This window comes from Geotrypetes seraphini, chromosome 8, assembly GCF_902459505.1.
Source record: "Geotrypetes seraphini chromosome 8, aGeoSer1.1, whole genome shotgun sequence".
Lineage (NCBI taxonomy): Eukaryota > Metazoa > Chordata > Amphibia > Gymnophiona > Dermophiidae > Geotrypetes > Geotrypetes seraphini.
The window spans coordinates 122,361,102-122,482,041 of record NC_047091.1 but is presented as its reverse complement, the minus strand read 5'-3'; the positions used below and the strand labels follow the sequence as shown (position 1 = coordinate 122,482,041).

The 120,940-nt window shown below is 44.7% G+C and overlaps 1 protein-coding gene across 1 annotated transcript; it reads right to left on the bottom strand.

Moving 5' to 3' along the window:
- Positions 1–5,626: 5,626 nt before the first annotated feature.
- On the bottom strand, positions 5,627–96,933 carry HCN2 (hyperpolarization activated cyclic nucleotide gated potassium and sodium channel 2). Its single transcript, XM_033956052.1, has 8 exons — positions 96,308–96,933; positions 70,826–71,249; positions 44,470–44,631; positions 25,211–25,429; positions 13,816–13,962; positions 12,390–12,630; positions 11,574–11,738; positions 5,627–7,311 (listed from the first exon to the last, which is right to left on the bottom strand). Exons 1-8 carry the CDS (start codon positions 96,784–96,786, stop codon positions 6,392–6,394), a joined length of 2,757 nt encoding a protein of 918 aa, XP_033811943.1. The 5' UTR covers positions 96,787–96,933; the 3' UTR covers positions 5,627–6,391.
- Positions 96,934–120,940: the final 24,007 nt, after the last annotated feature.

Below are 120,940 nucleotides of genomic sequence, written 5' to 3'. Positions count from 1 at the left end.
GCAAGGTTGTCTGTTCCCAACATCATTCCCTCTCAGCTGTACCTAAACACGCACACATATGCCATCAAGTGCTCCAATACACATTATTATGTGAGGCCAATCGCATCACTCCCGGGAAAAGGAGAGTATGGGCTCATAATTGAAACTTAGCTACGTCTAAAAACCCGTCCAAGTCAGCACTTGGATGATCTAAAAGACGGATTGTCCAAGTGCCGATAAAACAGCTTTTTGGAAGTATCCAGGGACATTGTAGGTCTCTGAATCCCATTGTGTGCCCAGAGCTGAAAGGGGCATTTTTGGAGGAGTGGTTAGGGCAGAATGTGGACTGACCTAGACTTAGTCAGCCTGAAGAGATAATCGAATGTTTGACGATACTGCCTATATTGTGAGTTAGACGATGTAAAGACAGGTATAATGCCCAAAAGGTATCAAAAGTGACCAGATAACCACTGCAGAGACAAAGTAAAGACCCATACACACTCCCCCCATGTTCACTGAACCTGTTGCACCCCCACAAAGTTCAGAAGAAAAACGTACAAACCTGCCTCCGGAACATGAACACCTGGCATAGGAAAGCCTAATAGAGCTGCACAGAGGCAGCTTAAGTAGTCTAAGGGGTGGGCTAGTGAACCTTAGAGAGGAGCACCCAGGCCCATAAGCCTCTCTAACCACTACATTCATGGTGGAAAATGTGAACCCCCCCAAAATCCTACTGTACTGCCATATAGGTGCACCCTTTTTGTGAAGTTCACAGCAGTACCCGGTAAGGTGCCCCTCTGCTCTGTTGCCATGTCTAGGTGGCCAGTCCATCACAATGTTGACCCTGCCCACATCCAAAAGATCTTGTTCTGGGCATTTGGGACTTGGATGAATTTTTGGTTGAGAATGTGGTATAAAGATAGATATAGTGGCAGGCCTTACGGAAAATTAATCTAGCTACTGTGATCTGGAGTAGCTGCTACCTCCAAAATCCTTTCTTTGTGATATTGCAATAAAAAAAAGAGTTGCAGTAATCTAGGCATGGAAGTAGAACTGCTTGAGTCACTGTCTGAAAACTAGTCGGGCTCAGGACTGATCTTATCGTCCTCAATTTGATAAAAAATCTTTTGAACAATGAGGTAAGCTGCTCGCCCATGGTGAGATTGGAATCTAGAATTACTCCTAGTACTTTTGACATTTTATTAATCATGAGCTTCTCACCTGAGGATATGGTTAATGAGTACATATGTTGCATTTTGCTAACTCTGTTGCGATTATTGCGTGATTTAACAATTGCCTTTAATTTTTGATTCACTCAAATGTATTACTGTCATCCATTTAAAAATATAAGTAAACTATAAATGCATATACAGTATTCTATAACAGTGAGTATCGCTCTCAAGGTAATATAACTAAAAAATTATGTTAACAATTTGTTCCTTAGAGAGAACTATGGTTCCCCTCACCACATACACACCCAAACCTCCAAATGTGAAGTAAAAAGTAAAGACCAAAACCAGGAAGTCTCTGATAACCATCTGACAATTAGGGATGCCATTATTTCAGATAAATGCACAACATATCCCATGTTTCGTGAAGTTGGCAAACAATAATGACAAGAAAACCCCCCACAAAATTTTGTGTTTGTGTGCTATCCATAGTGCAAAAGTGTGCATTCTTTTGAAAGAGTGCAGCGGTTAACTACATTTCTGTGATGGCAGAATTGGGGGGGGGGGGGGGAAGAGAAGCAAATGAGCATTCCCAGAAATGACATGAGAAATTGCACAAAATTAAGATTCACTGGCTACACATTCCTATAAAAAAAGCAAATTAGCAGAAGATATAAAGGCTCAAAAATAGTCTTCAATTAATAACAAAAAATAAGAGGTCCTAGATAGGCTGAATATTCCTAGTCCTTATTCAGACTTCAGAACAAATTATTTTTATAATATGCACATGTTTCGGTGCCTTAGCACCTGTGTCAGGGACATCAATCACAAATGATATCTTGAGTCTGATAACAAATGATTAACATGTGGAGGGGCATAATCAAAACATACATTTAAGTCCGATTTGGAGGTACAGTGCTAGATACCCAAAGCCAGCAGTGGAAAAATATTTTTGAACAATACATTCAATTTTTTTTCCAGAAAATCATCTGTCTGGATGTCCAGGTCATTGGGTTGCTCAGACCACCAGGACATCTATCCACACCATATTTTTTTACCAAAATTTTATCCAAGTCCCAAAGGCCCAGAACAAAACCATTTAGACGTGGGAGAGGCCAGTTCTGTAATGGATTGACCACTCAGACGTGGCAACAGCACTGCTGTGAACTTCACATAAAGGGTGCCACATAAACATTTTACCAGAGCTCCCTTATAGGTTATAGTGAGCCCCCCAAAACCCACCTGTCTACAACCCCAATAGCCTTTATGGCTGCGGGTGACACCTATATGACAGTAGAGTAGGGTTTTGGTGGGCTCACATTTTCACCATGCATGTAGTGGTTAGAGTGGCTTATGGGACATGCTACTCCTCTCTATGGTTCATTAACCCCATCCCCACCCCTTTTCCGGCTATTTAAGACACGTGGGTGCAGCTCTACTAGGCTTTCCTATACCAGGTGCTGATGTTCTGGAGACAGGTATGTACTTTTTTATTCTGAACTTTGTGGGTGTGTGAGGGGGGGGGGTCAGTGAACACTGGGGGAGTGTGTGAGGGTCTTTACTTTGTATCTGCAGTGGATAACTGGTCACTTGGGATACCTTTTTGTCACATATACCTGTTTTCTCATCGTCTAACTCACAACGTCCAGGATGTCTAGTAAAACATTCGATTATCCCTGCAGGACCTCTAAGTCAGCCCACATCCCGCCCATATGCCACCCTGACCACTCCTCCAGATACACCCTTTTCAGCTCTGGGCACACAGCAGCATTTAGAGGTATAAGAAATCCTGCTACACGTCCAGAAAGTTGGTTTGGTTCTATTAGGATGTCAATGTGCTGACTTAGGCAGGTTTTTAGACATTTTAACATAGTAACATAGTAGATGATGGCAGATAAAGACCTGAATGGTCCATCAGTCTGCACAACCTGATTCAATCTAAAAATTTGTTGTTGTTTTTTTCTTCTTCTTCTTAGCTATTTCTGGGCAAGAATCCAAAGCTCTGCATGGTACTGTTGTTTTACCATTTTCCTTTCTCTGGAAAAGATTTTGTATCTCCACCCCACAGTTTCAGGGAAAGTTTTGATTATGAGCCCCATACTGTATACACCCACTTTTCAAATTGCACCACTTTATCTAATAGCAGAGCCTTCCAAGCACTGAAAAACTGTGATTTTGATATGAAACAGGGTCCCACAGCAATTGCTTCATATCAAAATTGCTGTTTTTCAGTGGTTGAAAGGCTCTGCTTTTCTATAAAGTGGTGTAGTTTGAGAAGTGGATGTATACAGTATATGTTGTTATCCACTTGTTATCCAACTCAAGATATAACTTGTGATTGATGCCCCTGACGCAGGCGCTAAGGTGCCGATCCATATTGTGCATATTATAAAAAGAACTTGTTGTGAAATCTGAATATACAGCACCTACCTGGGACCATTTGTTTTCTTGTTTCTAATTAAATACCATTTTTGAGCCTATGCTGTTTTTTTTTTTTTACAGTTTGTTTGCCTCTTTTTTATTTGCACACTCCTATTGACAATCACAAAAGGCCCCCTCCCTTGGCATTCTGCAGTAAGCCCCCCACTCAAATTAATCTTGAACTCAAAGTAACTAGGTACTCTGTACTTAAAATATTCTGACTATTCCTATTTCATCATTTTTCAAGACCGAATTTGGAACTCTTTAATGAGACTATGAACAGAAGAAACAGACTAATTATCCAGTCAGGATCTACGCAAAGAACATGAACATAGCACATGGATCACTATGCATGTTTGAAGGGAAACCTGTATCTAGAACACTGGGAATCTACACACATGTATGCAGAGAGCTGTGTACATAGAATGGGATCTATGCATATAGAACCATGTACATAGCACATAGGATCTATACATACATGTACACATGTAGGCAGCCTTTTCACAGCACACGGGATCTGCATATCTACACATGCACAAAATGCCTTGCCGACACAACACAAGATCTGCATGTGCAGAAATGCAAAACTTTTCATTTATAGTGGGCACCATTCACACATATACAGAACCCAGGGGTACATGCATACAATACTGCAGAATTCTAAAAATAAATTTGCAAATACAGCTGCACACCAGATACAATTTCTATGCAGCTTACGCTTAGGATCTCTGTACACATAGACACACGAACACAAATGCTCCCATAAACACAGCACCAAGGATAGTTGTATATAGACACACATATTCCATTGCACATAGAACTCTGTATCTGCCTATATATACATGCAGTGCCTTGCACACAACACTCAGTTTTGGTGTACACACACAGGCACACAGTCCCCTGCACAATGCTCTATATCTGTCTATATACACATGCATTGCCCTGCACCCAGTGCTCAGTATCAGTGTACACACACACATATTCCCCTGCACATAGCACTCTTTCAGTCTACATAACACACAATGTTCTGTACACAGCATTTAGTATTGGTGTACATACATTGTCTCCCCTGCACTTGGCACACAGGCTTTTTTTTTTATATGAGAGTACATCAAAAAGTAAAGGAAAAATACATTGAATGGCTTTATAGAACCGTGAGCAACTGAACATCTCACTTTTCCACATAGTCCCCGTGCAAGACGACACATTTATTGTATTGTTCAACTAGCTTCTGCATTCCTGCAGAGTTTTTCAGCTGCTTCCGAAGCCAGGTGAACACCACTTCCTTTACTTCATCATGCTTTGTCTTTTGCTTTCTGGACCGCAGTGATGCACCCATATCATATCACCGATGACAATTCTCTCCAGAATACTCGGATCTTCTCCATACCATCCCAGGATCTGGGTCGTGCAGATCAGTAAGCTGTTTGGGAACGCATCGTGCAGACTTTCCTGTATCCCAAGTCGATATCCAAATTTGCAGCCAATTAAGTCTGCTCTAATCAAGGGTTTCTCCCTGTCAATGTGCTCTTGTGTGCGCGATGTTGAATGGTGACCAGAATGACCGTCGGCTACACCTGTTCTTCCCACTTTAAACCTTTTCAACCACTCATAAACCTTTCATTGATTCATGGTGCTATGTCCAGACTGAGTCAATATCCGACAATGAATTTCCACAGGTCTCACTCCCTCTGCCCAAAGAAAAGCACACTACTGCACACTGTTCTTCGAAGGTGCAATCTTGCAATGGAGCATCCATGTTTCTGACCTCGTGGCTACCACACAACTAAAGGCAGAGCGCTGCACTGTGTGTGGACGAACTATCTGAGGCAACGTATGAGTACATACATTGCATTTCGCTAGCTCTGTTCCGGTCATCACGTAATTTAACAATTGCCTTTAATTTTTGATTTGCTCTCATATGATAGACACACACATGCACTCTCCCCTGTACACAGTATTCAGTATTGGTGTACACACACACACTTCCCTGCAGGTGATACTCAGATTTTATATATGATAGACACACACATACCCGCTTCCCTATACACAGCATTTAGTATTGGTGTACACACGTATACACTCTCCCCTGCACACAGTGCTCAGGTTTTGTATATATACATATACAGAGTAGCAGCATAAGGGAACTAAAGACACATAAGGGCTGTTGCCAGGCTTTCTATTATAACTGAAGCCTGACCTTATCGAACATGAGGTGTCTTACACACAGTATATACAGAGGGTTAGATATCATTTGCAGCTTTATCATCTATTTGTCAGGAAGCAAACCACCAACCTTTCTAATGTAGGCCATAGCCTTCAGGTTTGAATAACAAATGGGAGTAGGACTTTGGTCAGTAAAGATTAAATCAGTACAAAGAGAGATTCACCCCTCTCTCAACTCCAGAGCAGGCTATGCTAGGTGAAGGTCAGAGCCTAATTTCATAAATAACCTAGAGGAATTTGATTCTTTTGAAATCAGTTTTCATATTTTTTTGAATCTGTGTGACAAGGTGAAGATCCTAGACTGAGCTTGGCATCCATTGGTATGTGAGATAGCTTCCAGGACCAGCTCTGCTCACAGATCTCTCCTGCCCTGTGACTTTTGTATTAATATCCACGCTGAAGCCAAACGCTTCCAGTCTATCCTGCTGCAAGTCATTCCAGAAGAGGACATTCATGAATTAAGCATATTGGGGGGAGAGGGGAGGGGGGTAATGATTTGTTGCTTCCCATTTCCAGGTTTTTCTGTTCTCCTAGCATTGTCAGTTCCTGCTCTCCCCTGAGTCTTCTCATTTACAATGCTGCATAGGGTCCCAAGGTCACAAGTTGGAAGATAGCCTCGCTTTTATAGGGTCCGTATCAGGGGCACTGACTACTGAATCCTTCCTGGTGCCACCTGAGACACCAGCTGGTATAGGCATTCCTGCGCTGCCTGAGCCCATTGACATCTGATGTGACAATGTGACACGGGAGGGCACTGCCCCTCGCACCCCAGACTGGGGCCCAGAACCAGGTGAGATGGAGGCTTGACCCCCTATTGATGTGCTTGATTCATGGGTGGATTGTGGGGGGCTTTGGCTGAGTGTTTGGGAGACTCCATGAGGAAGGGACGGCTGGGAGGCAGATAAAGGCCTTGACTCCTGACTTAAGCTGCTTGTATGTAAGGCTTGTGTGCTTCTGTGGACTGCTGACTTCTGAGGTGAGCCCGGGGCTTGCTGCTGAGTCAGTGAGAGCTGTGAGCCAGATTCGCCCTTGGAGTCATAGGCAAAGGTCCGACTGTGCAGGGGGCTCTGGGAGGGAGGGCTGGACACCACAGATGCAAAGGTGCTGTTGGAGGCAGGCAAGGGCTGGGGCTGGGAGTACGCCTGGGGATGATGCAGCTGATGTAGGGAGTGCTGCTGAAGCAGAACAGGTGAGATAGAGAAAGGACTGGGGACACCCTGAGCATATTGTAGGCGTCTCATCATCCGGGGTGAGCCCAGGGCCACAGGGCCTATCAATGGGCTAGCCATCTGAGGACAGAAGCTCATGGCAACAGCTTGCTGGAGCGTGGCAATGGCAGAGGGGGCTGGGGGCTGTGCAGGTGCATACATGGCAGTGTGCTGATGGAACTCTGCTTGTTGTACCATCTCACGGTCATATTTCACAATCTCCTGGATAATCTCATTCTCTTGGTTGTTGAAGACTCCCGAGTTGAGATCATGCTGCACCTTGTGCATCAGGATTGAATTCTTCTTTCCTGAGGACATCAAAAAGATAGACCTGAGTTATACACAACGCTGCCATGCACAGTCATCGCCATGGTGCTAGAACAGAACAGTAGGGCCTCGAAAATGATCTGTATGTCTGGGTGGGATTCCTGGTACTGCTACAGACAGGCTACAGAAGCCACCAGCTTAGGGTTACAAGATTTTCCAACAAAGTGCCAGGTTTTGAAAAGCCATCCGGATCCCCGGACATGTCCTCAAAACGAGGACATGTCCGGGGAAATCTGGACGTCTGGTAACCCTACACCGGCTCACAATACTGTGCTAGAGCCAAGCCACAGGGATATTAATTAATTTAGCCCGTCCTCCCAAAGGAGCCCAGAACAGGTTACAAAGGTACATTCACAGTATAGAATCACTTGGTTATTTGAGTCCAGTTGTACAATTGTAAAACCTGCTAATCACTTGCTTCTCTCACACTAGCTACCGCCTTCGATATATATTATGGGAAGAAAAGGAGATATTTTTTCCAGTGCTAGTTCTCTTCAGATCATGTGATTAGGGGCACTGGGTGAGGACTGACAATCATGAGGGTGCCCCTCCAGCAAGATCCCTGTAACCTGAATGTTAGGCTGCTTCAGCAATTCAAACTACATTCTGTGCCTAGGGCAAGATTAATTCGTCGAGGGTCCCTAGGCACACAAGTCTACTGGGCCCCCTGCCCCACCATGCCCAGCGCCATGCCTCACACCCTACCCTGCCCCCATTTATTTATCCATTTTCTAATTTACTTCTTTATTTCCACTTTATTTTTTTTTTTTTTTAACTTCAAAACAAGCAACAAAGATTACCATATCAGTGCCAGTGTACAGTTTTTATTCTATGCAACCTCCAAACATCTCTGAACAAATCCTCCCCCCCCCCCCCCTTCCTTCCTACAGGAAGAGATCTTCAGCTGGCAGGGCTTTGGGAAGCCCACCAATTTATATTTTGCAATTGGGTAGGAGGCATGGGGCAAGAAAATGTAGTGCCCAGTGTCAGCCCTGCTTTAACTTGCTGGCCTTACCAATGTCAGCAAAGGCCTATGGGAGATCATATCATTCATGTCTGACCTTAAGGAATGTCACTGAAAACAGCCTTAGCCAGCCTAAATTAAATCAGTGCTTAAAGGACCTTGCAGCTAAGAGGTGCTAAGAGTTGTTAAGATGTGTTTAATGTCTGATGTTTAGGATGGACAACTTAGGATGCACAGATAGTTAAGGTAATCAGAAACCAGTGTCAGAAGCATACTAGAAATTACATTTGACTCCAGTCTGATCTTCTCCAGTCTCGCACACCTCACTCACCTTCCTTATCAGTGAAACTAACCATTATTTACAAAATAAACAGTTTACAAAATAAAGGGATACTTAACTTCAACAGATTCTATTTTTTTTTTTAGAATAAGACTCCAATCTATAAAAAGCCCCCTCTCAACATCACCCCCTCTTCCTCTTGCTCTCCCTGGAACATCATGCTTCTCTGTCTCAATATCACCCCTTTCCTGTCTCTCTTTCCCTTGGATTCTTTTCTTTGTCTGTTCACTCTCATTCACAAGAGCACAGAAGCAGTCTCTGTATTTGTAAAACTTATTCCTTAATTGTAATGCTTAATTGTAATCTTTATGAATCTTGCTTTCTGTAATATTAAGCCTATTTCTATATTATATTCTTTATGCAAGCACTCTTAGCTGTCTTTGTCAGTAATTTTACTTCCTAATGAATCTTCTGCGAGGATATTGAACCCAGGACCTGGCGGATTGTAAGGCTGCCCTCACATTACCTCTCCAAATCTTACACCCGTCACTTTTTTGGATTAATACATTTCTCAATTAGCTTTCAGAGGTTACAGTATCCCTGTCCTGACCTGAGGAAAAGAGTTATGGTCTCTTAATTAGTAAAAAAAAATGTATTAAAATTAGTTCAATAAACAGGATCACCTTATTTATATTTTCTATTAATAAACGATTATCAACACAGCTACAATAATACTTTATCCTAAAGCAAAAATAAATAAATAAAACAAATAGAATGTTTTTTCTACCTTTGTTGTATGGTTTCTGCTTTCCTCATCTTCTCATCATTCTCTTCCTTCCATTCACTGTCTGCCCTCTTTCTATGCCTTTTCCAGAAACTGTCTGCCTCTCCCTTCCATCTCCCCATTGGTCTGGCATCCATCTACATCTCTACGCTCCCCCCCCATGGTGAGGCATCTGTCTTCTTCCCTTCCATCTCTCCCTCCCGCCCAGCAGATTTTAGCATCTCTCTCCTCCCCTCCTTCCTCCTTTCCTCCTCCCAAGTCTGGTATCTGTCTCCTCCCCATCCCCCCTGCTCTGGCATCTCTCCTCTCCCTTCTTCCTGTTCTTCCCTGGTCTTCCTTCTCAATTTATTTTCTGCCTCTGTCTAAATTTTTTCTTATTATTCATTCCTCAATTTCCTTCTTTCATTGTGTCTACCTACATCTTGGCACCTCTTTCCCTCACCCCTTCCAGTTTCTAACTCTATCCTCTTCTCTCAATCCAGCAGCATGTGCCCTTTTTTCTTTCTCCTCCCCACTTCCTTCCAGCGTCTGCTCCCCTCTCTCATCCCCTTCCATTTAATGTCTGTCTCCCCCTCTCCCCTACACTTCCATTTAGCATCTGTCCCCCTCTCTCTACCCCTTCCATCTACTGTTCATCTTTTCTCTGCCCCTTCCATCCACTGTCTGACCTCTCTGCCCTTTCCATCCAGTGTCCGATCTCTCTCTCTTAGATATGGCATCTTCCCTCTTTCTATGTCCCTTCAATAAACTGTCTATTCTGTGCCCCTTCTCTCCTTTGTACATGATTCATTTTAGCTTCACCCCTCTCCATTTTTCTGTATCCACCCCTTCCCCTATGCTCTGGCATCTCTCTTCTCCTTTCCTTCCTTCCCACTCAACCCCCATGGCCTGGCATCTCTCTACTCTCCTTCTCTTCTATCTCTCCTTCCCCCTCCATGCTCTTGCATCCCCTCTCCTTCCTTTCCCTCTGGTCTGGCATCTGTCTCCTTAGTTGCCCTTCCCTCCCCCATGCCCTGGCATCTTTCTGCTCTCCTTCTCTTCTATCTCTCCCTCCATTATCTAGCATCTCCTCTCTTTCCTTTCTCTCCCTCCCTCTTTCCTTGCCCCTGGTCTAGAATCTGTCTCCTTCCCTTCCCTCCCCCTCCATGGTCCGGTATCTTCTTTCCTTTCCTTCCCCTCCCTTCCCTGGTCTTCCTTCTTCCTCCTTCCCTCTTGCTCCCCAATTGGATGCAGCAGCATTTCTCTTCCCCCCCCTCCAAAGCAGCACAGTGCAGCCTTCATAACTCTGCTCTTGCTGGCTTTGAGACTTCCTCACTGCCGGAAACCGGAAGAAGGTGGGACTCGACAGAGAAGGAGGCCCAATGCCAGCAAGAGCAGCCAATTGTGACTGTTGGCACTGCCGGAAGCTGTCACTATGGGAGTGAATTGGCTGTTCCTAACATGTCCTCCTGCCATACCCAGAGCACGAGGAGCCACCCATGGTAAGGAGCCCTCTTTTGGCCCATCTCTCTTCCCCTCACAAATTCTTGTCTTCCTCCTAGGCCTCCAACTGCCTAACCCTTATTGCCAACCTAGTGACCCGACACGGTCCGTGTTTCGGAAAACACACCTTCCGCAGGGGTCCATGGTGGATAAGGTTTTGTAACAAACAGCATAAAAAGGAGCAAACGAGTGCCTGGATAAGTGCAATGCTGGATTTTAGAAAAACGTTGTGATCAAGGTAGAAAAAACGCCACAAACCTTGATCACAACGTTTTTATAAAATCCAGCATTGCACTTATCCAGGCACTCGTTTGCTCCTTTTTATGCTGTTTGTTACAAAACCTTATCCACCATGGACCCCTGCGGAAGGTGTGTTTTCCGAAACACGGACCGTGTCGGGTCCCTTGGTTGGCAATAAGGTTGTATATTCTATTACAGTTAAAATAAATAGTACCTGCATCTTGTACATAGCCTGCAGTTGTTTTGGTTTTTGCTTGCTGCTAGTTTCACTGCAGTTTCTGTTGGATTTTTCTTTGGTTTGTGTTTCATGTTTCAAAACACCATTTATATGTCCCCACAAGTATTGGTAACTAAGACCAATTAGCAACTTTCACAAAGAAGAGCAGTGTATAAACCCCCCCCCCACCACACACACACACACATATCTATCCCTGTGGAAGGATACATAGCTTTCTATGTGTATCCATGACCTCTGTGGTATGGAATAACTTACCTATTCTGTCCAGTCTGTCAATAGCCACCGTCTCAAAGGCTCTCCTCATCATGGGATATTCCTCTAGCACCTCATTGAAATTATCAACAGAGAGAGAATAGAGTCGGCAATAAGTATCAGCCCGTACACTGGCTGTACGGCGGCCTCGGGTCAGCAAGCAGATTTCTGGGGATCACAGAGAGAAACAGCAAAAGAAACTGAGTGCCCCACTGTTCTAGCAATACACGGTGAAAATGCATTCAGTACTTTCTCATTCCTCAGCTCCATACCCCAGTGCCCAGCAATGGCCTTCTGAGTGGGTCAGACCAATGGTCCATCAAGCCTGTTCTCACGATGGCCAATCCAGGTTACTAGAACCTGGCCAAAACCCAAGAAGTAACAATATTTCACGCTACCGATCCAAGGCAAGCAGTGGCTTCCCCCATGTCTTTCTCAGTAACAGACTATGGACTTTTTCTCCAGGAAATTGTCCAAACCTATCTTAAAAACCAGTTACGCTATCTGCTCTTACCACAACCTCTGGTAATGCGTTCCAGAGCTTAACTATTCTCTGAGTGAATGAAAATTTCCTCCTATTGGTTTTAAAAGTATTTCCCTGCAACTTCATCAAGTGTTCCCTAGTCCCCTAGCAGTTGTTACCAGGCTCCCTTGAAAAAGTCAGATGAGAAGACAGAAGAAAACTTGGATATGATATTTCCCTAGAGAGAACTGGATGGAGCTAAGGAGAGAGGTCCCTGGTGATGCTGAATATGAAGGAGCACTGGGAGAATGAAATGCCACAGGAACCTTGTTTGGGAGCAACATTGGGTTTCTTACCTCCAAAGTAGGAGCCATCAGATAGTTTCATCTCCTTGTTCCCCTTGGTGAGTACACTAACCACACCATGCTGGATAAAATACATCTTTTTACCAATGGTCCCCTCTCGGATGATGTAATCTGTAGGCTGGAACACTTCAAATTTGAGCTTGGTGAGCATGCCCGTGACAAAGTTGGGGTCTGCATTGGCAAACAGGGGCATGGAGGCCACCAACTTCCGACAGTTGAAGTTCACAATCTCCTGATAAAAGGAAAGGAACAATATATATGAGAAGGAGAGAGGGGTTCAGGGATGGAAATGATGATAAATATGCCAAGACGAGGATGAGAAGCATTTTTTATTTTATTTATTTATTGAAAAAATTCTTACACACATAATCTACAATTCTCGGCGGGGAACAACTAAACAAACAAAATATAAAAACAAATGAACATAAATAAAATATGGATACAGGAAAATCAAAATATAAAGCCCTTTCAAAGATGAGAGTGGGGGGATAAGAACATAAGAAGTTGCCTCCACTGGGTCAGACCAGAGGTCCGTGTCCAGCGGTCCGCTCCCGCGGCGGCCCATCAGGTCCAAGACCTGTGAAGTGGTCCCTGACTATTCCTATAACCTACCTATACTTTTATCTGTAAGCATTAATGTTCAGTTTTGCTTGGATGCCTGTCTCTCTGTTCTTCCCATTAGAGATGCTCTGTTTTATACTCTGCCAATAACTATCTCCATTATAAAATTTCCCCATTATAATACCACTTTTTGCAGTTTGATTTGTTGAGTAGGCAGTCTGCTCGACCAGTCAAACTGCATCAAACAAAAAGTAAACAAACAAACAAAAAAGCAGGGCTCTTGGGCTGGGGATTCTTCAAACCCCGTGAAGGACCTGACTACTGATCTGAATTTGATTTTCTGAGCAGCTCCTGCCTGTTCCCTGCTCAGTCAATCAAATTCAGAGCAGCGTGCTCAAGGTTTTTAGGGGGTGGGGCAGATCCCCTGAAGACCCTGACTGCATGCCACTGCTTAAGACCTGTTGTGTAGGGTTACCAGACATCTGGATGTCCCTGGACATGTCGTCCTTTTGAGGACTTTGTCCGGGTTTTGAAAAGCCTTCTCTCAATCGCATTGGGCAGGAGGCAATCCGCGCATGTGTGGATGTCACACGATGACATCACGCGCGAATTGCCTTCTGCCTGACCAAAGCAGGCAGTGGGAGGCGGAGCTAGGGCGGGCCTGGGGGTGTGTCCAGGGTGTCCGGATTTTACAGTCGTGTTGTGTAAAATTAGGATGATGTAGTGAGAGCAGATCTCTAATAGCTGGACTCTCAGAGACAGCTTCCAGTCTATAAACCTAAGTTTTAGTTTCGTTTAGGTATACTAAATCTGAGAGCATTGCACCCTATCAAGGGCTGGACATGTCTCTCCATACCTCTCTTAGGGGCTCATTCAGCTCCTCCAAAATACTGTCTTCATCAAACATCTTCCCCTGGTAGCGGTGCTCATAGTAGTCATGAATCCTCTGCCGGAAGTCAGCAGGCAGTTTGTGGAAAGACATGTACTGCTCCACTTGCTTGTACTGCACAGAGAGAAAACCTGTCATTACAGCCCTTCTTCATCAGATGGCGCCACAAGGGGGCAAGTACACTTACTTATTTGGGATGCTGAACTTGGTTCAAAAGCTGGATGTTAAAAAGTTGACAATACAAATTGCATCCGATTTAAGCTAAATCTTAAGCCAATTTCTGAAAACCTAATGGTATATACTCTAAGCACAATATCTCAAAAATTCAGCTGAAAAAAGGTTGGGTGCCATGCAGAAGATGTACTCTAAATTATTCCTTCTCATCTGCCCCTTGGTCCAGTTCCCTCAGAGACAAATGGTGCCTATAAGGCTGAAACCCAGAGGAGCCAGTAATGTGACCCTGATACAATGGCACACCTAGCTGGGAGTTAGTCAGTTCCTTGGTCACAGCTCCCCTTCTGTCTTTATGTCATCGAGGGGAACCAAGGTTCTCTCTCCCCCCCCCTTTGAAATGGGATAATGACATCAGTTAAATCCCATTTAGAACAGAACAGACTGTGCAGGGATCTCCACATCGAGGGGCTTCCAATCTTTTAATCTGCTTGAAGATGTGAATATTGATTGATTTATGATGGCATTTAAAGTCTTCAACAATTCAGACCAGTTCCAAACAACGAATGTTTCATAATTGCAAATATTCACACAAATCCAGAGTACAGAATGACACAGGGATAAATTTGTCCCCGTAGGAACTCAATTTCCCTGTCCCATCCCTGCGAGTTTTGTCATTGTCCCTGTCTCTGCCCCATTCCTGTTTGCTCTGCCTTAACCGCACAAGCCTCGGGCACTTATGATTTTAAAGTGTTCGAGGCTTATGCAGATGAGGACAGAGCTTGCAGGAATGGGGCAGAAACAGGAAAAGAACTTGCAAGGACAGAACAGGAAAATGAGTTCCCGTGGGGATGGGAAAAAATTTGTCCCTGTGTCATTCTCTAATCCAGAGTAGTCTGGGAAACACCATATATTTGGGAAAAAATCAGTATCATATTGACACTGTTCTTGCAGGTGTATGATTATTCCACTAAATAAAGTTTGTCAACATTTCAAAGACATAAAGCTAGATCTGAATCATGTTTGAGGTGGCCCTCTCAACTCTTAAATTTCTTTTTCCTTCAAATGCTGTCTGTCTCCTGGTAGCTGACAGATTCTGACTTTGCCTAACTGTCCAGGGATTTCTACACAAAAACATTAGAATTACACACACATAGAAACATAGAGTATGACGGCAGAAAAGGGCCGGCGGCCCAACAAGTCTGCCCACTCGAGAACCCTCCCTCCTTTGAGAATCCATCTTTTAAGTATAACTCCGTAGCAACCCCCCCTGTTTGTCCCATCGTCTCTTGAAGTCGAGCAAGTTACTGGCCTCGACTACCTGGCGTGGAAGACCATTCCATCGATCAATCACCCTTTCGGTGAAGAAGTATTTCCTGGTGTCACCATGAAATCTTCCCCCCTTAAGTTTTAGCGGATGCCCTCTTGTCGCCGTGGGACCCGTAAGAAAAAAGATGTCTTCCTGCACCTCAATGCGGCCCATGATATATGAATGTTTCTATCATGTCCCCCCTTTCTCTGCGCTCTTCGAGAGAGTACAAGCGAAGTCTGCTCAGACGTTCTTCATATGGGAGATCTTTAAGTCCTGAGACCATCCTAGTGGCCATTCTCTGAATCGACTCCGTTCTCTTCACATCCTTTTGATAGTGTGGCCTCCAGAACTGGACACAGTACTCCAGGTGAGGTCTCACCATGGATCTGTATAACGGCAGTATGACTTCAGGCTTTCAGCTGATAAAGCTCTTTCTGATGCAACCCAGCATTTGTCTAGCCCAGTGGTTCCCAAACCTGTCCTGGGGGACCTCCAGCCAGTCAGGTTTTCAAGATATCCCTAATGAATATGCATGAGAGAGATTTGCATATAATGGAAGTGAAGGTATGCAAATCTCTCTCATGCATATTCATTAGGGATATCTTGAAAACCTGACTGGCTGGGGGTCCCCCAGGACAGGTTTGGGAACCATTGGTCTAGCCTTTGCTGAAGCTTTCTCCACCTGATTGGCAGCTTTCATATCTTCCTGGATGAGAACTCCCAAGTCCCTTTCTGCAACAGTTCTTGTTATGTTCTCACCGTTCAAGGTGTATGTTCTGCATGTTTTTTGCCATTAAAATTTAGTTGCCAAGTACTGGACCATTGTTCTAGTAAAAGTAGGTCCTGCTCCATAGTGTTGGGCCTGGTTGCGCTGTCAGGTTCTGTTGCCTTGCCCACACAATGTTTTAGAATTCTGCATTGCTTATTAGTAGTGTTTTTGTGCTAAGATTCCCCATCCTAAGGCCTGATATTCCCTCTCACCTTTTCCTTGCTCAGACTCTAGCTTCCCCTGTTCCCTCCCTCATTTCAACTGCAGATCTCCCTCCTTCTAACTACCAGAAAGACTCCACATTCTGTCTGTCTTCAAGGTGTCCTCCCCCCACACATACAAGGGTGGTTTGAAATGTTCAGTTAAAAAAACATTTATATTTCTCAATATAGGGCTGAACATTTATAATAATAATAATAATAATTTTATTCTTATATACCGCCATACCCTTCGAGTTCTAGGCGGTTCACAACAATTACATTAGGATCCGCATTGACATGCCGATTTACAACAATTTATTAGATCAACAACACATTTAGCCGAACTTGGCTGATGCAGAAGGGAGAGGGTGGAAGAGAGGGAAGAGAGCGTTTAGGGGCCCGGTAATGCCGGAAGGGGGGCGGTTACGGGTCTTGTTTGTTGAATAGGTAAGTTTTGAGTGTTTTTCTGAAGCCGAGGTAAGTGGGGGCCTCAAGTATCATTTGGGCGAGCCATGGGTTCATCTTGGCTGCTAGGAAGGCAAAGGTTTTGTCTAGGAATCTATTGAGATGACAAAGCTTTAGCGAGGGGTAGGCGAACAGTTGAATTCTGCGGGATTTTTTGCTGGTGCAGTAAAGGTTAAAGAGGGGGTTTATGTATCTTGGCGAGAGGCCATTTACCGATTTGTAGCAGAAGCATGCAAATTTGAAGAGTCCAGTGAGTGTCCAGTTTTTCCACCCTGTCAGAAATATAGATTTTTGTCAAATAAAAAAATATATATATACAGTCAAACCTCAGTTTACGAGTACATCGGTTTGCGAGTGTTTTGCAAGAAGAGCAAAACATTCTCGCAAATCGTGACTCACAAACCGAGCATTGGCTCGATTTGCGAGTCCCCCCGCCCGCTAACCGGCATCGCCCCCCTCGCGAATGCCGCCCCCCCTGCGCTCAAACTGGCATTCCCCGCCCAAACTGAAAGCTTACTCCCTCAATGTGGCACCAGCAGGCAGCACCAACCCACAGGAAGTGCCAGTGCCCGAAGATCGTGCCTCTCCTCCGACTGGGCCTTGAGCTCTGCGCATGCTCAAAGCCTTCTGGCTCTTGTTCTCTTCGAGAATCTCGGAAAGGCAGGAGCCAGAAGGCCTTGAGCATGCGCAGATGCTCAAGGCCCAGTTGGAGGAGAAGCACAATCTTCAGGCACCGGCACCTCCTGTGGGTTAGTGCTGAGTGCGGGTGCCACATTGGGGGGGTAAGCTTTCAGTTTGGGTGGGCGGGGGATGCCAGTTTGCAAGGGGGGAGATGCCGGTTCACGGGGGGAGGGAGATATGGAAGTGCACCAGTGGCCTCGGGGGTGAGGGGTCTTTTGGGGATGGGGTGGGGTGGGGTGGGGTGGAGCAGCGTCGGTGGCCGGGGGCGGAGAATGGGAGGTGGAATGAATCAAACGAGTTTCCCTTACTTTCTATGGGGAAACTCGCTTTGATATAGGAGTAAATTGGTTTACGAGCATGCTTCTGGAACGAATTATGCTTGTAAACAAGGTTCCACTGTATATATATATATATATATATTTTTTTTTTACCAAACTTTTCAAATCACCCTCATATATTCCCACCTCTCCATTTTTCTCCCCCAATCCCCACAATAATCCCACCTCTTCTTTCTACCTAGGCACCTACCCACTTCCCCTCTCTTTCCCCCCAACCCCCAAGGAACCCCTCCATCTTTCATTCTTTCTCCTTCCCTCAAGCACATGCCCCCAGTTATAGATCCCAAACCCCTGCCCCCATGACTCACCATGTAGCAAGAAATTATTAATTTTGGCTGGATTTAGTAATTAAAGAATTATAAAATTATTGCCTGAACCAAAGTGTGTTTCTGATTTGAACTCTAAGAAACTCCAGCCATCTGCTGTTAAGTTAAGCACCTATTCAGTGGATAACAATGGATGACAGGGTGTTTGCCAGTATCTCCTCACAACACATTCAACTAAGCAACAGTATGAACTGCCCCCAGTCTGCAAGGACAATACGTAGTATTGGGACACTATTAAAAGTCAATAAGACCCTGCCTAGCCACAATATGTAGCAGATCCTAAGCCACTCAAGGTTGAAAAGATGGCCATTTGCCTGCAATTGAAAAACAATGCCTGTCTTTAACTTAGTAAAGACACTATTATAATTCAATTATTCACTGCCCTACTCAGCAATGAAGGACAAAGCAACCAATCAGGAACACGAAAAAAAAAAAAAAAAAAAAAAGTTTTGAACTGAAAATTCTGCTCTGGGATTGAAGAAAATGCCAGACTCCTCAGAGATTGGACAGTTTCTGCTTACCAGACTTCAATTCCCCAGAATCCATAAAAAGAGAAATTAGGTCCTTATCTGATCATTTTCTTGTTTTTAGTCTCTCCAGACCTGCACAGATACGGATGGGTTTACACTCCTCTGCCAGCAGGTGGAGACTGAGACACTAACTTTTGGTCATCAGTACAAGTGGGCTGTGCAGTCCCTCTTACAATCAGTCTTAACGACTAGTCAAGCCGAAAACAACAAGGCTGAAAAACAATAACATTCCAGCTCAACACTTACAAAGGAGAATCAAAGGGAAAACACTGTTAGACACTGATTAGAATAAGAACCTTTCAGAAACACCCCATAGTTCGCCAGCTAAACCAGCCAAACCAAATGCCACTGCTCTTTAAACCTCCGAACCACCAAGTCCCGCAGAAAACCCCATAATCTTTGTGAAAAAAATGCCAAACAAAATGACAGGGCCAGTCTGGAGGGTCTAAAAGAAAGAAAATTAGCAAGTAAGAACCTAATTTCTCCTTCTTTAGCATCCCTCCAGACCAGCACAGAAACGGTTGGGATATACCAAAGCAGTACCCATCATGGTGGGACCCCCGAAGGACTGACACAAGAACATGCTCACTGAACACCACGTCCTGATGTACCTGAACATCCACACGGTAGTGACGAACAAAAGAATGGAGAGAAGACCAAACCGCAGCTTTGCAGATATCCACCAGAGGTACAAGACAAGATTCAGCCCAAGAAACTGCTTGACCCAAGTGGAATGAGCTTTGAGAAATTCTGAAACTGGTTTCTTTTGGAGAAGGTATGCCAAAGTGATAGCTTCCTTGATCTAGTGTGCAATGGTAGCCTTGGAAGCACTGTCCCCCTAATAAGAACCTGCTAAGAGGACAAAAAGACAATCCAATTTACGGAACTCCTAGGTCTGTTGAACATAAGAGCGAAGGACCCTACGGACATCCAACTTACCCAACTATCTCTGCGCCAATGACCCCTCCTGACTACCCAAGACCAGGAGGACCACAGACTGGATGACATGAAACAGCGAGATCACCTTCGGAAGAAAGGAGGGAACCAGCCGCAACACAACCCACTCCCTAGAGAACTCCAGGAAGGGAGGCATACACAAAAAGGCCTACAGTTCTGAAATGCATCTCACGGAAGTAATGGCCACCAAGAACACTGGTCAGGTCCTTCAACTGGTCAGGTCCTTCAACATTCAGGCAGCGAGAGGCTCAAACGGAGGACGAATGACCATGGAGAGAACTAGATTGAGATCCTAGGCAGGAACGGATGGCTGAACTGGTGGCCAGAGCAATTTTGAAGCTCTCAAGAACCGAATCACATCCGGAGAAGAGGCCAAATGCTTATCATGCAAGAGACTGCAAAAGGAAGACAAAGTGGCAATCTGCATCCAAAGAGAGGACCAGGCAAGATCTCGCTCCAGGCTATCTTGCAAAAACTCCAGGATGTGAGGCAAAGCAGCGCGAAGGGGAACCACACAACGAGTAGAACACCATTCTTCAAAAAGATGCCAAACACGCACATAAGCCCAAGAGGTGGAAATTCTCTGAGACCCTAAGAGAGTGGAGATCACCTTTTTTGAATATCCCTTCTTCCTTAGGCAAGCTCTTTCAAGAGCCAAGCCAAAAGACAAAAGGGACCTGAATCAAACATTGGAATGGGACCCTGAGTCAGAAGATCGGGCAAGAGGGGCAGCAGGAGCGGATCTGCCACTAGCAGACAAACCAGATCCGCACACCATGGGCGCCTGGGCCAGTCTGGAGCCATGAGAATCACGTGACCTGTGTGCTGAGCAATCCAAAGAACTCTGCCCACCAGAGGCCATGGAGGAAAGACATACAGCAGGCCGTCCAAAGGCCAAGCCTGCACCAGAGCATCCAGTCCCTTGGTCTAGCAATCCCTACGCCGACTGAAGAACTTTGGTGCTTTGGCGTTGACACTCGTGGCCATGAAATCCATGATTGGCTGACCCCAAGACTAAACAATCAACTCGAAGGCTTCCAGCTGAGACACCACTCGCCAGTATCCAGCACATGACGACTGAGAAAATCCACCTGGACATTGTCTATGCCAGCACTGTGGGAAGCCGAAATGTCCTGAAATGAGCCTCCACCCCGATAAGGATACACCAGAATGCCCTCCTTGCTGGCCACAGTATCTGCAACTGTCATAGAGACAGATATGTACTGTTTAATGCAGATATTTGGGGGGTGGGAGGGGGTCAGTGACCACTGAGGAGTGTGTGAGGTTTAATAATGTATTGATTATGGTTTAATGATGTCTGTATTGAAACCATCCCAGGAAACGCAAACACCATTAGAAAGCTTATATAAACTGCTCTGAATTGACTCCCCCAGTCATTAGCATCAATTCAAAAATATCCACTCGGACATTTTGACTAGTAAGATGTCTAAGTGTCCATCTTTTGGATGCTTATGTTTTTTTTTTTAATGAGCCCCATAGAATTCCATTAATTTTAGCTCTTGTCCATAAAGTTCACTATGTTAGTCTCCCACTGTTTCTGTCACAATTTTTGATACAATATTCTCCTCTCTGAACGCTTATTCTTCTCAACAAAATCATTTTGTGGTGCCTAGTCTTAGATAGATTGTTTTTCATTCTATTAGAAGCACTTGCTTTTGGGTTGCTGGATTAACTTTATGGAATACTGTTTTTGAGACTATAACCCTCATTTGAGAAGTTTAAGTCTGGACTAGAGGCTCATTTCTTTTGGGATGCTTTTGCTTAATCCAGTATGATGGTTCAAATTCTGGGCTATAAGCATAACTGTGCATGGAAAGCAGGAGGATTAGTTTCTGTGATTCATAACCACAGTTGTTTTCTCTTTTCTCTTTCCATTTCGCTACCTTACAATTTTTGTAAGCCGTTTAGAAGGTTAAACTGTTGGGCAGGATAGCAAACGATAAATACACTTGAATTATGAAATGTGTTATCCATATGCACTTTCATTGCTCTCGTAGCCTTACGACACCTCACACATATGCACTTTGTTGCTCTTGCAGTTTTATAATTCTATATTTTTCATTTTGTATTTTTCACTATGTGGGTGTCCTATTCACATTTTACTGTCCTTAATCTACCTTTATTCACATTATATAGATTGTTACCTATATCATCCATGTTTGTCTTCTCATATCTGTTTATTAGCACACCACATGACAAGTGTTTATGTATTTATATATTTGTTATCGTATACCTTTAGCTATGTTCATTTCCATTTGTTAGGACCCCTGAAGAAGGCGTGTTAACCGAAACACAGACCGTGTCGGGTCCCATGGTTTGTTAAAAGGTGGTAACATTAACCGCATTTAATAATAGACACAATAAACATAGCCTGCATCTTGTACGTTTTGGCTGCAGTTTTTCCTTGTCCGTTATGACACTAAACTAAACTAAACCTTAAGTTTGTATACCGCATCATCTCCATAAAGATAGAGCTCAACACGGTTTACAGGTAATTCAATAAATGAGGGAAGGACATAATAAGAAATTAGAGGTTATGAAGAGGATAGCTAGCTTTACATTTTAAATAGAGAGCTTTACGTTTTGGAGAAAAGCCAGGTTTTCAGATGCTTTCGGAATAATTGGAATAATAGGTTCTGCAAAGGGGCAGGGAGGTTATTGCAAAGCTCAGTGAATTTGAAAAAAAGGGATTTCACTAGTTTACCTGCATACATGACACCTTTTAACGAGGGGAAAGATAGTTTGAGTTTGTGGGAGGATCTGGTAGTGTAAGGTCTCGAAGAATTCCAGGATAGTGGAATTAGGGGAGGAAGAATGCCATGTAGGATCTTGAATATTAGGCAGGTACATTTAAAGTGAATCCTAGAAATCACCGGAAGCCAGTGAAGTTTTGACAGAAGTGGGGAAACATGATCGAATTTGCTTTTTGCGAAGATCAACCTGGCCACAGTGTTCTGGAGAAACCTAAATTTTTTTCCTCAGTGGTGACTTTTAATGCTGAATTTAGCATCATGTAGCTATAATCTGGTCCCAATGTGCATCACTTTGCACTTGTCCATGTTTTATGTCCAGTCTTCCAGCCTCCCTAGATCCTCCTGCAATTTTTCAGTCTGTATGTGATTTAACAACTTTAAATCGATTTATGCTTTCTGTTCTCCTTGTTCTCATTTCCAGATCGTTTAAAAATAATAAAAAAACTAAACTAACCCCCAAACACTGATCTTAGTACAGATTGCTGTGGTACTCTACTATTCACTTTTTTTTTCCATTGACATAATTGACCATTTATATCTAGTCTATTCTCCATTTTCTATCTTTTAGTCAGTTCCAGATTCACAACAGGATATTGCCTCCTATGCCATGACTTTTTAATTTCTTTAGGAGTCTCTCAAGAAGGACTCATTCAGTGTTCTCGGACTCCCAATTAGCTAAGCTCTTCTGTGTCAGTGGCAACCAAGTTATCAGTTAATTCCATTTCTCAAGGACCAGGTATCCCCTGGATGCCTCTTCTCCCTATCCAGCACAGCTTGCTTCATTTCCTCTGAATCCTTTATCTCCTTCTTTAAGTGTTTCCCTGCAGATATGAGACATATCTGACATGTAAGAATAACCTGCCAGTCAAACCCAATAAATCCACAATATTCTATGATTCATAGTCTGATTTCTCTGCTTGACTCCAAATTCCCTTCATAGAAAGGAGAATAAAAAATGTACTGGTTTCTTCTAAATGCAGAGGTCTGCACTATTTTAGACCTTATGGCTTATTAAAATTTGATGGACTGCCTTTTCTAACAAGGGGTTAAAAAACTAAATACACTACTGGTCAGTCATAGCAGGAGGAAAGGAATGCCATCCAAAACAGAAACTAAAAATAATTTCTCTCTCGTCTTTTGTCATAAATAGTAGTGGTGATAGATATGTTAACGCTTCCCAGTCTGCATTCATAACTAAGTATACCTAGTCCAGTGATATTCACATCCAGTCCGTGAGGGTCACAAACAGGCTTTTAGGCTACTTCTAATGAATATACATGCAAGAGATCTTCATACAACATGCAAATCTATTCCATGCTTATTCATTCAGGACAACCTCAAAGCTTGACCTGTCAGTAGCCCTCAAGGACACTAGCATATGAATGGCCTTGAAAACTCCATGTCCTTGTCCAAGGTGCTGAATCTGGCCCGGTGCTATGTATAGTACTTTATTATTTATTTAGCTATTTTAGTTATTTATATAATGCCTATTAATTGTCTAAGTAGTTTACATTCAGGGCTCAGTCATTTGTCATAATGCAGTGGTTTGAACTTCCAGTGGATTGCAGGACAAAAGCCAGTGTAGTTTTACAAGAGGTAGGTCTTGTCAGAGAAATCAATTTCTTTGACTGGGTGACCAGAGAAAGAATGCACTTGAGTTCAGCAAGGCTTTGATAGATTCCTCATGGGCAACTCAAACGGAATGCCCTTGGTATAGGCCCTGATGTGACTGAAATGGTTAGGAATTAGTCAAGTGGGAGATGAGAAAGGAACATTACCAGTGGTGTTCTGCAAGAATTGGACATTCATCTGGTTCTTTTCAACATTTCAATGTGATATTATGGGAAAGCTATCTGAAAAAGGCTTGCGGATGATACCAAAATCTCCAATAAAAGCCAACTGAGTTTTGATTTCAGCTTTGGTGCCGAAATGGCTCAAACTTCATGTTCAGGATTTTTTCAGTTTTGGAACTGAAACTTTATGCAGGGTTCTCAAGCTCTTCCTCTTCACCCCCAGATAATGCAAGTCCTCTTCTATCCCTCTCCCAGGCCCACCCATTGGTCCCCCCCCCCCCTGGGCTTACCATCATCTTCTTGTGGTCGAGTGGATAATCAAGGCAGAAGTGAAGCCCAGTCAATCTTGCCCATGATGGCTCCAATCTCAAAATGGCTGCTGCAACCTCCACTGGCAGTCTCGCGAGATTGCAGCAGTTATTTTGGCAGTGGAGAAGACATGGAGCAGGAACAATCACCAGTCATTTCTGCTCAACCATGCACTAGACCACCAGGGATTGGATGGGAAGCCAGGGGAGAAGGAGGCTCATTCTGTGCACCGGCATTGAATTTCTGGTCTATTTCAGTTTCATTTTAGCTTGAGTTAGAACTTCTCTCAGAAGATGAAGACAGGAAGAGATTTCCACCTGGTAATACACTCTGTCATCTTTGTGGTATCTAGTAATACAGGTTTAGTCCTCCTCCCCTAACTACTACCCTCATTCTCCACTGCCCCAAGCCTTGCAAGCACTGGGTTCTGAGTCAACAGCTTTGCGCTACCCCTTCATCATTCCTTGTTCTCTCACACTGTCCTTAGCCTGTAAGCTCTTTTAGGGTTAGGACTCATCTTTCCATCTTTCTCTCATTTTGCTCCTCTGATTTATTTTATAAAACCTTCACTTAGGATTGTTCCCAGTGATATTACATTACATTAGTGATTTCTATTCCGCCATTACCTTGTGGTTCAAGGCGGATTACATACGAATTGTCATGACATTAAAGAATGTAAATAATAATATAGCAGCAGCTGCAAGACCCAGGCCTCAGAAGCCATAGCCCTTTCCTACCTTTTCCTGATACTGGCGTCGTGATGAGTCCAGTGACTGAATAAGGGCTGTGGCATGACCAATGAACATGGCATAGCAGGTGGCTCCCACGATCATACTCAGCATGGTTAACCAGATATCTGACATACTCTCGGGAGCTTGACGCCCATAGCCAATGCAGAGCATATGGCTCATGGCCTTGAAGAGGGCAAAAGAGTACAGCTCGCTCCAGGAGTCATTCTGAAAATTCCAAAAGCAAAAGGAACTCATTAAGTGAGCTGAGCCCAGCAGTCCCTACATTCCTGTGCCACTCTCAGGGGCTTGTATTAAGGTCCAGTCAATATTAGACAAATACATACTTGACACTCAATCTGATTTATTCCCAAGGTTTTAAAGCAGTTTACAAAGGTAAGCAAGTCCAAACCTGGCATTTAGAGGGGAGATAAATTTCACGCTACCAATTCACACTACCTGTAGAAATTAAGGGGTAGACATTTAGCCCCTGGCAACTAAAAGTTTTCAAACTGCTTGTAGATGTAGGCTGAATTAACCCTAGATATTGAGTGCCAAACCACATCCGGATTCCAGCATTGAATATCTGGGTATGTGCGGTCACCCGGAAGTTAATCAGGCACCGACCGATATTTAGACCAGTGCCTGGTTAGCTCATCAGATAAAGTTAGGACTGTCTTTTCTGTGAGATGGCAGGTTCATCAGTGAAGATTAAATCTTTCAGAAAAGCCAATGCTCCAAACAGTGGCGTTGTAAGGGGGGAGGGGCGATGGGGGCAGTCCACCTTGGACACCCCCTCCTCCTCTTCCCATTCCTCCCCTCCATGCATGCGCCCCCTTCCCCCATACCTCTAGTTGAAGTTGTCATCAACAACATGCTCTTCATGACCCTGTTGGCTCTCCCGCTGACATCACTTCTGGGTGCCGCACATAGGAAGTGATGTCAGAGGGAGAGCAGACAGGGTCGTGAGGAACAGGTTGTTGACCACCTTAAGCAACAACTTCAACTAGAGGTACAAGGGAAGGGGGCACGTGCAGCAGGCAGGATCAGGGTAGGAGCGGTGGGGGGTACAAAGTTGAGGGTGGGGGAGGGGCACCACCACCCCGGACACCTCTCACCCTTGCTAGATCACTGGCTCCAAAAGAGGGGGCACAGTGAATTTCAGTAAGAATACCAATCAACCTCTTAAACAGATTATTAAAGATTCTCAGACTCTCTGAAAGAGAAAAGTGATTATATACATACAAATAATGCCAAGACAGAGACAAAGAAGATGGACAAAGAGACACACATAGGAAAGGGAAGAAGGGAGCGACAGAGAGGCAAACAAGAACAGATGTAAAGAAGGTCCAGAGGAGGTGGAAACACAAAAGAAAATCAAAGCAACACATACACGCAAGATCAGCACTGTTTCCTTTAAGCTGAGCAGGAGACCTCCCCTATAGTCCTGTCAGTAGGGGGTGCTGTTTCACCATCACATTTTCAATAGTGAGGGACAGGCAAGTTCTGCAGGACTCCAGGGAACCTATCTGCCTCTTGTGATTGAAAACATAATATTGAAGCTCGCTCCCCCCCCCCCCCGCCCCCCCGGCAGCAGTGGTTTGAAGACTTTGCTCAGCTTAGACCAGGGGTCTCAAAGTCCCTCCTTGAGGGCCGCAATCCTGTCGGGTTTTCAAGATTTCCCCAATGAATATGCATGAGATCGATGTGCATGTACAGCTTTCAATGCATATTCATTGGGGAAATCCTGAAAACCCAACAGGATTGCAGCCCTCAAGGAGGGACTTTGAGATCCCTGGTTTAGACAGAATGGTGTTAGGCTGAGAGCATACATCTGTCACAGTGCTTGGCTATGTGTACATCTGTGAGCATGAATAAGTGAATGTGCATATCCTTGATTCAGCGAGTGTGCGTGCATGTATTTGTGAGCGAGCACATTTCTGACAGTCTGCATGCAACCAGGACACAGAAAAAAAATGTGACCAATTGTGTCCTGGACTTCCTGATCAGAAGCAGATATTCACAGGGGCCTGGAAAACACTGGAACTAGAGTAGGTGGCACAGATAAATGAAAATTGGTTCCCAGAACCAGCCTAGGAACAAACATATCATAGTTACCTTAGAAAAGGCACGATGACATTTGCGAAGTAAATTCTTGGAAATAACCAGTCATTCAAGATTCTATGCATGCGAGTGTCAGTCCTTCAGTACACACACCAATCGTCAGTCTGAGAGCTGGATGTTCTGTTTATGTGCACAGAGGCTGTGTCAATTTTAGGGTTGATGCAAAGGTACTTGGCTCCCTAGATCAGGGGAAGGCAATTCTGGTCCTCGAGAGCCGGAGCCAGGTCAGGCTTTCAGGATATCCACAATAAATATGATTTGCATCCCAAGGAGGCAGTGCATGCAAATCCATCTCATACATATTCAGGTTTTCAGGATATCCACAATGAATATGTATGAGATGGATTTGCATGCACTGCATCCTTGGGATGCAAATCTATCTCATGCATATTTATTGTGGATATCCTGAAAACCTGACCTGGCTCTGGCTCTCGAGGACCGAAATTGCCTACCCCTGCCCTAGGTGAACCTTTAAGCCTTGCCTTCTCCCTTATCTTTCGGACTGTTAGGCCCAGTTCTTTACAAAAATTTTAATAATTAAACTAAACAGTCTTGATTATTCCAATGTCAACCTTCCCAGGATAATCCTGTAAAAATGTTTAAATTGGACTTCATACATTTAGGGAAAGGGAATGGGACTTGTATACTGCCTTTTTGTAGTTATACAAACACACTCAAAGCGGTTTACATACAGGTACTTCAAGCATTTTCCCTATCTGACCCTGGTGGGCTCACAGTCTATCTAATGTACCTGGGGCAAAGGAAAATTAGGTGACTTGCGTAGGATCACAGAGAGCAGCATGGGATTTGAACCCACAATCTCAGGGTGCTGAGGCTGTAGTTCTAACCACTGCGACACACTCTCCTTTTTTACTTTTACCTATGTAAGGAGGTAATTTTATAAAGCTTTTTCCATATGTAAAGCTTGTTTTACACAGAGAAATGGAGTCATAAAACTTCACATGATTATACATGCATAAAAACTAGGTGCACCATGAGTTCTCACTTGTACACACATGCAGACTCATACTCAGACCATGGGAGATCACCAGCGATACCAGAAATTCAATGCCAGCACTGTATCCATCCACTGGCATTGAATTTCTGGTCTATTTTTGGCTGAGAAATAGCCAGCTAAACTAATATTCATCAGCTAGCCAGCTAATGCTATGTCTCTACGGCCAAAGATAAACCACCCTTTTAGGCGGTTGTGAAAGCACAGTAATTCAGTGTGTTGGTGCAGCACTAGTCAGCTGCAGAATTCAGTCAGCTCTTCAAACAAGTTGAGCAAGGGGCCCATTCCAAGACACACTGGCACACCTGATACCTCCACATCAGGGTTTAAAGAGGCAAGCAGGGAGCTCAGTGAGGCCAAGGAGAAGCACCACACCCAGAACTTACCCACCAAGTCTCTGACTGAGCAGAGGATGATGGGATGGAGACGGGATGATTCTCAACCAGCAGAGACTATACAGGCAAGTACTAAGGGGAACTTGAAAGGAGGTCAGGAGCCACAAGAATAGTTCTCTGCTGGCCAGGTTTGAGGAAAGGAAGGAGGGGAGGGGCAGGGGACACATGACTGAAAGTTTGCTTAGAGTATCAGACACCCATGGGCTGGCCTTGTTTACAGATAAGTCTTACAAAGGTTGTATCCAGATGCCAGACAAGCCCAAAAGAATATCAGGATTTGGTATTGGGTTCAGATTTGAGGAGCAGCAGAAGAAAGAAAAATAATAAGTGTGTATATTTTGGGTTACCAGACATCCGTATTTACCCGGTCATGACCTCTTTTTACAGCACTGTCTGGGTGTCCAGTTGGCTTTCACCCTTGTCCGGGTTTTTTGTCCTGCCCCCCACCTACCTCCAACTCTGCTGAAATGTAATTTTTTGGGCCAGCCAGCTGCAACAGCAAAGTGAGCCTGCTGCCATCTGCCTGCCCCAGAAGCTGCCTCTATGGAGCAATTTCCTGTTCCCGCACAGGTGGCACACTCCAGAGAGGTCGCTTCCAGGACAAGCCGACGGCAGCAGGCTCACCTCACTGCTGCAGCCAGCAATCCCAAAAGTTATATTTCAGTGGCGCTGGAGGTAGGTGAGGGACAGGGGAGAAAGCAATGTTACTTACCGTAACAGTTGTTATCCAGGGACAGCAGGCAGCTATTCTCACTAGTGGGTGATGTCATCAGACAGAGCCCCGGTACGGACGTCTCACAAGCACGTGTTGCTTGTAGAAACTTAAAGTTTCTAGATGCCCGCACCGCGCATGCGCCGGTGCCTTCCTACCCGGAGATCCGGGCGTGTCTCCTCAGTTCAGGTAGCTAGCCTGAGAAGCCAACCCAGGGGAGGTGGGTGGGACGTGAGAATAGCTGCCTGCTGTCCCTGGATAACAACTGTTACGGTAAGTAACATTGCTTTATCCCAGGACAAGCAGGCAGGTATTCTCACTAGTGGGTGACCTCCAAGCTAACCTCAGTGGGATGGAGGGGGAGTTGGCGACTTAAGAGAATAAATTTTTCAATACTGTTTGGCCAAACTGTCCATCCCGTCTGGAGAGGGTATCCAGACAATAATGTGAGGTGAATGTGTGAACCGAGGACCAGGTGGCAGCCTTGCAAATTTCCTCGATTGGTGTTGATCTGAGGAATGCTACTGAGGCTGCCATTGCTCTGACCTTATGGGCTGTGACCTTACAAGGAAGTGATAATCCAGCCTGGGCATAGCAGAAGGAGATACAAGCCGCCATCCAATTAGAGATGGTGCGCTTTGATACGGGTCTTCCCAACTTGTTAGGGTCGAAGGAGACAAAAAGTTGAGGAGTGGTTCTGTGTGGCTTGGTGCGATCCAGGTAGAAAGCCAAGGCACGTTTACAGTCTAGAGTGTGAAGGGCCGATTCTCCGTGGTGAGAATGAGGCTTAGGGAAGAATACTGGAAGTACAATGGATTGGTTGAGATGAAATTCGGAGACCACCTTAGGCAGGAATTTCGGGTGAGTGCGGAGGACCACCTTGTCATGGTGGAATACTGTGAATGGTGGATCCGCCATCAATGCCTGGAGTTCGCTGACTCTGCGAGCGGACGTAAGGGCTACAAGGAAGAGCACTTTCCAGGTGAGATACTTCAGAGGGGCCCTGTTGAGTGGTTCAAACGGGGGCTTCATGAGATGGGAAAGGACTACATTGAGGTCCCAAACTACTGGGGGTGGTTTGAGAGGAGGGTTAACATGGAAGAGTCCTTTCATAAATCTGGCGACCACCGGATGGGCCGAGAGGGGTTTCCCTTGTAGGGGCTGGTGGAACGCCGCAATAGCGCTCAGGTGGACTCGTATGGATGTGGACTTGAGCCCAGATTGAGATAGGTGTAGGAGATAGTCCAGCACGGAGGATAAGGAAGCTCGCTGAGGTTCCTTTGACTTAGAAACACACCATGAGGAGAATCTGGTCCATTTCTGGGAGTAGCATTGTCGAGTGGCGGGCTTCCTGGAAGCTTCCAAGACCTCCCTCACTTCTTGTGAGAATTGGTGAGGGGTTACGTTGAGAGGAACCAAGCTGTCAGGTGGAGAGACTGCAGGTTGGGATGAAGTAGTGATCCTTGATGTTGAGTAAGTAGTGAAGGAAACACTGGAAGTGGTACTGGTTCCCTGCTGCTGAGTTGAAGTAGGAGGGAGAACCAAGGTTGTCTGGGCCACCGAGGAGCTATTAGAATCATGGTGGCCCGTTCGAGTTTCAGCTTGACCAGAGTCTTCTGGATCAGCGGGAATGGTGGGAACGCATATAGAAATCGTTTCCCCCAGTTCAGTAGAAAAGCATCTGCCTCGAGGCGGTGAGGAGTGTAGATCCTGGAGCAAAACTGAGGCAGTTTGGCGTTGTGGGGAGCCGCAAAGAGGTCTATCTGAGGCGTCCCCCATTGCGTGAAGATTTGGTGAAGGGGGCTGGAATGGAGAGTCCATTCGTGCGGTTGTAGCAGACGGCTTAGTTTGTCTGCTAAGACGTTGTTCTCCCCCTGGATGTATACTGCTCTGAGTAGGGTGTTGTGGCGCACCGCCCAGTCCCAGACTCGTAGAGCTTCCTGGCAAAGGAGGGCCGAGCCCGTGCCTCCTTGCTTGTTGATATAATACATGGCGGCCTGATTGTCTGTGCGAATGAGGATTACCATGTCGTGGAGTAGGTGTTGGAAAGCTTGGAGCGCATTGAAGATGGCTCTGAGTTCCAGTAGATTGATTTGGTGTAGTCTTTCCGCACTGGTCCAGAATCCTTGGGTGCGGAGACCCTCCAGGTGGGCCCCCCATGCGTAATTCGACGAATCGGTTGTGAGAACTTTCTGATGGGGGGGAGAGTGCATCAGCAAACCTCTGGATAGATTCGAAGAGGTCATCCACCAAAGTAGAGACTGCCGAAGAGCAGGTGTGACTAAGATGCGTTTGGATAGTGGATCGGACGTCTGATTCCACTGTGATGCCAGGGTCCACTGGGGGATCCTGAGGTGGAGTCTGGCAAAGGGTGTCACATGTACTGTGGAGGCCATATGGCCCAGGAGCACCATCAGTTGTCTCGCCGGTAGGGTTTGGCGAGTAGACACCGACTGGCAGAGATGAAGAAGAGACTCCATGCGTAGCCGAGGCAGGAATGCTCGGAGTCGGGTGGTGTCCAGGACCGCTCCGATGAAGGGGAGGGACTGGGTGGGTTGTAGATGAGACTTGGAGAAGTTGATCTCGAAGCCCAAATTCTGGAGGAAGTAGGTTGTAGCCAAGGCCGCCGAAGTGACCTCTGGGGCTGACGGGGCCTTGATGAGCCAGTCGTCGAGGTATGGGAACACCTGTAGACCCCTGTCCCGGAGTGCTGCGGCCACTACCACCAGGCACTTTGTGAAGACTCTGGGGGATGAAGATAGGCCGAATGGTAGCACTCGATACTGTAGGTGCAGATTTCCCACCCGAAATCTGAGGAACTTTCGGGAGGCCGGGTGAATGGGGATGTGAGTGTAGGCCTCCTTGAGATCCAGGGAGCATAACCAGTCGTTCTGCTCGAGGAGGGGGTATAGAGAAGCCAAAGTCAACATGCGAAACTTCTCTTTGACCAGGAACTTGTTGAGGGCCCGAAGGTCTAAAATGGGTCGCAGGTCGCCCGTTTTCTTCGGGACGAGGAAGTACCGGGAGTAAAACCCTCGGTTCAATTGGTCTGGCGGGACCGGCTCGACAGCCCGAAGCTGAAGTAAGGTTTGGACTTCCTGAAGAAGAAGGGCGGTCTGCGTCGAGCTTGAAGGATACTCTCTTGGAGGATGGTCCGGGGGGACCCGGTGGAATTGAAGAGAGTATCCTTCTCTTATGATGGTGAGGACCCATAGGTCCGTGGTTATGGCCTCCCATCGATGGTAAAAAAGATGGAGGCGGCCCCCCATGGGAGAGGCCGAGGTTATGCTCCCGGGGGGGGCGTCAAAAGGGCTGGGGAGCCTTAGGTACAGCCGGTGGCTGAGGTTTTTGCTGAGACTTCTGGGGAGGTTGTCTCTTCGCAGGCTGTCTCGCAGCAGGCGTTTGTCTGGGCATGTAACGCCGCTGGTAAATCAGGGGTGGCCTGGAAGGTCGAGACTGTTGAGGTTTGGGTTTGGGCCTCAGGATGGATTGAAAGGATTTTTCATGATCCGACAGCTTCTTGGTAACAGTTTCGATAGACTCATCGAACAGGTCAGCTCCAGCACATGGTACGTTGGCGAGTCTGTCCTGTAGGTTGGGATCCATATCGATGGTACGGAGCCATGCCAGGCGACGCATAGCTACCGCGCTTGCGGCGGCGCGTGCCGAGAGTTCGAATGCATCGAAGGAGGATTGCATCAGCTGGAGGCGTAATTGGGAGAGGGAGGCTACCACTTCCTCGAACTCGAATCGAGCTTGGTTGTCTATGAACGGAGTGAACTTGCAGAGCACCGGCAAGAAGAACTCCAGATAGGAAGAGAAAAAGAAGTTGTAGTTTAGCACCCGTGATGCCATCATGGAGTTTTGGTAGAATTTTCTACCAAATTTGTCCATTGTTCTCCCCTCTCGGCCCGGCGGTACAGAGGCGTAGACCTGGGAGGGATGAGAGCGTTTAAGGGAGGACTCGACCAGTAGGGATTGGTGGGAGAGTTGAGGGCCCTCGAACCCTTTATGGTGCACGATGCGGTATCGAGCATCGAGTTTGCTGGGGATCGCCGGTATGGAATACGGTGTTTCGAAGCACTGCATGAAGGTCTGGTCTAGTAATTTATGCAAGGGGAGCCGAAGCGACTCCGTTGGAGGGTTAGGTAAATGCATGGTGTCCAGATACTCTTTGGAGTATCGGGAGCCCGTGTCAAGGGTCACATCCAGATCATCCGCCATTTGTCGGAGGAATGATGAGAAGGACAATTGTTCCGCCAGCGTCGGTCTGTGGGACGGGCTGGAGGAGGAGGAGGCCTCCAGGTCCGTGGACATCGGGGAGTGACAAGGAGAATCGGGCACCGGTGTCTCCTCGTACTCCGGGCCCCTCGGGGGGGACACCTCTGATGAGGAGTATCCCCTACGTTGCAGTTTTTTCTGCGGTGACACCTCCGAATGGCGTGAGGAGTGCCAGGATGAGTGTCTCGATCGGTGCCCGTCTCGGTGGCGGGACGGGGATCGGGATCGTCTGTGCATCGCATGGTCTCCCGAGGCCCCCAAGTGGATAGGGCTGGAAGCAGTGGATCGCAACTGGGTTTGCGATGCGGGTTCTTGCGATGCTACCCAAGTCTGGTAAGGAGTACGGAAGAACTCTTCCTGACTATGCCCAGGGCTTCGAGTATCGATCGGAGGTCTGGTCCCATGTTGGCGCGGAGGCGTAATGGGTTCTAATGGCGGCATATCGGTAAGCGAGGCTTGCCGCGCGGGCATCGCCGCCCTCCCCCGTTCGTCCTCGTCGGTTGTCGAGGTCGAACGGTGTGGGGGAGGGGGCGGACCGCCCCTTTGGACCGGTACCGGGAGGTCACCCTGTATGGCAGCGATGAGCCCGGGTCCGATGGTCTGCATGAGCTCAACGAATTGAGCTTCCAGCACGGACCGTAGCGAAGCCGATAAGGAGGGATCCGCACCGAAAGGGGGTCCTCCTGCACGGACATCGCGCTCCTTCGAGGCCGAGTGCTTCTGCTTAGTAGCTTTCGGCACTTTGATGACCATTGGTGGCACTGTGGAAGGAAGAGGTACCTGAACCGAGGAGACCGGGGCAGGCACCGACGTCGAGCTCGGGGTGAGCGATGCCGGTTTCACCACACTCGATGCAGGAGGGGTCGATGCCGGTTTCGCCCGAACCGGGGAGGTATCAGATGAAGTGGAGGCTGAGGGATCCTTAGCTGCGTCCATCTTGAACATCGATTCCCACAATAGTCAACGCCGCTTGAATGAGCGTGCCGTAAGGGTAGAGCAAGGCCTGCACGATTTCGGGATGTGGTCAGGGCCCAAACACTGCAAACAGCGCCAGTGAGGGTCCGTGAGTGAAATCGCGCGTTGGCACTTGCTGCACTTTTTAAACCCGGTGATTGGCCGGGACATAGGCCGGAAAATCTCCGCCGCGAGGTCGAAGCCAGTGGGCCTGAGCCACGTGGCTGGCCCGTTCGACCCGCCGGAGGAAATAATCTTCTTTTTTTTTTTTTTTTTACTGAAAAAGAAAAGAACTGTTAACTGTAATTAAAAGAAAACGAAAACGCGGACAAGGAAGGCAAATTTAACTGAATTCAGCTAGCGCATGAAGAAGTTGAACTTCTCAGCTCCGCGGAAAAGAAAGAACTGAGGAGACACGCCCGGATCTCCGGGTAGGAAGGCACCGGCGCATGCGCGGTGCGGGCATCTAGAAACTTTAAGTTTCTACAAGCAACACGTGCTTGTGAGACGTCCGTACCGGGGCTCTGTCTGATGACATCACCCACTAGTGAGAATACCTGCCTGCTTGTCCTGGGATAAAGAGAAGCACCATCCCATTGGGGGAGGGAAAGAGAGAGAAAAAGAGAGAGATAGAGAGAGAGAAAGAGAGAAATAGAGAAAAAAAGAGAAAGAGAGAGGAACCCATGAGGGAAGCGGGTTGTGGGGAGAGAGAAATTAAAGCACCCGTTGGATGGAGGGATAGATAAGCACTGATCATTTTATTACAGGCTTTATAGTAAAGAATTTTTCTATATTCCTTTCCATACCATAATTTTTGTACTACTTATATTTGCTATCTTTGTTGTATGTTTATTTATAAAATTTCAATAAAATAATTGAACTTAAGAAGATGGGAAGGGGGACTAAGAAATGGGTGAAAGGTGGGGTGGGGCAAGACTAGTGACAGATGGGGATGGGGTGGGCAGGTAGGGGGCAAGACTGGTAGGAGGTGGGCCCGGGGTGGGATGGGGCCGGGCCAGCAATGGGGCCAGAGGTGGGACGCCAAATAGCATGTGTATGGCTGTCATAATGCTGCATATCCTTTTTTCTCTGTTGGGAGTTCAGATCCTGCTGCACAGCTGAAGTCATACGACTCCTTAGAGTTCAGTTTGCCTCTCTAATCCCCCACGTCCCTTAGCCTGGGCCTTTTTTGCTTCTTACTCGACTCAGATTGTTAGAGGTTTTAATTGTGAGGGGATGAGATGCTGCACAGCTCACTCTGCTGTCCTTTCTTTTCAATTAATCTGGGATCGGTCTGGGAAGGAAACAGTTAATACTAAATGAGAAAACCTGAAGGATTTCACTTTTAACTTCTCTTCAGACATCTGCTAGAGCCACTGCATGTAACGTCCCCATTGTGAATACTCCTTTGAGAACCAGGGGGCGCCGAGATCATGACTGAACAAAATTGTGTTCTCCTTTTGTTTATTTTTTATTTTTGCGCTAAAAGATAAAAAGAATCACTGTTCTGTCCCCAGGGTTTGAAGATCAGTGAATGATACTGAAGGAGGTTCACAGGGACACCAACCCCCATCTCCTATTTGCAGTGTGTAAATTTTTACTTCAAAGTCATGAGTGTACATAGATTCATATGTGTTGCATCAACAGTGTGAATGCATCACTGTTATGTGTATATCCATATTTGATCATAGTGATACCCAGCATGTCACACCAGACTGTGAACATATCTATCTTGCACATGCTTGTGTTTACAAGATTACAAAACCTCCTGAAGAACAGAGGATTCTGCTGGAAAAATTACCCTTTCCAGACATTCTTTCATGGCCTGAAAAGTTTCCTTTTGGGTTGCAAAGGGGAAAAGAGAGATAAGGGGTGGATGAGAGAGAGAGAGAGAGAGACAAGGATATCATGAATTATGTCCAAAAAGAGAAAAATAAGGAGATAGAGATAGGAGTGAGTGAAAGGCAGAAAAGAAAGAAGTGACTATAGTATTGAGTCATTGGTGTATAGGCAGACTGGTCTTTATCTGCTGTCAATTTCTATGAAAAGAGATGGAAAACAGTGTGGGGTGAAGGGACTTGGAGAGAGCTAAAATGAGATTAACGGCAAAAGGAAAGAGCTAGGGACAGAGAAGTCAAGAGAAGAAAAGAAAGAGAAAGGAGATGAGAAAAGAAATGGAGAAAATAATAGTTTCCAAGGGCTATTACTGAATCCAGGTCATTATTTATTAAAAATCACTTATTAAAAGCAAAGAGGTTGAAGAGAAAGCAGAATGAACTCACTTAGGCTACATTATCTCCTCAGAGGCTAGCCTAGCAAAGCTGAAGGAGTTGGGACTCATTCTTTGGTAGGTTCCAAGACAGTGCTGCCACTGTAAAATAGGAGAACAGACCTGGACCCCCTTTCTGGCTCATCAGTGACTGAAACAAAGTTCAGTTCCAGAAGATAAATATATAAGACCTGTTGCTATTTCTAAAAATGTGATATCCTGCCTTGCACTGATACTAACATCAAAGCGGCTAACAAGAAAGGCAACCAGTAAAACACCATTCATTTTTAAAAACAGCGCCTCCTAGGGGGCCATCCAAGAGCAGTGAGTAAAGATGTTTAAATGAATTGCATTCTGCTTTCTGAGTCAAACAAAATTACCAGAATTTATCCTGCTATAGAATATATCTAATGATCTAAATAAATAAAAATAGAGTTTAGCCTATTATACTTTAATAAAAATCATTTGATAGAATTATCTGGGTAAATGATGTTACCCCAAAACAATAAGCATTCTGTTGTCATTTATTATATTTTTATTATATGATCATTCTATTATGAAGTTTTATTGTGTGTATTTATGATATTAGGGGGGGGGGTCTTTTACTAAAGTGTGCTAAGCTGTTTTAACATGTTAATTAAAATCGCTTCAATCTCAAAAGATCCCTAAAGGAGTAATAATCTAGATCATAAAGCTTTGAACTCCTATCTAGAGATGAATGAATGGGCACCGAGTAACAACAAGAATATATTCAATATAGCTTTAAATATCAGAGAGAACTTCAGTAACTTTGGCAGTAATAATACTGCTCAACTTGTCTGCATGCGGGAAAATCTCTACATTGCAATTGCTTAAGTTACATCACGAGTCTTCTCTCTCTTAAGTAATTAACAAAGTGCCACCACAGCATGCTACTACCTATATCTCATATTCTAAATTTAATGTCTCTGTGTCCATAATATTTAAATCTATATTGAATATACTCCTGTTGTTACCCAGTGCCCATTCATTCAGCTGTAGACATGAGTTCAAAGCTGTTTGAATATATTCGTTAAAGCATGCTAACCGCTACCACAGAAGTGCTTTAACAGCACTCGCATGCACTAATTTGCATGTTACTTGCATATTGTGTTAAGGGGTCATGGGCATGGACTGTATAATGAAGTGAGCACATGATATGCCATGCACACTTTCTTATGTGTTTTGCACTGCTTCACTTAGCACCTCAATAGAAAGTGCTAAAGTACAGCTGTGCTACTTGCAACCAGGTTTTACATGCAGTACGCCTTAGCGAGATCGCCTTTGCGAAGAGCCTTAAGAAGAGCCAGAGGGCAGACTACAGGACACTTACAGGGCAGAAAGAGGTCCCCTCTTACCCACTAACAAGCAGGCTAAACACACTAACAAGCAGGCTAAACACACTCACAAGCAGGCCAAACACACTCACAAGCAGGCCAAACACACTCACAAGCAGGCCAAACACACTCACAAGCAGGCCAAACACACTCACAAGCAGGCAAAAACACTAACAAGCAGGCCAAACACTTTAACAAGCAGACTCACTTAAAGGTAGGCAATAACACTCTAACAAGCAGGCTCACTCTCAAGCAGGCTAAAACACTAACAAACAGGATCATTTAGAAGCAAGCAACACACACTCACAAGCAGGTTCACTTACAAGTAGGCAAAAATACTCTGACAAACAGGCAGACCTCTCTAACTATATAGAAGGCAGCCCGACACAGTCACTCTCACACTGACCTTAGGCAGACTTTTCTAATTTCTCTTTTTATTTATCCAACTTGGATATGGCAGGGAGAACAAGAAGCGTTAAGACTACCATCAAGAACAGCATTCCTGTCACCGAGGGGTTGAAGGGGGTGGTCACGGCCTGCGCTCAGACAGAGGAGGACCAGAGACGGTGGACAGAGGTCGCTGTGCAGACCGAGGCCTTCCCCCAGCAGTATACCACAATCTCTACGCAGACAGAGGAAGTGGAACAGCTGGACGGTGACATCTTGCAGGAACTATGGAACCTGAGGGAGGAGGTGAAACGCTTGCGGAGCATCCGAGAGGATGAGGCATTCATCGATGAGGTCGTCCAGGAGCTGTCCCACATCACCGTGCCGGCGCACGACGAGTCCATCCTCGAGACGCCCAAACCTTCAGCTTTGAGACCAACGATTGGGGTGCAGGAGATGGCCGGAGACGCCGACTCCTGGCAGCTAGTAACCTCCTCCACAGGCAAGCCCAGAAGACCCCCCCTTATTTAGCTTCATCTTCTTCTCTTTCTCGTACACAGGATAGCTTCACATCAACCTCACAACTCACCCTGAGGAACAGATTCCAGATCTTACAGGAAGGAACGGCCGACGAGAATCAGGAAGACGCCCATCACACGACTCCAGTTCCGGGGACATCTGATCGACATCCCCAAAGGAAGCGCAGAGTAATAGTCATCGGGGACTCCATGTTGAGGGGCACCGAGGGACCAATATGCAGACCAGATATGCAGTCGAGGGAGGTCTGCTGTCTACCTGGATCCAGAATACGAGATGTGACAGCCTGTCTTGATAGGCTTCTCAGGCCCAAGGACCACTTCCCAATGCTGCTCATCCACGTCGGAACGAATGACACTGCCAAGAACACTCTGGAGGGCATAGCTAGAGACTTCGGAGCTCTGGGGGAGAGGCTGAAGCAGACAGGAGCACAGGTAGTATTCTCTTCAATTCTTCCTGTTAGGGGCAAGGGAAGAGACAGGGACGAACGTATTCTGAAGACAAATGAGTGGCTACAACGATGGTGCTGGGAAATGAACTTCGGATTCCTGAATCACGGGGAGGCACTACAGGGACTCCAGGGATCAGACGGACTCCACCTGACCAACAGAGGTAAGAACGTCTTCGGACACCGAGTAGCCCGCCTGCTTCGAAGGGCTTTAAACTAGGTAAGTTGGGGGAGGGTACCCATTTATATACCGGAGCAGTAAGTAACAATCCTGATAAGGTGAACCAAAACTCCACTTCTAAGTCAGAGGTAAGTACCCTTGCTGCAAAAGATTCGCTAGGAGACACTCTAATTCAGATGGGTAACTCTCTAAAGGAGTTTAGACACAAAGAGTGGAGAGCTATGTATGTAAATGCACACAGCCTAGGGAATACATTTCTAGAACTAGAAACAGAAATAGTAAATGCAGACCTAGACGTGGTAGCAATATCCGAAACATGGTTCACTGACTCTCATGGGTGGGATATAACTATACCAGGATATAACCTGCTTCACCAAGATAGAGAGGGTAAGTTGGGAGGTGGGGTAGCACTTTACATCAAAGAGAACATCAAGACAACTAGGATCACAGATGTCAAGTACACTGGGGAATCCATCTGGGTAAACCTGGCCAGAGGCGGAGAAAAATGCCTATACCTCGGTGTGGTATACAGACCTCCAAGACAATCGGAGGACAAAGACACAGAATTAATTGAAGACATTGAGAATATCACCTTACGGGGGGACGTTGTCCTGTTAGGGGACTTCAACATGCCTGATGTAGACTGGAACACATTCTCAGCAACAACTTGTAGTAGCAAGAGGATATTAACATCCATGAAGGGAGTACAGCTCAAACAAATGGTACTAGAGCCCACTAGGGCCCAGGCCATCCTGGACCTGATACTTACGAACGGGGAAAGCGTCACGGAAGTCTTGGTGGGAGAAACGCTGGCAACCAGTGACCATAACATGGTATGGTTCAACCTTAGAAAGGGCTTCCCTAGATCACAAACAAAAACGAAGGTACTCAATTTCCGGGGCACTGACTTCGCAAGCATGGGTGATTTCGTCCATCAGACGCTACAGGCTCAAGAAACAACGGATGATGTGGAAGCTATGTGGTCAACACTGAAAAGGACACTACACGAAGCAACTATCCGCTACATAAAATCGGTAAATAAACAACAAAGAAAGAAGAAACCCCGTTTGTTCACTGATGAGATCTCACACCTAGTCAAGGACAAGAAAAGAGCATTTCTTTCATACAAACGCACCGGGGAGAAAGAAGCTAAAATTGAATACAAGACAAGGTCTGCAGCGGTCAAAACAGCAGTCAGGGAGGCCAAACTTCGAATGGAAGAAACTCTAGCAAAGAACATTAAGAAAGGGGACAAATCCTTCTTCAGGTATATTAGTGACAGGCAGAAGAACACAAACGGGATAGTATGTCTTAGAACAGCAGATGGGATTTATGTGGAAACAGATTCCGAAAAAGCCAAACTACTGAACGATTACTTCTGCTCAGTCTTTACCTGCGAGGCACCTGGACACGGGCCACAGCTGGAAGCAAAGCCAAGCAAGGAAGACCCATTTCAGAATTTTGGGTTCTCACCAGCTGATGTTTACAGCGAACTGTCAAGACTCAAGGTGAGCAAAGCCATGGGACCAGACAAATTGCACCCACGAGTACTCAGGGAGCTGTGCGATGTCCTGGCGGAACCATTAACCATGCTCTTCAATCTCTCCCTAAGTACAGGGAGAGTCCCCCTGGACTGGAAAACAGCTAACGTCGTTCCTCTGCACAAAAAGGGTTGCAGAGCGGAGGCTGCAAATTACAGACCAGTGAGTCTCACATCAATAGTGTGTAAACTCATGGAAACACTACTTAAATGTAAATTAGACACGATTTTGGATGAGGGGAATCTAAGGGATCCTAGTCAACATGGATTCACTAGGGGTAGGTCATGCCAATCCAATCTTATCAGCTTCTTTGATTGGGTAACAGGAAAGCTGGACTCGGGAGAGTCTCTGGACATAGTGTACTTAGATTTCAGTAAAGCTTTCGACAGCGTCCCACACCGTAGACTATTAAACAAGATGAAATCTATGGGGTTAGGTGAGACACTAATTGCATGGGTCAAAGATTGGCTGAGTGGAAGACGTCAGAGGGTGGTGGTCAACGGCACCCTCTCTGAGACATCGGAGGTGACCAGCGGAGTGCCACAGGGCTCGGTCCTGGGTCCACTCCTTTTTAACATATTCATAAGAGACTTGACCCAAGGGCTTCAGGGTAAAGTAACTCTATTCGCTGATGACGCCAAACTATGTAATATAGTAAGTGAAAGCAATCTGCAGGATAGTATGACGCAGGATCTGCTTACGTTGGAAAACTGGTCCTCGACATGGCAGCTGGGTTCAACGCTAAGAAATGTAAGGTTATGCATCTCGGTAGCAGAAATCCATGCAAACCTTACACCTTAAATGGAGAAACACTAGCTAGGACTTCAGAAGAAAGAGACTTGGGAGTAATCATCAGTGCAGACATGAAGGCCGCCAAACAAGTAGAGAAGGCCTCATCCAAAGCAAGGCAACTTATGGGATGTATCAATAGAAGCTTCGTTAGCCGCAAATCTGAAGTCATAATGCCACTGTACAGAACCATGGTGAGACCTCATCTGGAGTACTGTGTGCAATTCTGGAGGCCACATTACCGTAAAGACGTGCTTAGAGTGAGTCGGTTCAGCGGATGACCACTAGGATGATCTCGGGGCTCAAGGGTCTCTCGTACAAAGAAAGACTAAACAAATTGCAGCTCTACACTCTAGAGGAGCGCAGGGAGAGGGGGGACATGATTGAGACATTTAAATACATCACGGGACGTGTCAAGGTGGAAGAAGACATCTTCTTTCTCAGGGGACCCTCGGTCACAAGGGGGCATCCATTCAAACTCAGAGGAGGGAAATTCGATAGTGACATAAGGAAGTATTTCTTCACAGAAAGGGTTGTGATCAAGCAGATGATCAAGGCCACCAGCGTTATTGACTTTAAGAATAAATGGGATGCCCTAGTAGGATCCTTACGAGGGTCGAGTTAAGGAACTAGGTCATTAGTACTCAGACTTAATGGGGTGGGTCAGTAGAGTGGGCAGACTTGATGGGCTATAGCCCTTTTCTGCCGTCATCTTTCTATGTTTCTATGTTTCTATTCTAATGCACATGTCCATGTGCTAATTCCACAGAACATGGTAGGCATGCCCCCCCTAAAAAAAAATTAACATGCAACCTTTGCCCTTATACCCCCTCTTCTACGAAACCGCACTAGCAGTTTTTAGTGCAGAGAGAGCACAGAGAGCCGCGCTGAATAGCCTGCGCTGTTCCCAATGCTCATTGAGTCCCTATGAGCGTCGGGAGCAGCGTGGGCCATTCAGCGAGGCTCCCTGCGCTAGAAACTGCTAGCACAGTTTCGTAGAAGAGGGGGGATAGTGCGCTGATTTCTGCTATTAGGATGCACTAAGGCCCAAATTCTATATATGTTGTCCTAAATTGTGTGTGCAAATTGGTGTGTACAGATGATTTGTGCATGAAACTTAATTGTTTAACAAGCAAGTTGGTGATGATAATTGGCAATCATCACCGGTGCAGAATTAGAACAGGTTCAAAGAAGAGCGATCAAGATGATAAAGAGGAAAGACTAAAGAGGTTAGGGCTCTTCAGCTTGGCAAAGAGACAGCAGAGAGGAGATATGATTGAAGTCTGTAAAATCCTGAGTGGTGTAAAATAGGTACAAACGGATCAATTTTTACTCCATAAAAATGACAAATACTAGGGGGACACTTTATGAAGTTACAGGGAAATACTTTTAATATGTTTTCACTGAAAGAAGAGTTAAGCTCTGGAAGGTTTCGCCAGAGGATGTGGTAAGAGTGAGTAACATAGTTGATTTATAAAACATTTGGACAAGTTCCTGGAGGAAAAGTCCATAGTTTGCTATTGCCCTGGATTGGTAGCATGGAATGTTGCTATTATTCATTTTTTTTGCCAGGTACTTGTGACCTGGATTGGCCATCATGAAAACGGTATACTGGACAAGATGGACCATTGGTCTAACCCATTATGACTATTCTTATATTCTTAATTGGCACTAATTAGAAGTTACACACACCATATTGTAGGCATGTTCTATAAAGTGGTGTGCATCACTTTTAAGAGTGTAAATCTCAGAAGGGGACATAGCCAGGGGAGGAGCATGGGCATTCCTAAAAATTAGGCACAGTTTCAAAATAAGCCCAATCCACACACAACTTTGGTGCAGGTATTTAGGCCTGGTTTTCCTTGGCCTAAATGGGTATGTCTAGATGTAATGCTGCTTACAACCACTAAGCGTGATTCTATATATATCGGGAGCCTTTTACAGAATCATGCCAAGTGCTGTTCTGACTGGTGAAGATATTTTTTGGCGCCATAAATAGAATTTGTCCCTATGTGCAAAAACTGAACACACTTTAGTCAAAAACTCCCTATATCATTTTACTCCTATTTACCATCTCCATGTTGACCTTATTGTTGAATTTATGCTTACAGTTGATCATTTCACTGTTATGCTGTTAACAAAATTTCAAGTTTTATGCAAAGCTATTCCTACTGTATACTATCTTGGGTGAATCTTTTCATAAATATTATGGCATAAAGAGAATACAAGCTTGACATATTTGCCAAAAATGATGGCTGGGATTAAGGGTCAGGCACTTACCACCATGTTGTTGATGGAGACCCAGCAGTCACTGGGGAACTCCTGCAGCATGGGAACAAGGAACTGAAGGCAACCATCCCAGTGGCATAGCAGTAACATCATACCAATGAGATTGAAGATCCGCATCACTGCACTGGCCAGGTCATAGGTCATGTGAAATATCTTTATAGGCAAAACAAGAGAGTATTAATGATACTGTACAGTCTCCTGTTCATCTCTCTATGCCTCAACTCAGCAGGAAAAAATCATTCTGCCTGGTGGTGCATGTTTAGGGTAAGAGAGTAATATTTTTCTTAGAACAGGTTCTGTAGATCATAAAATGTTGAGAGGAGAGAATAACAAGAAGCACAGTGCCAGAGATGGAAAATGTAATACCCCGAGCCAAAAGGGGAGGAAGATTCTTCTCCCCCATCTCCCTTCCCTTCCACTTTCCATGGAATATGCAAAGTAACAGTAGTGCATGCCATCTCTGGATCACTACTAAATAGAGGTGGGAGAGCAGTATTCACAATCAGAATAAAAATTCCATCTTTAATCAATTGATCTTCCAGAGGTCACATCTTTCTGTCTTGGGCCAGCTGGTTCCTGACCTGTTCCCTGCAGATATGCTCTCCCAGTGATGCGAAGTGGTGAAGGCTGACATCTCCAAGGGACTTTAGCTTACTACTAGCATTGGCATGGAGCAGAAAGAAGGGAAAATAGGTGCAGAATTATGTTGCATATGGGTGAGACATGTAACAATAGATGGGATATAGATGTAATAAATATGGAAAATGAGAAACAGTTTGATGCCTTGATGTTTTTTTCTAGATCCTTATTATATACTGGAGGACAAGGTCAAATTCCATTGTGGCTCATTGTAATCTTGAGAAAGTCATGTAGCCCTCCATTGTCTCAGGTACAAATTTAGATTTTATTTATTTATTCAATTTTCTATACCGTTCTCCCAGGGGAGCTCAAAACATGAATTTATTCAGGTACTCAAGCATTTTTCCCTGTCTGTCCTGGTGGGCTCACAATCTATCTAATGTACTTGGGGCAATGGGGGGGATTAAGTGACTTGCCCAGGGTCATAAGAAGCAGCGTGGGTTTGAATCCACAACCTCAGGGTGCTGAGGCTGCAGCTCTAACCACTGCGCCACATACTCACACATGGTATGGTATAAGATAGCATGTCAAACATAGACAAAGCCGGCAGAAACATAGTTAGCAAAGCATGGTAAAAAACATAATATGACAACATGATATGGTGAGACAGCATGGCGAGTACAGTTTGGCAAAACATAACAGCAAACAGTGGCATAGTAAGGGTAGGAGGTGCCCTGGGTGATGGAGCCCCCCGCACCCCCTCCCCCCCTCCTCTCCAAGCCCCTGCTCCTTCTGTGCGCCCCTCCCCCCACTCTTTCCCACCCCCCTATACCTCTAAATCTTCACCAGTGCACATGGCTTTTCTCCAGCATGCTCCTCGCAATAGTGTCAGATTTCCCTCTGACATCACTTCCTGATCCCATGACCTGGAAGTGATTCAGAGGAGAACCAGGCTGGCATGAGCAACAGGCAGAAGTTGCTTGCATTAGTGGAGATCTCCAGAAGTACAGGGTGGGGGGGGGGATGGCGCAAGTGTGGCATGGTGTGGTGGGTCAGGGTGGGGTGGAGAGGTGCTGGCACCCCTACTGACACAGTGCCTGGGGCAGTCCACCACCCCTCCTTACTAGCAGGGATAGAAAAATACCTCCAGTACTTGAATGTAATTTGCCTTGAGTTACGGTACAAGTGAAAAATGTGTGTGCTAAATCCAAGCTATAAAACAGCAGAACCAAATTCACAAACTCAAAGACATGAAGCTAGGAGTGGAAATATATTTAAAAAAAAAAAAAAAAAAAGGTGGGCACAATTTGATTTTAAAACTAACCTTTTAGTTATCCAAAAATGGCTCAAAAACTCAATGACATTTACATGTTTCGGCCAAACTGGCCTGCCTCAGGAGTCTGGTGAGTCTTCAAACACAAGGATATATTAATCCAAGAGCTTAATGTATAGACGCTGTGATACAGCTACTAGTGAACAAATACAAACTTGCAAGGCAAAAGATGCTGGAGCCGGGACAATCCTATGCCCACGTAATTACGTGAACTAAAAAAGCTAAATGGTTATATTAATTAAATATAAGTATCAAAAAACATTAAAGAAGTCAAAATGAGCTGTAGAAAGTTTTTAATAAACAAACAGGGACAAGCCTCAGACTATGGAGTAATTTTTCCCATTCTGGGATTTCTTCCAAGAGAAAGAACTTCTTTTCTCTTACTCTTGATAATATCACTGGCTTGAACCCATCCTCCCTACCATAACTAAAAACGTTAATTTATTACTTGTTATCTATTAATTTATGATTTATTCCTTCAATTCATAAATTTCACTATCTAATCTTAGTTCATTTTCCAATTAAGTTAAATCTAATGTAATTACGTGGGCATAGGATTGTCCCGGCTCCAGCGTCTATACATTAAGCACTTGGATTAATATATCCTTGTGTTTGAAGACTCAGACTTCTGAGGCAGGCCAGTTTGGCCGAAACATGTACATGTTTTTGAGCCATGTTTTTGAGCCATTGAGTTTTTGAGCCATTTTTGGATAACTAGGACCCACATTCTGCCTCTAGAAATGCCAGTCAAGCCCTACAACATCCTTTGTCAGTGCAGCTTGTACTTATGGTGAAAGCAAGACGCTGCTAAAAGGACATGATAGATGGGAAGGGGGAGGGGATTCATTACCCCTACCCTCTCTATATTTTCTTTTGCTGTGTTGAATCCTAGCAGTGAATGAAGACATTACTCTTACAGATATGTTTGGCAAATGCACGTGGCCATCTATTTTATATATTTATCCCCTTTAACAAAATTGCGCAACAACTGCTCCGAAGCCCATTAATTCCCAGTGAGTATAGGTGCAATTACCATGGGCCGCTGTGGTAATTGACCCTTAGCTACTAAATATCACTGTTTTAACATATAAATTAGATGTCTAAGGGCAAGATTCACAGAGCTCTGGCAACCTGGTAGAAAATACCAGGTTGGGAGCAATTTTGATTTGCCGGGCTATTCTGAGCACAAATAGCATGCAAATTAAATGCACGCTATTTGTGCCGAGTATCCCAAGGGAAGAGGGAGGAACTATGCCTGGTGCCTACGCAAGCACAGTACAGCTCTTGTGATCGCCAAAGCTCTTGAGCAAGTTTATTTGGGTTTTTTTTTGTTTTGTTTCACACACAATATGGATGCAGCTGTTGTGCGTGTTTTGTGTGAATGTGTGTCCCGTGCCTAACAGCTGTGTTCTGACCATAGGCACGGGACACACACACAAAACATGCACAAACAGCTCAAGACCTGGTGGAAAAGTTTGCACGGTAAGAGGTGGGCGTTCCCCACTCTGCATTACAAGGAGTGTTCATTTTAATACTAATGAGCTCCTTGTAATGCATTTGCATAGGATGCTGTGATTGGTCGAAGCCCCACCTCCACCATGAGAACTCTTTTGTGCATCAAAGGCTGAGCCGCGATGCTCACAAGCTTGGTTGTAGCCAGTCTTACTCCCACAGCAAGCTTTTGAGCATCGGGGCCTAAGTGTCAATGCCACTGAAGTGCCTTAAATTTCCACCAGCTTTTCAGATAATAATTTTGCCCAGGTAGGTTGCCTAGATGCTGCACACTAAGTGCAAATTCTATATCTAGGGGTACCATATGTCCAGATTTACTTGGACATGTCCTCTTTTTAGAGGACTGTCCAGACATCCAGATGGATTTTCAAAACCCAGCACTTTGTCCGGGTTTTGAAAACCATTGAGCGCGGGGTCGCGTCTAGAGGGCACCTGCGCATACATGGATGCGACACAATAATGTCACGCACATGCACGTGACATCATCATGTTGCAGCCACACATGAACAGATGTCCTCCAGACTCGTCCCCCAAAAGATATGGGGTTTGTGTGGGGCCGAAGTTGGGAAGCAGAGCGGGGCAGGTCTATGGGCGGAAAGGGGTGGGGCCACACATCCTCTTTTTTTGAGGACAAAATCTGGCAACCCGATATATATATATATATCAGTAATTATGTGCATATTGGCCATTATAGAACACTTAGTGTGAATTGGCATCAACATTTGAGTGCATCCACTTATACCGTGCCAATGATGGTGTAAATGTCTGTGACTAAATGTTAAGAGTTGTGTATGTAATTGTCAGTATTCTATAACTTTAGTGAGTAAGTGCTGGGCACAACTCTGACCTGCCCGTGCCCCTCCTACATCCACCCCCTGTGCAGTTAACTGCACAAGCATTGCCATACAGGATCGGACTGATATCCTGTTTCTAACAGTGGCCAATCCAGGAGGCCGATGCTCAAATGTTCATGGTAGAGTCCCCACTCTACCATGACCTTAGTGCAAAGAAATAGTGGCAGCATGCTCAAACTACTGAGCATGCAAATTACTGCTGTGTTAATATTGAGGCAGTAATTTGTGGCTCAGGCAGCAAAGTTGACATTTAAAAAACAACAACAACCCACATATGGATGGCCCTGTCTCCCTCCCAATATTAAATGAAAAATATTCCCAGGTGGTCTAATGGCCCCCAGGACCCCCTCCCTCTTACCCATCCACCCACCAACAGAAATCCCTAGTGGTATAGTAGTCTCCCTCCCCCCTCCAGTCCCACAAAATTTCCCTGGTAGTCTAATGTCCCCCATCTCGCAACCCAATCCAAGATCACCCCCAATGCCATACCTGAAAGAGGCAGGAGTGTTTCCACACGGTGCCTTCAGGGATGCAATGGGCAGGATCTATCTACAATAGACCATCTGGGAATATATATATATATTTTATTTAATATCAGGAGGGCAAGGGGCCAGGAAGCAGTCTGGGGCAGGGTAACTAGGTTGAAGAGAAAGAAAGGGTGCCACTAGACACATGCTCCTCTCAACCAATCCTTCATTGCTGTCCTAGGTCTTGTATAAAGTTTCTCCTAGGACAAGCAGGATGAGTCAGCCACATATGGGTGTTGTCCCAACAGCACTACATATGCGTGAGAAACTTTTTTCTCTTTTTGTGCATGGCTGTAGGGTGTATGACTGCATTAACATGCTTTTAAATGCATGTTAATCTGGTATGTGGCAATGGATTCTGCACCTGTGCTGAAACCATTTGTGCATTCCCCACACAAAACCCAGTGTTAACCACATGTTAAAACACCAGCAGTAGTTTTGAGCATCAGCCCCTAGGTCAAGAGTACCTGTCTAGATCCCAAAAGAGTAAAACAGATGTTATTCTGCTATCCTAGAAATAAACAGTGGATTATCTCAAGTCCATCTTGACAATTGCTTATAGATTTTTGTTTTAAGAAATTGTTTAAACCCTGCTAAGCTAATTGCTTTCCCCATGTTCTCTGGCAATTAATTCCAGAGTTTACACATGTAATAAAGAAATATTTTTTCTAGTTTGTTTTAAATCTACTACGTATTAGCTGTCCCCTACTATTTTTGGAAAGAATAAATAAGCAATTCACATCTACCCATTCCACTCCACTCAGAATTTCATAGACCTCTATCACATCTCCTTGAGCCATCTTTTTCTCCAGGCAGAAGAGCACTAGTCACTTTAACCCCTCCTCATAGGCAGTGGTGTAGCAAGGGAAGGAAGTGCCCCTGCCCTCTTCTCCGCCCCTGCTCATCCCCCCTCCCCCCCTTTCCTTCCCCTGTACCTCTTTAACTTCCCTGGTGTGAGAAGCATCTCCAACTTGCTGTTCGTGCCAGCCTCAGCTCTCCCTCTGTGACCAGGAAGTGATGTCAAAGGGAGAGCCAAGGCCGGCATGAGCAGCAGGTCGGTGATGTTGCTTGTGCCGGTGAAGAACTAGAGGTCTGGGGGTGGGAAGGGAAGGCAAGTGCATCGGGAAGGAGAGGAGGAGAGGTACCCCACCAAGATGGCATCCGGGGTGGTCTTAACCCCCCCCCCCCCGATCCCCCTTTCCTATGCCACCACTGATAGGGAAGTCATCTCATCTCCTTTATCATTTTCTTCAGCCTTCTCTGTGTCTTTTTTAATTGCGCTATATATTTTTTGAGATGCAGTGAGTGCAATTAGCTCCTATAAAAGGGACAATAATTGGTTGCCAGTGCCAATTAGCATCTAATTTGTCAATCAAGTTACATGCATCATTGCAGGCATTCTATAACCTGTGCATGCAAGTTTGCATACCATGGGCCTGATTCTATAAATGTTGCCAAAAATGAGGCACCAGGATAGGGTTACCAGACATCTGTATTTAGAGGGTGTCCAGATAGATTTTTTTTAAATGTAGCAGTTCGTCCGGGTTTTCAAGTTCAGGGCCGTGTCTGGAGGACCTCCAAGCACACACGGGTGTGACTCGATGGCATCACATGCATGCGCACGTGTGTGTAACATCATCGCATCACAAACACGCATGCTCGGAAGCCCTCCAGCTGTGGCTCCGAGCTCAAGGAAAACAGGGCGTGGCTTAGGCAGAAGGGGGCATGGCTAGGAGTGGAATTGGGCAAGGCCACATGTCCGGATTTTAGCATCACAAAATCTGGTAACCCTACACCAGGAAAAAGCCGGGCTCAGTACTATTCAGTACAAGGCATTCTGGGATGAGTGCCCTGTACTGAATAACGCTGAACATGGATTTCTGCATCCGATATTGGGCCTGCTGAAACCTGAAATTAATCCTGCTGCGCAAGTCGTTATGGATCTCTGTTCTGCCCCATGCCCCTCCCATGGCCATGCCCCCTTTTGAGTTGTACACGATCCAATTTAGACACCCATTACTATGGAAGAGCACACAGCCACATCCACATCCAAGTGATAACTAGTGCCAATTAAGTGCTTGAGAGTGCCAATAATTAAGCCATTGCAGCTAAATTCAGCGAGAATAGTTAATCTAATATAATAAAATGGTAGGACACGCATGCGCACTAAAAAAATTGTGTTCCCTGAGCTGTCGCGTTTTTTTTAGTGCGCATGCGCGGGTTGTACATAAGGCAGAGGGGAAAGTGCTACGGCAGTGGCAGGGCTCCGATTTCGATGCGGCTGCTTTTAACATTGGTGGAGCTGCACTGCACCTGATGGAGGGAGGGAAGGAAAGGTGGTTGTGCGCTGTTGAGCCCCTCTGCACGGGCCCAAACCAAAAAAGGAGCCAGGACTCTTCCCCACCCGGCGCCGCCAGACCCGACAAAACGGCCCTACACTCACAGACCCGCGAGCAGGGTTGCCATGGAAACCTAACCGGAATTACATGCAGTCGCGCAAGGGTCAGTGAGAGGGGATCAGGAGCTAAAGAGAGATTTGAAAAAACAAACAAACAACAGTGCACAAGGAGAGAGAGAGACACAGACACTCACAGAAGGACAGGGGGCTAAAGAGACAGATTGAAAAAATAACAAAACACAGAGGACAAGGAGAGAGAGACACAGGAAAAAAAATGACAAACAGACATACAGCAGCCAAGGAGACAGACATACTTACATACAGCGTCCAAGTAGACAGAGAGACAGCAAAAAAATACAAACAGTCAAGGAGACAAACAGAAAAAAATAAAAAATACAATGCCCAAGGATAAATTCAAGAAAAAAAACCTACCAGACATACAGTGGCCAAGGAGTTAGACTGAAAAAAAGGCATACAGACATACAGCAGCCAATGAGACAGACAGACTGACAGCGACCAAGTAGACAATCAGCAAAAAAACACAAACACACAAAGCAAAAAAATAGAAACATACAGCGGCCAAGGAGACAGGCATGCAACAAATAGGAAAAATAAAAAAACTTTTAATAAATCAACCATACATGAAGAAGGAATAAAAAAAAAAAAAGGAAAAGACACCTACAGGGAAACACAGGATCAAGAGCATACAGAGAAAACAGAAGTTTGCAGGAATCAGGAACATATAGAGAAAAGAGAGCAGAGACCCCTGCAAGAAGAGAAAAATAGCAAAGAGACTGGGGATGAGAAAGAGAGCAGAGATGCTTGCAGGGAGAAAAAGCTAAGCAGTAATGTTACAGCTTGAGAGTGCAGACTGAGGAAGAAAGCAGAGACAGCGCTACACAGGGAAATGGAGGGAGGAAAGAGACAGAAAGAAAAATACAGACAGACATAAATTCTAGCACCCGTAGTGAAGGGGTGGTGGTGGACACAGGGGAGGTAAAAGGAAGGGAAAATGGACAGGGGGAGCAGGCAAGGGGTGGTGATGGACAGCCAAGGAAAAAGAAAGGCAGAAAGAAAAAAAGCGGCTAAGGAGAGAGAGAGAAAGAAATAAAGACAGACACACACACATATGTTCTAGCACCCGTTAATGTAACGGGCTTAAAGACTAGTTTAGAAATAAAAACCCTCCATTTAAACAGAGACCCTTCTAAGAACATAAGAAGTACCTCTGCTGGGTCAGACCAAAGGTCCATCGTGCCTAGCAGTCCGCTTGCGCGGCAGCCCAACAGGTTCATGACCTGTGTAGTAGTCCTCTATCTATACCCTTCTATCCCCTTTTCCTTCAGAAAATTGTCCAATCCCTTCTTGAACCCTAATACTGTACTCTGTCCTATCACGCCCTCTGGAAGCGCATTTCAGGTGTCCACCACCCATTGGGTGAAGAAAAACTTCCTAGCATTGGTTTTGAATCTGTCCCCTTTCAACTTTTCTGAATGCCCTCTCGTTCTTGTAGTTTTCGAGAGTTTGAAGAATCTGTCCCTCTCCACTTTCTCTATGCCCTTCATGATCTTATAGGTCTCAATCATGTCCCCTCTAAGTCTTCTCTTCTTTTCAAACAAATAAGCAAGGATTGTCGGTACCATCTTTTATTAAACTGCTGGTCACCCAGATTTGGTGTTTCACCTTGCTTTTTTTTTTTTTTTGTCTTGTGACTTTTTGTGGGATACTCTGGTCTTCTTTTGGGGGTTTCTAGGACATTTATTTCTACATTAACTACTCTGTCACTGGATTTAGCACTTGGATTTAGGTCAAAGTCTGAGAGCCAGAGAGCTGTGTCTGAAGGTGGCTCATCTGGCCTATTTTTTCTGATTTTAAGCAGATAACACTGATTTTCTAAACTGTTTTGAACATTCTTTCCATCAAGTAAGTGGTATATAAACCATTTGTAAAAATAACTATTTGTATTTGTCTATCATAGGTGATAGGAAAAATCCTCTGCTTTCGAATGAGTTCCGCTTTGTCTCCTTCCACGATTCTCTGTTAAACCCATATTCTTTATTTTCCTTGCTAGCCATACCTAAAGTGTGATGATAGGGTGACAGCCCAGGGCTTATTTTTGAGGGGAGCACAGCTGAGCTGTCAGAGATGATCAAGTGGATATTTGAAAACATTTACATGATCAGTGATGGGACCAACTGCATAAATGCTTAAAAAAAAAAAAAAGCCAAATAAATCAATTATCCTCCTTATTCTATAAGAGTTCTGGTGACTCCTAGAGAAGAAGTAGCTATCACACTAACTTTACATAAGAACGTAAGAATAGCCTTACTGGGTCAAAACAAAAGGTCCATCAAGCCCAGTAGCTCATTCTCATGGTGGCCAGTCCAGGTCACTAGTACATTCTGTGCTACAGATCCAGGGAAAGCAGATGCTTCCCCCATGTCTTAATAAAAGACTATGGACTTTTCCTTCAGGAATTTATTCAAACCTTTCTTAAAACCAGTGCTTTTACCACAACCTCTGGCAATGCGTTCCAGAGCTTAACTGTTCTGAGTGAAAAAAATATTTCCTCCTATTGATTTTAAAAGTATTTCCCTGTTTTGTTTGAGCATATTTGGAAGCTGTTTCTGCACTTTTGTTGAATGTTCTGTCACTCTGGCAGCAGCCCTGGAAGAAGTAGCTATCACACATTACATCCCTTTACATTATTCTGTGAAGAACGTGGATATTAGACACATTTGGCATTCATATGCCCATATTCATTTGTGGTATTACAGTTATACAATGCAACAGTAACATAGTAAATGACGGCAGATAAAGACCCAAATGGTCCATTCAATCATGCTCCATAAATTAACCAATTTAAATGGTCCTTTTTCTTAAATATTTCTGGGCCAGAAATCCAGAGCCCTTCCCGGTAGTGTGCTTAGGTTCTATCTACTGGAGTCTCCGTCAAAGCTCACTCCAGCCCATCTCAATCATTGAAGCCCTTCCCAGCCCGTCTAATCATGTCAACCATCGAAGCCCTCCCTAGACAATGTTTGAAAGAAATAATTCCCTCCCTGCCACCCCTGTACAGAGGCACATAGTGCTGTGATTAGGAAGGAAGGGTGGCCGAATGTAGTGCTTCCCATCTCCTAGATGCAAACCTAGCCAGTTAGGATTACTGCAATCTCAGGCATTTTTATTGTGGGGACCATGAAAACTCAACTGGCTAAGTATGCGTTCAGGAGATGGCTGAGTAGCACTGACCTAGTGGCTGAAACAAGAGATTTGAATTCAGGAATCCCTGGGATATGAATCTGCTCTGTCACTATGTGCAAGCTTGGGGAAGACACGGAGGCCCTGATGCTTTAAGCTTACCGTGCCTTTAGCGATCATTGTTAAACCAGAACTAACCGGTTCCGCGTCTGAAGCACAAATTGGTTAATCGTGGACTTTTCCATGCTTTGAAGCAGCCTCTGACAATCATTTTGAAATGTATTAAAAATGAGCTCATCAGCATTAAAATGAGCACTCCAGGCGATGCCCAGATGTTGTCTGATGATGCAGAAAATGAAGCACAGGCCTTTAACACTCCACGTTTAACAGCAGGTCTGGAGGCGCTGACAGCTTTGATACATGTGTGTTAGAAACATGTCTCATGCGCGCGTGTCAACGGCGCGTCTCATGCACATTTGTTAAAAGTTCAAAAACAAAAAATAGGGGGCAAGGGCACCATGTCCCGCCAAAGCAGTGTAGAAAAAAGCATACATATCTTGTATTTTCACATTTGCATGGCTTGCTTGTAGGTAGTTCTCCGCCCCTTCCTCTCCCTCCCTCCAGTGGGATTGACGGACACTTCACATGTGCCTATGATGCGCTACAATAAGGCACGCCTATGATTCACACTATGATGCACATTTAGGCCTCTTTCCATGAGCTATTCTGGGCATGTATCAGTCACTTTCGCCAATGACTGATCAAATGGAATTTCCGCGGACCTCTGTGAAACTCATTTGCATGTGAAGTTCTTTGAGCGTCACTTGCTTTTTTGAAATCAGAAAATTTACTGGCACTACAGCGACCTACAGGATTTTAATGTGGATCTTAGAGCATCGGGGCCTGACTTTGCCATTCTAATCCACCTGAACTATTGACCAGGAATAGGGTTACCAGATTTTCCGTAATGAAAATCCGGACCTATGGCCCTGCCCCCCCAGCCTGCCTAGTTCAGCCCGAGTCATGCCCTGTTCCGCCCACAGCCCCCACCCCCTCAACCTGTTTGCTTGTCGGGAGGGCATTTGTGCATGCGATGGTGTGGCACGATGACGTCACATGCATGCACGTATGTGTGCGACATCACTGCGTTGCATTCCAACATCGTTGCTAGCTGGAAGCTTTTCAAAACCTGAACAAAGTGCCGGGTTTTGAAAAGCCATCCAGACCCTTCGAAAAGGATGACATGTCCGGGGAAATCCAGATGTCTGGTAACCCTAACCAGGAAAGTCCAATCTGGTCTATAGTTGAAACTAATATCTTAATCTTTCCAGCTTTCCAAGTATGAGGCTGGGGTTCCCCTTAATGCCTCTGTCTTAATGTCTAAATGAAGGCATGCCTCTATCTACATACAAATATTTATATTACAGGTAGGATGACAATTCCTTTTCATCTTCTAGGATTATGCATTTTCAACTTGGTACTAAAAGATTTGGAAAATACTGTTAGAACAGGACTGAAATCCAAATCTTGTCATATGCATACAACATGTGTCATTACTACAAATGTGGAAAAGAGGAAAGTGCAAGTCCATTCTGTCAGTATGGGGCTTTGTGATGTCATTATGTATTGTTCATGCCACCTTATGATTGGCTGCTGCTAAAAAAAAAAAAAAAAAGGGCATTATGTGTTCTGAATGGCCTGCTGAAACACAATCTTGTATTCAGCCAATCAGATGACAGAATGGCCTTGCTCCTTTTACACTGCAGTTTTGTGCTTCATATATGCCCGTAGGCCTGCTGAGCGTGCTAGTCAAAAGGATAGACAGATGCAGGTGAAACTGAATACTGGATAGAACTAGCGAGAGACACAGATCAAGCAGAGCTACAGGAAATATGAACCTCAGCCTATGCCCAAGACAAGTCCTAATGGCAATTAGAACTAGAGAGAGGAAGAGATCAAGCAGAGCTACAGGAAATATGAACCTCAGCCTATGTCCAAGACAAGTCCTAATGGCAAATTCTATCCCTCTATCTGCTCAGTGGGAACAAAGTCAGAACCTCAGTCTCTCTGTGTCCTGTTTCCTCTATCTGATAGGGGTGACCCGAGGGCTATTATTGCCTTAGATTCTCCCCATCTATAACATGTATACCTCTTCTCTCTCATGCCCCTTTCCCTCACTCTCATACTCTGCATCTAGACACCAGAAAGACTGTGCAGCTGATTCTTTTTCTGCCAAGCCAGCAGAAGCCTCCCAGGGTGATGTTCACAAAATGGGCAAAGGGCAAGGAATGAGTGGAGCATGGAGGAGGGGGGACAGGAACCTGAAAATATTCTTTCCCTTGTTAGTATACTTCTATTGAAAAGGATGTATTGAAGGAATTCAGTCTTGTATAATTACAGATCCCAAATTCAGAGACATGGAGACAGGATCTCCTTTCATTAACCTGGTGCTGCTATTTTGGAGAAGGGATAATCAGAAATAGGCGGCTACAGATGGTGTTCCGATAACTAATTTAGATGGATACAGAATGATAGTACCTGTTAAAATTCCAAAGGTAATTTGGCTAAACTTCTACTGTTAGCAGAAGACTGGCACTACAGCTGGAAAGTCACAGCTAACTGCCAAAATAACAGTATTCTCCAAGGGTGAACGGAATATGTAATCCTTTTGACTTTAAAGCTTCCAGAGCTTTCTAAAGTGCTGTACTGAACATGTATGACACCCTACATCACAAAACTCATGCAAGCCCTCTGAGGTCTTTTGTTCCACAGAGGCCAAAGTTGTGACTGCAGTTCTGGAGCCCAGTGAAGCATCATTTTTAGCCAGCCAACCCCTGATTCAGCTACTTTTTCCCCTTTTTCCTCTTAGTATTATGATTATTTTTTTTATTATTATGCTTTTATATTTTACTAGTCTTTAAGCTCATTACATTAACGGGTGCTAGAATAGATGTGTGTATCTGTCTTTCTTTCTTTCTGTCTCTCTCTTTCCTTGGCCGCTGTCTGTCTGTCTGTCTGTTTGTTTGTTTTTTTTCTTTCTGTCTCTCTGGCCCCCTGTCTTTTTCTGTCTATTTCTCTCCCTGGCCCCCTGTCTTTCTTTCTGTATGTCTCTCTGTCTCTCTCCCTGGCCCCTTGCCTGCCTGTATTTTTCTGTTATGCCATGCCTGACCATCTCTTCGTAGCCCCCTTCAGTCTTCCCCTCCCCCAGAGCAAAGCACGATTGCTGTCTGCCCCAAGCACACCCCTCCCCCCAAAGCAACCCCATTTCCCCTCTCCCTCTCCACTTCCCTGAGCATTTGAGAATGTTTACCAGCATGGGACACCTCACAGCATCTGCACGACACCCTCTAGCCTCTAGGCGCCAGCTATCAGCAGTGAAACCGCCGCCGCCGCTCAAATGCCTGCACGTACTGACAGCCGTCGCAAGCCGGCACACGTGCCTCAAACCGCTGCATGCCACAAATAGAATACGGCACGCTGTCAGGGATCACAAAACCCTAAGTGCGCATGCACGCTTAGGGTTTTATTATAGAGGATTACTTTTTTCATGGCCATGTTTCTTCCATCAGTATCAGTGGCATCAGATGTTTGATAAAAAATATGTCTGAAAAGAAATCAGTGTCCCAAAGAAAGAAAGCAGCCAGACAGAGGAATGGCTCACTGTCCTGTCCAGCAAGGGAGTTGATATGTTTGGAAAGAAGCTGAAGAAAGCAGATGCTCAAATTAAAAAAAAACAATGTAGATCCTCTCTGAAGCTGTTTCTGACCTGCCCTTCATATCAAATAGAACATAAGAACATAAGAAACGCCTTCACCGGATCAGACCGAGGTCCATCTAGTCCGGCGATCCGCACATGCGGCGGCCCATTTAGGTACTCCTTTTTGGAGACCTGGATTTACCGTATCCCTCAATATGATATGCAAGAAGGTTGCCAATGTAACCTCAGACAGTTGGGTTCTTAAAATGGGCACATGTTTCCCCTGCAGGAAAAAGAGCTCGGATTTTTATTCGAGGATTACTTGATCTCAGATAAAGTAGGAGCACCGTTCCATCCTAGACTTAAGGGCCTTGAATATATTTCTAGCAGAGGAAAAGTTCAAACAAGTTGCCCTAAGCACTTTAATCTCCTTTCTGGATTTGATGCATACATCCACATGGAGTGAGATCCAGATCACAGGAGATAGCTCAGATTTGTAACAGGAAAACAGCACTTCCAGTTTTACACATCTGATCTAGTGTTAGCATCCTGCGTATTCACAAACAGGGCAGGTCTATAACTGGGTGTGAAGTCGCCTAATGGTTAGTGCAGCGGGCCTTGATCCTGCCAAACTGGGTTCGAGTGCCACTGCAGCCCCTTGTGACCTTGGGTAAATTGCATAACCCTCCACTTCCCCAGGTACAAAACCTAGATTGTGAGCCCACTAGGGACAGATAAAGTACTTGCATATGATGTATACAGCGCTGTTTATGTCTAGTAGCACTACTGAAATGACTAATAGTAATCCAGTTATGCATGCCTTGCATTGCATGGTGCCTTAATTGGGCATGTCTCCTCTTATGTACGCACCTTATACAATATTATAAGTTGAGTGCATATCAAAGCACACTTAGATGTGCCCAGGGCAGGATTAATTTGTCGAGGGCCCCTAGGCACCCAAGTACACTGGGCCCCCTGCCCCGCCCCACCCCACCATGCGCCCAGGCGGAAACAGGAAGCTGCGTCAGAGGGAAGCTTTGGGCAAGTAGCACCGTTTGCACAATTACAGTTCCCGTTGCCTTTCTTACCCGCGATGCTTGCTTGTCTTACTTTCCGTTGATCGGGGGGGAGGGGGGGGGGCCTGCATTGCTGATCGATGCTGGAGAGGCCCATCGCCGTTTGGAAAAAACAATGTTGATGCCCTCCTTTATCGGGCCCCCCTGACCATTTCGGGCCCTAGGCACATTGGTTAATCCTGCCCTGGATTAACCAACTTGCAACAGCTTTTGACCTGGCATAAGTGGGCATGCCCAAATACTGGCACATTAATGCTGACTTACACTAGTATTCTATAACATGTTTGTCCCTTTTTTGTTTTCTTTCCTCTTGTTATTGTAGCTCTAGCCCACTTCCCTTTTGTCAGCGTTCGTCTTGTTTCAACTTCTGGTTGAATTAACACTTCCTAGTGATGTCCCTCCTTATTAATTTTCATACCTTGTTTTAACTTGAAATGTAATTTGTATAATCCTTTTTATTGATTTACACCGCCTAGAAGTCTGATTAGGCGGTATAAAATTTATTTTAAAATAAACTTGAATTGGCACCTCAAGTCGGATGTCCTGATGCTGCGTGCTGAGCCAAGTTATAGAACTAGCCCCAAAAGATCTAGTGGCAGTTGTGGTTCATCTACACAGACTGAAGGTACACATGCCACAGAATCAATAGATCCAAGACACCACAAGAAAAGGGATCAAAAACGTGCACAAACAATGGGCAACCAAAAAAACAGCACAAAGACCTAAAGAACTGGGACTAATTCTTTATTCACAAAAGACCCAATGGATACAATCATTTGAGTGCTGGAGTCATCGAGTTCATAGTAAACTACTCAAAGTCCCATTTTAGCCCAGAATCTCATTTAGAAAAGCTAAGAGGTCTGCTGGACATGACTCAAGTGAACGCCTTTCTTCCAGAAGAAAGGCTCATCATTGCAATGTTCACAGTGGGGGGGGGGAGGGGGGAAAGCAGGAGGGATGTTTGGGCCTTGTGACCATGTTTCCCCAGTGCTAGCATCGGTTCATTGGCTGCCTATCAAGAAGCGCTGTATCTTCATAGCCCTAGTCCTGGCCTTCAAAACCTTCCAGAAATTGGTAACAGGTTATACGATTCCCAAGTTACCAATCTATAACCCTAGCCGACTGTTAAGATCCCAAAAAGAAAGACGACTGTCCCTACCCTCTGGATGCACCCTCAAAACAGAATCAGCCCGCAGGCACTTCATGCCCAAATTATGGAACCTCATCCCCCCATCTATTAGAAAACTGGACGACCTATGGAACTTTAGGAGGCAATGACAGTGATTCCCAAACAACTTCACATAGTGAACGTTTTAACCAGAATGAATTGGCGGTGGCCAAAAAAGCAAACAGGATGCTAGGAATTATTTAAAAAAAAAAAAAAAAAAGATGGTTAACAAGACTAAGAATGTTATAATGCCCCTGTATCACTTCATGGTGCAACCTCATCTGGAGTATTGCGTTTAATTCTGGTCTCCTTATCTCATGAAAGATATAGTGGCGCTAGAAAAGGTTCAAAGAAGAGCGACCAAGATGGTAAAGGGGATGCAACTCCTCTTGTAGGAGGAAAGATTAAAATGGTTAGGGCTCTTCAGCTTGGAAAAAGAGGTGGCTGAAAGGCGATATGATTGATGTCTACAAAATCTTGATTGGAGTAGAATGGGTACAAGTGGATTGATTTTTCACTCCATCAAAAATTACAACGACTAGGGGACACCAAAGAAGTTACAGGGAAATACTTTTAAAACCAATAGGAGGAAACATTTTTTCACTCAGAGAATAGTTAAGCTCTGGAACATGTTGCCAGAGGATGTGGTAAGAGTGGATAGCGTAGCTGGTTTTAAGAAAGGTTTGGACAAGTTCCTGGAGGAAAAGTCCATAGTCTGTTATTGAGAAAGACATGGGGGATGCCACGCTTACCCTGGATCGGTAGCATGGAATATTGCTACTCCATGGGTTTTGACCAGATACTAGTGACCGGCTACTAGGTTTAATGGACCATTGGTCTGACCCAGTAAGGCTATTCTTATGTTCTTAAGGCAATGAAAACCTTCCTCTTCACAAATCCAGCTCCATGAAAAGACCAAGCCTTAAGAACTGCCATTATGTTTCTATGTAACTCGTATGTCTTAGTTCCACACCAAAGCATGTATAGTTAATTAGTATATCTCAGATGTTTATATCTACTATAACTCTACTATTGTACCACTCGCCTTCTAAATACATCTTGTCTGTAACTATACTGTAACCTGGATGACTCTGGGCTCGTTTGGGAGGAAGGGCTAAATAAATGAATGAATGAATACATGTCACATGAAACAGATCCAATGGGCCCTATGAGCTCCATAGCTGCAAACCACTTGAATGATTTAGACATCATTTCATAAATCTCAACAGCTCAGATACTCCCCGTTTTAGCATGTGGTTCAATGCAATCTAGTCAGAATCTTCCAAATAGCCTACTCAAATTATCTAACCATTGTTATATCCAATCTCATCTAGATCTCTCATACTGTAGGGATCCACATCCTGAGTCCCTAATCTATTGAGGAAAAATTTAAATCTTATACATTTTTTTGAGCTAAGGGCAATTCTAAATGATCTAAAGACTCAAAAATCACTTCAGCAACAAAACTGTCTTAATCCAGTGTTCTATTCTAACAAGTAGGGAGAAACAAGATTCTCCTTCCTCTGTCAGGAGGCTTTTAGAATGTGAAGTTGGACCATCTCTCAGGGAATTATTCCGAGAGACATGTTTCTAGAAGGCAAGGAGAATATCTTACTGGAAAAACTCAGTTGATTCTTAGAGCTTTACAAATGGTCATTGGACACAGGATTAGCTAACCAGATGTTCTCTGAATATTAAGAGTTTTGTGGTTTTGTCCAAGGAGGTGGCCAAATGACAAACTAGCCACGGATGTTGTTGTTTTTTTCCTCTTGGATTGCCTCCAACTTTTCTAATATCAAAGACTTTGCTAAAGATCTAAAGATAAACGGGGGCACTATGATCCTAAATAGAAAGGGTTTGCCCTCTGAGGTGAGAAAAAGGCTCCAGATCCTCTCATATCGTATATAAAAACTATATGAATATCTTTTGCATCGGTCTGAATCCAGTCTGAAGACCAGCTCTGTTAGGGTTCACCTCAATGCAATTTGCATATACCATCACCATGTAGAAAGTAAACCCATCTCTGTATAGCCTCTAGTTGTCAGATTGATATGCGGAAGTCTGCTACTGAACTTCTTGCAGTGTCCTGGGATGTTCAGACATTACTAACCTAGCTGATAAAAGCTCTCTTTGAGCCTTAGACACTAGGGACCCAAGATACCTTAGTTTTGGTAACAGTCACTCCAACTTGCAGGGAGAATGAGCTCCAGGTCCAAGAGACTCATATACCTTACAGAATAACTTTTCATAAGGTGGTGCTACACATGCTTCTGCTTATTGTAGTATAAGATTTAGCCTTAAACCATCAATCCTTAGAAAATACTGAGTGGAGTGGAAAGGGTAGATGTGAATCGCTTGTTCACTCTTTCCAAAAATACTAGGATTTGGGACATGCAATGAAGCTACTAAGCAGTAAATTTAAAACAAACCAGAGAAAATATTTTCTCACACAACGTGTAATTAAACTCTAGAATATGTTGCCGGAGAATGTGATGAAATCAGTTAACTTAGTGGGGTTTTAAAAAAAGTTTGGATAATTTCCTAAAAGAGAAATCCATAGGCCATTATTGAGATGGCTTGGGGAAATTCACTGCTTATTCCTAGGATAAGCAGCATTAAATCTGTTTTAGTACTTGGGATCTAGCTAGGTACTGGGTTGGCCACTGTTGGAAACAGGATACTGGGCTTGATGGACCTTTGGTCTATCCTAGTATGGAAATTCTTATGTTCTAATAGTCTAATCCACCCTACCAGAATTTCTCTCCAAGTTGGGCGACCATTATGTGTCAATGTCTTTTGACATGACACAATGAAAAATGTTTCATTATGGTGTCCAATTTGACCAAGGTTTGCAAGTTGGTGTCACTTTAATGGGTAACATAAATCTTGCAGGAAAGTTCATACGAACCCGACACGGGCCGTGTGTCAGCAACTGTCTGTGTCAGGGGTTCACAATCTACAAAGCCATATAGACATAAGTAAATATACATTGTGATATAAATTATAAACAAAGAATAAAACTCAATAATAATTATGCATATATAGCTATAAAATCAATGATACTATAGTATGAAATAAAAACATACAAATCTACAATACAATTAAAGAAAACAACATTTGATGACTTAATTTATAACATTCATAATTAAAAGATCAACATCAAAATCTCAAGATGACCATTTACAAAAGGTCTATAAAAGTGGTGGGAAAACCGAAAAACAAAGTCTGCAAGATAAGGATGCAAAAGAACTAAAGGAACAAGCATACCTCTTTAGGCTATACTATACTATTGTGCAAATTCCATTTCAAAAAAACATGTGCTGATCTATAATGAAAATAACAGACAGGTGACCAGCATCTGACTGACAGTTTTATAATGTTCTAAAACGTGGCTGGAAACATGAAGTGATGGCTCTTCAGCTTGGAGAAAAAAATGGCTGAAAGCAGATACGATAGAAATCTACAAAATCCTGAGTGAAGTAGAATGGGTAAACATATCAATTTTTTTCTCTTTAGCACAAAGATTAGGAGATATGCCTGAAGTTACTAAGTATACATTTAAAAAGAGATTAGGTTCTTACCTTGCTAATATCTTTTCTAGTAGATAGGTGTGTCATTCTGGACAGTAGGGTTTTCTCCCCATGCTCACGAGCCAAGCAGAAGGAATCCATTCTAGGTTTTCAATCCTCCTCCTTCTCCAGAGTGCTCTGCTGCCCCCTTCAGTTTGTACCAAAGCAGGCGATAGTCCTATATAGGAACACGTAAGAAGGAAGAGTATGGAGAGACTCCCTGAACTACAGATCTGTTCTGCTGTGAAAGTATAGTTTAACAAACATATTAAACATTTTAACTGAATAATTGATGCATCAAAATAACCATACCAATCAGAAACATTTATGAAGCTCAAACATTCCCCCCAACGTGTTATAGCTTTAGATTATTCTTAATACCCTTGAGGTTTGACTGACATCAAAATCTCAGTTTTGACTATAACATTCTGATTGAGACAATAGGCAGGCAGAGTAAATAACTGACCGGGGGGGGGGGGGGGGTCCCAGAATGAAAAATCTATCTACTAGAAAAGATATTAGCAAGGTAAGAATCAAATCTTTTTCTAGTGGAATAGGAATGTCAATCTGGATAGTAGGGATGTACAAAAGCAGTTCCAGAAATCTAGGGTAGGACCTCTGCGCCTGCTCAAAACACTGAGGTCCCAAAGACAGTGTCCTCCTGTGCTGCCACGTCCGCTCCATGATCACTGGGCCCTGAGACAGAAGATTGGGTTGTACCTGCAATCTGAGCCCCTGGTCCCTCTGAAGACGCAATAGGTCCATGTACCATGGCCTGTGTGGTCAATCCAATGCTACAAGGACCACTTTCCCTAGTTGGCTTGTTATTCTGTGAAGTATTTGTCCTATCATGGGCCATGGAGGAAACATGTACAAGAGCTCATCCTTTGGTCACAGCTGGACTAGGGCATCCAGACCTTTGCTTCCAGGCTCAGGTCTTCGATTGAAGAACCAGTCCACCTTATTCCTCACCGAAGCCATCAGATCAAAAGTTGACCAACCCCCATCAAAGAACAATGGACTGGAACACTGCTGTAGATAACATCCTTTTTGCCAGGTCCAAGGACTGCCTGCAGGTGTAGCTCTGCCCACTGGAACAATAAGTGGGCTTCCAGGCTCAGCTGTGCACTCCTGGTGTCTCCTTGGTGACCGACATAGGCCACCATTGTAGCATTAACTCGGGCCACCTGTACTTCTAGATTCTTCTCCAGTTTCTTTAATACCAATTGAATGGCTTGAAGCTCCAGTCTGTTGATGAACCATTTTCTTTGGGAGGCCAACCACTGTCCCTGGACTGGGTGTCTATTGCAATGGCCTCCCCATTCGAACAAGCTGGCATCTGTTGTGTGGTTTACCTGCAAAGTAATTCTGAGGGGTATACCCTGTAATAACAACTGTGGACTGAGCCACCAACTCATACTGCAGTGGGATTCCGGAGTCCACAGAAGATTCATATGAAGGGAGTCTTTTTGTGAGGACCACCAAGACAGTAGTGTGTTTTGGAGAGAATGCATGTGAGCCTTCACCCAAGGGACCACATCTATAGTGGCTGTCATGGAGTCTAGTACTTGAAGATAGTGCCATGAAGATGCAGCTGGCTTGGCCATCATGTTCTATTATCTGAGTGCAGAACTTCTGTCTGCATGCCTCTAGAAGATAGACTTGGCCTCTGTCATGTTGAATAGTACTCTCAGGTATTCCAGGGACTGAGATAGAACCAATTGCCTCTTTAAAAAATTCACTATCCCAGGCTTTGTAAGAGCTGGTCCACTTGAGCCACTTCTTGTTCCCCTTCTGATAACTACAGAACTCTGATCAGCCAGTCATCCAAATATGGATGCCCTTGCAATCCTGCCCTGTCAAAATGTACTGCTACTCCACCACCACCATCACCTTGGTGAACATTCAGAGTGCTACTACCAACCCAAAGGGAAGCTCCAAGAACTGATAATGTCTCTCCAGCACATGGAATCTCAGTAATCTCATGTGTTCCAGAAATATGGGAATGTGCAGGAAGGCTTCCGTCAAGTCTAGGGAAGCTAATAAATCTCCCAGAGCCACCACTGTGACTGACCACATGGTTTCCATGTGAAAACATGGAATCTTAGGGCTTCATTGGCATACATCAGATCCAAAATGGATTTCCAGTCCTCTGAGTCTTTCTTGGGCACTATGAAATATATGGAGTGTCTGCTGGAGCCCAATTCTTCCAGTGGCACTGGCTCTATGGCCTGAATTTCTACAAGTCTCTGTACTGTTACTAAGACTCTACATGACTTTTCTGGGTGCCCCACCGAGGAATCTACAAACCAGTCTGTTAGGGGGATGGCCGAACTTGAGCTTGTACCCTCCCTGAATGATCTCCAGCATCCAGTGGTCCTATGAGATCTACTCCCAGACCTCTGCATATACTGAGAGCCTTCCTCCTATCTTCAGGGAGAAGACTTTGGTTCTGCCGTCATTATGCCTTCTTGAGGTTGAAGAGGGACGAGTACCGGAGACTTGGCTTCACCTAGGTCCTGTGAATCTCTGTCTTGACTCCTGATAGTATCTCTGAGATGAGATTCCTCCTGAGTACTGTCGAGAGCATGTGGAATTATGAAAATTGGATTGCCCAGAACCTCTAAAGGTTCATGGTCTGCTATCTGGCAGAAAGTTTGGCTGGTGATCTGCCATGCTAGCCATCAGATCATCCTGACCCTTTCCAAACATTTGTCTCACGAAAGGGAGTCTGCTGAGAGTAGCCTTGGAGGTGGAGGGGGAATCTCCCATCCATTGCCCGATCGAGAGTATTCTGTGGGCTGAAATGGAATAAGACGAGACTTTGCTCATGACTCTGATGTTGTTGAAAGCATTGGCTACATAATCCACCCCTGCTAGAATAAACTGAGGCAAGGGCTCGTCCTCTGCCAGGGTATGGCACGTGCCACAAAAGAGGCTGCTACTTCAAACTGCCTCTGTAGGACACATCCACTCTGCGATCTTGCATATCCTTTGATACTACGCCTCCCTTATTTGGCAGGAATATGCACTTGGTTACCTGAGCAACCAAGGAATCCACATTGTGCTGGATGAACGTCTGCCGACACTCCTGCACCATAGGATACAGCCTAGTCATTGTTTTGGCTACCTTTAGCGAGCCCTCAGGAGCATCCCAATGCTCCATGACTAAACACTCATATCAGGATGCTACGAAAAAGACATGGGCTGAGCTCTCATTCCACTCAGGATAGAACATTGAGTGAAAAGGGCCTGCTGGAAGTCTAACTGTAACTCCCACAGGGAGTCAGTAATGAGCTCTAATAGTGCCAAAAGCTTGAAGAGGTGGCGTACTGTGGGATCCTCCCCTTGGTTGAGGGCCACCACAGCTTCTTGTGTACTTGCTCCTGTTTCTGACCCTATATCTCCCAGCAGGGAAGACTCACTCTGTGACAGCAAGGGCATATAGACTTTTCCCTTGCCCTCCAAGTCCCTGTCAGAAAGATCCAAAGGATCCTGGTCAGCTGCCCCCTTGAATGACCCCTGGCTTGCTCCCAGACCTCATATGAGGATCCTGGCTATCCAAATAAGCTTGCCAAATCAAATTAACAAATTCAGGAAAAAAAGGCCTTATAAGGCATCACTAAGTCCCATTTAGGTAACTCCACCTTACGTCTCTTGAGCTCTAAGACTTCCATGCTCTTACGCTTAGGTACGCCACTGTTCCAGGGCTCCAGAAGGGATCTTCTCATGGAAGACAGCCCTAGAGGTTTCTCAGCCCTATATATCAAAAGGAAGCTAAGCCCGATGTTCCCATGTCCCCTTCACGTGCTGCGCGGCACGTGGCACAGGGGTATTCTTCCATCATCTATCCAATATATAACTGGCATGAATTAGGGGTAAAAGGGCATGAAGACAGCATCCCTGTCAGTTTTGAGGCAAAATGAGGTGATTTGAAGGGTCTGGAGAGTTTTGAAAAAAAAAATTGGGAAATCCAAGATGGCCACCAAAAAATGGCACCAAAAAATGGCTCAAACGCACAACTAAAAGTAGAGAACTCAGAAAATAGGATTTTGGATGTAGGGGACCCTAAGGGATATAGCTGAACACCATCAAAAACAGTTTTTTCAGGAAACCCCCTACCCCCACCCCCAATTTTGCCCATTGGCTGTAATAGCCTTACTCACCTGTGACATGCTCTGAAAGTGCTGCAGCCTGCCTCAGCTCTAAGAAGTACCTGGATCTGGGAGAAGAATCCCTGTCTCAATCCGCCAGTCCTTTAAATGCTGAGATCTTCGGGCTGCCAGTCAGACCAAAGTTGGACTGATTCTCAACCTCCATGGAACTGTGTATGCAAAAGGGGGGAGGTAAAATTGCAGCCAGCACCCTGAAGAACCCCGCTGAGCCCCTTGTGTATGCCTAACAACCTGCACAAGTCCCTGTGATTTAGTAGGTGACCTTAAGCTACTAGGGATATGAACCCTGAGCTCCACAATAGTTTCTGCAGGCTGGCCAAACAGGTCCCCAAAGGGATTAACATGGGAGCTGCAGATGCCAAGTCTGCTTCTTCTCCATGCAGGGTAAGTTGCCCCCTCACTTGGGAGCTCTGGTGCACTGATAGCTGTGAAAAATACAGAAAATAAAGAAATATACAGAGCAGATCAGAAAGACACCTTATGGCTCGCATGCAAAAGTAAAAACTGAGGGTGGGCAGCAGAGCCCTCTGGAGAAAGAGGAGGAATAGAAAAACTTGAATGGATTCCTTCTGCACAGCAGGTGAGCATGGGGAGCATACCCTAACTGTCCAGAATGGCACACCTATTGCACTAGAACACAAATTAGAGAAAATAATTTCACAGAAAGCATAGTTGAGCTTTTGAATTTGTTGCTGGGTTTAGAATTAGTAGTAGCTGGGTTTAGAAAAAGATTTGGACAAGTTCCTGAAGAAAAAGTCAACAGATTTACCAAGGTGTACCTAGGGAAAGCCACTGTTTATCCCTGAGGGCAAGAGCATGGAATCTAGATACTTTCTGGGATCCTGGCCGCTGTTGAAAATGTACTGAAGAGAAAGCCCGAATAGGCCTCTACAACGAAGACAACAATCCAAATAAAATAGTCGAGAGAAAGACGTTTATCATTCAGCAGTGGACTATCCAGAATGCACTTTTTTAATTGACAGCACAAAACGGATTTGTAGACTCAACACTGGCAGTGATTTGGCAATTGTGCCTTTATCAAGAGTCTCCAAATACAGGTCTATATTCTTGATGTGCTGTGGCATAGGCTGCAATTATCAATGGTTAAATAAACCATGGATGCAAGTAAAAATCCTCTGTGACTAATGCAAAACTAAAGGTCACGAGTGATCAACATCTTTTCCTCTCGACTATTTTATTTGCACTGTTGAAAATGTGACACTGGGCTAGATGGACCATTGGTCTGACCCAGTAGGGCAGTTCTTATTTCCTGATATGACATCACAAAACCCTCTAACAAATAGCTGAACATGCAGCACAGAGCATCACTAGGAAGTCACACAAGCATATTGTTCTACTACAGGTGCCGTCACTATGGGGGCAATTCTATTAACTGGGTGCTTACATTTAGGGACCCCAAGGGCAGGTGGGAGGAGTCTATTTTATAAGGGAACCTTGGCTTCTAGGCTCTATTACAGAATACTTGCATAACCTAGTATTGGCATACCTAACCTTTAGCCACCTGCACTTACCCCAGCCTAGAGCAGATACAATTGTTGGCAGCAGGGGTGTGCTTAACTTACAGTATTCTGAAAGATATTCATGTAACTGGAAGCCCCACATGTCCCACCCATGCTCCACCCCTTGCAAAAACATGCTACATAAGTTAAGTGGGTATTTGCAGAATGGAACTTAGTTGGCATACTGCACAGCTATTCACTTACAGTCCTCGAGGTCCATAGGTAGGCCAGGTTTCCAGGATATCCATAATGACTATGCATGAGAGAGATTTGCATGCACTTCCTCCTTAGTATGCAAATATCTCATATGCATATTCATTGTGAATATCCTGAAAACCTGGCCTACCGATGGACCTCAAGGACCGGAACTGAGTAGCCCTGGCATACATGTGTGTATTTGTACACCTATATATGTATATGCTAATATTCTACACATTTCTGTGTCAAATATTAGCATCTAGGTTTATACAATTTGTGCATTCTATAGTCATACAATCTGCATGCATGTTAGTACAGGAATACTGCAGCACAGAAAGCCAAATCCATATTTCTACGCTATAAGCAGTACCTTATACAGATAAATTCTGCTGTTAGTTAAAATTAAAGGGACAGGGCATCCCTTTTGCTGTGGAAGGGGAGGGAGAAACGGCCACCTCCTTTCCCTGAGTTAGGCTTGGGTATCTGCTCCTGAGTTAGGCTTGGGTATGGAGATTAGCAGAAGCTGGATGCTAGGCTTACCTCTTCCCACTGATGAATATAGCGAATGAGTCTGGAGAGTCGGAGCAGTCGCAAGAGACTGAGAATTTTGGTGAAGCGGACAATACGCAGGGCCCGGGCAGTTTTGTAAACTTCAGAGTCAATGCCCTTTTCCACAATCAGGAAGATATAATCCACTGGAATGGAAGAAAGAAAGTCCACTACAAACCAGGTCCTCAGGTACTTCTTCTGTATCTTCTGGGGGTCCAGAATAATATCTGTGTTATCCTCAATTACTATCCCTGTCCGGAAGTTTAACACCAGATCCATGAGGAAGAAGGTGTCCGACACCACATTGAACACAATCCAAGGTGTGGTGGTTTCATCTTTGAAGAAGGTGATGCCCACAGGGATGATGATCAAGTTTCCGACCATGAACAGCAGCATTGTAAAGTCCCAGTAAAACCTGGTAAATGGGAGTACAAAGAGGAATCATAGGTAAGAAGACTGAGTGGGGGGGAGCATTGATGTCTCGGGTTGGAGCAGAGGACCCCGACACCACAAATTTCAGGTTTCTTCCTCTGCCATTCCCATTGTATGGCACAGAGCCCCTCCCTGTGTTTAACCTCTCTCCAGCCTGTTTTAAGCTGCATAGCCAAACTTTTAGGTTAAGGGTCATGGATTTGATATAGTCTTTCTGTGGGTACAATCAAAGTAATTTACATATACTATATGCAGGCACTTTTTCCTGTCCCTAGTGGGCTGACAATCTAAGTTCTCTTCCTGGGCCAATGGAGAAGTTAGGTCACTTGCACAGGATCAGAGAGAGCTGCAGTGGGAATCAAACCCAGTTCCCCAGATTCTTAGCCCACTGCACTAACCATTAGGCTACTCCTTCACTGTCTATAAACTCGGGAACACAGAATCCTGGACCTGGAAGATCCTAAAATTGACAGTTTAATTTACTAGGTTCCTGAAGGTTTCAATCTGCTTCTCCTGCCTTAGAATCCAAGAGCACCAAGAATCTGGACTTTAAGGAACAGCAAATAATCAATATTTTGGTTTTAGGACTGATAAATGACAATCTGTCCTCCTCAATCAGTGCCATTAATTTCATTTGACAGAGGAAGGCACAGTGGGTCATAAAATAAGCTATTTATTCAGGTGCTTCCAGTCTAGACAAGATCTGCAATGAGAAAGCTTTCTGTATGGAGGGGTATAGAGTTGGTCACATCACGTACAACTGCAGGCTGAATCTCAGCCAGCCTGCCCCATCTGGGAGCAGTAGGGGGCTGCTTCATTCTCTGTGACACCCTCGACACCCTCCCTCTCCCCCACCCTGCATACACACACACACACACATATATATATATATATATACATATATATACATATATATATATATATATATATATATATATATATATACATACACACACACACACACACACACATACACTCTCTCTCCCTTCTGCGCACTGCCTGCCACCCACAACAATTACTCAAACGACCTTTTCTAGATCACTGCCAAGGTTACAGCGGGTCCTAAAACTGTTTAGAAAAAAAAAACAAAAAACAGATTCTTCTTAGACTTCCTTCACATTCCCATCCCACCTTTTTTTTTTTTTTTTTTTAACCAGCAACTGCACCACCTTCACTGCAGTAGAAGAAACTAGGGGGTTAACATAAAAAAACAAACCCAACAACCCGAAGCTATGAATTATAGCAGGTATTTCCAGAGCCCTGGACAAAGTAAATGGCACATCCAGAGCTCTCTCCCTTTAATACTGGAGAAACACTGAGAAAGGAAGACTTTCTGCACAAATTCTCAGCAGATAAAATAATCCTTGTCTGTTTTACTGCGCTTCAAGGAATCTTCTCCAGATTCCAAACAAGCATTATAAAATCTAATTAAAATGTGCCTTAAAGGAATTCTGAAATGAAATGGCTGCCCCTTGGAAGGAGGTACAGCAGCTTGAATCCCTGCACCAGCCTAATCTTCTCCCACCCTTTAAATTCGGTACCTGAAAGCTGCAGTGACGTTTCCATGACAACAGCTAATGACGTCACAGGCACAGCAAACTAATGACTTCACCGTCTGGGGAAGGAGCCAAGTTCCCTTTCCGTTCCATTCCTCCAAAACCAAAGAAAACCTGCATTTCCAGCCCAGCCTTCCGGGCTTAGGGGCTGATCTTAAAACATTTTCGCAGTGTATACTGGGGCTTTTACAACCAAAATTGGAAACTATTTATAAACTAACACCTCTCTTGGTCTCCTACTTTTGTTGTTAGTATTATGAATTCATTTACCCTTATGAAGGTTTGAAGAAATCCACCCAAGATGCTGTACAGCAGGATTATTATACTATACGTACTGTCTCACCACCAGAAGTTTTCTTTCTATTAAAATTGTCTTTTTTTGTGGGGAAGAAGGCAGCTGAACCTGAAAATCTGAACCCAGAAGTACTGGAGTGAAGTGGAAAATATTGCTGATCATGCCCTTGGTGGCTTGCAGGGCAGAATTAATCCTTCAATGGGCCCTAGGCACACAAGTAAACTGGTCCCCTGGCCCCTCCCTTCCCACCTCTGGCCCCACCCCCTGCCTGTCCATGCTTTCATTTATTTACCCGTTTGCTTATTTATTTCTTTATTTCCAATTGATTTCTTGTTTTCTCTTTATTTTTAAAATTCAAAACAGACAGACAACATCCAAAGCATTGCATCAAGATTGGGACCCAGATGTGGCATCATCAGATCAGCCAGTGGCATAGCCAGATAGCCAATTTTGGGTGGGCCTGTTCCCAAGATGGGTGGGCACAAACGTTTTTCTGCCGTGCTCTACTCCCACCTCAGGATATGTATACTTTAGCTAATGAAGATTCCCAAGCTCTGTCAACTAAAGACTTTCTCTGAAGGTGACCGGAACTCCCTTTTACCAAGCTTGGCAGGCAGCAGCAACATCCCTAAATCACTGATGACAGCACCTTACACATATAAGAGCATAATTGCTACACTGGGACAGACCGAAGGTCCATCAAGCCTAGTATCCCGTTTCCAACAGTGGCCAACCCAGGTCCCAAGCACATAGGTAGATCCCAAGTAGCAAAACAGATTTTATTTATATACTATTTATATCCTAAGTTATTTACGTTCAGGTACTTTATCATATTTCCCTATCTGTCCCAGTGGGTTCAAACTCTATCTAGTTTACCTAGAGCAATGAGGGGATTAAGTGACTTGTTCAGGGTCACAATGAGCATTGAGGGATTTGAACCCACAACCTCAGGGTGCTAAAGTTGTAGCTCTAACCAATGCACCACACACTATGCTGCTTATCCTAGGAATAAGCAGTGGATTTCTCCAAGCCACCACAATAATGGCCTATGGACTACTCTTTTAGGAAATTATCCAAACATCTTTTAAACCCTGCTAAGCTAACTGATATATAGTTGTTGTTGGCTCACGGATGATGTCGCCAACTGATAAGCTTGGTAGAATGGAGTTCTGGCCATCTTTGGAGGAGGTCCTCAGCCTTCCTTCCAATTTCCTCACCAGCCATTACGATCACACTGACAGGCACTACAAGATAGAACAAGGGATCACAAATTAGAAATAAAAATATTTAGACAAAAAGGGGTTGATTCTGTAAGTGGTGCCTGCCGTGACAGGCACCTAGAAAACAGGTACCTGCCGCATGTCAATCATGGACAGATGCTGCTTACTTAATCGTGGCTAGCAAGGACCCTAGGCACCAGAAATGTAGGCCAGGGTTTTTACAGGCCCCCATTTCCGGTACCTAGGGTCCTTGTGGAATCACAGCCAATGGAGCTGCCCTTAAACACACCCACTTCTGGGCTTTGGTGCTACAAGGCACCATTGACCCAGGCATCAGTCCAGGTGGCGTCTAATTTTTTAAAATGATTTTTAAATTGTTTTTTTAATGGCACAACCAATTATCACCTCACTTAAAACAAATTAAAATACTTAACTTAGGTGCTCGTAGGTGTGATCTAGGTGCCCAGCAGCGCCTAAGTTTTGGTGACATTTTTTCAGAATCTGACACAAAATGAACCGATGACCCCATGAAATTAAACTTAGCAGGTGCTGCAACACTGGAGAAATAAATACAGAAATGCATTTCCTTTTCTACTGAACACAATACAGACATTTTCTATGCACATTTCCTAAAGTTAACATATTCCTAAAGTTAACATTTATTTTAAAACATTCAAAATAAAATGCTTTTTTCTACCTTTGTTGTTGGACATATTTTTTCCATCATGTTGGTTTCAGTTTCTCTTTTCTGCTGTACATTTGCCTTTTGTCATCTCTCCTGTCTATTTCCTCACTATACCTGCCTCTGACATATTGATTGCTCTTTTTTAGCTCTTTTCTGCCTGTCAACTCAAATTTCACTGTCTTTTACCCTTGTCCTCCTTTTTACTTTCTCAAATTTCCTTCTTCACCAAGTAGCTTTCCCACTCCCCATCTCACTCTTTCCCCTGTCCTCCTTTCCTTTTCATTTTTAATCTAATCCCATTACCACATTGCTACCCTCTGTAATCACTATCCTATTATTTCCTTGCAACCCCCTCCTCTCCTTCCTAGCCTCTCTCCATCTCTTTCTTCCCTCTCTACCACCTATGTATCTCTCTTTCCCTCTCATCCACCCTCATGTCCAACATTTCCTCCCTCTCTCTCCCTCCCTCCAAATAGCATCTCTTCTGCCCCTCCACCATCATGTCCAATATTTCTCCCTCTCCCCCATGCACCATCTCTCCCGCCTGTCCAATATTTTCTCCCTCTCTCACCTCTGCCCTTGCAATGTAGCATATTTCTCTCTCCTCTGCCACTTTGCTGCATCTTCCTTCCTCCCCTCAACCCTATGTCCAGCAATTCTCCCTTCCTCTCACCCCCTACTACAGCCTTGCTCCTTCCCTCCCTCACCCAACATCTCTTCATTTCTTTGAGTTCCCCCGGAACAGTGCACTTTGACAGCACCAGCTCCTGTGCTGGATGTGAACCGGTACCTTCCTGCGTCCTCCTTTTCAAGTTGTATTGGTCTCCAGCAGGGGCAGTGATCCCCATATGCTGCCTGCCACTGACCTGGAAGCCTCCCCACTGCCGTTTCCTGTCCAGGCAGACGGACAGGAGGTTGCAGCAGAAGGGAGGCTTCCGGGTCAGCTGCAGACAGTGCGTGGGAATCACTGCTGTGATCCCGAACTTGAAAAGAGGGGCAGGATCGTGCTGGTTCACCTCCAGCATGGTTAACAAGGTGCAGCGCTGCCGGGCGGGCCTAAGCCCATTCTGGATGGGTGGTGCACCAGGGTTCCAATCATTAAAACAACGGTTTCACCCAGGGGTAAATATTCAGCTGGTGGTGGTCAGCAGTTTCTTAGCTACCGGTGGCGTTATCCCATTTGCATTGGATATCTGGACATAGGTGGTGGCTAATACTTATGCAGTCAAGTGCAATGTTCAACACATAAAGGAGGAAGAAGTGGCCTAGTGGTTAGAGCTACAGCCTCAGAACCCTGAGGTTGTGGGTTCACTACTAACTACTACTATTTATTATTTCTATAGCGCTGAAAGGCACATGCAGCGCTATACATTTTAACATACAATAGACAATCCTTGCTCAGAAGCGCTTACAATCTAAATTTAGACAGGACATTTCAGGTTTGGGGAGGTTATAGTGAGGGGAAGTTAAGAGTTGAAAGCAGTTTCAAAAAAGTGGGCCTTTAGCTTGGGATTTGAACACTGCCAGGGACGGAGCACAACGTATTGATTCAGGCAACCTGTTCCAGTCATAAGGCACTGCAAGAAAGAAGGGACGGAGTCTAGAGTTGACAGTGGAAGAGAAGGGTACAGATAAGAGGACTTGCCCGATGAGTGGAGATCACGAGGAGGGGGAGCATGAGGGGAGATGAGTGAGGAGAGAGGGGCTTCCGAGCGAGTGCACTTGTGACTCTGGGCAAGTCTCTCAATCCTCCACTGCCCCAGGTATGTTAGACAGATTGAGCCCACCAGGACAGGTAGAGACAAATGACTGAGTACCTGAATATAAACCGCTTAGACCAGGGGTAGGCAATTCCGGTCCTTGAGAGCCGGAGCCAGGTCAGGTTTTCAGGATATCCACAATGAATATGTATGAGATGGATTTGCATGCACTGCCTCCTTGAGATGCAAATCTATCTCATGCATATTTATTGTGGATATCCTGAAAACCTGACCTGGATCTGGCTCTTGAGGACCGGAATTGCCTACTCCTGGCTTAGACAATTAATAGGTGGTATAGCTTAGAACGCAAGGCACAGGCGGAATAGAAATCACTAATGTAATGTAATAAATAACTAAAATAAATTAATAAAGCTAGGACTGCATTTTATGGGGTCACCTTATGGGTTTAAGTGCTGACCCAGACCACCTATAAATTAGCCAATGGATATTCTGCAGCACTAACCAATGCCACCTGCAGTTAGCCTCAGACAAGTAAGGCCATTTAAGGGAAATGGATTATGACTTGCATACTTCCTTTTTGTAGTTTTCCAACCACACTCAAAGCAGTTTACATACCGTAAAACCGTCAGGTCTAAATAATGCTATAGACTGGTATGCATTCTTTTAATAACATCTAGCATATACTGTAAGTTATAACCTGTTTTATTAACAAAAAATCTCTTTCTCAATAAGAAATCTGTAAAATATGATGTCACTTAATGAGGTCATTATAGTAGCTTTAAATAGAGCATGCGCATTCCGGTAAGTTTGCCGGCGCCATTTTTGATCTGTTTATCTGTGGATCAAGCTGTTCGCAGTGAGTACCAGAGTAACTATAATGTTATATGAATTGACTGAGTTAGCCACAAGTATTGTACTCAACTCTTTTAATTCTTTTAATCTTTTCTAGCCCGAACACTACGACCCCCGAAGAAGCCTTATTAGGCGAAACGGGTCCTGTCGGGCCATTGGGTGTACGGGTCAGGCGTTTGTTTGCCACACCAGCAGCAACTAGATAAGCTAAGTGCTGCCTTTATTTATTTATTTATTCACTCTTTGTAGTATAATTCACATGTAATTTGGTGTTTAAATTAAAAGAAATCTTAGAATTGGACACATGACAACCCGATGAAAGAAAAACTACTTACCTGCTTGTTGCTGCCTCAATGTGATTATTGAGCAGCGCAGAGATCTGAGGGTGTCATATGATCCTATATTGGCTGTTTTAGTCAAGATTCATACAAGTTCGTGTTTTGTTTCACCTATAAATTAGCCAATGGATATTCTGCAGCACTAACCAATGCCACCTGCAGTTAGCCTCAGACAAGTAAGGCCATTTAAGGGAAATGGATTATGACTTGCATACTTCCTTTTTGTAGTTTTCCAACCACACTCAAAGCAGTTTACATACAGATACTTCTTTAATTTATCTAATGTACCTTGGGCAGTGAAGGATTAAATGACTTGCTCCAGGGTCACAAGCAGCAGCGGGGAGTGTTGAACCCCCAACCTTAGGGTGCTGAGACTGTAGCTCTAACCACTACACCACACTCTCCTTGCCTTTATATTGTGCCATTTACTTTTCTTAATTTCCTTGTGCTGTCTGTTCTGTATGCTTAAGCTTACCTTACTATATATCAGGGGTAGGGAACTCCGGTCCTGGAGAGCCGTATTCCAGTCGGGTTTTCAGGATTTCGCCAATGAATATGCATTGGAAGCAGTGCATGCAAATAGATCTCATGCACATTCATTGGGGAAATCCTGAAAAGCCGACTGGAATACGGCTCTCCAGGACCGGAGTTCCCTACCCCTGCTATATATCCTTTGACTATCAACCCCTGCTATTTAGATTTAGGGCCTGATTCTCGAAAATGAATGTTCAATGGCAGGCGGTGGTAGACGTACTTCCACCTTCAGGCAGCCAATCGGGATGCACATTTAAAAAAAAACAAAACCCCAAAACAAAACTCCTCGAGGCAAGGCTCCCACATTGTAGGCCTCCGGAGTGCATCTACGGAGATGCGTAGTGATGCTTAAACATGCCCAAGGAGGTGGCCTTGGGTGGGCTTAAGTGTCGGTATACGTCTCTGTAGACAGGAAACAGATGCCTGAAATGTAGACTTGCAAAATCCTGGTCTACATTTCAGGCGTCTGTCCGGGAGTGTAGGCACGATTCTGCATAGCATGCCGGCATCCATACACAATCAGGCCCTTAGGGGCAAATTCTTTAAATGGTGCCCCAATTGTAGGCAGCGGTAGGGACGCATGTTTTTTTAAAAACAAAAAACACCCTGAGGCAGGCTGCCTTCATTGTAGGTGCCTTTGCGAGCCTAGGGAGGTCCATCTAAGCTCACCCAAGGCTAAGCATGGGCATGGTTTCACCCAGAAGTGGCCTTAGGTGAGCTTAGGAGGCCCTAGGCATCTCCCTAGGGCTGTGATAGGCGCTTGAAATGTAGGCCAGCAAAATGCTGGCCTATATTTCAAATAGATGTGGTCGCTGAGCTGACTGTGGCAAGGGAATCTCCCTGCCGTGATCACTTTAGCAGCCACGGCAGGGAACCCGTCCACCCCCCCCCCCCCCATGAAGATGACCATCAGGAGTGATGCCCACTCCCTCCTTATGGAACCCCCAAAGCTCCCCATCCCCAAATGTCCGTGGCAGGAGGAGTGCTGAATTTGTCCTGCTGCTACCACCCCGATACATCCCCCGGCATGAGGGATGCCAAATCCCTCCTGCCGGAAACCCTATGGGAGTAGCCCTAGGTCAATCAGGGCCATAGGCCCCTCCCTGGTGCATCCCATGATGCATCGGGAAGGGGAAGACCCGCCATTCTTTGGAGGCGGGCCTGCCTGCCAGAGGGAGTAAGCATCCCTCCAGCCATCCAACAAAAATAGGTACTGGTGGGGTCCGGGTGGGCTTGGGGATGCTCTCGGGGGAATGGGGTTCTGGCAGAAGCAACTGAGAGTCCCTCCTGCTGATGATCATAGGGGGGATGGGGGTTCCCTTCAGGAGGGACTGAGAATCCCTTCTGCTGAAGATCTTAGGGGGGTGGGGGGTTCTGGCAGGAGGGACTGGGTATCCCTCCTGCTGTTGATCTTTGGGGGAGAGGGGCTCCAGCAGGAGGGACTGGGCATTGACACACCACTTTTCTATGGTTACAATCAAGGCAGTTTTCATATTATATACAGTTACTTACTTTACCTGGACCAATGGAGGATTAAGCAACTTCCCTAGTGTCAGATGGAGCTGCAGTGGGAATCAAACCCCAAACCCCTGATTTTTGAAGTCCATGGCACTAACCACTAGAGGTCACTCCTCCACTCAACCTTCAAGTTTGAAGAAAGGTCAAATACTAGGAAGAAGAGAGAAGGCAAGGCACTGAGGAGCAAAAGAAGAAGGAAACTGCAAATGGAAGAACATGGCTTCTTCTCTTCAATGACAGTTAATAATTTAACTAATAAGGCAAAGCTAAAAGTACCCCATTGCCTCTCCTCCTTCTCTTAATGAATAATGCTAATTTCGGAATACCCGACCTGGTTTACATTCTGAGATACCTGCCGTGCGGAGTGCAGTTAAAACAAGAGAAAGATAAGGATTCAGCTTCAGTTTGTCTTGTATTTAATGAGACAGATCAGTGCCTAATTATCTCATACAAGCAGATCACGAGTTCACGACCAGGCTGTGAGCGTTTCCCAGGAGGAGGATTCCAGTGAAGCTTTCTTAAAACTGAATGGGTGCAGCCCTCCTACCCAATGTCTCCTCCCCCTGCTACACCATGCTGCGCTTTCTAATTGAAACAACAACAGCAGGAATAGAGATTACAGCTGCAGTACAGCAGTGCCTACTGTAATTCTCTACAGGGAGACCCTGGGTCACCAATTTAAAGCCGCAGTTGTTAATTAAACACTTCAACTAAACTGCACTTATTCAAGAGCAAGTGATGGCCTTTTCAATCTAAAGTCATTCTTTAGACCATTCATGAAAATGGCTTTATACTTGAAGATTTTAATACACCTATTTTTAAAGATTGTAAAACATAATATAAAATGATAAGAATATAAGACATACAGTGGTTTATCAGCCCCAAGATTCAAGGAGTCTCTCTAAGGCAGGGGTGGGCAACTCCAGTCCTCGAGGGCCGGAATCCAGTCAGGTTTTCAGGATTTCCTCAATGAATATGCATTGAAAGCAGCGCATGCAAATAGATCTCATGCATATTCATTGGGGAAATCCTGAAAACCCGACTGGATTCCGGCCCTTGAGGACCAGAGTTGCCCATCCCTGCTCTAAGGATTTGCTGGTTGCATGCAATTTTTTTTTTCCTCTCATGTGAGCGACAAGTTCTAACAATTTTTTTGTGTGAGCAACAAATTCTAAAAACAATAGTTTTCCAGATTTACAAGTATTTTTGTGAGCGATGCTCCTAGAATATATGAGCAATTGCTCACATGTTCCACTTAAGCAGGGATCTCAAAGTCGCTCCTCGAGGGCCGCAATCCAGTCGGGTTTTCAGAATTCACCCAATGAATATGCATGAAGTCTATTAGCATACAATGAATGCAGTGCGTGCACATAGATCTCATGCATATTCATTGAGGAAATCCTGAAAACCCGACTGGATTGCGGCCCTCGAGGAGGGACTTTGAGACCCCTGCGCTTAAGAGTTCAGCACTCATCTGGAACAGAAGCCACTGAGATCCCAAGGAAGTCAGTCCTATGCAGATCCCAAAGAACAGATTCATTTTATGTTTAAGAAAGTGTTTGAGGTTTGTTTCACCAATTAAATTTCTTCTTTAAGGATACAGAAAATACCAGAGATATTTTCCAACCATATAACTGAGAATCCATGACCTGCTTTGGGGAGATGCTTAAACCAAAGAGTCTACTTGCTACTCATATTACTAGACTCACATTTAATAGGGAGTTGTCTAACTATGGGATCATTTTATTAAGGTGCGCTAAATCCTACGGCGCCCATAGAATAATGGATGCCTTATCATTTAGTGCACGATAATCTTTAGCATGTGCTAAATTGGTTAGCGCACCTTAATAAAAAAAAACCTATGATACTTCTTTGTGCAACTGTATCAAGGTGTCTCCATACAGTTTGGACTATCCCCACCAATCTATTATTTATACCAGTACTGAAATGGTGCCAAGATTTGTAGGCCCTGAGGCGAGAAGCCACACTGCAAGAATTCTTGCTTTAAGGAGGTCTAGTTTTCCTTATAGCCTGACTTCAATTCCTTTCTAGAATTTTTATTTTATACTGAATTTTTCAAATTGTAGCATACAATCCAAAAAGCTTATGCAAAAAATGGTAATCATTTCAATTATACAAAAGAAAATGGCTTTTATTTCAGAAAGCCTGTATGATTGGGCATAAATGTATTATGAAATTTCGGTTTCAGAAAGAATCTCCAAGTTTTTGGCATTGGAGGAATCAATTACATCGCTTATTTTTATTTCAGAGTTGGGAGGTTTGAGGTTCGCCTAAAAAAAAAACTCGTCTTTTTATGGAGGTTTGGGATCCTTATATTCAGAATCTTTCACCAAAAATACAAAGTATGGTTATCAATGATTTATTATGAAAATTAGGTTTACTAATTATATTCCAGTTTTTTATTTTAATTCTTTATTTTTGTCAACTTTCATCCAGGGTGAGGGATTTCATTTAGGGGAAGATAGTGGGTAGGGGATTGAATTAAGGGGGGTGTAGATAAGATTGAATTAATTCTTATGGAAATTAAATTTGAAAGAATGATTTAAATTTGTATGAAATATTATTGTGATTCTTATTGCATTGAATGTATTTTTGTATTATCCTATTGTACTGATTATTTGATTATTTCAAAAAAATTGTTATACATAAACAAAGGAAAAGAAATATCAAACAGGCCCCATCAATGGAGAAGTTGCCTCCACTAACTTAAAGAAATCAACATAAGGAAATAAAAAATAAATAAATAAATAAAAGTTAGGATATACCTTCCCAACATTATTTATCAGCATTGCATTTCCTTAAATATTCATGTGTCAAGATATTTTATTCTCAAAGGGCTCCTTTTACTAAGCTGAGCTAGTGGTTTTAGTGCACGCTTAGCGCGCGCTAAGTTGCCGCACACACTAGACGCTAACGCCACCATTGAGCTGGCGTTAGATTTTGGCATGTAGCGTGGGGTTAGCACGCACTAATCTGCAGCGCGTGTTAAAAACGCTAGCGCAGCTTAGTAAAAAGGAGCCCAAAATCTTTCAAACTGTTCTGACTGAAGTGGAGCCCCCCCAAAATATCCCCCTCTTTTACAAACATATAGCGCAGGTTTTAGCGCCGGCAGCAGCGGTAACTGCTCTGATGCTCATAGGAATTCTATAAGTGTCGGAGCAGTCACCGCCGCTTCCGGCGCTAAAACCTGCGCTATGCGTTCATAAAAGAGGGAGATAGTCAGTCTGGAAATTAATTAAACATTTACAGGGAAATGTCATTTCCAGAATTTTTAATTTTACTTTATGGCCATAAAATCACAAAATCTTGGAAAAAATCCATAGACAAACCTAAGAGGTGACAAGTAGTAACAGGAAAATAAGTTATAGAAACTGTAAAGAAAACATAACATAAGAATAGCCTTACTGTGTCAGACCAATGGTCTTTCAAGCCTAGTAGCCCGTTTTCATGGTGGCCAATCCAGGTCACTAGTACATGGCCAAAACCCAAGGTGTAGTAATATTCTATGCTACCAATACAGGGCAAGCAGTGGCTTCCTCCATGTTTTTCTCAATAACAGACTATGGACTTTTCCTCCAGGAACTTGTCCAAACTTTTCTTAAAACCAGCTACGCTATCTGCTCTTACCACATCCTCTGGTAATGCGTTTCAGAGCTTAACTATTCTCCGAGAGAATAAAAAAAAAAATTTCCTCATATTGGTTTTAAGAGTATTTCCCTGTAACATCATCGAGTGTCCCCTAGCCTTTGTAATTTTTGGCGGAGTGAAAAATCGATCCATTCGTACCTGTTGTACTCTACTCAGGATTTTGTAGACTTCAATCATATCTCCCCTCAGCTGTCTCTTTTCCAAGTTGAAGAGCCCTAACTGTTTTAGTCTTTCCTTCCATCCCCTTTATCATCTTGGTCGCTCTTCTTTGAACCTTTTCTAGTGCCACTATATCTTTCTCGAGATAAGAAGACCAGAATTGAATGCAGGGTCTTGCTGTGATAGTATATTAACTATATTTGTCTATCATTAGTCTACCTACTACTATATTTGTCTAATCTGAACCATTTCTTTAAAATTTAAAAGTGAATTAGGACCAAGGACAGCTGCCTGAAGTTCTCCAAGTCCTAGAGTTGGGAGCTCTGAAGCAGTGACATATGCAAAAGACTTACGGTACTAGTTAGTCCAAGAACAGGGTGGATGTTAGGAGGGGGAGAACAGATAGAGCTGTTGCCCTGGGCTCCTAGGCTTTAGGGGTCTCTAATCCTGGGAAGCTGAAGAGGATACAGCCTGCCAATGTGCTTTGGAACCCTCTCCAAACTTTCTGTCTTAGGCCCCAGCAGCAAGCCCTACACAAGAGTGTTGTCTTTCGAAAAAGCAGGGCTTAACTTAAAGGCAGAAATTAAAAGTGGCACTTTGGATCTGGGGAAGGGCAGGTGAAACAGACGCCGACACGATAAATATTGTCCCCTGAAGAAGGCGACATGGTCGCCGAAACTGGGTCCTAGTTGGGATTTTGATTGTTTTTATACTTAAGACTTCAAATCAATAAAAGACTTAGGGCTCCTTTTATGAAGCTGCGTTAGCAGTTTAATGCACGTAATAGCGCACGCTAATTTGCCGGCCACGCTAGCCGCTACCGCCTCCTCTTGAGCAGGCGGTAGTTTTTCGGCTAGCGCAGGGGTTAGCGCACTCTAAAAAGGTACGTGCAATAAAGCCACTAACGCAGCTTCATAAAGAGGCTGGTTGTGATGTCTCTAGTGCCTCTTTTTGCTGTTTTCCAAGGACAGGAGCAACAGAAGATGCTGAGTTAGGGATTAGAGTAATTATAGAAATTTGTGAGGGAGCTCTAAAATCCACCAGCAGGGTGCATCTTCTTCAGCTTCAGATAGGCTTTGGGGACCCCTGGCTTATAGCTTAGGGGCCAGTGGCCAGTGCCCTGTTTGTACCCCCCTAACGCCAGCCTTGGAAAAATGTGACAATCATGCTCAAATCATTTCTAAACGGATAAGTAATACTGAGTCTCAACTATTTTATTGCCATTTTGTTTAGCGTTTTTAGTTAGATATCACATCTGTAAACCAGTTACATTTCAGGAAGCTGAAATACAAAACTTGGTGGAATTATTTATAAAACACTCTGGGTAATCTGGGCAAGATCATGGAGGAAGTAAGACAATAAACCAGGACTTTTTTTTTTTTCACTACAAAATAAGTGAAGTGGAACTGTGGAGCCCTACGAGGAACAACAAGGGAAGAGATACTGGATTAGGGAGCAGAGTAACTATTCTCCGATTTGTTCCAGGCTCACCCCCTCCCCTTTTCTGGAGGCTATCTAGAAGAGAGGGGGGTGGAACAGAAAAGTCCTGCTACTCTGAGGGGCCAATGCAGACAGCTACCATGGGCAGAAATGCAGGTAACAGTGGCCTAGGCAATGGAAAAGCCTAGGGGGCTCCTTCCACAACTGGAGTAGATATAAAATAACTGACATGAAGAGTGCAGACATCGGTGGCTGGGAAGGAGACCACCAACTTCTTCCTGCTGGAGCAGTTTGGGATCTTGTCTGCTGGCAGGGACTTGGCATCCCTACCAGCAAAAAGTAAGATTTAACATTGTGATTGCGATTGCAGCGGTGATGACAGTGGCAGAGGGGGAGGGGGGATACATTGCCAGTCTACTCCCAGGCTCTCCCAAAATCCAATGCTGGCTATGCCCCTGAGTTAATGAGCACTCTGCATGCATGTTACTGGCCATATGGTGCAGAAAGTGGTTCAGCGTGGCAGTTAACTCGCACAGTAAATGAAAATGAATGCTACAGAGGCCATTAGGTATTCCTCTGCAATGCACAGAAGTAAACAGGGGATTTTAACATGTATACAATGTGAGAAATTCACTGCCAGGTCCATGGTAGCATAGAAGGGCAAGTGAGAGAATTTTATGTCAGTTTCTGAGGTTTACTGCCAGTTTTTTTAATCCTCTCCCCCTCCCCCCACCGACCATATATACCTGTAACTTAAAGTAACAGCTGTGAATGGAGGTAACAGCAGTTTCACTGGGCACATGTGCAAAGAAAATTAAAGTATCCCGGGCGCACATCTGCACCGTGATGTTCTGTACATAAATATTAGCCTCACAAAAAATTTACAGTATGAGCAAGAAATTTTTATGAAGCTACTATTTGTGAGCATTTCCATTTTCTTTGAAGACGCGCAAAACGAAGCTGTCACTACCACAGAACTCCCCTCCCCCCCCATTCTTTAAAACTGTGCACACGAGTTGTAGAAAGAGGTCAGTTGCACACACAATTCAATAATTGGTTGTTAATTGGAGTTGTCAATTATAGGTTATAATTAGTGCTAATTGCCACCAATTAGTAGTCTTGCATGTAACTGCTCTTTTAACCACTAGCCTGTAAGCTATGTGCTCAAATTCCAATTGTTGTTATAGCATTTGTGCTTAGTTTGCATCATTCTAGCACTGAAATTTTGAGAATTTACCCCTTTTGTGTGCTTGTGTCCAACAGCCTTTCCCTGTTTAGAACAAACTGAAAATATGCAGATCTTGTACATCTCATTAGCTTATTACATCGCCCCAGAACATCTTACTAATTTCACAGTAGAAGTCACACACTCAGCAGTGGCTGTACCACATAGCTTTCGGTATTGAGCCTTGAGTTTTAGGCAAAAGCCAAGCAATTCTCTCTGGGTATGAGCAGCAAGGAGTGGATCTACTCTTTGGGAGACCATTAGGTATTTATGACTTGGATTAGCTACACTCCTAGACACAGAGTTGGCTGGTGGACTTTCGGTCTCACTCAATATGATATGAAGGTCTAATTTAATAAAGCACCTGGTTGTATCAGATTGGCAGTGCATTGTATGAATCCCTATTATATGGGGCTAGATTACTTCAGAACCATCCTGTTCCTATTTTAAAGACTTTGAGATAAAGAGAAGGTCATCTCACAACATTAAAGATACTAGTTCTGGCATTAGAGCTAATTACCGAGATAATATTCCCTGAAAATGACATTTGGAAACCTATTAAACAAAAATCTCCACTCAGAATTTGAACGAAAAGCTCCACTCGGAATATTTGTTTATTCTTCATATAGCTGTTCTTCAGTGGTAAGGTTTCAGCAACCTCTTTCCCTCTGTTAGGGAGAGAAAGCCTTTTATAACTGGCATCTCATCAATAAGCCAAAGTCCTCTGTTCCCCTTAGAGAGCTGTGTAGATATGGATCATCTGCTATCTCGGTTCTGCCCATCTCCCCCTTTAACTGAATAATTACAGCAGGCCATGAAGGAGAAGGTAGTCACATCAAAGTCAAAGGGTAAAAGTCTCAGCCCTTTTTCAAGCCAAAGTTGGCTCTATCGTACTTTACCCTTTGGAAAGAAGACCAATCCTAGGAACGTGGAAGAACCTTAAAAATGCAGTAAGACTCAAGGAGGATGCACTGGTTTGGTCCATTCCAGGGTAACTCCTGATGACTGAGCAGCAATGCTGTAAATGTAGAGAATGACACTGGGACAGAATTTGTCCCTGTCCCCATGGATAACCATGAGAAACCATTCTATGTCATTCTTTAGCGTCTATCTCAACCTCAGTCCTTCTACACCAGCATTCTTTAACGCAAGGCTTGAAGGTCAGTTGCTGTGCCCATTCATACTCCGATTCTTCCTTCTCTCCTTAAAGAAGGACACGGGGATGGTTTCCCACAGTTAACTGCGGGGACAGGGACAAATTCCAATTGGGGATCTCAGATGGCACAATCATACTTCCTCACCTATGTAGAACTAGTCTCTTATTGTACATGCTTCAAGTTGATCAAACTATATGTGAGCCTAACTTATCTCTGGAATTGCTAATGTAAGATGAACTATCTGTAGGTTATAAAACCTCATTTGTACCTGTTAATTTAGGATGAACAACTGTACTAGACGAATACCACTGTTGCCTGTATTGCCTTAATTATCTGTGTCTCGTTTGTTAGGTATGTTAACTTGTAACCCATTCTGAGCTCTCTGGGGAGGACAGGATATAAAACAAATTAAACAAATAAACAACAAGGACAAGTAATACTCTAGTTTAACAGATAGCTAAATTAACAAACAAACAAAAAAAAAAAGTTCAACCTCATTCTTTTAGTCTTTTATGTGTGTTTGTAATATTGAAAAGTAGTTGCTGCAAGTGTATTAGACACCCTAGGTTAGGGGTCGGCAACTGTGGCTCTTCTGCCATGTGGCTGTGGCTCTCCAGGCCCAGACCCTTTAATCTCCCTCCCAACCCCATGATTCCCAACCCCCCCGATCTACTGAGGTACCTGGTGGTCCAGCAGAGGCTCTTTGTGGCAGGAGCATGGCCCTCTCACTCCTGCTTCCTCAAGGTTGCCTTTTAAAATGGCTGCCTCAACCTCTCATGGCAGCTTGCAGTACTACAGGAAATGCCATGAGCAGCCACAAAAGATCATGGAAGCCATTTGTATGAAGGCACGAGTGAGTGGGCTGCACTCCTGCCACAAAGACCCCACTGGATCACCAGGTACCTTGGTAGACCGGAAAGGGGGGGGGAGGTTGGGAGTGAGATTAAAGGATCGGGGCCTGGAGAGGGGAGAGAACCTTAGCTATGGGTTGGGAGAGGGGGACAATCAGGGGCAGGGGAGGGAGGGAAGAGAGGTGCAGAGACCTGTGAGGGAAGAAAGAGCAGAGAGAAGCTAGACCTTGGGGAAGGAAGAGAGAGACCTGGAATTTCTCAAACTCCCTTCTCTATCCATTGTGGCTCTTTGTAAATCTTGGGTGAATTTTTTAGGATAAATTGGCTCTTTGCTTCAAAAAGGTTGCTGACCCATGCCCTAAGTGAACTGTCAACCTTGCACCCCCATCTTCCCCCAATTGTCTTTCAAGCCCTTAGGTCCCCCAACAAATTTTCATAATTAAATTCAGTAATCAAGATTACCCCATCACCCATTCCAAAACAATCTTGGAAAAAATATGCATAAACCACATCACAATTGTAAATATTAAACTTTGTTTTAATGAGGGCAATTTTCAAGATCCATTTATCTGGGTAACTGATAATTCCCCTTCCCCCCCCCTGTTTTAATAGCCTGGGGTTTCTGGCCTGATCTGTCAGAATCTATTGTTTTGCTTTGATTGCAGATTAGGTCAGAAATCCCAGGCTGTCAAAGCTGAGGGGGGAGGGGGGTGGCACTTCTTTCTGCCATCAAGTACCTTGGAATAGGGGCCTTTCACTTATGTGCACTGTCATTCTTATCTGTCAAACTTTCATTCCTCCAATCCCCTTTCCTTAACCGACTTTGACATTACAAAAATTAACAGTCACTGGACAAGTTATTCTCATCTCGTCCCTCTGAAACATTCCCCTTCTCGCTTTACATTCCCTATGTTTTGGAATTACCAACAAGGTGAAGCTTTCTTCAAGACCCACTACATAAATGCAAATAAAAGAAAGCAAAAATATTTTATCATTTGCATGTAGGACGTTTAGGCCCAAATTGCACCACTATTTTAAGACAGTCATGATCTATCTGATTTGCAGTAGCCCACCTCACTTCTCAGATCAGTAGTAATTTGGGGATTAATCTTTTTCAGTCACCCAAGCTGTTTTCTGTGTCTGTGTCTCTAGCTAAGATTACTCTTCTCGAGAAAAATCTAGGACAGTACAAATTTCCTGGACTGATAGAAAATAAACATTAGTGATGTGCAAATATAGTTGTGATCAGTGATGCTGCTGTATATGTTCGATATTTTAAGACAATGATGTGAAGTGCCATTTTGCATAGAATCTCCAGGCCTGTTTACTGGTTTAAAAATTTGGCCAATTTCCTGGAGGAAAAGTCCATAGTCTTATTGAGAAAGAAATGGGGGAAGCCACTGCTTGTCCTGAATCGGTAGCATGGAAAGTTGCTACTCTTTGGGTTTTGGCCAGGTACTGGTAACCTGGATTGGCCACTGTGAGAACAGGCTACTGGGCTTGATGGACCATTGGTTTGACCCAGTAAGGCTATTTTTATGTTCTTATGTTAATCTGGAGTCATTTATAAAATACATATAAGTGTGTGGGAATGAGTGTTTTCTCTACATAGACAATGGGAATGTCCATTTCATATGCATTAGTTGCAAGCACAGGCACTTCCATATTTAGGTGGCAAACAAACATGTGCAAGTACTGGATTTTTTTTTTTAACTACTCATATAAAAAGGGAAGAGTGTGGCACAGTGGTTAAAGCTACAGCCTTAGTAGCCTCAGCACCCTGAGGTTGTGGGTTCAAACACACACTGCTCCTGCTGGGCACGCCACTTAATCCCCCATTAACATAGAAACATAGAAATAGACGGCAGATAAGGGCCCACGGCCCATCTAGTCTGCCCACCTTAATGTCCCTCCCCTACCTTTGCCCTGTGAATAGATCCCATGTGCCGATCCCATTTGGCCTTAAAATCAGGCACGCTGCTGGCCTCAATCACCTGTAGTGGAAGACTATTCCAGCGATCAACCACTCTTTCAGTGAAAAAGAATTTCCTGGTGTCACCTCGTAGTTTCCCGCCCCTGATTTTCAACGGATGCCCTCTTGTTGTCGTGGGACCCTTGAAAAAGAAGATATTTTCCTCCGCCTCGATGCGGCCCGTAAGATACTTGAACGTCTCGATCATGTCCCCCCTCTCTCTGCGCTCCTCGAGCGAGTATAGCTGTAATTTGTCAAGCCGTTTTTCGTATGGTAGATCCTTGAGTCCCGAGACCATCCGGTACATTAGATAGATTGTGAGCCCATTAGGACAGACAGGGAAAAATGCTTGAGTACCTGAATAAATTCATGTAAACCATTCTGAGCTCCCCTGGAAGAACAGTATATAAAACTGAATAAATAAAAGTCAACTAAGGAGCTGAGCCTCAAGACTGTGGATTTCCAGGAGTTCTGAAACACTACCATTTATTTTTTTGAAAAATGAGACAGGGACTTCCAAAAATTTAGAAAGTTAAGCACAATTGCTGCTCAGTCACTTCTGCAAAGCCCTGATTCGCAGAGAGAATTTTTTTTTTTTTTAAAAGACACCATATTTCCATGTAAGATTGGGAATACTCATACACATATGGTTTGGGGACAATTTTGAAGCTGTGACCCACAGTCAGGGTTGGCCCAGAACCAGGCAGCCACCTAGGGCATCAGAATTTGGGGAGTGGTGGCACAGCTCTGGCACATGCAACAGCCTTCCCCTTCCCTTCTTGCTGCCAGGTCCATCACCACTGCCATACCTCCTCCCAGGACAGGCAAAAGATTAAAGAAGCAGTGGTGCTATGCAGGCCCTGTAAGCACAAACCCGCATTGAAGCACTGCTTTGTACCTCTCTCTCTCCCCCCCCCCCAAAAAGCAGATTTCTTGTTGGAGGGGATGGGACAAAGCAGTGTTTTTGTGTAGGTCTGTTCTTACAGAGTAGAGAATGACACAGTGGCTGTTACCCACAGCTAGCTGCGGGTAACCTGCCAAAACGGTGGGGAAAAAACTGTGTTTACCGTGGCTACCCGTGGAGCGTTGAATGACCTTGTCCCTGCAGTTAAGGGAGGGAGCACGTGCAGTCACCTATCGCGCTCCCTCCTTACTGATCACTGCTGCTGTCGCCGCCCAGTCCAAACATCTCCCTACTCCCTCCCTGCCCCTTACCTTCGTGGCTGGCGATTTCTAAACTGCCTTCCTACGAGCAGCCGGAACATTGTAGCTGTGTGTGGTTGCCGTAAAGGTCATCTCCGACGCAACCGGAAGTTGCATCAGAGACGACCTTTACGGCAGCCACATGCAACTTCGACGCTCCGGCTGCTGTAAGAAGGCAGTTTAGAAAATCGCCAGCCACAAAGGTAAGGGGCAGGGAGGTTTGGCGGCACAGTTGTGCGCTGCAAGCAGGAAACACTCCTGCCTGTCGGACCAGGGTCTGTTGTCCGGGGGAGGGGGAAGGGGGGGCGCGGCGGAAGCAGCTAAGAGGTGTTCTCTCTGCAGGGGGGGGTTGCAATACTGAGGCTTTTATGGATGCTGTGAGGATGGGGCGGTGAAGGGGACAGCAGGGACAGGATGGTAAAGGGGACAGTAGGACGGGGACAGAGCAGTGATGGGGACAGATTTTTTTCTCCATGTTATTCTCTATTACAGAGCTCTACAGTGTTTTCTTTAATCGTCAAGCTGGCCTCCAAGAAGAAAGGAGGGTGGCAGCAGCAAGAAGGGAAGGGGGAAATGCTGAAAGAGAAAGGAGATAACAAGCTGCTCAACTGCAAGAGAGGGGTTTAGAGAGGATGAGAAGAAGCCAGCCATTGAGGGGTGAGGTTTTAAGAAGGGAAAGGGAGAAGCTGGCCACCTGAGGGCGAGGGAAAATGTTTATCTATATGGGGGAGAACACAGCTGAAAATTTACCTAGGGCAGGGATGGGTAAGTAACCACAATCCTCGAGGGCCAAAAACCAATCAGATTGTCAAGATTTCCACAATGAATATGAAAGAAATTGCCTGCAATGGAAGTAGTACATGCAAATCAACCTCATGCATATTCATTGTGGAAATTTTAAAATCCCAACTGGATTATGGCCCTCAAGGACCATGGTTGCCCATCCCTTGGAAAGCCCTGCCCATAATATGTGCATATGTAAAGATGCATTGTAAAACTGGATTCACTAGGTATCCCATTTACATATACAAATATTTCTGTTTCAGATCCCACAAGCCCAGACTTTGGCAGACACATTTTTTTTAGTAATATCTAGGGCTACCATATGGCTCCAGAAAAAGGAGGACAGATTGAGACATCTGGGTTTTACTTCCATTGCTTTCAAAGGAAGTAAAACCCAGATATCTCAATCTGTCCTCTTTTTTCTGGAGCCATATGGTAACCCTGGTAATATCTCCACTCTACATAACAATCAACCTGCATTGACAATATCTTCATTCATACCCACCTATTCACCTTTATCACCATTATCGATTTGCTCCCCTATCTCTGTACTCATCCCTCAAAGCGCTTTCTTAAAAATTCAATCTAATTACACTTCCTGAATTAGATAGTCAAACAGATGAACATGACTACCACACCTTCAGATCCTAATCCATCTACTCTGATTAAATGCTCACTAGACTCACTGCTTCCTTTCATCCACTGTATGATTTTCCATAATCTTCATGCAGGCTCTTTTCCTGATTCCTGGAAATTTGCCACCATAAGGCTCAAAATCAATAATACCTTGCATCCACCACCGAGCCGACTAATTACCATCCTATTGCAAACCTTCCTTTCATTCCTAAAATTGTCAAAGCAGTTGCCCACTTGCAACTACTGAACTTCACCTCCAAAACCCATACCCTCCACCCAAATTAGACAGCATTTTGCCACTATCACAGCACAGAAACTAATCTCTTGGGAATTTCCAATATCATCTGTCCCTTGATTTATCTGCTGTCTTTGACCTGGTAGACCACAATTTTACTTCAATGACTGAGATATTGGGTTATCTGCTACTGCTCATCCAACCTTGAAAACCATTGCTATACAGTTGTCTCAAAACAATTCTACATTGTGCCCTTACTTCCTAGGATCTGGAGTACCACATGGCTCCATGCTATCAACTTTGCTTTTTAACATTTTTCATTCCCTTCTTCTCAAGCTGGCACAATCTCTTGAACTAATTGTATATGTCTATGCCAATGACATTCAGATCCTATACTTTAGACACTGAGCTTATTCACACAATCCCTCAAATACATGACAAATTGATTTGAATTTCTCAGTAGATTCATGGACCGCCACCTTGTCTTAAACCCCAGCAAATCCAAGTTCATGATCCTTGCAGAACAGAAAATAATAACTGCCACAAACTTCTTCTCCTTTGTAATTCTTCTGTCCCCCAAGTTGAAAATCACACATATACTCAATGTCCTACTAGACTCAGACCTCACCTTTTATGCTCAAATCTCTCAAGTTGTCAAATACTCTTTTTTTTTAAACTCTGACTCATTTCATCTATCAGGTCACTTTCTATCTTCAGCATTTAACATCTTTATTCCCTTGTCATATCTCAATCGGATTACTGTAACTCACTTTACAAAGGACTAATAGAACTCAAATGACTTCAGGCAATGCAATCTGACTTCAAGTTCAAACCAACACCACGTGAAATGATTGTGTCACCTCTTACCTTAAAGCAGCCCATTGACTACCCATAAAATCACCATATCACATTTAAAGCTCTTCTACTGGTCTTCAAAGACTGGCCTCAAATCAACCACTCATTGCATAATCCCATACAGCCCAACATGATCATTTAGGTCTGCACGTCAAAACAGATTGTCACAAGGTTTTACATGATTCTTTTATAATCCAAGGCCCTCATTTATGGAATTCTGTAACCCTGCCCCTTGGTAGAAGACATCATTAGATAATTTTAAAAGCAAACTCTAAGCTTTCCTATTCCAAGACACATTCTCCTAATAATCCACTTCTTTGAAGGAGCCATAGTGGGTGTAGATAGCAGTGCAACTTCCTGATATTTTATCCTACCCCTTTTTCCTATCACAACTGTAGTTCTCCCTCCTTCCCTTCTCAGTCATGTGGACACCCCTTCTATCTTTCTTTTTCATATTTTAGATTGTTATAAGCCACTCTGAAGGATCCTCATAGGGCAGGATAGTAAAACCTGAATAAATTTGAATCTTGAAATTTGGCAGAGAAGCTCCTGCTGATTCCCCCCCCCCCTAAATGATGGTCCTGGCATGGAGATAATACTTCATAACAAGAATACTGTCACTTCTACACTATTTTCTACCACATATTCTCCTCTGTGTGCTCTCATGTAACAAATATTCCAATTGTAGGATTCTTCAGGCTAGGTTTCACCAACCAAACACCAAAGAGGTACAGATCTTCTATAACCGCCAGGATACAGGAAGCTGACAGGCCTGTACTTTGGAAAAGCCATTACATTGCAGCCAGCTCAGAGGAGTTGGTAAAGTCCTTAGGAATAGTAATATTGTAGCACGTCATATAGCAAAGTCTGTGCAATGCGCAAGAAGCATCACATGCTGCACAGAGGGCTATGGCCAGCTCTACAGGCGGCTGTCTCCCATTTTGTGCCCTGGTGCATCTTGTCCACAGTTTCAATCTGGAACCAAAATATTCAGGGTCAACTGTAGATCAAGAGCAGTGGGTTGGTTGGCAGTGTGCGGCAGATTCATGACCCAAGGGAAACAGCTTGTGCCGTTACATTACTAGAGTGGATCGGGGGGAATCGGGAAGGAGAAGAGCGTTGCATTTGAACACACAGGCAGTCCGTCAGAAAGAAGGCATCTAAGAAATAAGAAGCAAATGGTTTCTTTAACCGGAGCCTCTGGGGACCTACTGCAGTTGCCTGTAGGGACAGCGTCTGAGGCACCGCCATTCCTACAAAATTACCCAGTGCGTCTTATCAGTACAAAACAGAGGGACCTATTACTTGCTGGTGAACCCTTTTACCAGTGAAACGTGTTTTGTTTTTTTTAAAAAGATCCCCTTGCTTCCCTGACAAACTGCATAAGGCCGGTAAGGAAAAAAAAAACAAAAAACCCCAAAACAAACAAACGGGAGGAAACCGACCACCGCAGCAGGGAAGTGCAAAGCTATATGGAAAAGGGCGGCCAAATGGAATCCTGGAGCGGTGAAATTCAGCACCACGGACAGCTCCAGACAGCCTCGGAAACTCTTAGAGGCGCCTGGGGCCATCCTCCTTTCAGCACCCACACAGAGGCGCAGGCAGTGAAAGAGGGAGGTGTGTGTGTGTGTGTGGGGAGGGGGGGGGGGGCGCTGCCAAGAAAATGCCAAAAGAGTCCGAGAAGAGCTTTTGCAGCAAAAGCCATCAGTCCTGTCCCTTCGCCCAGCAAGAGAGGACGAGAATTCGAGCCTTGGAAGAATGAAATCCCGTCTGCGCGGTCCGCCTCGGGCAGGTAAAGTGCGGGGAGGCGGCGCATTGTGACCACGGGCAGGGGGAAGGACAGAGCTGACAAGAGTGTCACCTTGACAGCCCGCAGACTAGATGGGTGCGGGTTGCGGGGGGGGGGGGAGAGCAGCTGCCTCTCTCCCTCCTCGGGCAGGTCTGAAGGACACGGGACAGATATGGGGGGGGGGGGGAGTCCAGCAGGTGGGTTGAAAGGGGGGGGGGAGAGAGAAAGATAACCCAGGCAGGACCCAGCCAGCATCAGCCCCTCCCAGTAAGAGTAGATTCCGGAATGGGTTGGCACAGGTGAAAGGGTTGTCAGAAGCCATTGCCCCGTCCCCTCTGTCCCCATTACCTGAAGTCGCTGTAGGGGTGGATGATCCACGAGCCGGCAGACTTCACCCGCTCCTGCTCCCGCTCCACCGCTTTCTGGCTGCCGAACATCCGCAGCGAGAACTTGTTCACCCCGGGCTGCAGCATGGCCGAGAGCTGGCGCTGCATAAAGCTGGCCTGGCTGCCCCGGGCCTCGGTGCCCTCCTCTCCCTCCTCGGCCTTGGCCATTTCCCGGGTCTCGGTGGAGAAGGAGACTTTGGGCTCCCGGGGGGGCCCTTCGGGCCCCTGCAGCTCCCGCCGGCATTCGCCGTTCGGGCTGCCCTTGCCGCCCGGAGTGCCGGGAGTCCCGGCCGAGCTGGGGGTGCTGCGACCGGGGCGAGAGCTTCTGCGCATGCCTCCCCTGGGGGGCCCGGCCGGAGGTTCGTCTGGCGCCGCCTCCTTGGGGCCCCCCGGCCCAAGAGCCCTCCGATCGCCGCCGCTGCTGCATCCCCGCCCGTCCATGGCAGCGGGGACTAGGCGAGTGCGGAGCGGGGAGCGGCGAGCGGCCGGCGGGAGGAGCCTGGGGCGGGGGGAGGAGCCGGGGCGGGGGGAACCAAAAGCTGGAGTTGGAAGCAGAGCGGAGACAGGGAAGGGTGGAGCCTAGACATGGTGGGGTGGGGGTGGGGAAGAGCCAGATCTAACCAAGGAGGACGGGAGAGGGAACAGGACAAGGACGAGAGAGAGCTCTAGCTCCCAGAACTAAAAAGCGAAGGGGCGGGGCCAGGAAGCCTGCTGTCTGTTGATTGGCTGAATGTAGCACAACCCAACCTGAATGCAAACGTCCGTAGCATAAAATTAACTCTGGTCTAGACCAGAACTCGACCTAGAGTCTGTCAGGTGTTCTGGATATCCAGCATGAATATGTATGAGATGGATTAGCATATGCTAGACTTCCAGCAAAGATGACAATTTATCTAATCCTTATTCATTGTGAATACCTTGAAAACCCAATCGGGTTGTGGAAGCCCCAGAAGATTTGGGAAGCTTTGGTCTCTAGACCAAATTTCTGTGGCTCCATCTGGGTCCTTTTACTTTCCAAATGGGCATTAATTGCCAGTAACTATTCCTATTTGCTTTGCTATTACGAGATAAACTGGGGAACTAGATATTAAAGTATAGAATATATATATATATATTATTTTGAGTACAGAGTTTAATCATGGAAAGATTAGGAGAGGCTGCTGAAAAGTTCTCAACACAACCAACAAAGTTGGGGCAGTCTCCAGGGAAGTATATAGCCCTCAGTGGAAACTGCCCTAATTGTGTTGGTTAAGCTGAAAACTTTTTAGGGGATAGCCTTGTAAAGGCTATTTTTGGATTCAGCAATTTCCTTCCTTGTTTTTGTGCTTCCAGTTCACTCAGAACAAGAACTAGTGCTGGGACCTTCATTCTAGGGGGTACCAGGTCATAAGAAACCGATAATTCAGTTCTGGTTTACTGTATTGGCTGCATGTGTTTGTACTTTTGCTTTTCTTGGGAAATTCAATGGAAAAAATATGTCTATACAATAGGATAAAATAGGGTTACCCTATGGCTCCAGAAAAAGGAGGACAGATTGAGACATCCAGGTTTTACTTCCATTGGTTTCAATAGAAGTAAAGCCCAGATGTCTCAATCCGTCCTCCTTTTTCTGGAACCATAGGGTAACCCTAGGATAAAATATACATATGCACAGGTATGGAGACAAAGGGAAACCTACGGAAATCCACAGGGAGGGGGACAAAAAAAATTACATTACTGCCGGCAAGAGCAGATGGAGACCAGATTACCCTCTGTCTGCAAACACACCTTGGCTGCAAAACTTGACACCAACACCTCAGCTTTAAAAAAACATTGAAAGAGGAGCTCCCCTCGATGAAAACTGATGCATGTGTTCAGTCATTTTGGCAATGAAGGAGACCACTACTAAAATGGTGAGAATATATATATATATATATATATATATATAAAATTTAATTCAAGCATTATGGCTGAGTATAATTTCCACCAAGTTAGTCCTATCTATGTGACTAAGATACAGCTAATATACAGCAGTATTTCAAATTGAGATCTGGATGGTTTGCACAGGTCATAATCTTTATCTCATGGACTCCAACCAGTGGTGTAGTAAGGGGGGGCAAGGAGGTGGTCTGCCCAGGGCACCATGTTGGTTGGGGCACCGGCACCCCTTCTTCTCTCTGCCCCCACCTTTTCCTATTCCTCCACTCCATGGGCGTGCCCCTTTCCCCCATACTTCCAGTTGAAGTTGTTTTTGCGGCAGTCAACAACATGCTCTTTTTGACTTCCTTGGCTCTCCCACCGATGTCACTCCTAGGTGCCGTGCATAGGAAGTGACATCAGAGGAAGAGCCAACGGGGTCAAGAGGAGCACATTGTTGACTACCACGAGCAACAACTTCAACTAGAGCTGCAAGAGAAGGGAAAGGGGATGCATATGGCAGGTGGGATTGAGTAAGGATCGGAGGGAGGGGGTGCGGCATGCAGGATCAGGGATGGAGTGGGGGGGGGCAGAGACAAGGGTTGGGGAGGGGTCGCCACCACCCCAGACACCTCTCACCCTCGCTGGGCGACTGACTCTAACTACCAAAATCTGAAGTTGATCCACAGCGATATTGCTTACAAAAATCTTAAAAAGAAAGAAGGAACAGTATCATAAATAGACGGCAAACACTAATAGCAGATCAAGTTGTGCATCAAGGTGCGGCCAGCTGTTGAACCTTCAACAAAACGTCCAAAATGAGAAGACTCAGAGGCAATTTGTTAGGGGTCTTCCCCCCCCCCCCCCCCCAGACATTCAAAAGCCAGAAATCGGCTTCCATGGTCGCAGTGGATACAAACATATTGAGCTCAGACAACAAATTCTACTCATCTCTTACTACACATGTTGTCTGTTCCCTGCTTGGAACTCCTGTCAGCAGCGCATCATCAGAATGAACATAAGGGCATAAGAATTGCTGCTGCTGGGTCAGACCAGTGGTCCATCGTGGCCAGCAGTCCGCTCCTGCGGTGGCCCTTAGGTCAAAGACCAGTGCCCTAACTGAGACTAGCCTTACCTGCGTACGTTCTGGTTCAGCAGGAACTTGTCTAACGTTGTGTTGAATCCATGGAGGGTGTTTTCCCCTATAACAGACTCTGGAATGGAGAGTTGCGCGGGGACAGAAATCCCACCCATCCCCGCCTGTCCCCACCAGGATCCTCTCCATGCCCACCCGTCCCCGCCAGGATCCTCTCCGTCCCCACCCATCCCCGCAAGAAATTATCTCTATCCCCGCCCGTCCCCATAAAAAGCAGCAATTACTTCTGACAGGATCATCAATTCCAGTTTCTTTTGTGTTTGCGCTGCTGTTTTCCTTGTGGAATCTCTTTGGTGGAACCCTTTTTTGTTTTCTGTTCAGGTAATTAACTTATAAACCCCCTCTTTTACTAAGGCTGATATGTCCATTATATTATATGGACGAACCCTGCTTCCAAAACCTTCCATCCCCGTGGGAGTCCTGTGGGCCACAGGGGGGGGGTCCCCGTGGGAGTCCCATGAGTTAGGGGGGATTCCCGCGATCCCCGTTCCCTTGCAGACCTCTACTCTGGAAGAGCGTTCCAGTTTTCCACCACTCTCTGGGTGAAGAAGAACTTCCTTAAGTTTGTACAGAATCTGTCCCCTTTTAACTTTAGAGAGTGCCCTCTCGTTCTCTCTACCTTGGAGAGGGTGAACAACCTGTCTTTATCTACTAAGTCTATTCCCTTCATTATCTTGAATGTTTCGATCATGTCCCCTCTTAGTCTCCTCTTTTCAAGGGAGAAGAGGCCTAGTTTCTCTAACCTCTCACTGTACGGCAACTCCTCCAGCCCCTTAACCATTTTAGTCGCTTTTCTCTGGACCCTTTCAAGTAGTACCGTATCCTTCTTCATGTACGGCGACCAGTACTGGACGCAGTATTCCAGTTTCAGGATGAACAACTGAGAGATATAAGATGGAACTGAACTTTGCCTGTATAGATGGTTTATTATTTTTATGTAGTCCATGTTAATAAAATGGGACTGGGACTTGATATATTGCCTTTCTCTGGTTACAATCAAAGCAGTTTACATATGTGCAGGTACTTATTTTGTACCTAGGGCAATGGAGGGTTAACGGACTTGCTCAGAATCACAAGGAGCTGCAAAGGGGATTGAAGAACCTAGTTTTACAAGTTCTCAAGCCCTTGCGCTAACTACTAGGCTACTCCTATTAATTTTTTTTTCTTGCATTTCTAACAAAAATTAGGCCTATTGTTTTGTGTTAAATTTTAACAAGTTATAGGATGCATTTTATGTTTTACTGGAAGGTACAAGATCTTTTAAATGGGGGATGGGCAAGAAAACTGTGGGGCTGGTACCAATATGATGGGGACGGTGCAAGGACGATAAAGAGTTGACTGGAGATGGTGAGAGGACAGTTTCAATATGATGGGTATACGGACCAGATTATGTCCCCATGCACACCTCTAGGATAAAACCAGGAGAGGATTTGCAGCTATCAGGGATTCGCTCTTCTTTTTTTTGTATTCTTGTCTTCTCCAGGGGAACTGGGTTTGATTCCCACTGCAGCTCCTTGTGACTCTGAGTAATTCATGTAACCCTCCATCGCCCCAGCTACAAAAAAAAGTATATTTATACAATATGTAAACTGCTCTGATGGCGACCACAGAAAGGTGGTTCAGGTGGTCTTCGGGTTAAGAATGAACTGTTACATTTTTAAAGATGTTCTTAAGTCAGATTTGTATGTAACTCGGAACTTGTAGATTTTAAGATTTTTGCTGCTTACCTCTGCTCCCAGCTGACAAAAGGGCCAACTGCCCCTACTGGTGTTCCCTTTAAGGTACAGCATGCACAACCACATACTGTTCTTAATGTGGCCATGCATCATTCCTGAATCTGTAGGAGTCTATGCCACTGGAAATACTGTTCAGTGAAATCAAATGAAGCCACCATCTGGTTCTTAAGTGAGAGTCGTACTTAAGTTGGGCGTCTGTAACTCAGGGACTGCCTGAATATCAAAATCCATTTGCCTTCCCTTTCCCTCAGCAAGCGGTCATAAATCAAGACTCTCTCAAATCTGACCACTGGGTGTCACCCTAGGATTCTCTTTCCCTCTAGGAGTGAAATGGTGTGGTGGCCATGTTAGTCCACTTTCCAAGGTAATATAAAGAAATAAAACAAAGGAAATAAGGTGATACCTTTTTTATTGGACTAATTCATTCTTCCTATCCCTAAAATGTTTTCATCATATATACTGATATTTGTCTACATTTGCTTTTTTCTGATCTGAAGTAGAAGGGTTACCTTCGAAAGCTCATCATAAAATGCATTGAGTTACCCCCTCTTACGAAACTGCGATAGCAGTTTCTAGCGCAGAGAGCCACACTGAATGGCCCGTGCTGCTCCTGATGCTCATAGGAACTCAATGAGCGCCGGGAGCAGCGTGGCTCTCCATGCTAGAAACTGCTATCGCAGTTTCGTAAAAGAGGGGGTTAGTCCAAAAGGTATCACCTTATTTCTAGGAGTGTAAGTGATGCTTCTGCAGTATCTTTAGCATAGACCTAAGCTTAGGTCCCTCTTTACAGAGTACACAGCACTACTACTGAGCCATTGCACTGGCTCAAAAGGTTGGCAACTGGTTCTTGATCTACCAGATAGAGTTGATCCTATCAATGTAACCTATTACATGCATAAATTATATTTCTTGCTTTTTTAAAGGAAGAACAATTGGGCAAATCAGAACACAGAACTGGATCAAGCCTGTCCAGCAAATCTGGAGTCTCAAGGCAACCCTACTGGACTATGCCTTAAAATCTCTAGAATCCTATATTAAAGTCAGAATTGAACAGGCCTTTTCACTACAACCAAATCCAGACCATAGTCTTATGTCATAACATGCATAGTGCATGGAGTGGAGGAGGTGAGGAGTGGTCTAGTGGTAGAGCTGCTGCCTCAGCACCCTGAGGTTGTGGGATCAAATCCCAGCACTGCTCATTGTGACCCTGGGCAAGTCACATAATTCTTTGTTGCCCCCAGATACAAAATAAGTAAGAACATAAGAATTGCTGCTGCTGAGTCAGACCAGTGGTCCATCCTGCCCAGTAGTCCGCTTACGCGGTGGCTCTCAGGTCAAAGACCAGTGCTCTAAATGAGTCCAGCCTCACCTGCATATATTCCAGTTTAGCAAGAACTTGTCCAACTTAATTTTGAAACCCTGAAGTGTGTTTTCCCCTATAACAGATTCTGGAAGAGCGTTCCAGTTTTCCACCACTCTCTGGGTGAAGAAGAATTTCCCTATGTTCGTACGGAATCTATCCCCTTTCAACTTTAGAGAGTGCCCTCTCTTCTCCCTACTTTGGAAAGGGTGAACAGACTATTCCCTTCAGTATTTTGAACGTTTCGATCATGTCCCCTCTCAGTCTCCTCTTTTCAAGGGAGAAGAGGCCCAGTTTCATCAATCTCTCACTGTACGGCAACTCCTCCAGCCCCTTAACCATTTTAGTCGCTCTTCTCTGAACCCTTTCGAGTAGTACTGTGTCCTTCTTCATGTACGGCGACCAGTGCTGGATGCAGTATTCCAGGTGAGGGCACACCATGGCCCAGTACAGCGGCATGATAACCCTCTCCGATCTGTTTGTGATCCCCTTTTTAATCATTCCTGTATATATATAAACTACCTTGAATGTGTAACCACAAAAAGGCACCCATGGGGATTGGTAGATGCCGGATAAATGTTGTTTCTGGTTGCTTGAGAGTTACTATAAAAATAGGCCTAACTAACACTATGCCGTACCATAAACTGTTAGAATCAACCACTCAAGATTAATAGGACCTGAAAATACCAAAAACCACTCTCCTAATCTGCAAAAAAATATATAAATATAAACTACTCCGATTGTGTAACAAAGTACATCAAATTGATCAAGCTAGAGAAGTAATGTAATGTAATGTAATTTATTTCTTATATACCGCTACATCCGTTAGGTTCTAAGCGGTTAAGTGCGTTCAACTGAGCTTTTGAATTATTGTTTCATTGCACAAGGCTATAGGTTAAGCCCTTTTTGAGCAGGTTTTTTTCTGCCAATGAGGTTTTTCTTTTACCCCATTAGTTATCTACCAACCTGATCTCTGGAGGGTGGTGGAGGGGTTCTGAGGATTTTTCCTCCTCTTTTAATCTGTGGGTTGATTCCTCCTATGCAATTTCCAGTGCTCTAAATTCAATTGATTAATTTGACATACTTTGTTACACAAGTGGAGTAGTTTAGATTTTTTTTTTTTGGCAGATTAGGAGAGTGTTTTTTGATACCATAAAGCAGACATGTCAAACTCTAGCCCACGGGCCAAATCTGGCCCGTGGTGTATTAAAAGTTGGCCCGCCAGACATTTACCATTTTTTACTTAATCTGGACCGCCAGCATGAACCACTGCTGCTGCCCTTCATGAGCGTCTGCCTTTTCCTGGTCCTCCCTCCCTTCTGGTCTCCTCTTCAAAGCAGCCTGCTGAGGATCGCCGACTGGCTGTAGTGAACCTCGCAGGCTGCCATCGACCTTGGTAGCACGTTCCCTCTGACACAATCCCGTACGTCAGAGGAGGGGCAGGATAGCAGCAGAGGGAACATGCTACTGAGGTCGACAGCAGCCTGTGAGGTTCGCTACAGCTGGCCGGTGATCTTCAGCAGTCTTCTTTGAAGAGGAGACCAGGAAGCTGGGATGGAGGGAGGGTAGGAACGGTGGGCCAAATCTGAAGGTGAGACAGAGAAGAATAAGGGGGAAAACATGCAGGCCTTCAGGATGGGGGGCGGCCCTGGTGTAGAAGTACCTGGAGGGAGAGAAGGAGGGGTTCAGATAACTGAGGGGAGGGTGGGGTGGGGAAGAAATAAAACAGAGAAGAGGGCGAGAGATGGTGGACAATGGGATGGATGGAGGGAAGGAACACAAAGGGAGAGATGGTGGACTCTGGGGTGGTGGAGAAGGAGGGAGAAATGATGGATGAAAAGGTAGTTGAGAAAAGGAGAGATGGTAGATCTGGGGATGGTAGGGTCCATCGCTGCAGCTGCGGGGATGGAGACAAAAAAAAGGAAAGATGCCAGACCTCCGGGGGGAGGGAAGAGAAACGGAAGGGGAGGACAGAGATGAAAGATGGATGGTTAGCACGGAGAAAGAAGAAAACGGCAAATGGGCAAGAGACCCTGGCAAACGAGTTATCAGAACACAACCTGAGCCTGGGACCAACATGATTTGAATAATGAACAGACAACAAAAGGTAAAAAAAATAATTTTATTTTCTGTTTTGTGATTACAATATGTCAGATTTGAAATGTGTATCCTGCCAGAGCTGGTGTTAGACAGCGAGTGTGAACTAGGACCTAACAGAGAGAGGAAAAGTCTTTTTTAATTTATTTTGTTTACACCACAGAGCCAGAATGGGGTTGGAGACGTTGTAACTCTATACTTCTACTAAGATTAAGTCTTAGTCACTTAGGGGTCCTTTTATTAAGGTGCGCATTTAGCATGCGCTAAATTGGTTAGCGTATCTTAATAAAAGGACCCCTAAGTATCTTAGCCTTTTTTTCAGATTTCGGCCCCTTATGTGATTGAGTTTGCCATAAAGTGTTCCAGACAAACTTCTGGACATGTGGTAGGCAAAGCATGAGCGTACTCAGGAGTGGCACGCCAAGTTTACATTTAAATTTCCATCAGAAATTTATTGTATTTACATTTTTATTTACCTCCTCCTTCACAAAGCCGTGCTAGCGTTTTTAGTGCTGGCCTTAAAGTATTACAGTATTTCTTAGATTTTTTTTTTTTTTCTGGTTGCTTGAGTTCCAGTTAACAGTCTACACTTCCCCCTCCGCATTCGCAGTGATAGGGGAATGGCAAGGCAGCGAATAGAGAAAAAACGCAAATAACTTTTCATATGTTGTTTGCGGTTTTTCTATAAACCCCCCCCCCCAAAAAAAAAAAAAGGCACAAAACTGCGAATAACCTGACCTGTTCCAGTGAAGAAAGTGCAGCTGGGAGGATCGATTTTCTCTGTGCATTGCCGGGAGCAGCGAATTCCTGTGATGTAAATTTGGGAGGTGGGGCCTTCGATTGAAAAACTGCGAATAATCGAAACCGCAGACTGTGAAACCGCAAATATGGAGGGTAAGTGTACTGTACTACTCCTTGAGATCTTGGGGAAGTCACGTAACTCTCCTTTGCCTCAGGTACAAATTAGATTGTGAGCTCTCCAGGAACAGGGAAATACCTGATTTATCTGAATGTAACTCACCTTGAGCTACCACTAAAAAAAAGGTGTAAGAAAAATCTATTAACGTATGAGGCAGTCATTTGCGGTACAATATTACATGTTAATCCCCTTATAGATCAATATAAAGGCCATCTTTTCCTTATAATGACTGGGTTAGCCATCCAGATGATCACCCGAAACTGGAAGAACTATGATCGTTTAAATTTTTCATTCTGGGAAGGGTGGGAGGGGGGGGATTATTTCTGTCTTAGTTTTGTTTTAGGTACTTATGTCTGTGGGTGGGTGAATGGGTGGGAGGATATCATTAATTAGAATAGGGTACGGTTTTTTGCGGTAATCTATGTTTTTGTGTTTTATGGAATAATCATTGGGTGGGGGAAAATGGTTGATTAAGAACATGTGTAAGTTGAATGTGCTTTTATTGCCTTATTATATGTTACATTTGTTGTATTGCACTATTTAAGTTTTGAAAATCAATAAAGAATAAAGAAAAAGAAAAGAAAAATCCAAATAAATCTCCCTCTAAAATGGAACAGGCAGAACCCTTCAGCTAGTGCTGATTGCACAGGTAAAGAGGAGGGGAGAAAGTGCTGAGGAATGGGCAAAAGTTAAAAAAAAAAAGAGAGAGAGAGAGAAAATGAGGAGGAAACAAAGGAGAGAACAGAAAGGAGGGGGAAGGCGGAGCAAAGAAACTATTGCAAATGTAACCCTTTATTTGGTAATGTTGCTCAAAAGCAACATGTGTCTTCTATGGCTCTTACGGGAGATCCACATCTCCAAATGTCTGTTACATGGCACTACTGCTCTCGTTCAATATCAAGTTACGTAAAGCAGTCATTTCACCATCTGCCAATTAAGCGGTTAATCTCCTGAATCCTACCCATCTCTCCTTATATCCTGTAATCTACCAGTCTTTCCTCATTTCCTCCATTCAAATTTAGCATTCCTAGGGATCCAAACCACTGTTAGAGAAGAGCAAATGTCAGTCACAGAGAGAAACCGGAGGGCATCCATTCTACTTTCTCTGGAAAGAGGACCCAGTTCCAAGATACAAGTGTCCCTTGGTCTATTAGCTGGTCTATGCCTGATCTTATGACACAATCCCCTGAGTCAGGGGTAGGCAATTCCAGTCCTCGAGAGCCGGAGCCAGGTCAGGTTTTCAGGATATCCACAATAAATATGCATGAGATAGATTTGCATCTCATGGAGGCAGTGCATGCAAATCCATCTTGTACATATTCATAAGAATATAAGCAATGCCTCTGTTGGGTCAGACCCGAGGTCCATCGTGCACAGCAGTCCGCTCACGCGGCGGCCCAACAGGTCCAGGACCTGTGCAGTAATCTATCTATACCCCTCTATCCCCTTTTCCAGTAGGAATTTGTCTAATCCTTTCTTGAACCCCAGTACCGTACTCTGCCCAATTACGTCCTCTGGAAGCGCATTCCAGGTGTCCACCACACGTTGGGTAAAGAAGAACTTCCTAGTATTCGTTTTGAATCTGTCTCCCATCAACTTTTCCGAATGCCCTCTTGTTCTTTTATTATTCAAAAGTTTGAAGAATCTGTCCCTCTTTACTCTCTCTATGCCATTCATGATCTTGTAAGTCTCTATCATATCTCCTCTAAGTCTCCTCTTCTCCAGGGAAAAGAGATCCAGCTTCTCCAATCTCTCAGCGTATGACAGGTTTTCCATACCTTTTATCAGACGTGTCGCTCTCCTCTGAACCCTCTCGACTAATGCCATATCCTTCTTAAGGTACGGCGACCAATATTGGACGCAGTACTCCAAATGCGGGCGCACCATCGCCCGATGCAACGGCAGGATAACCTCTTTCGTTCTGGCTGTAATACCCTTTTTGATTTTTTGAAAACCTGACCTTGGCTCCGGCTCTTGAGGACCGGAATTGCCTACCCCTGCCCTGAGTGCAGTATGCAGTCCTCTTTAAAATAAGAGTGAGGATGTGTTTGAGACCAATTCACCAGGTCAGTGTGCACAGGATGACCTTATTACCCTGTCTTCCAGAAACTTGCTTAATGTCCATCCCATGAGTATATCCCATGGAAAAGCAAATGAAAGACCCTACTATCCATTTACTCCAGACCCCAGTGTTTCAAATCTTTTCTGGCTCCTGCCTGCTACGAAGAGTTTTGTTAGGTTAGCACCTGAATTCGGATGCTCTGGGGCATTAGCAGCACAGAACAATTTGTCCTACAAATCTCTGTTGCTGTAGTCACTCTGCCTACAGCTATTACTTAAAGGTGACTGGCACTAGCTGAGTCTTGCTAGACTGTGGGATGTGACTGTAGCCCAGTGGTCACCACAGCAGGCTGAGATCCAGGGAAGCCCAGTTCAAATCCTGCTGCAGCTTTTTGGGATTTTGGCAAATCACTTAACCGTCTATTGCTACATGTACAAATTTGGATTTCGAGCCCTCCAAGAACAGCAAAATCCTTCTGTACCTGAATAAAACTTGCCTTGAATTACAGCTGAAAAATGTATGAGCCAAATCCTAGTAAAAAAAATAAATATAGCCCTAAGTGAAAAGAGAAAAGCCAGTGCTGATTTTATTTGCAGATCCCATACAGAGAGACAGTGCCAAGTTCTCTAAGAAGCAGAATAAACCTAGGATTGGAGGAGTAGCCTAATGGTTAAAGAATTAGGAAAACCAGGGATCACATTCCATCAATGCTGTTGGCACAGAGTTATTTTATTTGTTGAAGACCAGAGCAGGAGCCAATTTCCATGGATGGATTCAACAAGCATGCACCAGACTTCCACTCGCTTGCCAAACGACATTAGACAACATAATGTAAGTTGATGAATAACTCAAACCTTTTACTTCTCCTTGGAACACAGAAGAGGCAATACGCTTGAATGCAGTGGCTTAGTAAGTGGAGCAAGGGACGCCACACCCCTCCTCCTCTCTGCTCCCCGCTCCTCTCCTTGCTGCTCGCCCCTTGTCTTCTCTTGTACCTTTTTGACTTCTCTGGCGTGAAGTTGCTGCCCACGTTGGCATCGGCGTTCTCTCTGACCTGCACCTAAGAAGTGACGTCAAAGGGCGAGCTGACACCGACGTGGGCATGCTGCTCACGCTATAGAAGTTAAAAAGGTATGGGGAGGAGTGGCTTTCGGATCGTCAGGATTTTACTCCAAAATTTTATGAGAAGGAATTTTTTGCACCTTGGCATATTCTGTCTTTGGTGCACACGCCCCGTTCTGCCTTGCCGGCGGCTCTTCGGGGGAGTTTGTTGTTGCACTCGCTACGCGTTATATAGTCTTATGTGTTGGACTCCTGGAATGGTACTCCCTCGATTACTAGATACTTACCTATTCAGGGGAATCTGCAATTCAGCCCAGGCATGAAGACTGCTAGTTTTCGTAAATTGGCATCCCGGGACTTCACGTTGCTTACCCATGTTTTCCAGGCAGATGGTTCTTTACTGTCCTGGGATGCTCTGGTCCGGTCGGGTGTTTTTTCTGTGGGCGACTTTCTTGCGTTTCGGCAACTTCATCATTATGTTCGATCCCTCCCCCGAGCCGCTTTGGCTTTTCCTATTGAGGACAGATTTGCGGCGCTGCTGGATCCCTACTTGGAAGATGGGTTTACAGTTTCTGGTCTTTATAAGGACTTACATCGATTATTGGGTCCGGCTGACCGCGCTGTCCTACACGCCCGTTGGTGCCAGGATCTGGGGATAGCTCGGGACGCTTTAGATCTCCCTTCCTTGATTGCAAGAATCCCGGGAGTTTCCGTTAATGCAGATCTACGGGAGTGTCAGTTTAGGGTTCTTCATCGGGGCTATTTTACGAAAAGTCAGTTATATTATTCGGGTTACACGGACTCTCCTTTATGCCCTGGTGTCTCCAGCAACCCCATTCGTTTATCCATGCCTTCTGGTCTTGTGTGAAAATCAAACGTTTTTGGCGGCAGGTTGTAACTTATGTGGAGAGCGTCTTAGGCAATGCATTACCTTTCTCTGCCGCTGGTCTCTTGCTGGATAAGTATGAGGCCTTCCGCTTGTCTGATTCGGGTCAGCGGCAGTTTATGAGACGGGTGGGGGTCTTGGGGAAGAAAGTAATTCTATCTGTTTGGATTGGGGAACCTTCTCCATCCTTTTGGGACTGGAGGAATCGTTTGCATGCTCTGCTGCTGCTGGAGTGTAAAGATGCATCTTACAGCTTATGACGAAGGCGACTCTTTCTTCGGATCTGGGATTCTTACCTTTTTTCATTATCACCACGGGCTAGAAGTGACATTCTAAATTCCTTGTGACTTTTTCTGAGACCTGGGCTTGTTTTCCATCTTTGAGGGGCGCCAGGTATACTTCTCTTTCTCTTTCTTTCTTCTCCTTCTTTACTCTCTTTCTTCTTTCTTTCAGTGTTGGTGTTACTCATTGTCTTGGGCAGTGGGCTATCTGAGTCCAAGCCTACTGCACTACAATTTTTCTCGTTTCAGACTAGGGGGTTTGGGGAGGGGGGGTGGTGTGGGTGGGATTGTTGGATCTCCTATTTTGTTTCTGATGTTTTCTTCTGTTACTGTGGTTCTGACATATTGGTCTGTTCTGTGTTATTTGATAATAAAAATCGATTCAACATAAAAAGGTATGGGGAAAGGAAAGGGGGAATGCTCAGCAGGGGGGGGGGAAGAGAGCAGGGAGGGGCGCCACTGCCCCAGGCGCCGCTCACTCTTACTACGCCACTGTTTGAATGATATGTTTCTAAAAATCCACTTTTTGGATTAAGCTTCAATCCTTAACCCTACTCCTCTGCCCTCCAACCCAGCCTGCTGATTATCCATTCCCCTTAACTGTATCCATGACATCCTGTTTGTCTGCCTCGGCTGTTTCGATTGTAAGCTCTTTAGAGTAGGGACTGTTTTCTTCTTCTTTGCGACTCTGTGCATCTGATAGCACTATAGAAATATTAGTAGTAGCAGTTTCTTTCAACAACTCCAAAATTATGCACAAAGTCCCAATCAAATGTAAATAGTTCAGATGCACTAGGATCCTCCTTGTTGGATGGATCCTGCTGCAATTCAAAAGTACAGGTCTATTGGGATGGGATAGACACAATTCCAGCTCCTAGTCCTGTGTCTTCTAGATTACTGCAACATACTCTATCTCCCCTACCCCACAACCATGATAAAACAACTACAAACTGTTCAAAACACAGCGCTAAGATTTATCTATTCATTGAGGAAACACGACCACACGTACCTAGATTCTCACTGGCTCCCAATACAAGCAAGAGTATAATTCAAATTCTACTGCCTACTATTTAAAACCATAAACGGAGACAGCCCAGTCTACCTAAACAACCGCCTAATCCAAACTACCTCAACCAGACACAGGAGAACGCACAGCCCGTTCACTCATCCCCCAATCAAAAACGTCAAACGAAAAAAACTGTACGATGGCCTTCTAGCCACTCAAACAGCAAAACTAGACTACTAACTCTCCAATTTACTGATAACGACTACAGACTACAAATCATTTAGAAAAGAAATAAAAACCATCCTATTCAAGACATCCTTGAAGACAAACTAACTCCGCACGACTCATCCCAATTCTCTGTAGCAAATCTCTCTACTCTTCAATTCCTCTGGAAATGGCCAGATAACTTCTTTTGTAATCCGCCTTGAACCGCAAAGTATTGGCAGAATAGAAATCACTAATGTAATGTAATATAATAGACCACAGGCTTAAATCAGAGTTGTCTTTGTTGTGATCAGTTGGTTTGTGCTGCCCAAAAAGACAAAGCTTCCCACCCAGAGCCAGGGCTTAAGACTCCTCTGGAGTGAGGTCACATTTCTGAGGTCACCCCTCCAGGAAGTCCCAAGAACTGGCTTGGCTTCTCACATTACACTGTGGCTTCTGGAAACTGCTGGAAATCAGTGGTGTCAGTGGTGTGGTAAGGGGGAACTGGACTGTCCCGGGTGCCATCTTCACAAGGGGCGCCGGTACCTCTTCTTCTCTTCCCCCCCCCACCTCTTTAAATGTTCACCAGTGCGAGCAGCATCTTCCACTTGCTCACGCCGGCCTTGGCTCCCTCCTGTCGTCACTTCCAAACTTCTACATTATTTACTTGCAGTCACGGGAAATATATTGCACTACTCCTTACCTCCAGTACCTACTATTCACACAGGGCTACACTGGCATGATAACATTTTCATCTTTGTTTTCCATACCTTTCTTGATCATTCCTAACATTTTATTGCTTTCTTAGCTACCGTTGCACACTGAGTTTTTGTTCCCTTACCATATTGTTCATTCCTTCCCTTTCCCCCAACCCTTTTTCTGTTTATTGTAAGCTACCGACTCCGTCCTTTCCTCTTATTTCCTGGTTGGTTTGATTGTTTAAATGTATTTTATGTTCCCTGCCCTATTTAATTTTTATATTTACATAAAATTTTAGTGTAAACCACTTAAATTTCCCCTTGGTTTTATATTTGCGGTATATTATTGAACTTGAACTTGATAATTCCTAACATTTTATTTGTTTTCTCAGCCACCGCTGTCACCTAGATCCTTTTCATGGCCCTCTTCTTCCTTGAAAAGAGGAGAGACTGAGAGGGGACATGATTGAAACATTCAAGATAATGAAGGGAATAGACTTAGGGGTCCTTTTACAAAGGCGCGGTAACGGTTTAATGCGTGGAATACCGTGTGTTAAACCACCTGCTGCGCTAGTACCTAATGCCTCCATTGACGAGGCATTAGGATGCCATGGGAATTAGCGCATGATGAAATGTCCAATGCGCTAACCCCCATAGCGCGCCTTGATAAAAGGAGCCCTTAGTAGATAGAGACAGGTTGTTCACCCTCTCCAAGGTAAAGAGAATGAGAAGGCACTCTCTAGAGTTAAAAGAGGATAGATTCCATACAAACGTAAGGAAGTTCTTCACCCAGAGAGTGGTAGAAATCTGGAACGCTCTTCCGGAGGCTGTTATAGGGGAAAACACTCTCCAGGGATTCAAGACAAGGTTAGACAAGTTCCTGCTGAACCAGAACGTACGCAGGTAAGGCTAGACTCAATTAGAGCACTGGTCTTTGACCGAAGGAACACCATGGGTCCGGACTGCTGGGCACGATGGACCACTGGTCTGACCCAGCAGCGGCAATTCTTATGTTCTTATGACTCCTAGGGGAACCTTACATCATGTAGCTTTAGTTCAGGTTCCTCTTTCCCACATGCATCACTTTGCAGTTGCTCACATTAAACATCATCGCCATTTTAACGCCCAGTCTCCCAAGGTTCTCTTGCAATTTTTCATAATCCTCTTGCGCGTTAACAACTTTGTGTCATTGGCAAATTTAATTATCTCTCCAGATCATTGATAAATATGTTAAAAAGCAGCAATCCCAGTACAGACCTCTTGGGAACTATTTGCCCTTTCCCACTGAGAATAACTGAATGTAACTCATAGAAATAGATAATGAAGGCAGATAAAGACCACATGGTCCATCCATAGCATCCACTATCCCTTCCTCTCTCTTAGATATCCTGTGTCAGCAGTCTCAAACTCATACCCTTTGCAGGGCCACATTATGGATTTGTAGGTACTTGGAGGGCCACAGAAAAAAATAGGTAATGTCTTACTCTAGACAACTTTGCATGAGATAAAACTCGTTATAGTAGCTGTAATGAGTTTTACCTCATGCAAAGTTGTCATATAATTGTAGTTTCTAAATCTTATAATTATGTCATATAGTTGTAATATAGTTTATAAATCTTTCCTTAATTGCTTCTGATAATTTCAGCTATACACAGCTGAAAGCAATGCAACATGCAGAAAGTGAAAAGCTATCAAAGTATCAACCGCAAGAGACAAGATTTTGGACCAACTATTTTGAAGCCCTCGGTATTATAAAGAATGATTCTTTATGGAAAACTTGTGCCTTAAGTGTTCGGCAGTTGCGTCCGTAACTGCCTTCAGCTCTCACCTCCTTCAACACCGGACACACACACAAGCTGCACTGCCTCCAATGGTTACCTTACATTCTGGAACATTGCCCGCCTCACTCCTGTAACCTCACGCAAGCGCTTTCCTGCATCTGCAGGCGATTAGACTCTACCTCACAATCGCATACACAGGAAAGCACTTGAGTGAGGTTACAGCGACCGCTGGACACTTAAGGCACAAGTTTTCCATAAAGAATCATTCTTTATAATACCAAGGGCCTCAAAATAGTACCTAGCGGGCTGCATGTGGCCCATGCACCGCAGATTTGAGACCACTGTCCTATGTGCTTGTCCCAAACTTTCTTGAATTCATATACTGTCTTTGTTTCCACCAGGTCATAGTCTTGGAAAAGTGTGAAGAGTAGAGAATAGGTGAGCTTGAGGATTTTATCTTTAACTATATTCTTGGGCTGACAGATTCACCAGGCTCTATAAAAATAAAACAGCTTGTCAGATCTGGATGAAGGTGTTCCCTAGTCCTATTCTTGGCCTGAGACAAGAAAGTGTTTGTGATAGTTGGTGAGCTGCAAATGCCTCCCTCCCCCCTCCCAATAGGACTATCAAGTGACACCCCAAATAGGACTATCAAGTGGCAGGAATACACAGTTACCTAGCAGAAAATCCCCTAAAATTAGCATGAAAAGAATTTCATAAGGATATAGAAGATGGAAGTGTCTGATTGCTTTCCTTAACCTTGTCTGAAGGAGAAACTGAAAGACACATCTAAGAATGGAGGGGTGGGGAGACTTTGTGGGTGACTTCTGCCCTCTGCTGACCAATCTTTGTAATGGTTTTCTTTTTTTTTTTCTTATTAACAATCAAAGTACAATCTTTGAAAGAAATAAACAAAAATAATTTACAACCAATCTCCATTGGATAACAAATAAAAGAAAATATAAGGAAATTAATATATCTTCATTACAATCCTCTACTATGGAAGGACAAGATAGAAAAAAATCCTAGGGAGAGGAAATGACATAAAAATCCTCAATAGGAAATAGAGCAGAAGAGTCCAGTGATATACAACATCAGACATAAATTACGCCGATACTTCCTGAGCTGCAATCAAAATTCTCTTACCCTCTAGGAAAAATCACAACTGAGCTGGATCACAAAAAATATATCTGTTATCTTGATAAGAAATAAAACATTTACATGGAAATCTTAATTGATATACAGCACCTAAGGAAATCACTTTATTGCAATAAGATAGAAATTCCTATCTTCTAGCTTGGGTCCATTTTGAGACACAGGAAACATATACAGTACATCCTTTCTCCTAAAAAGGAGACTTGTTTTAAATTATAATAAAGCTTTAGTACCATCTCTTTATCTTGGAAAAAATGCAAAGGAGATCAAAAGTGTAACACATCCAGAAATTTCTGTACCTGATGATTCCAACAGAGCCGACACCTCCATTTCTTCTCCAACAGGCTTTAGATCCTTCTGTGATCTTTTTAGAAAAGAGGAATATTAGTTTCTGAGATCTTGAAGACATTCAGCGCACTCAGCGCAAGAAAATGTTTGACAGCCTTCTTGCGACGCAAGCAGCGAAACTTGACCATTCCATCTCCAATCTGCTGACGGCAACGGGCGACCTCAAAACATTTCGAAAAGAAATCAAAACCCTGCTATTCAAAAAATTTATCTAGATACCTTAACCCTCCCCCTCTTCCCTCTCCTCCCTGGTAAATTCCCCTCCTAAAGCCTCCACTTTGGTAATCTCTTCCTCCTCAAAATATCAACCAAGAATACAGATCCCTAAAATGTAATGCTCCCTTGAAATGTCCAGCATTCTTAATTGTAATTTTATCTATAACTTTATTTGTAATATTACCTAGAAATGTCCAGTCATCTTACTATCTAATTTGCAAGTTCTACTGGAAATATCCAGCTATCATACCTCTTTTGTAACCAAAAAAACAATTGTAACGTTACTGGAAATATCCAGTTAGCTCTTTTGTAATTCGCCTTGAACTGCAAGGTATAAGCAGAATAGAAGTCACTAATGTAATGTAATTGGTCAGAAAATCTTTAAACAGATCTCTGGGGGTCATATATTTAGGCACAGGGAAATTTAGAACTCTTAAATTAAGACTTCTATTTTGATTTTCCAGATTTTCAATTTTCCTCAGGAGTAGAGCTTTGTCAGAGATTTGTTGTTTTAATAAATTTTCCATTACAATAGATCAGGGGTGCCCACACTTTTATGGCTTGCGAGCTACTTTTAAAATGACCAAGTCAAAATGATTTACCAACAATAAAAATGCTAAACATATAGAAACATAGAAATAGACGGCAGATAAGGGCCCACGGCCCATCTAGTCTGCCCACCTTAATGTCCCTCCCCTACCTTTGCCCTGTGAATAGATCCCATGTGCCGATCCCATTTGGCCTTAAAATCAGGCACGCTGCTGGCCTCAATCACCTGTAGTGGAAGACTATTCCAGCGATCAACCACTCTTTCAGTGAAAAAGAATTTCCTGGTGTCACCTCGTAGTTTCCCGCCCCTGATTTTCAACGCATGGTCGCCCCTGATATGCCCAACACATGGTCGATCGCAATCTACTGGTTGATTGCAAAGGTTCAGCAATTTAGTTCTTGGAAGCTTTGAGAGCTAAAGCGCAGCAACGCAGCTAGATTTCAGGCCAGGACTGTGCGCATCCTGCACACTGTACAAGAAACCCAGCGCTTGCAAACAAAGAAAAGTTTCACTCTGCTTCCAACTCGGCAGCCTAAAAGCTCCAGACTCCAGCAAAGGCAGCAACAACAGGCGAACAAAAAAAAAAAAAGATTTAGCAAGACAGTAAACGGTTCACTCATTTTTACGCTGCCTGGTCTCCTGTGCGCGGTAGAGTTTATTTTGAAAGGTAAGGCTCCGCGATCGACTCGCATTTCCTTTGTGATCAAATGGTAGATCGCGATCGATATGTCGTATGTTTTTGAATCACCGTCTCTATGTTGGTGCAGAGATGAAGTAGCAGATACAGGTGGAGGGTAAACTCTGCTTCTGGGCATCAAAAAAGTAGATTTAGGCAAATATTTCATTAAGAAAAAAAATCCCACAGAATAGGAGTCTTCACCTATATGTCCTGCTCAGACTCCATCTTGCCCATTGCAGACTGTAAGCTGTGATCCTGTACTTCTCCCTACCACAGCTCTGAAGTCACTTTAGGAGAAAGACCACATCAATGTATCACAGTAAACAACAATAGATAAGAAGCAATTGAGCAGCCAATCTGCTCCATTCTGTTCTGCTCAAGTCTTCTACCATTGTATAGATAGCAGCATAGATCCATCGTGCCCAGCAGTCTGCTCCCGCAGTGGCCCTTAGATCAAAGACCAGTGCCCTAACTGAGACTAGCCTTATCTGCGTACGTTCTGGTTCAGCAGGAACTTATCTAATTTTGTCTTGAATCCCTGGAGGGTGTTTTCCCCTATAACAGCCTCTGGAGAGCTTATTGGACTTTTCATAATTTTGTAAACCACTAGCATATCTAAAACAAACAAGGTTTGTGCTAGTTTGTTAAGATCGGTAGTGCCCTTATGTAAGATAGTAGTGCTAGAAATAAGTAGTTGTAATAATACTAATAAGCAAAGGTACAATAGTCTAAAACAAATTATGAACCGGTTCTTAAAAATCCATCTATCCCTGAGAATGCATTTCTGATAGTGATACAGCACTGCTAATTCCTGCTACCTTGAAGCACTGGAACAGCACTCAAAATCCTGCACAAATATCAGGCCTGCAAGGAGAGGGTGTTCTGCTACATCATTTTTGTGCACCTGTTTGGCCCTTTAAATCACCAGAAGTGCTGGTGGCATGACTGAGTTATATGGAGTTTGGGCAACAGAACTGAAGGTGGTTGTATTTATCTGCAATAGGTCATAGGTGGGAAAAATCAATCAACAAATGTGGAAGTTTTTACTTATAGCATTACAGGTCCCATAGATAAATATTGGGTGCTAGGTGGAACTCAGAAGGGTAGCACGATGGTGGGGACATCGCAGGAAGGAGCTTCTTTGAACTCTTATCAATAGGACACCTCCTCCTCCAGGAACTTCGTTGGAGCTCTCTCCTCGGATTTTTTCCGTACTATTCCAGCTTCTAATATGGCCATTTAGTCCTCATCGTTAAGGACTCTCAGGAGTCCAATAATCTGGCCTCACATGAAATAAACGTGTGCTTTGGCTTTTGTTCAATATAAACTTGCCTGTTGTGGCTGTTTGTCACACCCCTGGAACACCACTCCTTTGCACACATCTGCTAAAGCTAGCAACCTAGGAAAGTAGCCTAGCAGGATACCTAGCTTAGGGGTTATCAACCTGCAGCTCTTCTCTTGTGGGGATCACACGGTGTGTACCTGTCTCCTGGTAGCCTCCTCCTCCTTCCTTCCAAGCAGCCGCAGGTGCTTCTTCACAAAGTCACGGGTAGTGGTTCCAACAGACTGCCCATGGCTGACCTAGAAAGCTTCCCTCTGATGTCAGAGGCCAGAGGCCTTCTATGTCAGCTGCAGGCAGCATGCTGGAATCGATGTTCATAGTAGTGATGGCCGGCCAGCAGAGGCAGCGTTTGGAACAGGCTGCTTAGGGCCAGCACTGCCAGGGTCTTCCTTCTGCCACGTCACATCCTGTAGCTGGATGACATGGCAAAGGGAAGGTCCTGGTGGGTCGGGGGGGGGGGGGGGGTCGGTCAGTTGAAGAGATGCTAGACCCACACGTGGACAGAAAGGGGATATGGATTTTAAGTGGTGGGGGGGGGGGGAGGTGGAGAGGAAGGGACATGAAGATTAGACCTGCAGGGAAAGGAGAGCAGAAGGGACATGGATGCTGGATCCATAAGAAGGTGGGAAAGGGGGCTGAGGAAGCACAGGTCAAAGAGGTGGGTGAGAAGATATGCTTGGCTGTAGAGAGAGGGTCCCAGTGGATTGATTTTTCACTCCGTCAAAAATTACAGACTAGGGGACACTCAATGAAGTTACAGGAAATACTTTTTTCACTCAGAATAGTTAAGCTCTGGATCGCTTTGCCAGAGGTTGTGATAAGAGTGGCTAGCATAGCTGATTTTTAAGAAAAGTTTGGACAATTTCCTGGAGGAAAAGTCCATAGTCCATTATTGAGAAAGACATGGGGGAAGTCACGGCTTGCCATGGTTCAGTAGCATGGAATGTTGCTACTCTTTGGGTTTTTCTCAGGTACTAGTGACCTGGATTGGCCACCACGACAATGAGCTACTGGGCTTGATGGACCATTGGTTTGACCCCTTAAGGCTATTCTTATGTTCTTATGCCAGACCATGGGAAGTGAGGATTCAGGATGCAAGCGAGCGAGGTGGTGGGTGGGGATAGGGGACATAGATGCTTGACCCATAAGTGGGGGTAGGGGGATGGGAGAGCGAGAATGATCAAGACCAGGAAGGGAGGAAGAGATTCTTAGCCAGTGGAGAGAGGGAGAGACACCAGACTATGAGGGCCAAAGAGTGGATTCAGGATGCAAGTGAGAAAGGGGTGAGATTTAGAGGGAGATGGAACTGCAGTTGCAAGGAGATAGGGAACTGAGGAGGCTGGAACCCGAGAAAGGAAGAGGTAGGAAGGAATTTCAGGTCTCAGGATTGGAGAATTCTGTGCAAAAGGTTACAAATAAACTTTGCAGAATTTTCAAATATTTTGCGCACAATTCACCAGGGGGATGCCTTGGATGACAAACCTGGTGCTCTAACCATGAGCCTACTCTTCAAGAAGGCATCATAAGATGGCAAATACTCGTAGGTGCTTCAGATTGCAAAGTTCTAAAAGCAGGGATGTATACAGTACAAGAGGAATGAAGAGGCCATATGTCACCCATGAACTGTAAATAACAGCATAGGGAGCACTAGGCCTACTGCTCTGCCCAACTGATGGTCTCTTGTCTTTTGCTAGAGGGATAAGAAAATCACATATTTAAAATACCAGCTAGGCCTGTTTTTATTATACAGCCTTTCCACTCCTTTTTGAACCGCTGCCTTTGTCTTGAGGCCTGCCCAAATTCTGTCACAGTGCTAGCTTCCACCATCTCCAGTGGCATCCTCTTTTGTCTTGCTGATAACATTTCAAAATACCCACAGCCACAAAACTCAAGCTTGTGGATGCTTGGTTTAGATTCCAGGCTGGTTAGCAGTCTGCTTGAGGCAGTTGTACCACGATGAGCATTGCAATCAGTCACTCTTGCAGGTCACCACACTAACTAGCAACTTGTATCTCACTAGGATTACCAGATTTCTTCTCAAAGAGCACACATGGTCCCATTCCACCCCTCCCAGCCCTGCTCCTCATCTCCTATCCTGAGCTCAGGGCCACATCTGGAAGGCCTCAAAGTATGCATGGCCCAGAGCTCGGGAAACCTGGACAAACTACCAGGGTTTGAAAAGCCATCTGGGCACCCAGAAAGTCCTCTAAAAAGGACATGTCCAGGTTTTCCTGGACATCTGGTAACCCCAATCGTCTTTCCCCCATGGTTTGTGCTTGAGTACTCAGCTCACCCCTTCATGTCACTGCAACTGCCCTTACCCCATGTTTGATTGCTGGTACCTGTAGGTTATTCTAGGCAAACCATCCACTCAGTGTTTTCTCACATTTCCTCCATAGACTCCTTCTTGTGATTTGACATCATGATCCTTATTACAGCTCAGTTCAGTCAGAGATATAGGGGAGCACTGTCTGTATAGCTTTAGCCCTGACCCTCTCCCTCCCTGTTCTTTTTTACTAGGTATAAGAGCAGTCTATAATTAGGAACAGAAGGAAATAATTCTGCAGCAGCAGTAATGAAGTACTTAATTAGAGTCTAGCCCACTCAGCAGCTTGTTTAAGCGTCATTAATGTTCTAGCTTCAGAAGACTCATTTCTAGCAGAGCTGGCTTAAGGGTGCAGAAGCCTGCCTCGTAGGCCTATCCTAGTAGCAGATTGCCCTCTTTTGCTTCCACACATCTTCTGCCAGCACAGGCCTTTAGATGCATTTTAAACTCTCCCTGTGAGCTAACAGCAAGAAGACAACACAATGGCTGCAAGAGAGAGGAAGGTTAAGTACAGTTCCCAGATGTCTGTGTTTTCCCAGATGTTCTCTTTTTGAAGGCTCCGTCAGGCATTTGGCGGCTTTTGCCCAAGTGTCTGCACAAAGCTCCAGTCCACTGAAGCCAAGCCTGCAAGCTTTGGGCCACTGGCAGTATTGGTCAACTGAACACAGAGGATCTTTAATCAGAAAATAATGGTATATATTTAAGAACTAAGGCCAGTACTGGGCAGACTTGCACGATCTGTGACCCGTTTATGGCTATTCAGTTGCTGCTGGGCTGGGATAGTTTAGATGAACTGATGTGAGCTTTGATGGAGACTCCAGTAAATGGAACCTAT

Coding starts and splice junctions, on each gene's coding strand:
- HCN2 (XM_033956052.1), bottom strand. CDS start 96,786: ATGGACGGGCGGGGATGCAGCAGCGGCGGCGATCGGAGGGCTCTTGGG. Junction 71,250..96,307: donor CACCCCTACAGCGACTTCAG/GTAATGGGGACA, acceptor CCCATTTACCAG/GTTTTACTGGGACTTTACAA. Junction 11,739..12,389: donor TGATGGCTCCTACTTTGGAG/GTAAGAAACCCA, acceptor TGTGATCCCCAG/AAATCTGCTTGCTGACCCGA.